The sequence below is a fragment of the Zootoca vivipara genome, chromosome 17 (genome assembly GCF_963506605.1).
Source record: "Zootoca vivipara chromosome 17, rZooViv1.1, whole genome shotgun sequence".
Classification (NCBI taxonomy): Eukaryota; Metazoa; Chordata; class Lepidosauria; order Squamata; family Lacertidae; genus Zootoca; species Zootoca vivipara.
The window spans coordinates 36576483-36720661 of NC_083292.1; the positions used below are offsets into that span (position 1 = coordinate 36576483).

The window sequence follows — 144179 nt, forward strand, 5'->3', positions numbered from 1 at the left end:
GGTCCTAGAATGTAATGATCTCAGGCATGCAAGCAAGTCCTGATAAGAGTTAACGACTCTCCATCAGTTTTATGGTGTGTTTATTTATAAATTACATCCAAAGCGTGGCTCCCAGCTTGCCACACTTTGATACGAATTGGTCGCTCTGAATCTCCGCCCCGTCACAGCAAAAAGAGCGCCAAAGTCCAGCCCTTCCTCTTCTGTTTCATTTTAACCCTTTCAGCTCTTCTGGTTCGGGGAGAAGGAGGATGGAATCCCCCCCACTTTCAAAAGAAGAACCCTCTGCATGCTGTTTCACTGCCATCTAACTATCCCTCTCCCGCTTCTTGTGAGCTGTCTGAGTCTGCTGCTCTAGCTGAGTCAGGGAACTCTTGGTGAAGGGGGGCTGAGCTCACCCATTCCTGCTCTGTCTGCATTCTTTCGTCTCCAGAGTTGGACTCTTCCCAGGCATTCGATTCAGCCACGTCCCTGGCATAGACCATATAATTAAATGGTTGGCCTGTTAGCACTTAGAAAAGGGATGTTGTGATTACTAAGACCCAGCATAGGTTTCTCAAAAACAGTTAATGCCAGACGAAACTTATTTACATTTTGGATAGAGTTAGAAACTTAGTGGATCAGTAATGCTGTTGACATAGATTCAGGTAGGTAGCCGTGTTGGTTTGATGCAGCCGAAATAATAAATAAATAAATAAATAAATATTTTTATTTTAAAATTGTCCGGTAGCACCTTAGAGACCAACTAAGTTTGTTCTGGGTATACGCTTTCGTGTGCAGGCACACTTCTTCAGATACCTGACATAGTTGTTATTGACATAGTTTATTTTCATTTCAGTAAGGCTTTTGACAATGTGCCCCATTATATTCTTGCTGAGAAGCCATTAAAATGTGGGCTGGACAAAGTTATTGTTAGGTGGATTTCCAGCTATTAAGTGACCAAACCCACTAATGGTTCCTCGCCATCCTGGGAAAAAGTGACAAGTGGGCTGTCACAGTGTTCTGTCCTGGGCCCATAGTTGTTCAGTATCTTTATAAAAAAAAACCTCAGATGAAGGAACTGAGGGATACTCATCAAATTTGCAAATGACACCAGAGGAGGGGGGTAGCAGATGCCTGAAAAGACAGAATCGGAATTCAAGTTGACCATAACAGTTTGGAGAACTGGGCCCAAACTAACATAAATGAATTTCAATAGGGGCAGGAAGTACCAGCTGCACAAATATAAAATGGGGAATAACTAGATTGTTAAGGGATCTTAGTAGGCCACAAGCTTCAGGGGAGTCAACAGTGTGAGGTAGCATCAAAAAAAGAAGCTTATGCTATTCTAGGCTGCATTAACAAAAATATTGTGTCCAGATGAAGGGAAGTCATTCTCCCACTGAATTATGCCCTATTTAGTCCACACCTGGAGGACTGTGTTCAGTTCTGGGCACCACAATTTAAGAAGGATATTGAGAAGCTGGAATGTGTGCATGGGAAGGCAACCGAGATGATCAAGGGTCTAGAAACCAAGCATTATGAGGAGCAATTGAAGGAACTGGTTTTTAGCTTGGAAAAGAGGAGTTTGAGAGGAGATTTGACAGCCATCTTCAAATATCTCAAGGGCTGTCACATGGAAGATGGAATAAGCTTGCTTTCTCCTACTGTGGAGGGTAGGAGTAGGACTCAGATCAATGGATTCAAGTTGCAAGAAAGTTGATTCTGACTAAACATCAGGAATAACTTTTGGATGGTAAGAGCTGTTGGACAGTGGAACAGACTCCATCGGAAGGTGGTGGCCTGTTCTTCACTGGTGGTTTTTAAGCAGAGATTGGATAGCCATCTGGCATGGATGCTTTAGTTGAGATTCCTGCATTGCAGGGGGTTGGATTAGATGACCCTCATTCTATGACTCATTCTATGTGCTGATCTGTGGCCACACACCCAACAGCTGCGCAGAAATCTTCTCCCCAATCTTCCATCTATCCCAGCCACCTACTTGTGAGCTTGACTAAGAATGCCTTGGTCTATATTTCCCAATCCACAGGACAAACAAACACCAGCATGGAGCAAAGACAAAATAAGGCTAATTAATGTCCTGACCTTGATCAACCTCTTTCTCTCTTCGTCTCAAACGGTACTTTACAAACACTGACGGTGATGATAATTGAACTCTCTTCCTTTAATTTGTGGAAATGAATTCTTAGTTGGTTCTTATTAGTTAATTATATCGCCTGGAAGGAATTAGGGCAGATTGATCGGGCCCTTTCCATTAATAACAGTTACTTGTCTGGCTATAAGGAAATACCAGCCATCATCTCCAAAGGTTCCGCTATGCACTTGGCTGGCCTTGGGTCAAGTAATATACAGATATAGCTCTAGAAACTTCAAGGAGTTCTTGGTTTGATCTCAGTCTCATGATCCACAGCTTAGCCCTCATTTCCATATTTGCAAACAGGTTTTTTTCCCCTGGACATGAGCACTAAACATATGCTCTATTCCAGTGTACTTCCAGAAGCAGCTTTTATGTCATATGAAAACAGAAAACAATTAGGGGAATGTTGGGAACATGGAATAAGCTTCTATGTCAGGGTTAGGCAACTTAAGGCCCATGGGCCGGATGCGGCCCAATCGCCTTCTCAATCCAGCCCGCAGACGGTCCGGAAATCAGCATGTTTTTACATGAGTAGAATGTGTCCTTTTATTTAAAATGCATCTCTGGGTTATTTGTGGGGCATAGGAATTTGTTCATCCCCCCCCCCAAAAAAAACCTATAGTCCGGCCCACCACATGATCTGAGGGACATGGCTGAGAAAGGTTACTGACCCCTGTTCTATGTGAATGAAGTTCAAGGGGGGTGGGGGGTGCACATTCTTATAGCTAGCCATAGCTCTGTTTCTCTGTCCTTTCTCTATTGCAGTGTTGGAGAATCTTGGACTCTCCAGATATTGCTGTATTCAAACTCCCATTGTCACCAAGCAGCATGGCCCATAGTCAACTATGATAAGAGCTGTAATCTGGCAACATCTGCAGGGTGAAAGATTCCCTCACCCCTGCTCTATTGTCTTCCATGCAATCATTTCTGGATTATAAGCCCGACAGATCAAGGACAAGTTCTCTGATATGTTGTAAGGTCTGGTGTGCATAGATGGCACAATATAAATTCTTGATAATATCTGCAGCCATTTTCTTACCAGAAAGTGTACATCAAGGCATCCCCCAGTTCAATTTCAACACCTTTATTGGCATATATGTAAAATATAAAAACAAAGACAAAACATACAACACATATAAGTCATTAGTATAAATAGTGACTCTACATCATACAGAAATAATGGAGAGCAGGAAGAGGGAAAGGCACGCAAGGGATCCTCAGCTATCGTTGTTGAAGGCTAGATGTATTGATTTTAATTACATAAATTCTGGACAAGTAGTGGGCCATAATTCTGGTAATTTCGGGGAAGTCATCCCTCAGCAAGAGCTGGACCACTGTTTCCTTGTTGGGCATCCCCCAGTTGTTCAACCATGTTGATTATCAGTTGAAGGTAGTGGGGGTTGGAAAGGGGAAATCCCTTAAAGTCAGATAACTTTTTTTAAAAAAATGTTCTACTTTATAATGTACATTCGTACCTTGGTTTCTAAACAGCTTAGGTCTCGAACGTTTTGGCTCCCAAATATCGCAAACCCAGAAGTGACTGTTCTGGTTTGCAAACTATTTTTTGAAGCTGAACGTCCAACGGGGCTTCAGTGGCTTCCGATTGGCTACAGGAGCTACCTGCAGCCAATCAGAAGCCACACTTTGGTTTTCAAATGTTTTGAAAGTCAAACGGACTTCCGGAATGGATTCAATTCAACTTCCAAGGCATGACTGTATATAAAGCAGGGAGAACAATTATAAGAAGAGGTGAAAAGGAATTTAAAATGGATAGAGATACAAAAGAGCTACCGGTAGATACAAATGAGTTAAGTAACAAAGTCCTGTTCAAGAAAGAAAGAAAAAAAGAAAGAGGGAATAATTGTACTCTGCTAATTTAAATGAATTTGGCACGCTAGCAGGTTTTAAGGTTAATCATAAAAAAACAAGAATGTTAATACATCATATGGCAACAGAAGATCAAAAGGCTTTAATTGAGAAAACTGGATTTCAAATTGGAAATTGGAAATCAAATTGCCATTTCAAACAATGGCAAAAAGACTTACTGAGGTTTTGAAGGCCAGAGGGGACGGACCACATTTTAAAATGTTACAAGCTGCAAAGGAAAAGGTAGGATTGGGTGTGCCAAACCTAAAACTGTATTTTGCAGCCCGTTGTTTACTGTGGATGCAGGACTGGATGAGATTGAGAAATAAGAGGCTCCTGGAAACAGGGGGACGTGACCCAAAGTTTGGATGACATGGATATTTGTGGCACCACAAAGTTAAAGTTAAAGTGGATTTTAAAAATCACTTTATTATATGTGCCATATTAATAATTTGGAATAAATACAAACCTAGATTGTGCCAAAAGACACTGTTATGGGTGTTATCACAAGAAGCTTTCTACAGAAAAGAGATAAAATGCAAAGAGAAATGTACAACATGCCAGGAATTTTTAAAATTGCATCAAGGAGACTATAAAATTAAAAGAAGAGAACAGCTAATAGAGGAAAGTTATAATTTTTGGTTATGTTCTTATATGCAATTAGTAGAGATGTTTAAGTTGGATAAAAACACATTTGGTATAGATATAGAAACTCAACTGAGAACAGATGATCAACATGTTGCTGCAAAGATGTATAAACTTTTGTTGAAATTTAAAGCCGAAGAAGAACAAGTTAAAGAATGTATGATTAAATGGGCAAAATATTTTTGTTATAATATGCAGATGGAACAGGGGGAGTATATGCGGACTAAAGGGTTAAAAATTGCATTGTGTTATAATCTTAAAGAGAACTTTTTAAAAATATTGCATTATTTGTATTTAACTCCTGAGAAATTGTTTAGAATATACTGTCCTAAGGTGTTTCAGATGTTTTCTGGAAGTACCAAGAACTTGAGGAGACATTTTATCATGCTTGGTGGACATGTGAAAAGGCTAATAATAATAATAATAATAATAATAATAATACTGCATACAAATACATACATTGAAACAGAAGATTTTAAAGGTTTATATCCAATTGAAGGCAGAACTTTTTTTTCTTTTAGGGTTAATGGATACATAATTGGAAAGTTTTATGGAAGATTATTCCAATATATGATTACATCAGCAAGATGGTTGTACTCACAAAGATGGAAAGACATAGCTCTACCTACTACAGAGGAATGACTGATAAAATTATTGGACTTAGGTGAGATGGCAAAGTTAATGTGTAATTTGAAAAAAAAAATCTTTATTGACCTTTATTAAGAATTGGAAACTTCTTATGGACTTTATGCATGAAAGAGAAAATGAACTTGTAATATTTGGATTTGAAGATTCAAAAAATATTGGCTTATAGAAAATAGAACAGTTGGGTGTCAATGAGAGAACATTAAATCTATCTGACTTTTAAAATATTTTTCTATTTCCTTTCCTTTCACTCTTTTTCCCTTTTTCTTTCTTTGCTTCACCCTCCCTTCCCCCCTTCCTTTGCTCTTGTTCCATTTTAGATTAGATTTTAAAATTATTTCTTTTATTCTGGTGTATTGGGTATAAACTTTTGGCAAGAGAATAAAAAGAAAGAGAGAGAAAAAACATACTTTGCTCAATTCTAGTAGCAATATTCTGTTGGGAGCCGCCCAAAGTGACTGGGGCAACCCAGTTAATGGGTGGCATTTAAGTAATACAATTATTATTGTTGTTGTAATTATGGAAATAAGGAGACTGGGTTTACACATCTCTGGCACACCTGCAAGGACTCTTTCACTGCTGCAAACAGGCTGCATTTAGCCAAGGAATTAGGTGGAGCTCTTGATTAATTAATGATGTTTATTTATCAACAATTATAGCAATGACAGATGTCAATCTCTTGCCTTTGTTATGCATCTAAGACTAGAAAGTCCAGTCATTAGGCAGGGAGCAAATATGCAACTCACCATGCCTAGGGGTGTATCATATCCCGTAGGAGAGGCCTTGAGATGGTATAAAAAGTTATCTGGACCCAATGATCTCTTCATTCACTCACTTTCAACTTCTCGGCTGGTTCCTGCTGCTGAAGACGGTAAGTCAAGTCTGTATGCTTGCATGCATTTGACCAATAACAGAATTAAGTCATTCAGCTGGAGTTGAATATGGAAGATGAACCAATTATAAAACAATAGCTTCTGGTTGTGCAAGAGGATGTTTTAGAGAATGGGTTTTGATGCGACCAACAACTGCTTAAGAGAAATTTATATATGATAATATATTTCTAGTGCAGAACAAAGAAGCAGTTATGGATAGGGTTAGCAAATAGACACAGATGCACCACAGAATCGATTTTGAAACCAAATTCAATGCTCCATTTAGAGGTTGCTGCCATAACTCTGTATAGACATTTCCTATTTCAATGAGTCAAAGAGTAATCAATTTGCAGTAACAGTTTGTTTTTGAAGCTGGAATTCATATTGTATTTCTTACATTGATTCCTTTTTGTTTGGATTTGCATACCACTTTGAGATTTCGGTATATAAAACAAGCCGAGTGAATACAATTGGCTTTGCCCTATTACAATGCCATTATACCCATTGTATGCTCCCTGTTGTTTTCTGGATGAAATGTCTCCTTGAGCTCTGGGAATGCTTCTCGTGAGACTAGGGAGTGGTTTGGGAGTGTGTGCAGAAACCAGCCTACGGCACAAAGGTGAAATTTGCTTCTGACTCCTCCTCCCACTGCCATGTGACCCTTGGAAGGTTGTTGGTGCATGGAAGGCTGATTTTGTTTTATTTATCTTCCAGAGCTAAACCACCAGAAGGGAAACAAAAGAGGAGAAAGAACACCCTCCACACCAACTTAGGAAGATGAGTTCTATGCAGCAGAAGCAGGGTGGCGGCTCCTGCTGTGGAGGAGGAGGTGGAGGAGGTGGAGGCGGCGGAGGCGGAGGCGGAAGCTCATGCTGTGGAAGTAGTGGAGGAGGTTCCATCACCTATCAAGGCCAAGGAGGATCATCAGGCTGCTGTTGCTGTTGTGGTGGTGGAGGCGGTGGAGGAGGAGGCGGTGGAGGAGGAGGCGGTGGTGGAGGCGGCCAGAAGATCGTCATTGTCTCAGGCAGCGGAGGTGGAGGCGGAGGTGGACAAGGCTGCTATGGAGGAGGATCAAGTGGTGGAGGAGGCAGCATTGGTGGACAGTCTTCAGGATGCTGCATCGGAGGAGGATCTGGTGGGGGACAGGGAGGTGGAATGAGCCAGCAGAAGATCCCATACACAAGTGGTGGATCTGGTGGTGGAGGAGGGATATGCTATGGAGGGGGTAGCAGTGGTGGAGGAGGAGGATCAGGAGGTATTAAAATTATTGGTGGGGGATCTGGCGGTGGTGGCGGTGGTGGTGGTGGCGGCTCTGGTGGAGTCAAGATCATAGGATCAGGTGGAAGCAGTGGAGGATCTGGTTCCTGTATTGGAGGAGGGTCCGAAGGAGGATCAGGTGGTGGAGTTAAGATTATAGGTGGGGGATCTGGTGGTGGAGGGGGAGGAGGAGGAGGCAGCTCTGGTGGAGTTAAGATTATAGGTGGGGGATCTGGTGGTGGAGGGGGAGGAGGAGGAGGAGGAGGCAGCTCTGGTGGAGTTAAGATTATAGGTGGGGGATCTGGTGGTGGAGGGGGAGGGGGAGGAGGAGGCAGCTCTGGTGGAGTTAAGATTATCAGTGGGGGATCTGGTGGTGGAGGGGGAGGAGGGGGAGGTGGCAGCTCTGGTGGAGTTAAGATTATTGGTGGGGGGTCTGGTGGTGGAGGGGGAGGTGGCAGCTCTGGTGGAATCAAGATTATAGGATCAGGGGGTGGCCAGAGCAGTAGTGGCCAGAGCATTGGAGGAGGGTCTGGTGGTGGTGGAATGGGTGGTCAATCTATTGGTTGTGGTGGCCAGAGCTCTGGCAGCAGCATTGGAGGAGGTTCTGGTGGTGGCTCAGGTGGCCAGACCATCATAGTCCCATGTGGTGGAGGTAGTGGTGGTGGTGGCCAGAGCTCTGGCGGCTACATTGGAGGAGGCTCTGGTGGTGGCGGCGGCTCAGGTGGCCAGACCATTATTGTCCCATGTGGTGGAAGTAGTGGTGGTGGTGGCCAGAGCTCTGGTGGCTACATTGGAGGAGGTTCTAGTGGTGGCCAGAGCTCTGGTGGCTGCAGTGGAGGAGGCTCTGGTGGCGGCGGCGGCTCAGGTGGCCAGACCATTATTGTCCCATGTGGTGGAAGTAGTGGTGGTGGTGGCCAGAGCTCTGGTGGCTACATTGGAGGAGGCTCTGGTGGTGGACAGAGCTCTAGTGGTGGCCAGAGTTCTGGCGGCTGCATTGGAGGAGGTTCTGGTGGTGGTGGCGGCGGCTCAGGTGGCCAGACCATTATTGTCCCATGTGGTGGAAGTAGTGGTGGTGGTGGTGGTGGCCAGAGCTCTGGTGGCTACATTGGAGGAGGTTCTAGTGGTGGCCAGAGCTCTGGTGGCTACATTGGAGGAGGTTCTAGTGGTGGCCAGAGCTCTGGTGGCTGCAGTGGAGGAGGCTCTGGTGGCGGCGGCGGCTCAGGTGGCCAGACCATTATTGTCCCATGTGGTGGAAGTAGTGGTGGTGGTGGCCAGAGCTCTGGTGGCTACATTGGAGGAGGCTCTGGTGGTGGCCAGAGTTCTGGCGGCTGCATTGGAGGAGGTTCTGGTGGTGGTGGCGGCGGCTCAGGTGGCCAGACCATCATAGTCCCATGTGGTGGAAGTAGTGGTGGTGGTGGCCAGAGCTCTGGCGGCTGCATTGGAGGAGGCTCTGGTGGTGGTGGTGGTTCAGGTGGTCAGACCATTATCGTATCAGGAGGCAGTGGTGGAGGAGGTGGCCAAGATTCTGGGTGCTGCATTGGAGGAGGGTCCAGTGGGGGCTCTATGCAGACAAAGCAACCTTTTTGCCTCCCACCTGGCCTAGCCCAAACCAAGCAATCTTCCCAATGGCCACCCAGCCAGAAGTAAAAGGCTTCCACGTCCTTTGCTTCATTCTACAACAATGTGTTCTTCCAGAAGGGAAATGAGACCGAAGTGCCAGTTTATTTCTCCTTGATGTGAAATCCCACCTTTATGTGGAACAGCTTTGCATGTTGCATGCCTTCTTCTCAGTCTCAGTCACAATCCCTTTGCTTGTATCCTCTGTATTTCATTTTGTTGGTTTGTTATTGCATGTTCAATGTTTTATTGTCCAAGAAAGAAAGAAATGTTTATTTATGCTGAAGTGGTATTGACAGTATGCCCCTACAGTTTCCTGTTTCAGTCTCTGCATGGGAGATAATAAAGCTTTCTTGAGAACTAAAATAACCACTACTGAGTTTTTCCTTCTTTCTGTGTAAGAAGACCTCTGCTGGATCAGACCAAAGGCCCAACTGTCCGGACAACCTGTTCCCTTCAGTGGCCAATCAGATGCCTCTGGGAAGCCCATGGGGAAGGCACACAGAGACCAGCCTTGTTTCTTGTTTCGTGACATTCTTTGAACCCACCTCTGAACCAGGAAGTCACATACTGTATATCCATTGTGACAAGAAAAAATATTTTATTTCATATATTTATTCATAATAAAACCTAACAGACTGAATAACAACAGATGCAAAATAAAAATAAATAAAAGTAGAAGGGATTATCTAGAACAAAATTTATAGGAACATATTTATAGGAACACATTTCCAAAGCAGAATCAAACCTAAAGATTACTATCACAAATGGGCTTACATTATCCTGTATCTTATTACTCCAGTACGTTACAAAAAGACTCAATTTCTCAATGAACGCATTATTTAGTTGATGCCTTCTCTGATTCTCACCATATGGCAATAGAACTTTGCGTGGACAGGCAGAGCCCCCCCCCCTACCCCAGGCGACCCCTGAGCAGAATAATGACTCAAGACAACATGCTATGGGATTAAAATTGGCCACAACTTTATTAAGTTTCAGATGTAGGGAGACCTTGGCTCAGGCATTGGGTGTTTATCCTTCCCAGTCCCCAGTCGGGGATCTGAGAGGCTATCTGAGGGTTATTCAGAATGTGTGGGGATTGGGCTGGCTCTGGAGAACATATGTTCAAGGAGAGAGCCCACCCGTTGGAGGGGAGAGCAATGACAACCTCTTGGCATACAGCCAATGCCTCCCCTCAAGACCCCTTTAACGGGAACTCTGGTATCACTGCCACAAGGGGTTGTGGTTCACTGCTTCACGCCCCCCACCCATTAAGGAAGATAGAAGATAAAGGATTCTGCCACATGCCCCCCCCCCCGGAACATACCCTCTATTTCAGGATTAAAATTTCTGTGCAGGCAGATTTTTAAAATTTGGCATAATGTCCGGAGTTTCTGCTTTGTTTGCTTTGTTTACAGTAACCCAAGATTTTTTAAAAAATAAAAACAATTATAAAAGCCCCATGCATCGCACTCCCACCCCTTACCATTTCTCATGAATGGGAGGGGGCCAATGAGGAGCGGCAGCTTTAGGCCAGTGTCCTGGTCATATGAACATTTGTGGTTGTGGCACCCGCGGTTCTACTCTGACAGGCTCTTTGAAGTTAATAGCATTGCTACTTGCAATATATCACAGCTTCTATCACCTACGTATAGTAGGTGTCCGGCTTGAGGGATTCTCTCCTCCCCCCGGCAGCCTCCAGGATCAAAGAAGGAACAATGAAGTTTGTATTTATGGTTTCATGTGGATCAGAACACAGAATCTAGTCTTGAACGCCATTAGGACATTGCTCACTCTGATCCCCTCCCTTTCCTTCTCAAACAACAGTCTGTGATTCTACGGGACGCCACAGGATGCAATCTCCACAGCGTTCTTTGTTCTTGAATTCTGAGTGATCGGTGTGTCCTTGGAGAAGAAGGAGTCCCCATACTCTCTAAGGATGTGTCTGCTGGCTGCTCTCCAACTTCCCCCCTTTCTCCCACTATCTTGTAGCTTGGCAGCAGGGCTGTCTTACCCATAGGCACTAGGGGTGCGGGACACCCGGGTGTTGGGCTCTCAGGGGCCCAAGAGTCTGGGGCCCAAGAGTTGAGGCAGGGGAAGAGCCTGCCCATTGGTCAGAGCACTGCAACGGGCTATTCTACTATGGGCGGCTCTGCACCATGAGTTCGGGGACAACCGAGCAGCGAGATGCTGAGGCGGCCAGCAACTGTAAATCAACCCTGTCTCCTTCTCTTGAAACTGCTGGAGAAAGGGGTGTGTGTGAATCTTCCTCCTCCTCTTCCGAAAGGAGCTGAGAGGACGGAGAGGCAATTCCCAGCCCTCCCCTTTAGTCCATTCCCTGACAGTAGGGGTATTTAGAATGAAAGTCGTCACAGCGATCCATAGTTAAAAGCAGAAGTTGGCAGGTGTGTCCTCTCTTCTTTGCTCTTCAAAATATGGCAACCCTACTCAGTAACTGCTGATTGGTTGATTGGCACCAACAGCAAGGCTTTTTGAACAAAAGAAGCTGTGTTATACTGAGTCATGCCCTTGGTCCATCTAGCTCAGTACTGTCCTCATGGCCTGGTCTTCCAGGTTTGGAGACAGGACTGTTTCCCCAGAATCGAACTCAGGATGTTCTGCATGGAAAGCAAATGATCTAACCCTGAGTGACAGCCCCTGAAGCTTCACACCCACCTGCTAAACTTGGCCTGTGTGGACAGGGGGATCAAGTCCCTGGGCTGAAGGATGGATCCAATTCCCGATTTAAGTAATCATGCTATTAGATGGGTGTGGCCAAGGAGGCAACATTTCACATGGTAATAGTACTTAAATTAAAACCTGCTGCTACCAACCCTCTTTAGGAATCCGGGACACTGAAGTTACTGTGATACTGTGACAGACTGCTGTTGAAATAAATTAATTATCAAATTCGAGTTTAAGAAAACCATACAGCTTTCCATAGATGTATGTTCCAGATGAAATCATTACAGTGGGAGGATTAACTCTTTGTGCAAATCACTGCACAATGAGCAAAATAACAGGAAATGTTAATTTCAGATATGTTCACTCATAAACCATTCCATCCAATCACTCAATCAACCCCACTTTCTGTATATATAGAAATTCATTTCCATTGTATGCACCTTACCCTAAAATACTCATTTTACATGTTCCCTGTGCCCATAATGAGCATTTTTGCCACAATTTCTGTTTAAAACATGGATTTCTGCAGGCAGTTGTTTGAAATGGATCTCCATTCCTAAAATTCAGGTGCCCATCTGCACTGCATCATAACACTTTAAACAGTCATGCCTTCCACCAAAGAATCTTGGGAGCCGCAGTTTGCCATTTGGAGATCCCTCCTCCCCTCATAGGACTAGCATTGCCAGAGTGGTTTAACTATCAATCCATCTTCCCAGGAGCTTTGGGAATGATAGTTCTGTGAGGGGAACTGGGGCCTCCTAATAACCCTCATCACTCTGAACATGCTACAGTTCTCAGGATGGGGCCTCAGGAAAGTGCTGAACCCAGTTAACATGAAGCTTCTGATCCATGTATGAACCCAGGACTGACAGACTTGACCTGGTTGCTTCAAAAAATGTCCTCCATCCCTGGTAGGACAAGCAACAAAAACTTGCTCTGTGGACCATTCCTGTCCAGGATGCCAGCAAGCCATGATCTCATGCAGGAAATTCCATTTTCTTCTCCCATCTATCCATTACAGTGGCACCTCAGGTTAAATACTTAATTGGTTCTGGAAGTCCGTACCTAACCTGAAGCATACTTAACCTGAAGCGAACTTTCCCATTGAAAGTAATGGAAAGTGGATTAATCCATTCCAGATGGGTCCGCAGAGTACTTAAACTAAAAGTACTCTACCTGAAGCATACTTAAACCGAGGTATGACTGTATTTCTTTTCTCTCTCACACTCCAGCTAATATTATCCACACCTGCACAACATTCTCGATCCTCACTGCATTTTTAAATGTATTTTTCCTGGGGGTTTTCTTTGGGTCCCCCCTTTTTCTTTTAAAGTTTCTTGGGCACTTTGGGTTTCCCTAACAATGAGGATGCTTGGGTAGTGCTGAGTTGTGTTGTTTCACATACATAAAGAGAGGCATTAATCTCTTTCCCCCCACCTGCCCCTCTCTGCGTGCCATTACCCCATGTGGCAAACCACAGAACTGCCGAAGGAGCCTTCTTAATGAAGAAAGATCTGACCCTTGTCTAACTCTTCACCAACTAGACTGATGGTTTTCCATAGTAGCTGGCAGCTGGAGGCATACTGAGGGATTGGCCAAGTTGGCCCCCACCAAGGTTACAGGTCCAGGGAGTACAAAAATCATTAAGAATGATGGAGAGAGCTGGCAACTGCCAAGGATGCAAGGGACCAGGGGAAAATGCAAGGGAGCCTAGGTACGCCTCTGGTGGTAGCACCCTCCGGGGAAGGCAGTGGGATTGGGTAGTGTGGTTTCAGATACATAAAGAGAACCATTCAAGTGTGTGTGTGTTTGTGTCTCTGTTTGTGCATAGTTGTCAAGTTTTCCCTTTTCTCGTGAGGAAGCCTATTCAGTATAAGGGAATTTCCCTTTTTTTAAAAAGGGAGAACTTGACAGCTATGTTTGTGTGTGTGTGTGACTGCCCCATTGTGGGAAACCACAGAACTGCAGATAGCAATGGCAATGAAGAACCATTGTTTCAATGAGTCATTCCAGACAGGTAGCAGAATTTATTTACATATTTGTTTGATGAAGGGTGGTTTAAAGATTTCATAAAGGTCCACAGTGCTGTTTACGGTAAAGTAACATATCACACAAAAATGACTTAGGATGCATAACATACAAACAAGACAACAAACATCAATTCATTTATTACACGTAGATATACCGAAGCTTTCTGATTGGGCATTCAAAGTAGCCAATCTGATAATCTGTGTGAAAAATTGTAGGAGTTTGATGTAGGTCAGGTGTGGGGAACTTCTTGTTCCTCTAGATGTTACCGGATTGTAACTCCCATCAGCCCCAGCAAGCATGGTGGATCAGGCCCTTGAAGTGGGAGTTAAGCAATCCTGCCCTTGCTCAACATAACAAAAATGAAAGTTATAAAGAAAGAAATGAGATCTTGCCTGAATTAAAATCATTTTCACTGTTGAGTCAATAAGAAAGATAAATGCATGGGTTTATATTATATGGGGTTATATAAACACACAGTTTATATTTTTTTTAAAAAAAAAATCAAGGCACCTTATTCCTTCAGCACATAAAACACTTAAAGGTTGGTTTAGCAATTAGAACAGTGGTGACTAATGGGGTGCCATGCAGAAGCCTTTGAATTCCAGCTCCAATCAGCCCAAGACAGCACAGTCAATGGTCAGGGATGATGGGAATTAGGGGTAACATCTGGATATCCACAGGTTGCTCTCCTGACCAACCAGAATCCAACTGGAGTTCCAATGCCCTTCAGTCCCAGCTGGCTACTAGGTCACACAGGAATCTGCCTTTCACTGGACCAGACAATTGGTTAATCTACTTGGTAGTGTCTTTGCTGACCAGCAGTAACTCTTCAGGGTTGAAGACGTACCTGAACACATTAGAGATGGAACTTGGAATCTCCTTCAAGCAAAGTAGATGCTCTACCACTAACCTATGGTCCATCACCAAGTCTCAGAGCAGAGAGAGCTCTTCCATCACACCTCTTCCCTGGGTCATTTTAAACTGGAGGTTCTCAGGGATGGAACCATGATAATCTGTTGTCAAGTGGCCCCTACCAGCTTGTTCAGGTGCATAGCATACATGATAATCATCCGGAGCACAGATAATCATTTGTCAGGAACCTGACCAAGCTTGGAGCCTCATGTTACATTAAATCAAGTGACAAGTCAACGTGTGACAAGGTCACACAGAGGCAAGTGCATCGTGGCTGTTATGCTGCCTCCTAACAAAAGGGTTCTGTTGTGATTTACACAGCAGTTGGGCCAAGCCTATACAAGTCATGGCACATTCTGGGACTCACATAGTGAGCTACAGGGTTAGAACCATCAGTACCCAGCATTCTCAGGTACCTGCTAGGGCCTACTGATGGTGAGCCCTCTGTGGAGCCCCAGTAATAGGACATCACTTTATATTTCCTACAAAGCTCAGGCTCTCTTGGAATTTGAAGTGAAAGCTCTTTGGCACCAGTCATAAGGGCCACCATCCAGTTCTGAGTGGAAGAGCACTGTGTAAGACCATCTAGAGTGGGGAGAATGCTACACACCCATGGATCAACTTAGGGGCTAGTCTCCCAACCTAAAAGAAAGTATAAACCTCTTAGCAAAAAGCTTGCCAAGGAAGGCAGAGTTTGAGATGCAATACAGTCCAAGGTCATTGTCATGGGGAGTACAGGCAAGGCATCACAGGGCAAGGAAAGGGAGGCGAATAGCACCAGGAGCCAGAGGGCCATATTGTTTCCAGAAGCGAGAAGCGTCAAGAGGGAGACTTTATTTACTCTGGCATCTTAGACCACACCATAACACCAGCTGCTGATAGAGAAGACACTTTGGGGATTCCTTACTCATGAATCATGTGACAACTCTCAGTCCGTAAACACATGCTATGTTGGCAGTCTTCATTGATAGCTTCACGTACCAAAGATTTTCTGGATCCTTTTCAAATTAGATATGTGACCCACTCCATCCTTCTGATTGTATATTCCTTTAACTGATTCTAATCTTGCGTTTTAAAAATTGTGCAATCCACCATGGGACTTTTTGCTGAAGGAGTGGTAAGGAGTCCAATGGAAGAGGCAGTGGGGGAGTTGAAATCAACATGATAACAAATAAATAAGGCAGCTCCCTGTTCTCAGAAGCTTACACTGAGATTTCAAGTGGTGCAACTGTCCGAAATACAAGAAGTGTTTCTTTGTTTGTTTGTCTTTTGTGGTTGATAGTTAAGAATACAGAGAGGAGATGCTTATCTCTAAACAGTTGGGGACTTGTAATTGGCTGTTGCTTAGCTTTCCATTCATGAATTTGACTTTGACTTTCAAATGGAGAGCTCTCCTTCTATAGTTTTTTGTCCATCACTATTTCAAAAAGACCTGGTCAATATGTAGTTTGGTGCCAGCTCTGTTGCCTCTGTCGTAATCCCATGCCCCCCGAATCAGTTCTCCCCACCTTTTTGCTGTCTTCATCCAACAATACAGTCAAACCTCGGTTTACGACTACCTCGGAGAGTGACCGCTTCGGCGAGCGACTGCCACGGACCCGGAAGCGTTTACATCCGGGTTCTGTGGCGTCGGATGTGCAGACGTGATATGCGCAATGTGCGTGTGCGCAGAAATGCTCTATCAGCGCTTTGCGCAAGCGCAGAAGCATGCCTTCGGGAAGCGCCTCCGTGGAACGGATTGCGGTCGCAAACCGAGGTACCACTGTATTATGTCGTAGGCTTATGAACAAATGTATATTTTCAAGACCCAACTTACTTTCACAATTTTAAGTGGTTTTAATATTTTGTGATATTATATATTAGTATTAATGTGGTATTTTAATTGTTGCAACTTGCCTTGGGACCTTACAGTAAAGGGCAGGTAATAAATTGTAACAGCAGCAGCAGCAGCAACAACAACAACAGCCCACTGGATCAACCTAGAGGCCCATCTAGTCCAGCATCCTATTTACACAGTGGCCATCCGGATGACCCATCAGGAAGCTCACAAGCAGGACTTGAACATAAGAACAGTCTTGTTGTTGTGTTTTTGGGTTTTATTCAATAAGGTTTGTTTAGATAGATAGTTGGGTGGACACTCGCCTGCATCTCTCCCTACCATACTAGAGCCTCTTGGTGGCAGGGAGGGGTTCTGGGGGGGAGGGGGTGGGGATAAACCCAATTATAAAATGGACCACCTCCGACTGCCCACTTTTCATGGGACTCTCTCGTGGCAGGAGGGGGCTTGTGAAGGGGGGGGCTAGAAGAAGGTGGACAATATGTTTTGTATGTTTTCTTTTTTCTATTATGTAAAATCAATAAAAATTTATTATTAAAAAAATAGAATTCTTTCATCTAGTTGCCATCTACCTATCTTTCTATCTTTGTCCTTTAATCTTACCATCACTGAGTTGGGGTCCATTATAGATTTAGTTAGGATATCACATTTTGTTATCTTTGTTATTAATTTCATGGATAGCCACCATAGCTGCCAAGTCTCCCGTATTCCCCGGGAAATACCCGTTTTTCCAGGTGTTCCCAGCCGAAGAAACAGATTTTTTTGTTTCCTCCCGGTATATTCTGGCGTGGCGGCCATTTTGAAACTGGGCAGAGCATGCTCAGAAGCGACTTTTGATGCTGCTTTGCCCAGTTCCAAAATGGCTGCAGCGCGACTTCTGGTGCGGTGGCCATTTTGGAACAGGTCAGAGCAGCATCAAAAGTAGCTTCTGAGCATGCTCCGCCCAGTTCCAAAATGGCGACAGCGCTACTTCTGGCCTGCTACTTCCCGTCCAGTCCCTTATTTCTCAGGCTGGAACTTGGCAGCTGTGATAGCCACACCATATCAATCCTTGCCGCCGTTTTTTTCCGCTCCTGAATAATAAGTATACTTTTTTCCCTTGGGATTTTTTAACCACCAACCATCCTTTAATTCAAAATTTTCTATTATATGCAAGAAATTCCTTGGTGGTTGCCCTCTATTTTTCTTTCCTTTGCTCTTTCTATCCAAATCTGGATTAATCACTCCATTAAAATCACCTAACAAGATAATTACTTCTTCATTAATCCCCCCCCCCAATTTGATCTCCCAGCTTTTTTAAAAAAATTGGTTTTACACCCGCTAGGAGCATAAATATTTATTATTATTCATTTCTTTTCCTTTTTCCTTTTTCCTTTTCTTTCTTTCTTTTTCTTTTTTGAAATTTCTATATTTTGATTTCATTTTGATTTAAATTACACACACACACACACACACACACAATGTTTGCTATACATTGTGTTGAGTAGAAGTTTAGATGAAATTCTGTTTTGTTTTGATCACTCATTTCTATTTTCTGTTTCTGGTATTTTCATAATTTCTTTACATTTTGTAAATTCCTTGTTTCTGTTATACTTTCGTAATGTTTTAAAGAATTGAAATAAAGATCTTTTTAAAAAAATTAAAAAAGGGAAAGTCCCAGGGAGACCATGGGCTAACTCCAGAGTACATCAGAGTGGAAAAGCATGGCTTACGCAAACCAACCCCATTTGGCAGGGGCAACAAACCCCATCCACCCGCAGCCAGGATGGTCATCAGTCAAGACGGTAGGAGCTGTAGTCCATGGGAGTCTGGTAGACACAACATTGGCCACCACTGTTTTATGGTATACCTGCTTGAGGTATGGGAATGCCCCACACCTGAAACCATAGGGAGATGCTGTTGATCTGTGTAAACCAGTGATGGCCAAACTTGGCCCTCCAACTATTTTTGGGACTACAAGTCCCATCATTCCTTACCACTGGTCCTGTTAGCTAGGGATGATGGGAGTTGTAGTCCCAAAACAGCTGGAGGGCCAAGTTTGGCCATCACTTGTGTAACCAATACTGAGCTAGATAGACCATTGTTCTGACTCCATAAAGCAGCTTTCTTTGATCCTTAGAGGAAAGTTCTTCCAGCCCCTGTGATTCTTTTGATTGACTTTTCCTCCTCCAGAGCATTCATACCTGCCTTAAGTTTGGGAATTTTGCTTTGAACTAGTCAAGAATGCTGCATATCAGGCTTATGAATTTGTGACCCATATTTAAATTCATGCACTGTTGTTTTGTGTCTTCATTCTCTGTACCTATGTGTGGGCAAAACACGTTTGTAGGTCATAATTCAAGTTCCAGTGTGGGTTGTCCTCCGTTTGTTGCCTTCACCAGACACATTGCTGAGAGATGGAAGTTGTTTAACACATTCAACAGTGCAATGAGCCAGGTTGGTGGTGAGACCTGGGAAGAGAGTCGAGACTGAACTTAACCAAAAGCAACAAACATCCAAGGCATTTCAAGGGAAGGAGAAACCATCAGAAAGGCTTCCCAAAATGTGTCAGGGCAAGTCTACTCTTTGTAGCTCTAGATTGCCTTAAGATTAATCACTCCCTCTTTTTTCCCAAAGTTCAGGCTACGAGTGCTGATCATTATTTAGCCATCATTCCATACCACCCTTGAATGGCTGGGGGCACATTTTCCACATGGTGCTCCCCTCTAGAAGGGGAGAGATAATCTCTCCCGAACATACGGGCATTTGACCCTATGCCCATAGCTGCCAAGTTCTCCCTTTTTTAAAGGGAAATTCCATTATGCTGAATAGGCTTCCTCGCGAGAAAAGGGACAACTTGGCAGCTATGCCTATGCCAGGTGGTGGAGATCTGGCTATTTAAGCCAGCTCCACCTTGCACCATCCCCTCTTCTCTTTGAAGCCCCCACCCTCCCAACCTTTTGCAGTGTGGACTGTTCAGTTGCCCTTTTTGAGGAACTGAGTAGGATATTTGGGGGGGTAACACCAGTTGGCCTGTGTCACTGGGGTTTTGGCCATCTTCAATCTGTTGAGTGTTTTCTGATTGACTGGGTAGTGTGGAGTGAAGTTTGGGCCCAGCAGGCACAATGGAGGGAACGTTGGCCAACAGGGTCATCATGATGCACATGTCAGGTTCATGCACCGAAGGAGTACACAGTGTGTGGGGAGTATTTTAGAGGACACCTGAAAGCAGCCCTGTTTTTTGTTGTTGTTGTTTAGTCATTTAGTCATGTCTGACTCTTCATGACCCCATGGACCAGAGCACGCCAGGCACTCCTGTCTTCCACTGCCTTCCACAGTTTGGTCAAACTCATGTTCGTAGCTTCGAGAACACTGTCCAACCATCTCGTCCTCTGTCGTCCCCTTCTCCTTGTGCCCTCCATCTTTCCCAACATTAGGGTCTCTTCCAGGGAGTCTTCTCTTCTCATGAGGTGGCCAAAGTATTGGAGCCTCAGCTTCAGGATCTGTCCTTCCAGTGAGCACTCAGGGCTGATTTCCTTCAGAATGGATTGGTTTGATCTTCTTGCAGTCCATGGGACTCTCAAGAGTCTCCTCCAGCACCATAATTCAAAAGCATCAATTCTTCGGCGATCAGCCTTCTTTATGGTCCAGCTCTCACTTCCATACATCACTACTGGGAAAACCATAGCTTTAACTATATGGACCTTTGTCGGCAAGGTGATGTCTCTGCTTTTTAAGATGCTGTCTAGGTTTGTCATTGCTTTTCTCCCAAGAAGCAGGTGTCTTTTAATTTCATGACTGCTGTCACCATCTGCAGTGATCAAGGAGCCCAAGAAAGTAAAATCTCTCACTGCCTCCATTTCTTCCCCTTCATGCACTGAAGGAGCACACAGTGTGTGGGGAGGATTTTAGAGGACATCTGAAAGCAGCCCTGTTTAGGGAAGCTTTTAATATTTAATAGATTATTGTATTTTAATACTTCTGTTGGAAGCCGCCCAGAGTGGCTGGGAAAACCCAGCCAGATGGGCAGGGTATAAATACATTATTATTATTATTATTATTATTATTATTATTATTATTATTATTATTATTATTTCCTTGGGCCTTGCTCCATGTTCACAGCATTCAGCTGGTAGCTGACTCAGGAGATGGGAGTTTATCACCCCTCCCATTAATAGACCTCAACTACCTGGACCTCATTGGTTCGGTTATTTTGTTTTTAATATTTTGATTGGCAGATCCTATAGTTATATTTTAATAAATATAATCTCTTATCCTAATTTGTCTCAAGTGGCAATCCATCTTTCTTCACAGGAAGCTTTGGGAATTGCATCTCTGGGAAGGGAATATGAGTCTCCTAGTAACTCTCAACACATTTAACAAACTACATTTCCCAGAAATCTTTAGAGGAAACAATGGCTATTTTAAATGGTAGCTAAGTGCTTTAAATGTATGTGAAGGTAGCCTTAGCAATAATTGCTATAAAGATGCCAAAAGATCCAACAATCTCAGCAAAGGGGGGAGAACTTATGGACCCTTTCACACAGCTTGCCCTCAACCTGGAGGATAGTACAGGCATCACTCAGCTTCAGCAAATGAATCCCTTCTAAGCATTGCATCCTCAAAGCTCTACTAAAGCCGTCTTGGAAACAGCATCCTTTCATTTTCTCAGAGCAGCTAATGAAGGTGGAAGATGAACAATTTTGCCATGTAAATAAATTAAAGCAGGAACAACTTTGTTCTGTTAGTCATGAGGTAAAAGGTAAAGGTGAAGGACCCCTGGACGGTTAGGTCCAGTGAAAGGTGACTATGATGTGTGCTGCTCATCTCACCAGAGAAACGGGAGCTCACCACTGCAATGCTGATTCGAACCACCAACGTTCTGATCAGCAAGCCCTAGGCTCAGTGGTTTAGATGACAGCACCACCCGGGTCCCTCTCTGTTAGTCACACACACACACACACACACACACACACACACACACACACACACACACACACTTGGAGAGAGTGTGTGTGTGATGAAAGCATCAAACAGCACTCAATTCAGCTTTGTTCTGGATCCTGGAGGATGGAGTCAATCACTAAGATGATTAATAACTGATGAAGGTGGAAGCTGAAACATTTTGCTATAAGAATTTAAAACTTCACATACAGATAGTAGATAGATGATGATAGATAGATGAGAGAGAGAGAGAGAGAGAGAGAGAGAGAGAGAGAGAGAGAGAGAGAGAGAGAGATGATAGATAGATAGATGATAGATAGATAGATAGATAGATAGATGATAGATAGATAGATGATAGAGTGGGAGGTTGGCCATTCGAATCCGTGTGGCCGAGTGAGTTCCCATTGCTCTGTCCCAGCTTCTGCCCACCTAGTAGTTCAAAAGCATACCAGTGCAAGTAGATAAATAGGTACTGGCTCCCTTGGCCAGTAAAGCAAGATGAGTGCCGCTACCCCAGAGTCGTCCATGACTGGACCTAATGGTCAGGGGTCCCCCCACTTGCCATAAACCAGGAAGGCTCCATATCCACTGGTGTGTGTGTGTGTGTGTGTGTGTGTGTGTGTGTGTGTGTGTGTGTTTTAAAGAAACACCCTACCCCTCCTTTCTGTCCTAGGGCCCATCTCTCCAAGATAACAGTGTGGAAATGACAACCTCTATACTTTTTATACAAACATTTTGGAGTAATATACTCATAATGTTTAGTTTTTGCTGCATAAAACACAATTTAAAGTAAGGAGATTTTTCAAATACTCCAGATTCCAAAGCAATTTCCCATTATTTAGGCTGTGTGGCACATTATATTTCTCTATTCCATGTCTCTCTGAGTTCCTGAACATTAATCTTTAAAATATTCATAAAGCATTTACAGTAAACTACAGATGTGGATTTAGCATTCTGCAAGGATCCAGTAATTCCCCCCAATATAGTATGAGGTGGTGAAGGTTTTAAAGCAGATAGACCATAAATAGACCCTAGTAAATGATGGCAATTCAATTCTGCACTCGCCTCTCATTTATATTTAAGCACAAAATAGGAAAAGGCAACAATTTTCCATCTAAACAGGTGATCTAATGTATGCATATCATATCCAGTCTGTTTCTTCCACACACAAAAGGCTGCCTCTTTATCTTCAAATCTGGATTACAGCATAAAATAAATTTAGCATGACTGTTTGGGACAAATTGTAGCTGCTGAGACAATACTATACTCCATATCTCTCTAGTTGCTAAAACTCAACTTGTTGGGGGTCCCTTGTTTTGTAGACCCCAATACAAGTCATCCAAAGAGGGGATTTAAATAAACCACCTTTACAATTACCCAAGTTGGGTTATTCATAGAAGAAGAAACTTGCCAATCATCTGTATGTGCTGAAATATATGCTTTGTGTTATTCATTCATTCATTTTATTGGTTATTTATCTGTTGCATTTATATCCCCCTTTTCCTCCAGTTGCTCAAGGTGGCAACAACATTGTGAAGAAGTCTAGGCTAAGAATGAATTATTGGCCCAAGATCACCCGGTGAGCTTGATGACTGAATGAGAATTGAACCCTGGTTTGCCAGGTCCTAGTCCAACACTCTAATCCAGGCATGTCAAACCTGCGGCCCTCCAGATGTTTTGGACTACAATTCCCATCTTCCCCAACCACTGGTCCTGCTAGCTAGGGATCATGGGAGTTGTAGGCCAAAACATCTGGAGGGCTGCAGTTTGGGGATGCCTGATCTATCCCATCATCCTGTTCTCCCAGTGGCCATCCAGTTGCCTCAATGAGAAACTCACAAGTAAGACCAGAGCGCAAGAGCCTTCTCTCTTCCCGCAGTTCCTGGCAAGTGAGATTCAGAAGCCTTGCTGCCTCTGACTATGGAGGCAGGGCAGAACCATCCAGGCTAGTAGCCATCGATAGCCTACAGTACTCCTCCATGAATTTGTTTGAATTTTTGCCTTGAATCAATACATCACATTGGCTAAAGTAATAAGCTATAAAACAATGTCTGGCATAACCGCCTTCTTAAATGGGCAACTGCACTCTCTTAAATAAAAAATGAAGTTGAATATTATCCCGAATTATGTTCCTAAACATTAATCTTTTGAAAATATGCTTGGGAAACATGCAATGAAATACCACAAAGTACATATATTATCTGTAGCAATGTGAATAATGTTAGCAAAAACGCAATGTCCCAGCCTCTTACCCATGTTCACTTTTTCGTGCTGTGAAAGGTAGACACGAGCTCAACAACACTCTCCTCTCCTGTGGTTTCCAACAACCACCATTCAGTAACATTAGTGTGTGGCTGTGACCCCAGATCTCGAACTAAATTGGATCAATTTGAGTCAGCATGGGATTCAGCTAGAGCAGGCTGAGGAAACCACAGATCACCCTGGTTCATATCATGTCCAACTGGAGTGATCCAGGGCTTTAAAACTGCAAGGGGGTCAGACATTGAGGAACAGGCTCTGTCTCCCTGCGCACACATTTAATTAGGGAGTTAAACCCTAATTAAAGACTGTGAAAGACTCCCAGTTTGTGTCTGGTCTGAGATCTGGATCAGGTCAGCCCCAGGTTGTCCTGGTTCAGATTGGGGACACTCTGAAGCCCTAAATCAGGCAGCAAGTCGTACTGGGATGTCTGTCTGTCTGTCTGTCTGTCTGTCTGTCTGTCTGTCTGTCTGTCTCTCTCTCTCTCTCTCTCTCTCTCTGTGTGTGTGTGTGTGCGCGTGCGTGTGTGCGTGTGCACAGTTCTTAAAAATACTCCATTTAACTGTAGCTTCAGTTTCATATTATCTCACATTCGTTTCATACTATATTATTTGTCACCGGAGCTGGAAAATGATCCCACAAAATTGGCTATGTCTATTTATTGTTACTGTTTTATTGGAAATACGTTGGAGCCACAAGGCCAGCAGAAGAGAACTCCCTGCTCAAACACTGATATGGGGTGTCCACACATTACACTCAGCAACTGTACAGTCTCTTAACCCATGTACACAAACAGTCTCTACACTGATGAAATTATTCAAATGTAATATTCCCCTATTGTACAGCCAATGTGTCAATATACACAATTGCTGAGTGGTGCAAATTAACAAGTATACACTCTTTCACACAACCTGGTGTGTGCATGTAAACGGCCTCGGTCCAGTATACTTGAAGGAGCGTCTCCACCCCCATCGTTCGGCCCAGACACTGAGGTCCAGCGCCGAGGGTCTTCTGGCGGTTCCCTCACTACGAGAAGCCAAGTTACAGGGAACCAGGCAGAGGGCCTTCTCAGTAGTGGCACCCACCCTGTGGAATGCCCTCCCACCAGAGGTCAAAGAGAACAACAATTACCAGACCTTTAGAAGGCAACTCAAGGGAAGCTTTTAATGTTTGATTTCTGTATTTTAATGTTTTGTTGGAAGCTGCCCAGAGTGGCTGGGGAAACCCGGCCAGATGGGCGGGGTATGAATAAATTATTATTATTATTATTATTATTATTATTATTATTATTATTATTGAAGCAGCTTGCACTTGTCGGGACAGAGAATGCAGTGCTTATCCTATTCATGACAGACAGATGAATTTAAGTGCTCTGTTTTCAATAGATTGACTCTAGGTAGAACTTAGCTGGATAAATACAGAAATGGCAGGGAAGAGACTTAATTGACTGACATACTGAATTCGTATCCTTCCTTTTTCTCCAGGAACTCAAGGTAGTATACATGGTTCTCCCCCTCCTCATTTCATCCCCACAACAATCCTGCGAGGTAATTTAGGCTGAGAGGCAGTGGCTGGCCCAAGCTCACAACAGTGAGCTTCATCACCAAAAGGGGATTTGAACCCCGGTCTCCAAGGTCCTAGTCTAACGTTCTAAGCACTACACGACCAATGTCTCTCAACTTATGGGTAAATAAGTGCAGTAATAATTTGGACTGGGTACAGGTAGGTAGCCGTGTAGGTCTGACGTAGTCGAAACAAAATAAAAAAATTCCTTCCAGTAGCACCTTAGAGACCAACATAGAGAGCTTAGAGTTGGTCTCTAAGGTTCTACTGGAAGGAATTTTTGTTTGTTTGTTTGTTTGGACTGGATATAAACTGATTTGCCTATCAGGAGCCACCAACTCCCCTTAAAAAACCCCATCCTTGAAAATGTCACCCATCAAGAGCCCCCACAAATATGTGAGGCACCACTACAAAGCAGGAACTTACTCATTAGGCGGAGCACCTTCATTAAGCTGTTTACATTCCATAAAGTAACTAGTGATACAAAAGAGAGATATGGATCTCATATGACTTGTCAGGCATCTTGGGTTGGAAGAGGCCACCTGTTAAGGGAGATTGTAACTGTGTCACTCACCATTCCTGGGGTGCCTCACTTCCCATAGGAGTGGCCAGGAGACGGGTATAAAGAGGATCTCTGGTCCCCAAGCTCATCATTCGAATCCATCGAGACTTCTCCATCGTTCCAGCACATCTGCTAAACAAGGTAAGCTCAATGCTCAGATAATCCTCTTCCCTTTGGATGGATGGAAACATCTTCAGCTATGTACTGATGCAGCGGTAATGCTATTTGGGTAGGAGGCTGCAAAGGGTTGATTTGGCTACTTGATACAGTGTGCAATTCCTTGCATTCAGTGGAGGGAGAGAGACATTCTTATAGATGTCAATGAGGAATGGAGAATCATTCAGGAATGGGTGATGGTACCTGAGCAGCTGAGGTCACAGCAAATGAATTGGTTTGTCCTCCCCAACAGCAATGCTTGAATGATAGCTGCAGCTAAAGCCAGAGAGTGCATCTTACCCTAAACCTGTTCCAGGAGGCACCTTAATCCTTTATGATTATCAAGGGATAAATCTGTCAGACAAAGGTTCACTGAGGAATTGTTCCCAGAAGAGGCCTTATACATCCATGCCCAGTTTGCAGGGCCCAACCTGCTTAACTGGTGCAGGGGAGCGATGTCATTCACATTATCTGGCCTCCATATCTACACCAGATATATGGTTTGGCTTGCTAGCTGGCAGCCAGCCAGGTAGCACTGAGGGAACAGATTCCAGGCAGAAAGTACAGAAAACAGAGAGATGAAGCTAGGGATTCTGGAGGTGGTCAATCAGTCACTGGGTTGCACCATTTCAAAGCACCGGGGCAGGATCACCTAATGAAAGGATCCTCTGCTATTTAAAAAACCATTTAATTTCGACATTGCCTTTCATGTAGGTTGCACAGAAAATAATACCAATGGCAAAAAAAAATGTTTTGAATCCTTAATATACATTTTTGAACAAAATATTAGAATGTTGATAAAACCCTACAAAACTGGGGGGAAATGCAGCAGTGATCTAGGGCAATAAAATCAGAGAAACATAGCAGGCTAGGGACTTAATTAGAACCTTCCACCCTGACATGATGATTTTTTTTTTTAATGTGTGAGATTGATTGATTGATTTTGCACTGCCTACATATGCTTACAAGGCAGGTGGAATCATATCAATCCACTTGGCCATCTATCCATAGCTCGCAAAATTTACATACCAGTACCATTTTATCATTTACAAAAAGAGGTTTACAAAAAGAATGAGGCAGTAAAGCTGTCAGGGGAAAAAAATCTGTTAAAAGCAGCTATTTAAAAAACATTCGAAGAATAATAAAATAATATTTGAGAAGCTAAAAGCCAGGTTAAAACACACACCAACCTTCTATGCTTCAGGATAGGCTGGCTTAAACAGTAACATTTTTAAGCAGGGGCAGACTATATACTACAGTGAGGACGCCCATCTGATATCAATCGGGGGGAAAGACCAATTTCTTACAAATGTGCAATGAGTATTATATGGTAACTGGAACAGTGCCAGTCTCACAGATCAAAGCTGTTGAGTGGATGTATACAGAGGGAATCTCACAAGGAAACTGGTCCTGAGCTATATATATTATTCAACCATGTGATCCCCCCACCTGATGCTGCAGCCTCAGTGACCACCCTGAGAACTAGGCCCTTTCAGAAATGAGCATCGCAGTCATCAGTGTGCCGTAACCATTCTTTGTCCTATTTCAGGCTTAATTCACAGAAGCAACTGCCACACAGAAGCCAAAAGATGAGCCAGCAAAGACAAAGCGGTGGCGGCTGTTGCTGCTGCGGCGGTTCAAGGGGCGGTGGCGGTGGCGGTGGCGGTGGCTGCTGCTCTGGAGGCGGTGGCGGTGGTGGAGGCCAAGGCTCATCCTGCTGTGGAAGAGGCGGAGGAGGCGGTGGAATGATGCAAATGCGTGGAGGAGGAGGCTGCTGCGGAGGATCTGGCGGTGGAAGATCTGGAGGCTGCTGTTGCTGCAGTGGTGGTGGTGGCGGCGGCGGCGGACAGTCCGGCGGAATCATCATTATACCAAGTGGAGGCAGCCAGTCTTCTGGGTGTTGTGGTGGAGGTGGATATGGAGGTGGATATGGAGGAGGCCAGCAAAGGATGCCAATGGTTATTGGCGGAGGATCTGGAGGGGTTTGCTGTGGAGCTAGTAGCGGCGGCGCAGTGTGCTGTGGATCATCCGGCGGCAGTGGCAGTGGCCAGTCTTCTGGATGTTGCGTTGGAGGTGGAATGGGTGGTGGAATGGGTGGTGGAATGGGTGGTGGATATGGAGGTGGCCAGCAAAAGATGCCCATAGTTATTGGTGGAGGATCTGGAGGGGTTTGCTGTGGAGCTAGCGGCGGCAGTGGTGGTGCAGTATGTTGCAGCTCCTCTGGGGGCGGCAGTGGCGGTGGTGGGGTTTGTTGTAGCTCATCCGGTGGTGGAAGCTCAGGTGGGGTTAAGGTAATTGGAGGAGGATCTGGTGGAGGAGGTGGAGGAGGATCAGGTGGAGGAGGTGGAGGAGGATCAGGTGGGAAAACCATCATCATAGGTGGAGGAAGTGGTGGGGGATCTGGTGGTGGAGTATGTTGCAGCTCATCTGGCGGCAGTGGCGGTGGTGGTGCGGTTTGTTGTAGCTCATCCAGTGGTGGTGGAAGCTCAGGTGGGGTTAAGGTGATTGGAGGAGGATCTGGTGGAGGAGGAGGAGGAGGAGGAGGAGGAGGATCAGGTGGCAAAACCATTGTCGTATCTGGCGGAAGCAGTGGTGGCGGTGGCGGTGGTGGTGGAGGAGCTGTCTGTTGCAGCAGCGGCAGTGGCGGAGCTGTTTGCTGCAGCAGCGGTGGATCTGGTGGTGGATCCTCGCAGACCAAATGCCCCATTGTTGTCCCACCATGCATGGGGCAAACAAAGCAGGTCTGCCCAATGCCAAGCATCAAGTAAAATGCAACATTTGCCAAGCAACCCAAGAAAAGCTAACTTTGCCAGTTCACACCAGTGTCCTGACAACATCATGTTAAGCACAAACCACTTCTGCATGTTGCTTTGCCCTTTCATTATTCAATGACATTTTATGTTTGTATGTTCAATGTGTGGCTCATTCTTCAATGTAATTTATGAATGTGTGTGTGTTTGTGGCGGATGGGAGTTTCCTCATCCACCCACTGCTGCTGATATCCTTGTTTCAATCTCCCTTAATGCAAGGGATTAAATAAAGCTTACTTAGAATCAACACATCTGCCGTGTCTTCTTCCATCACCCCATTGCCATTAACATAATCCATCTGCCACATGCCTCTTTTAAGTCTAGCTTTATTAAATTTGTATACTGCTTCCCACTAAGGAAGTCCCACAATTATCCTAACCAAAGGGTGTTTTTTTTTTAAAAAAGAACTAACCCAAAGCAGTTATAAAATCATTGTCAGCAGTTAAAGGAAAGCCCCCCCCCCAAATACTATAGAACTTGTGGACATTCAGTGAAGCTGAGCATTGGAAGATTCAGGGCAGCATAGTTAAATTCTGGAATGCATTCCCAGAAATGGCAGTGATGGCCACTAACTTGAATGGCTTTCAATGATATGGGGGGGGGGGGATTGTGGAAGAGAAGACGTGGCTCCTGGCCATGATGATTCTGCTCTCCCTTCAAGCTCAGAGGCAGTACTGCATCTGAATACGAACTTCCTTAAACCACAAATGAGGAAAGGACTCTTCTGCTTGAGTCCTTCCTGAGGGTTTCCCTTTGTGGCATCTGTGGAATGTAGATAACAGCTGACACTCTAGGACAGGTATCCCCAAACTGCGGCCCTCCAGATGTTTTGGCCTACAACTCCTATGATCCCTAGCTGACAGGACCAGTGGTCAGGGATGATGGGAATTGTAGTCCAAAACATCTGGAGGGCTGAAGTTTGGCGATGCCCGGCATAGAGACTAAGAGGAGGAAGCTTACAGGCCGAACAATCTCCTGGACATGTCAGCAGACATGTGGGGGCTGGCTAAATGGAGACTGAGGTTGGAGGGGGTCAATGTCCCATTAACCCAAATAGACCAGCCTCCACTGCCAATCAGCTTGACCAATGGGACTGATGGAAAATGGAATCCAACAACATCTGGAGGGCCAGTGATGCCTTTCACCTGTGGAAGAACATAGTGGAAGATACAACTGGCTTGCAGGGGGTGGGATAGAAAGGTGTTTTTAAGTTTTTAAGCTATCTGCTGAAACTATGTTCTTAAAGACAATGGGGTGGATCCTTTTTAGCAGATGACTACTGAACTGAGTCTTGACCAGAACCTCTACTCTATCCAGTCAGATTTTTTGTATGTTTGGCCTTGGTTGGCAACTAGGAATGATCTATAAGTAGTGGTCAAGTTGGTTCTTCAAGGTCATTGCTAACTACAAGCACAGCAGAGAGCCTAGTTAACAAAAGTTGGGATGCTGCTGTTCCAGTTTTTTGTTTTGTTTTTAAGGCGGCCCCTTGGGGTCCTAAGTTAAGAATACATTTATTTCATGGGTGGCAGTTTTATTTTTCACATGGCTCAGTTGCATGGTGGCTTGTGCCCACTGGGACAGGTGAGGCTGGATTTGCAGTAGACGCCACTGGAGCTAATGACAGGCAGAGCCAGCCAATTGTCTCTTCCTCCCTGTTGTGTTTATGGCAAGGTTCTCTCCCCACCCTCTCAAAACACTAGAACTTGTGGAAATCCAATAAAGCCTAATGTTGGAAGATTCAGGGCAGGCAAAAGGAAGTCCTTCTTCATACTGCACATAGTTAAACTGTAAAACTCACTCCCCCAGGAGCAGTGATGGCCACCAACTTGGATGGTTTTAAAAGAGAATTGGACAACCTTATGGAGGAGCAGGCTATCAATGTCTCCATCAGCCCCATTGTTGCCTGAAGTTAAGGCATGTTAATGACAGGGGTGGTGAGGCCGGAAATGAAAGTGATAAGCATCTGATGTGAGAGACATGTGTTGACGTCACATTTCTCTTCTCTTCTCCAAGCTGATCCTTGACCTGATCCAGAAGAGCCACGCTGTTCTTATGTTCTTAGAAAGATCCATCAGCAGGATTGTTGAGTGAGCTTGTAGGACAAATGAGAATCAAAGGACAAAGTAGGACAATGTAGAATCAAGACCAAAGAAGAACCAGAGATATAGGCATACGCATAGCTGCCAAGTCTCCTGTATTCCCCGGGAAATCCCCGTTTTTCCAGCTGTTCCTAGCTGAAAAAACGGATCCCCCCCCCGGTTTATTCTGGCATGGTGGCCATTTTGGAACTGGGCGGAGCATGCTCAGAAGCGACTTTTGATGCTGCTCTGCCCAGTTCCAAAATGGCTGCAGTGTGACTTCTGGCGCAGCGGCCATTTTGGAACTGGGCAAAGCAGCATAAAAAGTCACTTCTGAGCATGCTCCGCCCAGTTCGAAAATGGCGGCAGCGCTACTTCCGCCCGGTCCCTTATTTCTCAGACAGCAACTTGGCAGGTATGGCATACGCCAGACCTCAGAAGAACTATGTTTTCCAAGCAAGAGTTAAGTAGAGTAGGAAGCCCTCTTCTTCACCTTCCAGCTCAGAAGTGCTCAATAGTCAGTCTGTGTGGGCAGATTTAGCCCAGGGCCTCAAGGTACTTCCTCAAGGATGCTGTCACCTGCAGTTCAATGTCTCACCACATAGGGGCAGGCAACAGGGTTTTGCTTCATTCATATACAGTATTTATTTGTGTGTTGGGGGGGTGCACTTAGTAGGGTTGCCATACATCTGAGAAATCCTGAGCATGTCCTCTTTTGGGGGGGCTACATGCCCACCCAGGGGGATTTTTACGATTTGAAGCAAATGTCTGGGGTTTTGGTGGAGTTAAATTTTGGGAGGTCATACCCTTTTTTTCAAGACTTTTCCCTTTGGAAATATGGCAACCCTACAGTTCCTGGAAGTTGTAGTTTGTCATTAAGAGGTCCTTGCTCCCCTCGGAGAACTACCATTCCCAGTGAGTTTTACCAATTTATCTACCTTCCCAGGAACTCTGCAAATCTGTGAGCGATATAGCGGCCTCCTAACAACTTTCAGCACCTACAGATCTCGGCCTCCTAACAACTTTCAGCACCTTAGCAACCTACAGATCTCATGATGGAGTCTCAGAGAATTGTGGAACCAAGTTGTTATGGAGCTTCTGACCCATGTTTAAACCCAGGATTGACAAACTAGATCTGGTTGCTTCAAAAAAATGAAAAAAAAGTCATCGGTGCCTAGTATGCACAGCAACAAAAAGCTGCTTTGTGGATCATTCCTGTTCCAGCCATGATCTCATCCATGAGACTCCATATTTTCTCCCCCCCCCACCCCACCTGCGTTGCATCATTTTTCTCTCTCTCTTTCACGCCAACTGACAGCATTCACATCTGCAGTGCATTCTCTGTTCTCCCTGGATATTTTTTATCCACCTGGAATACTGTGTCCAGTTCTGGGCACCACAGTTCAAGAAGGATACTGACAAGCTGGAACGTGTCCAGAGGAGGGCAACCAAAATGGTCAAAGGCCTGGAAATGATGCCTTATGAGGAACAGCTTAGGGAGCTGGGTATGTTTAGCCTGCAGAAGAGAAGGTTAAGGGGTGATATGATAGCCATGTTCAAATATATAAAAGGATGTCATATAGAAGAGGGAGAAAGGTTGTTTTCTGCTGCTCCAGAGAAGCGGACACGGAGCAATGGATTCAAACTACAAGAAAGAAGATTCCACCTAAACATTAGGAAGAACTTCCTGACAGTAAGAGCTGTTTGGCAGTGGAATTTGCTGCCAAGGAGTGTGGTGAAGTCTCCTTCTTTGGAGGTCTTTAAGCAGAGGCTTGACAGGCATATGGGTGGCCCTTGTGGTCTCGTCCAACTCTATGATTCTATGATTCTAAAAAATGGTTTTCTGTGGATTTTCTTTGCATTCTCTCTCTTCTTCTTTTAAAGTTTCTTCTCCAGAGCTTCGGATTGTCCTCATAATGATGTTAGCGCCATCTTGTGCTTGGGTAGGGCTATTTCAGATACATTCAGAAAGACATTCGTGTGTGTGTCTGTGTGTCTGTGTGTCTGTGTGTCTGTGTGTCTGTCTGTCTGTCTGTCTGTCTGTCTGTCTGTCTGTCTCTCTCTCTCTCTCTCTCTCTCTCTCTCTCTCTCTCTCTCTCTCTCTCTCTGTGTGTGTGTGTGTGTGTGACTTGCCCACTTTGACAAGCAATTATCCGTAACATGCAAACAAGCAAACATTGATTCGTTTATGTCATCTACCGTATTTTTCACGCCATAAGTCGCACCTGACCATAAGACGCACCTAGTTTTTTAGAGGAGGAAAGGGGGAAAGCCCTGGGTTTTTTTGGGGATCAGCTCACAGTTGTGCAGCTTCTTTTGCAAAGGGGGAAAGCCCCCCTTTTTGAGGATCAGCTCAACGTTTTTCAGCTTACTTTGCAAAGGGAAAAAATCCTGTTTTTATGGGGTTCAACTCACAGTTCTGTAGCTTCTTTAGGAAAGGAAAGGGAGCCGTTTCTACAGTTTCCAGACAGATAATTTAACCAGCCAATCACATGTCGCTGGGGAAACAAATAGCCCCTGTCTGCAGAACATTCAACAATGGAGGCCTGGGCAAGGAGCCGGGGCTGGAAAGGGAGCCGGGGCTGGAAAGGGAGTGTGATTGACCACACATTCACTCCATAGTAACATCTCCCTTTACTTTTTAGGAGGAAAAACGTGTGTCTTATGGAGCGAAAAATACGGCATATCTTCACAAGCTTTTAATAAAGCACCCACTGTAGCCAACATGATAGCTTTGTGAAAAGCTGCAAGCATTCAATGTAAATCTGAGGTGGGGAAGCTTTGGTCCTCCAGATGATATTGGACTCCTATCAGCCTCACCAAGCATGGTCAATGGCCAAGAATGATGGGACTTATAGTCAATGCTATTTTTCTAGAAAAAGGGTGCCTGAACTTTCATTGAACACCTCCCTTGTTCTCTTACACCCACATAACAGGTGCTGAAACTGAGCTCCAGTAAATTCTGGCTGATAAAAGCCCTGCTTACAGTTCAGCAACATCTGGAGGGTCAAAGGTTCCCCACCCTTGATACAGACTCTTAACAGCAGAGTAAACTGGAAGGCAGGATAATAAGAAGATAAGGAAAGCTCCTAATGTTTGGCTCCTGGTATCTCTGCCTTAAACCCTGTAGAACCACAGTTAATCAGGATAGACAATACAGAGTTGGATGAACCAGGGGCCTGACTCAACATAAGGCATCTTCCGGTGTGCTTTATTTTCTTTTTGATACCACTGCCCAAATTGGTCTTTGGGAGTGGGGGAGAATCAGGCAACTGAAGTGGGAGCTGACCACTCCTGCCCTAGCTCCACATAAAAAAAGGTGGAAGCTACAAGGAACTAAATGACGTTCAAACCTTTCTTGAATCAAAAGCATTTCCAGTGTTGAATATAAGGTAATAGAAATATAGATGCAAGGGTGGTTCCAAACCTAGTTTATTTTATTTTAAAAAAAAATGCAAGACACCTAATTCCTCCAATGGGGTGGCGCATAAAACACCCAAAGACTATATGGAAAGTTTACAACAATGAGGAGCAGCAGTGTGGTCTAGTGATTAGAACAGGGGTGACTAATGTGATGCTTTTGGAGCCCAGCTTCAGCCTCAGATAGAACAGCCAGTGGTCAGGCATAATGGGACTTGGGCGTGGCATCTGGATGGTCACAGCTCAATCTTCTGACCAAGAAGAATGTAATTGAACTTCTAGTCAGCCACTTGGTCACACAGGAATCTGCCTTTCACTGGACCAGACAATTGGCTAATCTACTTGGTAGTGTCTTTGCTGACCAGCAGTAACTCTTCAAAGTTATAAAGAAAGAAATGAGATCTTGCCTGAATTAAAATCATTTTCACTGTTGAGTCAATAAGAAAGATAAATGCATGGGTAGAGCTACACACAGTTTATATATATATTTTTTTAAAATAAAGGCACCTTATTCCTTCAGCACATAAAACACTTAAAGGTTGGTTTAGCAATTAGAACAGTGGTGACTAATGGGGTGCCATGCAGAATCCTTTGAATTCCAGCTCCAATCAGCCCAAGACAGCACAGTCAATGGTCAGGGATGATGGGAATTAGGGGTAACATCTGGATATCCACAGGTTGCTCTCCTGACCAACCAAAATCCAACTGGAGTTCCAATGCCCTTCAGTCCCAGCTGGCTGCTAGGTCACACAGGAATATGCCTTTCACTGGACCAGACAATTGGTTAATCTACTTGGTACTGTCTTTGCTGACCAGCAGTAACTCTTCAGGGTTGAAGACCTACCTGAACACATCAAAGATGGAACTTGGAATCTCCTTCAAGCAAAGTAGATGCTCTACCACTAACCTATGGTCCATCACCAAGTCTCAGAGCAGAAAGAGCTCTTCCATCACTCCTCTTCCCTGGGTCATTTTAAACTGGAGGTTCTCAGGGATGGAACCATGTCCATCCATTGTCAAGTGGCCCCTACCAGCCTGTTCAGGTGCATAGCATATGTGATCATCATCCGGAGCACAGATCATCATCTGTCCGGAACCTGACCAAGCTTGCTCCGGTCTATGGAGCCTCATGTTACATTAAATCAAGTGACAAGTCAACGTGTGACAAGGTCACATGGAGACAAGTGCACCGTGGCTGTCATGCTGCCTCCTAACGAAAGGCTTCTGTTGTGATTAACACAGCAGTTAGGCCAAGCCTGTACAAGTCATGACACATCATCAAGGACTATGATCTACAGGGCTAGAACCACCAGAAACCATCATTCTCAGGTACCTGCTAGGGCCACTGTGCCCTGGCATGGGCCCACTGATGGTGAGAACTCTGTGGAGCCCCAGTAATAGGCCACCATTTTATATTTCCTACGAAGCTCAGACACTCTTGGAATTTGAAGTGAAAGCTTTTTTGGCACCAGTCATAAGGGCCACCAACCAGTTCTGAGTGGAAGAGCGCTGTGCTGCCTAATAGGACCATCCAGAGTGGGGAGAATGCCACACTCCTATGGATATAATAATAATAATAATAATAATAATAATAATAATAATAATAATTCTACCCCACCCTTCTGGCTGGGTTTCCCCAGCCACTATGGGTGGCTTCCAACAAAAGATTAAAAATACATTAAAACATCAGACATTAAAAGCTTCCTTCAGGTGTCTTCTAAATGTCATTTGGTTGTTTATTTCTTTGATATCTGATGGGAGGGCATTGCACAGGGCAGGTGCCACTACCAAGGAGGCCCTCTGCCTGGTTCCCTGTAACTTTGCTTCTCACACTGAGGGAATCAACAGAAGGCACTTGGTGCTGGACCTCAGTGTCTGGGCTGATGGATGGGGGTGGAGACGCTCCTTCAGTATACATAGGGGCTAGCCTCCCAGTCTTGGAAAGTATAAACCTCTTGGCAATAGGCCCACCAAAAAATGCAGAGTTTGAGTTGCAATGCAGTCCAAACAAATCAACATGAAGCACAGAGAATCAGTCCAAGTCAAAATCATTTACATCCAGAGGCAAGGTCCAGAAGCACCAGGAGCCAGAGGCCCATTTTGCTTCCAGAAGTGAGAAGGGAGATTTTATTTACTCTGGCCTCTTAGACCACACCATAATACCAGTTGCAAGGAGATGCCTTACTCACAAATCACCTGGAAACTCTGTATATACTAGGAGTCCCCAAACTAAGGCCCGGGGGCCGGATGTGGCCCAATCACCTTCTAAATCCGGCCTGCGGACAGTCCAAGAATCAGCGTGTTTTTACACGAATAGAACGTGTCCTTTTATTTAAAATGCATCTCTGGGTTATTTGTGGAGCCTACCTGGTGTTTTTACATGAGTAGAATGTGTCCTTTTATTTAAAATGCACCTCTGAGTTATTTGTGGGGGCATAGGAATTTGTTCATGCCCCCCCCCAAAAAATATAGTCCAGTCCCCCACAAGGTCTGAGGGATAGTGGACCGGCCCCCTGCTGAAAACGTTTGCTGACCCCTGGTATATACAGTGGTACCTCTGGTTACGAACTTAATTCATTCGGGAGGTCTGTTGTTAACCTGAAACTGTTCTTAACCTGAGGTACCACTTTAGCTAATGGGGGGGAGGCTCCCACTGTTGAGGTAAAGTTCTTAACCCGAGGTACTACTTCCGGGTTAGCAGAGTCTGTAACCCGAGGTGCTTGTAACCCAAGATACCACTCTACATGCTATGTTGGCAGTCTTCATTCATAGCTTTATATACCATGAATTTGCTGGTTACTTTTCAAAAGCCATCCAAGTTGCATATATGACTCCTGCTGTCCTTCTGATTGTTTATATATTCTTTTAACTGGTTCTAATCTTGTGTTTTTTAAAATCTTGGAAACCACCATGGGTAGGGTTGCCATATTCCAAGGAGTAAAATTCCTGACACCTACAAAGATGTTGCCTTTGTCCATTGAGTTTTCTTGGCAGGGATACTGGAGTGGCTTGCCAGTTCCTTCTCCAGGTGGATCACGTTTAGTCAAAACTCTCCACTATGACCTGTCCATCTTGGGTGGCCCTGCATGGCATAGCTCATAGCTTCTCTGAGTTATTCAAGCCCCTTCACCACGACAAGGCATTGATCCATGAAGGGGAAAAGACCCTAGTGTTGGGAAAGATTGAGGGCACTAGGAGAAGGGGACGACAGAGGATGAGATGGTTGGACCGTGTTCTTGAAGCTACAAACATGAGTTTGACCAAACTGTGGGAGGCAGTGGAAGACAGGAGTGCCTGGCATGCTCTGGTCCATGGGGTCACGAAGAGTCAGACACGACTAAATGACAAAACAACAACAACACAAAGATGTTGAATGTTTTTAGTTTTTTTTTTTAAGGAAACCAGCAAAATTATGGAGTTCCTTTCACTGTTTTTTTCCATTGTGTTGCCATACAGCTGGGTTTTCCATGACATTTTTCTGATTCAGCAACATTCTCCCTGATGCCATTTTTGCACCCAAAAACCAGGATATGTCAGGAATTTTCCTGACGTATGGCAAGTCTAACCATGGGGCTTTGTGAGGAAGGAGTGGTAAGAAATCCAATGGAAGAGGCGGTGGTTAAGTTGGAATAAACATGATAACAAACAGATAAGGCAGCTCCCTGTTCTCAGAAGCTTACACTGCGATTTTAAGTGGTGCAACTGTCCGAGATACAAGAAGTGTTTTGTTTTTGTTTGTTTTTGTTTTTTGTGGTTGAGGAAGTAAGTTCTTCCTGATAATTAAGAATACAGTAAGAAGATGCAAAGATGCTTATCTGTAAACAGCTGGGGAGTTGTAACTGGCTGTTGCTTAGCATTCCGTTCATGAATTTGACTTCAACTTCCAAATGGAGAGCACTCATTATATAATTTGATGTCCAACACTATCTCATAAACATCTGGTCAACGTATGGTTTGAAATCTGATTCATTCACATCTTTACACTTGAATTAGGATAAAGGGATTGCAGATGTCAGAGGTGCTGGGCCTGTGATGTCACACACGGCACAAAGTGTGACATCATACAGTAGGAGGAGGCCCAGTGAGACCCATCAAGGCCTCTAGAAGGCCTGACGAGGCCTATTGTGGCCTACAGAAGGCCCAACGAGGTCGTGGGAGGGCCCGACAGGGCCCACCACAGCCTCCGGAAGGCCCAACGAGCCTCATCAGGCCTTCCAGAGGCCCCAACAAGCACTGGGGAGCCTTCCAGAGGCTGTGGTGGGACCCCGTTTCACAGTAAAGGCACCACACAGTGGCAGTGTAGCAGCAGTGAGGGAGCAGTGGCAGCAGCGGTACACAGCCAGGGGTGGAGCAACCTGTCCCAGCACCCGGCGTGGTGTGAGGGCAGGGCTAGCCGGCCACATGGCGAGCGTCCTTAGCCGCCCGCCACCTGCGTGGCGAGTGTGGGAGGTGCCGTTAGCCTCCCGCGCGGGGAGTGTCCCTAGCAGCTTGCTGACCACGCGGCGAGCGTCCAGGGGTGCCGCCCGCATGGCAAGCGGGTTATGTGTGGTGCGGCGATGTCACCCACCCTCACGGTTGACACCCAGTGCGCACTGCACACACACACACACACACACCGCCTTCTTCCTCTGCCAGCATAAACAGCAGCAGCAGCAGTGCACAGCAGGTGGTGGCGGAGGCTGTAGGGTCTGAGCACCCACAATAAAAACATTATGGGTGCTAGGATAAGGTTATCAAACGTCCCTGTATCCTGGGGACAGTCCCCGGATTTACATATCAGTCCCCATACAAAATCCATTGAAGTTGAAAAGGGTCCCTGGATTCACTGGAAAAAAATATATGGGTGTCCCCCCCCCCCAATAATTTTTATTCATTTTCCAAATACAAAATCACAAAAAGCAAAACAAAAACTCAGAACAAGAAAAAACAAACAAAACGAAAAACATCTCTAATCTTATATTGTTTACTTAACATTGTTGACTTCCTCAATTCCCCCCTCACTGGGTCCATTTTATAATTCCAGTTAAGCAGTTTTCATCTTATATCTTAAATTAATCTAACACATTTTATCATTAACACTCGAATATTCTATTCTATAAATATCATCTATTCTCCACCACCAATAATAAATCAATTTATCCAAATAAAAAATTATTTTCCCTTCCTTGTATCTTCTGTTTCTCCCCATAGCCTAGAATTTTTTTCAAAGAACTTAAATTTAAATAATGATTCTTATATCATACTAACATTTAAACCCATTTAAACAAATTTAACCCCCCTTCCCCTGAACTTAGGGTCTCCCAGATTCTTCAGCGAGTTCCATAAGTCGTTCTAGTTTCAGACCATCTAAATCAGGCATCCCCAAACTGCAGCCCTCCAGATGTTTTGGGACTACCAACTCCCATGATCCCTAGCTAACAGGACCAGTGGTCAGGGATGATGGGAATTGTAGTCCAAAACATCTGGAGGGGCGAAGTTTGGGGATGCCTGATCTAAATCAATCAATAAAGTTACATCCATTAGTACCCCTCACCCCACTCCCACCCTGTCCCAGCCCACCATTGGGAAAAAAAAATGAAAAATTGAAAAAAAAAATTGAAGAAGAAAAACTGATAACCTTATGTTAGGACCCCCGGGGGTGGGGGCTAGATTTTGCACCGCTGGCAGATGTTATAGCATCTCAAAAGAGCTGCACTGCTTTACCTCACAGCAGTGCAGCTCTGCAGTCCATGACATGTCTCCCCACCTGCCTTCAGCCAGCCAACCAAGATGTCTTCGTTCTCCTGTCCCAAGCCTTGTGCTAAAAAGGCCCCAAACTCTTCATATGACTTCATACCCAGTTACTCTGTGAAACGTCCAAATCACCTTTCTATCTTTACACCCCAGAACAGCAGGGAGGGACAGTTCTCTTGCATCGTCAATGGCTTTCAATGGCACTTTATTTTTCCTTGATGGTCCTTAGGCACGTAGGAAGAGGGGGCGATGGGAGCGCCCTGGGCAGCGCAATCCCGGTAGGGCGCCATTGCAGCTGTCCCCGCTCCCAGAACGTGCACCACGCCCCTGCAGGCGGCGCACCACACCCCCAGAACACACATGCCATGCCCATAGGGGCGGCGTGCTCCGCTCTGGGACGTGCGCCAGCCCCGCTCCCGCCTGCTCTCTCCCCCCCCCCCCCGGTGCCGGAGCATGAAGCTCCATCACTGATGGTCCTAACCCAGCTAGGTTGTTTTACATAGGCTAGAGGGGCAAGGGCGTACCCACCACGGGGCAAGTTAGGGCAGCTGCCCTACTCTAGAAGCAGGGCTGGTGGGCAGAGGCGGAGCACAGCCCGGCGGAGCGCGAGTTCGCCATTCCCGCCCCGCCGCGCCGCACCCTCCCTCCAGCTCCCCAGCGCGCCCTCAGGCAAGGCCAAGCGTGCCGGGGAACCAGGGAGCGCAGTGCGGCGGGCGGGAACGCTGAACTCGCGCTCCGCTGGGCTGGGCTCCACCTCTGCCCACCAGCCCTGCTTCTAGGGAGGGGCACAGCCCGGCGGAGCGCGAGTTCGCCGTTCCCGCCCACTTTGTGGCCCCTCCCCTTCCGTGCCTTGGCCCCTCCCCTTGCCCCCCCCTAGTTTTGATCCTGGGTACACCCATGTAGAGGGGGGATTTCTTTGCAGGTTGGATTTCCCCGTCATATCCCAAATAATCAAAATCCAACCACTGATTAGTATTTGTGATTTAGGGGGTCTCCCTTCAAAATCTATAGCACCATAGATATGAGTAGGAAGTAAAGGGGGTGGAAAGGGGAGGGGAGGGAAGGGGGAGGAAGGGAGGAAGGAGGTAGGGGAGTGGGAGTGGTGTGGGCGGAGTTGTCTGGAGCAAGAGAAGAAGCTGCGTCTCAAAGCCCAGTGTCCTTATTTTCATCTGAGGAATGTTGGAGGGTATCTGACAAGTGTACACTCTTTCACACCAACTGATGTACAGGCGTATAAAAAGCTTCCACTTCTGCTCAACATAATTTGTGTACACATCCATTGCTACAAAGAACCCAACGTTAGTCCTATTCAGAGTAGATCCCTTCACAAGTAATTTAGGCTGCTTGTTCCCAATAGGTTTACTCCAAGTAGAACTTAGCTGAGAACAACCCTGCGTGTTTATCAACAAATCCACACAAAACAAATCAAAAATCTGATTAACCTAGAACTGACAGGGAACAGACTTAATTGATTGATATACAGGTAGTGTATTTATATTCTGCCTTTTCCTCCAGGAACTCAAAGTGGCCTACATGTTTCTCCCCTTCCTCATTTTATCCCTACAACAATCCTGTTGAGAGGCAGTGACTGGCCCAAGGTCATACTCAGTGAGCTTCATTGTCAAAAGTGGATTTGAACCCTGGTTTCCCACATCCAGTCCAACACTATAAGGACTGTACCACAACAGTCTCTTATCTTATGGATAAACAAGTGCAGTAACCATTGGGATTTGACATATTCTGATTTGCTTATCTCTAGCAAAAGCCCACCCTTGAATACGTCACCCATCAAGAGCCCCCACAAACATGTGAGGCACCGCTACAAAGCAGCGTCACAGGAACTTACTCATTAGGTGGAGCACCTTCATTAAGCTATTTACGCTCTGTAAAATAACTAGTGATACAAAAGTGAGATATGGATCTCATGATTTGTCAGACACATTGGGTTTGATGAGGCCGACAGTTAAGGGAAGTTGTAACTGTGTCGCTCACCATTCCTGGGGTGCCTCACTTCCTATAGGAGTGGCCAGAAGATGGGTATAAAGAGGATCTCTGCTCCCCAAGCTCATCATTCGAATCCTTTGAGACTTCTCCTTCACTCCAGCACATTTGCTATACAAGGTAAGTTCAAGGCTTAGATAATATTCCGCTCTTTCAATGGACTGAAACATCTTCAGCTATGCGCTGATGCAACGATAATGCTATTTGGGTAGGAGGCTAATGGCGCAAAGGGTTGGTTTGGGTTTTTGATACAGTGTGCAAATCCTTCCAATCAAAGGAGGGAGAGGGACATTTTTCTCAATGCAAATGAGGAGTGGAGAATCTGTTGGGAGTTCTTCCTTTGTTCTCTGGGTATTTGCTGCTAAGGTTTGGGGTGAAATATTGGTGCACAGTGTAGCTACTGTATCCACAAACATGCAGAAGCTTGTTGTATTTGGAGTTGGCCGATGGTACCTGTCAGGGTTGTTACGGCTACTCCTGAGTAATGACTTTCCACATGTTTGTCTTTCAAAACTCTTTATTAGTGCACATTATTTACGGTGTAATGAGCTGCTGGTTTCACGTCTTCTCATTCCGAATCAGAATCCGGCACTGCCCCTTTTCATGACTTTGACCAACATAAAAGCCTCGGGACAGTGAATCTCCTCCCCTTTCTCCTCCTCCTCAATACCGGTGTCGGGGGGGAAGGGTCTACGGGCTGCCTTCTGCCTGTCCACCCTTCCCGCCTCTCTCTCTTCCTGCCTGTGGAGCAGGGGCTCTCCAATGCTACCAGAGCCCTGGCACACCTTCTCCGTTTCCTGACTCACCCCTTCAGACCCCACGCTTTCATGACTGCTTGGAGACGGGCTGCTTCTGATGAAAGGGGGAGGGGTTCTCTATAATCCCTCCCCCTTACAGTACCTGAGCAGCAAAGGTCACAGCAGATGAATCGTTGTGTCCTCCCCAACAGCAATGCTTGAATGATAGCTGCAGCTAAGCCAAAGTTTTCTTCAAGGCATTTTAATCCTTTTAAATTAAAGGATTAATCTGTCAGACAAAAATTCACCAAGGAATTGTTTCCGGCAGAGGCCTTATACATCCATGCCCAGTTTGCAGGGCCAGACCTGCTTAACTCATGTAGAGGAGCAGTGTTATCCCATTATCTGACCTCCATATTTACACAAGATAAATGGTTTGGCTTGTTAGCTTGCAGTCATTCAGGTAAGGACTGAGGAAACCTATTCAAGGAAGATAGTACAGGAAACAGCTGAAGCTAGTGGTTCTGGAGGTGGTCAATCAGTGTCTGAGTTCCATCACTGCAAACCAGGAACAAAAAAGAAAAAAGGGGATCCAGGACAATACAATCTGAGAAACATGGCACATCAGTGAGTAGACTAGATTACAACCTTCCTCCTTGACATGCTTATGTTCTACACGTGGGGAATTATTTTGCACTGGCTAGATACGTTTACATGATAGCTAGAATCATATCCATCCATCTACCAACCTACCTACGTAGTTATAGCTCTCAAAATTTGTATCAGTAGCACCTTAGAGACCAACTAAGTTTGTTATTGGTATGAGCTTTCGTGCGCATGCACACTTCTTCAGAGTTGGTCTCTAAGGTGCTACTGGAAGGAATCCCCCCCCCCCCGACTATGGCAGACCAACACGGCTACTACCTGTAACTAAAATTTGTATGATATTCAATTCTTTGCAAAAGAGGGTTCTTGTTTGTTTGTTTTTTAAAAAATGGAACAGTAAAACTTTCCAGTTTTTTTTTAATTAAACAAAGATATTTAGCAGGGGCAGAAAATGCTGCTGCGGTGATGGCTACCTGATATCCATTGGCAGGGAGTTCCGAAGTCTGGGTGGCACAAGACTGAAATATCATTTTCTTATAAATGCACAATGATTACCATTGTGAGTGCCAGTTTCAGAGATCAAAGTGTTTAAATGAATGGACATTTATGGAGAAAGGAATCTGGTCCTGAACAGCCTTGCCCTACACGCACAGACACACACATGCATTCAGCCATGTGATCCAGCTCCCCCAACCACCACCTGTACTCTCTGGTGCTGCATCCTGGACACAAGTTGACCACCATGAGAATGACGCGTTTTGAGAAATGACCATTGCATCCAGCAGTGTGCATTAACTCTGCTTTCTCCACTTTCCAGGTCTAACGTGACACACAGAAGCCGAAAGATGAGCCAGCAAAGACAAAGCGGAGGTGGTTGTTGCTGCTGTGGCGGTTCAAGGGGTGGCTGCTGCTGCTGCTCTGGAGGTGGAGGCGGAGGTGGAGGTGGAGGCTGCTGCAGAGGAGGATCTGGCGGTGGCGGACAGTCCGGCGGAGTTATCATTATACCAAGCGGACTTGGATATGGAGGTGGCCAGCAAAGGATGCCAATGGTTGTTGGCGGAGGATCTGGAGGGGTTTGCTGCGGAGCTAGCAGCGGCGGCGCAGTGTGCTGTGGATCATCCGGCGGCAGTGGCCAATCTTCTGGATGTTGCGTTGGAGGTGGAATGGGTGGTGGAATGGGTGGTGGATATGGAGGTGGCCAGCAAAAGATCCCCATAGTAGTTGGTGGAGGATCTGGAGGGGTTTGCTGTGGAGCTAGCGGCGGCAGTGGGGGTGCAGTATGTTGCAGCTCGTCTGGCAGCAGTGGCAGTGGTGGTGCAGTTTGTTGTAGCTCATCCGGTGGTGGAAGCTCAGGTGGGGTTAAGGTGATTGGAGGAGGATCTGGTGGAGGAGGTGGAGGAGGATCAGGTGGGAAAACCATCATCATAGGTGGAGGAAGTGGTGGGGGATCTGGTGGAGGAGTATGTTGCAGCTCATCTGGCGGCAGTGGTGGTGGTGGTGCGGTTTGTTGTAGCTCATCCGGTGGTGGAAGCTCAGGTGGGGTTAAGGTGATTGGAGGAGGATCCGGTGGAGGTGGAGGATCAGGTGGGAAAACCATTGTCGTATCTGGCGGAAGCAGTGGTGGTGGTGGAGGAGGAGCTGTCTGTTGCAGCAGCAGCAGTGGCGGAGCTGTCTGTTGCAGCAGCGGTGGATCTGGTGGTGGATCCTCACAGACCAAGTGCCCCATTGTCGTTCCTCCATGCATCGGGCAAACGAAGCAGGTCTGCCCATTTCCAAGCATCAAGTAAAATGCAGCATTTGCCAAGCAACCCAAGAAAAGCTAACTTTGTTGTCTCGCATCAGCATCCTGACAACGACATGTTAAGCCAAGGACACTTCTGCATGTTGCTTTCTATGCCCATTCATTCTTCAATGGCATTTTATGTTTGCATGTTCAATGTGTGACTTATTCTTCAGTGTAACTTATGAATGTGTGTGTGTGTTTGCGGTCGATGGGAGTTTCCTCATCCACCCACCGCTGCTGATTTCCTTGCTTCAATTTCCCATAATGCATGGGAGAGAATAAAACTTATTTCAGAATCAACACATCTGCAGTGTCTTCATCCTTCACCCTATTGCCATTGTCATAATTCATCACACCTCCATGGTTTCCCCAATTTTTCAAATGTTGCTGCATATTATAGTTATTCTACACCTTATCTTCGACACAATTTTGTCAGATAAGATCTCCTGCTGTTCTTATTCAAAGCATACTTGTGTTTTAACAAGTTTACAGTAGGTTTTTTTTTTAAAAAAAATCTATGAGCATTTCCCACAACTCCTTAAAGTCTGCCGCATCCTTATCTCTAATTCTACTTGTTAAACTTGCCAATTCTGCATATTCCATCAATTTCAGCTGCCAATCCTCTAAAAAAACAATAAAAAACAACAAATATTTACTTGGTACCAAAAGGAAGGCAAGCAGCTGCCAGGTGGGAATCTAGAGTGAGAGAAATCCATAAATGGAGGACTACCACAGAGAAGATCCATTTCTTCATACCTTCTTATGGACTTCTCTCAGAGGTGGCAGGAAAAGGACATCAGCTGATGATCTCACTGTCTGGGTAGGTGCATATGGGGACAGGTGGGATGTTTTAGGTGGTTCCTAAGCTGTATAAAATTGTAAAGTTTGGAACCAACCCTGATGGATTTGAAAGAACCTTTCTACTTTGATCCAGTTCCAAACTCAGGAAGTAAGGGGACACACACAACTCAGGCAGTTTCAGTCTATTCCACACAAGAATGTCCATCACTCAACAACACAACATTGATAACAGATTACATCTGAATGTTATAGGTCAGCGGAGCAGCTTTCACCATATGTGACTCCCATCAAAACTTCTTCTTTGTGGATAGATTCTGGATCCACACTTCCTTCCACAGTGGGGACATTGGTTTCCGGGTGGGAGTTGATCATGGTGAGGGTTTGCCAAGCGTGCCTTCCTCTTAGCACGTTTCTCCCTTGCGTCCTGAGTTTGAGTGTCTTTAAAGCCCATGACACCTTTGGTAAAGGCTGTTCTCCATCTGGAGCACTCGCAGACCAGTGTTTCTCAGTTGTCAGTGTTTATACATCAACCCTAGACAGCAATGGTTATTGGTCCCTATTGGGACATGTAGGGCAGAAGGCTGGGAAGCATCCAGTAGACTGTGTCAGTCAGGAAGAGTCAATTCATCCTAGTTTGGTGTTCTCTCTCTCTCTCTCTCTCTCTCTCTCTCTCTCTCTCTCTCTCTCTCTCTCTCTCTCTCTCTCTCTCTCGTATATAATTTTTATTAAATTCTCTGTTTGACAATTTAAAATACTCATTCACCCCTAAAATATCAATGACTTCCCTTCTTCTCTTTCCATGGTTCATTTTACATATAATAAATCCCAGCATATTTTACAAAAACTATACAATTCAGTATTCGCTTATTGCATCCATCAAAACTTATTTACACTATTGAATTCATCTTAATGCTGCCAACAATTTCAGCTGTGCACAATTATTTCCCATATATTCAATAAAGGTTTTCCAATCTCCTCTTAATGTAAGTTCTTCTTGTTCTCTTATTCTATATGTTAAGTCTGCAAGCTGCGCATGTTCTGACAACAAGTTCCCATTCTTCTTTGGTTGGGACCGCACTCGTTTTCCATTTTTGGGCTAGCAAAACACTGGCCACAGTAGTGGCACAAGCGAATTTCAGTCTGAATTATCCCCGATAGAAAGTGTAAGGGGGAGAGATTATAGAGACCCTCCCCCTCTCATCAGGAGCAGTTCGTCCCCAAGCAGCCATGAAAGCGCGGGGTCCGAAGGGGCTAGTCAGGAAGCGGAAAGAGAGTGCCAGGTCAGGTCTCTGGAAGCATGGGAGAGCCCCTGCTCCACAGGCGGGAAGAGAGAGAGACGGAAAGGGGGGACTGGGGAAAAGACGGAGCGTAGACCCTTTCCCCTGGCACCGGAATTGAGGAGGAGGAGAAAGGCTGTCCCAAGGCTGTTATGTTGGGTGAAATCACGAAAAGGGGCAGTGCCGGATTCTGAAACGGAATGAGAGGACAGCTCACTACACTGTAAATAACGTGCACCAATAAAGACTTTGAAAAGACAAGTATGTGGAGAGTCGTTACTCAGGAGTAGCCGTAACAACCCCTCACAGAAAGGACTCTGGTTTTTTGGGGGTATTTTTAAACATTTTTTTTTTCAATTCAATATGGATCATATCCCAATACTCTTAAGTTCACCACATATGAAAGAACATGCTAGTTTGGTCCTCATTCTCTTCCTTGTTGTGTCCTACAAGATGGCACTGATGGCTAAGGACGAGGAAGCTGACATGCAGGGCAACCCCCTGGACTTCTAGGCAGACATGTGGGAGACTACAGAGTCTGAGGTTCGCAGGGCAGTGTCTCATTCACCCACAGGGCATTTTACAATATAAAAACACACCGTAATAACAAACTAAAACAATAACCCACCACACACAGTTTAAAAGACCATAGATCGTTTAATTAGCCAAAGGCCTGGGAGAAGAGAAATGTTCTTGCCTAGCGCCTAAAGATGTTTAGTGAGGGCACCAGGCAAGCCTCCCTAGAGATAGCAAAACCACGATTACCATGATTCAGAGTCTACATAGCTTATATTATTGCACTGCCACTTTAAGAAACCTACAACATTCCCTGTGGGAAGAGTCAGATCCTGCTTGCAGACTTCCCAGGGGAATCTGATGGGCCACTGTGAGTTTTGGTCTTTAGGATGCTGGACTAGATAGGACACTGGCCTGATCCATCTGCAGGGCTGTTCCTCTGTCCTCATCCTCTTTCTTCCAGCTGTGAAACGCTATTACCCACGTTAGTTAAATAGGTTCAGATGAGCATAGGAACAGAGAAAACTGCCTTACACTGAGTCAGGCCATTGGTCCATCTAGTTCAGATTTCTCTACAGTGGTACCTCGGTTTAAGAACAATTCGGTTTAAGAACAATTTGGTTTATAAACTCCGCGAAACCGGAAATAGTGCCTTGGTTTGGGAAGTTTACCTCAGTCTAAGAATGGAATACAGTGGTACCTCTACTTACGAATTTATTGCGTTCCGAACGCACATTCGTAAGCCGGAAAAAATTGTAAATCGAATCCCATAGGAATGCATTGGGAGAAAAAAAACGTAAGTAGAAGCAACCCTATCTAAAAATTCGTAAGTAGAAAAAATCCTATCTAAACCACATCCAAGATGGCGGGCGAAGCTCCATTCGTAAGTAGAAACATTCGTAAGTAGAGTTATTCATAAGTAGAGGTACCACTGTACAAACAGTGGAAGGGCACCGGCAACGGGAGGCCTCATTAGGGAAAGCACACCTCGTTTTAAGAATGGTTTTGGTTTAAGAACAGACTTCCGGTTCATAAACCAAGGTACCACTGTACATTCGTTTTCTGTCTGTCTCCAGGGTTTCAGGCAAGCAAAATTTCCAGTCCTACCTGGTGATTCTAGGGATTGAACCAGGGACCTTCTGCATGAAAAACACATGTGCACCAGCTAAGCTATATTCCTTCCTTATTAACTTCTCATGGAGGGTAAGACAACCAGTGGCTACTGGTCACAATGGCTCGGCTCTGCCTCCACTGTATGCCTCTGAATACTAATGACTAGGAATCACAGGTGGGAAGAATCATAAAATAGAATTTAGAGTTGGAAGGGACCCTGAAGGTCACCTAGTCGAAAACTCTGCTATTTATTTATTTATTTATTTATTTATTTATTTACCTACCTACCACCCTATACCCAGAGGTCTCAGGGTGGTTCACAGAATAAAATCAAAATATTAAACAGCAAAATACATAATCAAAATAAAAACATCAACCCAATAACCCCCCTCGCAACCCCCCCCCCATTTTAAAAGGGCACACAATGTCAATCAGATCAACCGAAAGCCTGGTTAAAAAGGAACGTTTTTGCCTGGCGCCTAAAGGTGTATAATGAAGACGCCAGGTGAACTTCCCTGGGGAGAGTATTCCACAGACAGGAAGCCACTACAGAGAAGGTCCCGTTCTTGTGTTGCCACCCTCTGGACCTCTCAAGGAGGAGGCACACGAAGGAGAGCCTCAGAAGATGATCTCAGGGTCCAGGTAGGTTCATATGGAAAGAGGCAGTCCTTGAGATATTGTGGTCCTGAGCCATTTAAGGCTTTATAAGTCAAAACTGGCACTTCGAAGTGGGCCCGGAAACTAATTCGTAGCCAGTGCAGTCGGACCAGGATCAGTGTAATATGCTCAAACAGTCTTGCTCTGGTGAGCAACCTGACCGCTGAATTCTGCACCAGCTAAAGTTCCTGAACGTCTTCAGAGGCAGACCAACGTATAATGCATTGCAGTAATCTAACCTTGACGTTACCAGAGCTTAGGCAACAGTAGTTAGGCTGTCCCTGCCCCTGGAGCAAGATGGAACCATTAATGAGCACTCATTTTTTGTTTGTTTTTTTAAATAATCACTTTTTTACATTTTTTTTTTTTACATTTTAACTTTAACCATTTCAAACATTAAAATAAAAGGTTCTTTTGAACCTTCAGACCACCTTCCCTCCCTCCATGGGTTCCATATTTCAGATTAAATTTGCTGCATCTTTTACCATTGTCCATCTGTTGTATGTCCATTGGTAAAGGTAAAGGTACCCCTGACCATCCAGTCACAAATGACTCTGGGGTTGCGCACTCATCTTGCGCTATACGCCAAGGGAGCTGGCGTTTGTCCACAGACAGCTTCCGGGTCATGTGGCCAACATGACTAAGCCGCTTCTGGTGAACCAGAGCAGCACACAGAAATGCCGTTTACCTTCCCGCTGGAGTGGTACCTATTTATCTACTTGCACTTGACGTGCTTTTGAACTGCTAGGTGGGCAGGGGCTGGGACCGAGCAACGGGAGCTCACCCCGTCACCGGGATTCGAACTGCCGACCTTCCGATTGGCAAGCCCAAGAAGCTCTGTAGTTTAGACCATTCCACATTACAAGTGATATTATATCTCTGCCAATGATTTTAACTGTCTACAGTGGTCTTTTAAATAAATTTAAAATTTGCTCCAGTCTTTTAAAAACACTTGATCTTCCTGGTTTTGGATCTTCCCCGCATTACTGATCCCTCTTTGTGTCAGTCAACCAGCTATAAATCTACCTAACAGGGAGCTCATTCAGCGTTGGTCTTGGATCCTGCTTGCGAGCTTCCAATAGGTTTGTAGCTTACCACTTAGAGGACAGGATACGAAACTTGGTGGACCTTTGGCCTCATCCAGCAGAGCTCTTCTTGTGCCATTTTACATTGTGAACTGCCCTGCAATATTCGGGTATCCAATTCAATACAAATTGAATAAATGACCCATGGGGTCCCTTCCAGTTCTACAGTTCTATGATAATTATAATTATAATTATAAATTATTATTTATACCCCACCCATCTGGCTAGGTTTCCCCAGCCACTCTGGGCAGCTTCTTGTCAGGATTCAACCTCTGTTAGCCGCCATCCATCCTCCAACTGCCTCCAGGCACTCACACAGGACCTTCACCACCTTCACTGGTTCTGATTTGAAAGAGAGGTAGAGCTGGGTATCATCCTCATACTGATGAACACCCAGCCCAAACCCCCTGATGATCTCTCCCAGCGGCTGCATGTAGATGTTAAAAAGCATGGGGGAGAGGACAGAGCCCTGAAGCACCCCACAAGTGAGAGCCCAGGGGTCCGAACACTCACCCCCCCCCACCACTTTCTGAACACGGCCCAGGAGGAAGGAGCGGAACCACTGTATGACAGTGCCCCCAGCTCCCAAACCCTCTAGACGGTCCAGAAGGATGTTATGGTCGATGCGATGGTGTCAAAAGCCGCTGAGAGATCCAGCAGGACTAGGAAACAACTCTCACCTTTGTCCCTAGCCCGCCGGAGATCATCGACCAGCGCGACCAAGGCAGTTTCAGTCCCATGGCGAGGCCTGAATTCTTTGCTCCATTGTCTCCTTTCCCCTCTAGCGACCAAAAGGAGGAACAACCCCCACCAATCAAGCAGGGAATGAAAAACGTCCATCATTTGGCAGCTGGAGGCTTGTCAGAAGTGGGAATGGAATGTCCCAGCAAGCAGACAGTGGTGCTGGCTTGCCATGTTTGGAATTCATGACTCATCCAGCTTCAGGTCAAACTGTTCTTGGATTTGGATGTTCCACTCAGGTACTCTGCGGTGAGGTGCCAGGAAACCACTGGCTTAAGTGGGGCATGTTGAACCTCACCTTTTGATGTTGAAGTTGGAACATCCCAGAATCCAGAAGCAATTGACCAATGACACTTCAGCAGCTGTGATGCTAGACAGCCAGAAAAAGACTGAGGAACTCCTTCTTTCCAGGTTTGGATGCTCAGGCAAGAGGAGACCCATGATCAGTTAGTCACAACATCAAACAAAGCTCTGCATGCCCATAAACAGAGAATTGTTACTTGGGAATGAGGATAGATCTGTCAGCAAGACTATGGACATATCATCTTAGAATCAATTATTGGGCTTCCAATAGGCATGCTCACTAACTAAGCTACATTCCTTCTTTATTAATTTCTCTTGACTGTTGGTCACAATCACTATGCTCCACCTGCACAGTTGGGGACAATATGCCTCTGAATACTAGTTGCGAGGAATCCCAAGCGTAGAGAGTTGCTATTATCAATAAAAATGATTAAATTTCTATGCCACCCTCCATCTGAAGATCACAGGGTGCTTTACAATATAAAAATATGTAAATACATACCACAATAACAAGCAAAAACAATACCCCCCAACGCAAAGTTTAAAAGATCATCTATTGTGTAGTGAGTCAGGAGTGATGTTTTTGACTGGCGCCTAAAGAAATACAACAAGGGTGGCATGTGAGATTCCCTAGGGATAGCATTCCACAAGTGGGAAGCCAAGGCAGAAAAGGATTGTTCTCAAGTTTGCTGCTCTCCGGACCTCTCACGGAAGAGGCACATGAAGAAAGGCCTCGGATGATAGTCTGCATTATTTCACATGGGGACAAGATGACCCCACTCAGCAGCTTCATGAAGATGTTAGACAGCATGGAGGATTAAACTGAACCCTAAGGAGCCCCACAATACCATAGCACCAAGTGCTGGTAAGAGATGGCCCTTTAGAGTTTGCTTACTCATGAGTTGTGTGGCAATTCTGAGTTTGTAAACACATGCTATGTTGGCAGTATTCAGTCTGGACCTGTTGGCTCCAGAATTCTCAAAGACTGGGGTATGCGGCCGGACCCAGTACCTCCTCTGACATCTCCAAGGGCCCTTCAGCAGGTTCCTTTCCCTAGAAGGCCCTGGATACTGTGCTACTCAAAGTCACTGACCTGTGAGATGCCTGGTTCATCCTCTGAGGATTCTGTGTCCAGTACCAGGTCGAGGCTAGGCATCAGGTTATTAGGCTGAGATCCAGTGGAGCGAGAGGCCCAGGATTACCTAACACTCTTTCCCAGGTGTATATTCAACATCACATTTACCACCTTGTGTCTGGGAGACAGAACAGAATGTTTGGAATGGACAGGTCTGATATAAAATGCCAGGAGCATTGATTTTTGCCTTTGCTAAACTATTGCTGACTGCTCCAACTCCAGATTCCACACCACTCAAGCACACAAAATGCATTTAAACAGATATTTTAAATGCCATATTCTCTCAAAACAAGAAATACTAGCAATTTTCAAAATTTCAGAAAGTGGAGGATTAAATTTGGATTCACCCCTTAGTCTGGGAGGTGCAGATCAAGTTGGTACAAATCAGAATCTCAAGAAGAATCTCAAGCATCCACTCAAGTTTACCTCAACAGTAGGACTGGAAGGAACAACACTGAAATGTATTGAAAGGCATTTTGCCTTCTGGCTTGTTATGAGCCCGGGAAACACACCAATTAAGTGAATCTTAAAGAAAAACATTCTGTTCTCCCCTAGGAAGAGAGTTGGCTTCCTTGCCCAAGTGCGTTGGTTTACATGAGGACAGCAGTCTTTCAAACAATTGACCAATTTAGCTTATGGGTAGCTACATTTTCAAGACCATTTATAAACGCCATCTCCAACTCCTCAAAAGATTCCATCAATGGTGTCTCCCCCAAAAATTGACACATCACTTGGGAAGACAGGTGAACTAATGCCAGTGTACTGGAAGAAGTAAAGATCACCAGTGCAGAAACAATGATTCTTCAACATCAACTTCGTTGGACTGGTCATGTTGTGCAGATGCCTGATTATCGTCTTCGAAAGCAACTACTATTTTCCAAACTTAAAAATGGAAAGCCTAATGCTGGTGGTCAACAAAAGAGGTTTAAAGACTCTCTCAAGGCAAATCTAAAAATATATAAAAAAGTAGTATAAACACCGACAACTGGGTAACACTGGCCTGTGAGCTCTCCAATTGGAGAGCAGCCTTTACCAAAGGTGTCATGGACTTTGAAGATGCTCGAAGTCAGGATGAAAGGAAGAAACGTACCAAGAGGAAGGCACACTTGGCAAACCCTCAGCATGATCAACTCCTACCCAGAAACCTATGTCCCCACTGTAGAATTGTAGAGTGGATCCAGAATTGGCCTCCACGGTCACTTACGGACTTACTGTTAAAACTGTGTTTATGGAAGACAATCTTACTTGGCTACGAGTGATTGCCAAAGAAGAAGACATTACCAAGGGTAGTGATTTTCACTTCCAAAATGACCATATTTCAGTGTGGTGTAGTGGTTTAGAGCGGTAGGATCGTAATCTGGGGAACCAGGTTCATGTCTCCGCTCCTCCACATACAGCTGCTGGGTGACCTTGGGCTAGTCGCACTTCTTTGAAGTCTCTCAGCCCCACTCACCTCACAGAGTGTTTGTTGTGGGAGAGGAAGGGAAAGGAGAATGTTAGCCACTTTGAGACTCCTTCGGGTAGTGATAAAGCGGTATATCAAATCCTAACTCTTCTTCTTCTTCTTCTTCTTCTTCTTCTTCTTCTTCTTCTTCTTCTTCTTCTTCTTCTTCTTCTTCTTCTTTGTATCCCACAAATGGAATAGATGAATAGGGAGATCCAGTGAAGATCCAGTCTGGAATGACCCCAACGGCCAGCTCCCTTCTCCTTAGCCTCAGTGTTGTCCTTGTAAGTGCTCCTTAGGCCTCCTGGCATGGCTCCCCTTTATTACACACACAGCCCAACAAGACAAGAAGAACAAGAACCCACCAACAGCATACAATTCAATACGGCTAAATTGACCCAACAACCCCTCCCCCCTCACATACACGATCACAACTCACTGCAGTCAATGAGTGGCCTTCCCCCTTATCTCTTTCACCACCAATGAAAACTAGCAAATAAATAAAAAGAGAACCTACCCACATGATGCTGACACAAAAACTGCACATACACTATGTAAAAGAAGGAAAGTTAATACCCCATTTCTCTACCTTCCTGCTCTTATATGATATACAACATCAATGTCTCACATTGAATCTGTAGAAAGAACTTTATAATCTCAAAACAGACTATATTTGTACTTCTGTAACTCAAGAAAATTTTTAATAAAAACATTTGGGGGGGGAAGCATTTTTTAATATACAGTGGTGCCTCACTAGACGAATTTAATTCGTTCCACGGGTCTTTTCTTATAACGAAAAATTCGTCTAGTGAATCCCATAGGAATGCATTGATTTTTTGTTGTTGTTTTTTTTGCCCATAGGAACACATTCATTGAATTTCAATGCATTCCTATAGGAAACCGCGATTCGCTAGATGAATTTTTCATAAAACGAATTCGTCTAGCGAGGCAACCTCCGCTCGAAAAATCCTTTCGTTAAGTGGAAATTTCGTTAAGCAGGGCATTCGTTAAGCGAGGCACCACTGTACATTAATCAATCAGTTAATTACAAGTGAAGGTAAAAAGGTAAAGGACCTCTGGGCGGTTAAGTCCAGTCAAAGGTGACTATGGGATAGCGGCACCCATCTTGCTTTCAGGCCAAGGCAAGTGATAGTCGGCAACTTGGAAGGTTTGATATTCAAATAAACATCAATATCATTTTTGGGCCCCTTCATGGATCAATGCCTTGTCGTGGCGAAGGGGCTTGAATAACTCAGAGAAGCTATGAGCTATGCCATGCAGGGCCACCCAAGATGGACAGGTCATAGTGGAGAGTTTTGACTAAACGTGATCCACCTGGAGAAGGAACTGGCAAGCCACTCCAGTATCCCTGCCAAGAAAACTCCATGGACAAAGACAACAGGCATATAAAAGTTATGACGCTGGAAGATGAGCCCCTCAGGTCGGAAGGCGTCCAACATGCTACTGAGGAAGAGCGGAGGACAAGTACAAGTAGATTCAGAGCTGATGAAGCGGCTGGGCCAAAGCCGAAAGGACGCTCAGTTGCGGATATGCCTGGAAGCGAAAGGAAAGTCCGATGCTGTAAAGAAAAATATTGCATAGGAACCTGGAATGTAAGAACCATGAGTGGAGGTAAGCTGGATGTGGTCAAAAATGAGATGACAAGAATAAATATCGACATCCTGGGCATCAGTGAACTAAAATGGAAGGGAATGGGCGAATTCAGTTCGGATGACTATCATATCTACTACTGTGGGCAAGAATCCTGTAGCAGAAATGGAGTGGCCCTCATAGTCAACAAAAGAGTGGCAAAAGCTGTAATGGGATGCAATCTCAAAAATGACAGAATGATCTCGATACGAATCCAAGGCAGACCTTTTAACATCACAGTAATCCAAGTTTATGCACCAACTACCGGTGCTGAAGAAAGTGAAATTGACCAATTCTATGAAGACCTACAACACCTTCTAGAAATGACACCAAAGAAGGATGTTCTTCTCATTACAGGGGACTGGAATGCTAAAGTAGGGAATCAAGAGATAAAAGGAACAACTGGCAAGTTTGGCCTTGGAGTTCAAAATGAAGCAGGGCAAAGGCTAATAGAGTTCTGTCAAGAGAACAAGCTGGTCATCACAAACACTCTATTCCAACAACACAAGAGACGACTCTACACATGGATATCACCAAATGGACAGCATCGAAATCAGATTGATTATATTCTCTGCAGCCAAAGATGGAGAAGCTCCATACAGTCAGCAAAAACAAGACCTGGAGCTGACTGTAACTCAGATCATCAGCTTCTTATAGCAAAATTCCAGCTTAAACTGAAGAAAGTAGGAAAAACCACTGGGCCAGTAAGATACAATCTGAATCAAATCCCTTATGAATACACAGTGGAAGTGAGGAACAGGTTTAAGGATTTAGATTTGGTGGACGGAGTGCCTGAAGAACTATGGATGGAGGCTCGTAACATTATACAGGAGGCAGCAATGAAAACCATCCCAAGGAAAAGGAAATGCAAGAAAGCAAAATGGCTGTCCAACAAGGCCTTACAAATAGCGGAGGAGAGGAGGCAAGCAAAATGCAAGGGAGATAGGGAAAGATACAGGAAACTGAATGCAGATTTCCAAAAAACAGCAAGGAGAGACAAGAGGGTCTTCTTAAATGAGCAATGCAAAGAAATAGAGGAAAACAATAGAATGGGGAAAACCAGAGATCTGTTCAAGAAAATTGGAGATATGAAAGGAACATTTCGTACAAAGATTACCATAATCAAGGACAAAAGTGGTAAGGACCTAACAGAAGCAGAAGACATCAAGAAGAGGTGGCAAGAATACACAGAGGAATTATACCAGAAAGATATGGAGGTCTCGTACACCTCAGGTAGTGTGGTTGCTGACCTTGAGCCAGACATCTTGGAGAGTGAAGTCAAATGGGCCTTAGAAAGCATTGCTAATAACAAGGCCAGTGGAAGTGATGATATTCCAGCTGAACTGTTTAAAATTTTAAAAGATGATGCTGTTAAGGTGCTACACCCAATATGCCAGCAAGTTTGGAAAACTCAGCAATGGCCAGAGGATTGGAGAAGATCAGTCTACATCCCAATTCCAAAGAAGGGCAGTGCCAAAGAATGCTGCAACTACCGCACAATTGCGCTCATTTCACACGCTAGCAAGGTTATGCTTAAAATTCTACAAGGCAGGCTTAGGCAGTATGTGGACCGAGAACTCCCAGAAGTGCAAGCTGGATTTCGAAAGGGCAGAGGAACCAGAGACCAAATAGCAAACATGCGCTGGATTATGGAGAAAGCTAGAAAGTTCCAGAAAAACGTCTACTTCTGCTTCATTGACTATGCAAAAGCCTTTGACTGTGTCGACCACAGCAAACTATGGCAAGTTCTTAAAGAAATGGGAGTGCCTGATCACCTCATCTGTCTCCTGAGAAATCTCTATGTGGGACAAGAAGCTACAGTTAGAACTGGATATGGAACAACTGATTGGTTCAAAATTGGGAAAGGAGTACGACAAGGTTGTATATTGTCTCCCTGCTTATTTAACTTATATGCAGAATTCATCATGCGAAAGGCTGGACTAGATGAATCCCAAGCCGGAATTAAGATTGCTGGAAGAAATATCAACAACCTCAGATATGCAGATGACACAACCTTGATGGCAGAAAGCAAGGAGGAATTAAAGAACCTTTTAATGAGGGTGAAAGAGGAGAGCGCAAAATATGGTCTGAAGCTCAACATCAAAAAAACCAAGATCATGGCCACTGGTCCCATCACCTCCTGGCAAATAGAAGGGGAAGAAATGGAGGCAGTGAGAGATTTTACTTTCTTGGGCTCCTTGATCACTGCAGATGGTGACAGCAGTCACGAAATTAAAAGACGCCTGCTTCTTGGGAGAAAAGCAATGACAAACCTAGACAGCATCTTAAAAAGCAGAGACATCACCTTGCCGACAAAGGTCCGTATAGTTAAAGCTATGGTTTTCCCAGTAGTGATGTATGGAAGTGAGAGTTGGACCATAAAGAAGGCTGATCGCCGAAGAATTGATGCTTTTGAATTATGGTGCTGGAGGAGACTCTTGAGAGTCCCATGGACTGCAAGAAGATCAAACCTATCCATTCTTAAGGAAATCAGCCCTGAGTGCTCCCTGGAAGGACGGATCGTGAAGCTGAGGCTCCAATACTTTGGCCACCTCATGAGAAGAGAAGAATCCTTGGAAAAGACCCTGATGTTGGGAAAGATTGAGGGCACTAGGAGAAGGGGACGACAGAGGACAAGATGGTTGGACAGTGTTCTCGAAGCTACGAACATGAGTTTGACCAAACTGCGGGAGGCAGTGCAAGACAGGAGTGCCTGGCGTGCTATGGTCCATGGGGTCACGAAGAGTCGGACACGACTAAACGACTAAACAACAACAACAACATCATTTTTGGGGAGGCCAATAAGTCAAGGGTGTGAAGGCATGTGTGCAATTTTGAAATGAAAATATCACTGCAAGATATGAATGTCATTCAAACATAGCAGCACTGTCACAACAAACACATTTTTTGATGGAGGAACCAATAAACATTTGTGGAATGCCGGCGTGTACATGACATCCACTAATGGTCCAATTGAAATATCAGCACCAGGTGAGCGTAATATCAGTAGGAAGAGGGAGTTCACTATTATTATCCCACTTGTCCTTCAAGTCAGATCTCCCCACCCTTTCACTGTCCTCATTCAACAATATTATGTTGAAATATAGCCTGAATGTATATAAACCTTTTAAACAAGGAGCATTTATAAACAGATTTCATAAGAATAAGAAATGATAAATAGTCTTCTACGTCATTTGTACATCACAAAAATAGCACAATAAATTCACAATGATATCTAAAACATATTGTTCATTATTAGTGGTCAATGTACAAGTTCTTCGTTCATGGAGTTGCTTAAATTTTTAAAAAAGGAAAACAGGGCAGAAACAGGATAGGACAGGGCTAACATTCAACATCGCATAGCTGAAATGCCTAATTAGTATCCCTTGTGCTTAGATTAAGTATGAGTAATAGTCATTTTCCCTCTTATGTTACCAATAAAGCATTGTAATGATGATGTGAGGGACAGGGGATATCGCGAAGTCCCTCCCCTCCTGAGTTCAAGCCCGTCCCCGAGCAAAGGGGAAAGCAGGGAGAGTTCCGATTCCAGTGGGGAAGCAGGAAGTCGTGTCCGAGGCTCAGGCAAGGTAGAGGAGCCAGGGTCCCAGGTGGGACAGGAAGGGGCAAGTAAGGGGGGAAGACCCATCCCCCCAACTCCAGAATTACGCAGGAAGAGGAGGGGCAAGAGGATGGGTCTGCCAAAGCTTTTGTGTTGGAGAAAGACGCGCCAAAAGCCATTAGGAGGTTCTGAAACCGACTGACAACATCGCTCCGTGTAAATAGCAATGACTTGAGCACTGTAAATACGCAGCACCAATAAAAGAATAAAATGCAGAGCTGCGTAGCGTCGTTACTCTGAAGTAGTCCACTCCGGCCACTGTGACAGCAACCTCCTAATCATTTTTGGGCTACTTTGGAGTTGCCGGGATGAGCGTGTCAGAGGCGGAGAAGTGGCGGCAGATCGCTGAGCAAGCCCAGCTAGAACTGCAACAGCTGTCGCTGCAGGCGCAGGGAGAATTGAAGGCAGCTAAAGAGGAGACTAAGAAGGTCCAGGACGACCGGCTACAACTTGCGGAACAGGTGAGAGAGCTCCAGGAAAAAGAGCAGCATTTAAGGGCGGTGGCGGTAGACCTCCAAAACAAGCTGGATGCAGAGAAAAACAAGGCGGGAGGGGCACCCCAAGTCCAAGTGCTGCCAGGAAGGAGAGCCGGGACCCTAGTAAGCAAGTTCAATGGAGACCCGAAGGAGTTTCAGGGCTTTGAGACTGAGATTGTGTATGCTCTTGAGCTGCACCACGATGAGTTCCCTGATGATGAGCACAGAGTAGCGTTTATTGTGGAGCACCTTACAGGGGCGGCCAGGGAGTGGCTAAGACCGTTAATTGCAACAAGGAATCCTTGCATGAAGAATGTCAAACTATTTCTAGAAGGTTTGAAAACGATGTATTCGTCCGATAGTCATATGGACCAGACTAAGGAGGAACTTCATAATTTACGCCAAGGAAATATGACAGTTCGCGCGTATTGGGCGAAATTCACCATGCTGGTGCACAGATTGGGGTGGGATCTGGAGTCTGCCCCAATGCAAGCGGCGTTTTACTTGGGGTTGCATGAGGAGGTGAAGGATGAGCTCTCGAGAGGTCCAAAGCCCAGTAATATGGATCAACTGAGCAAAGCGGCTCTGGCGGTGGGGGTGAGGCAGGAATCCAGATGGAGCGACAAGCAAGCAACGCGCGCAAAGCGGGCTTGGTTCCCACGGTCGCAGGAGAAGCCACTCCCTCAACAACCCTTTCAAGCCACGCCTGGGGCCAGTCAGGACCAGGAACCCATGCAGATTGATAGCGCGCGCGCGCGGGCTTTTCAAACCCCAGCGGCGCCAAGACGCAAGGAGGGAAGGGGTGGGAATTGCTTTCTCTGCAACTCCCCCCAGCATCTCGTCAGAGACTGCCCACATCGCAGGGAGTGGCAAGGAAAGGCGGGAACGGTTGTGCCCTCCCCCACTGACGCAGCACCACAGCAGGGAAACGGGAAAGCCTGGCTGCAGGAGACAAGGGGCGGCAGCCAGGCACAGTCAGCAGACAACAGCCCCAGCCCACCCACCCGCACAGAGAGGAGCAGAGCCAGCCCACCCCTCCCAGAGCAGGAGTGGTTCTAGAAGTGACGCTCACGCTCCCAAATGGCTATCCATTGACGGTCCTCGCCCTAATTGACAGTGGTGCCTCAGCCAACTTCTTCTCGAGAAACTTTGCAGAAGAGCACCAGATCCAGCTTCTGCAGCTGGATTTTCCTCTGCACGTGGCAACCATTGACGGCAGAGAGCTGCTGGGAGGGGCCATCACTCATCAAACCCCCCCCATGAGAATGACGGTTGGAAGGCACTCAGAGACACTGGCATTCAACGTCACCACCATCTCAGACCCCCCAATCGTTTTGGGCATGAGCTGGCTGGCGCGCCACGACCCCTCCATAAGTTGGCATCAGAGATGCATCACTTTTGGATCGGACTTTTGCCTGGAACATTGCATGCAGCACCAACCAGGGGAGGGGCCTCCGATAGCCACGGTGGCCACCATGCACGTCAAAGGGGGTGAGGCGATACCCAAACCATACTGGGACCTGCAGGAGGTCTTCAGTGAAGCGGAGTCCGACCACCTGCCCCCACACAGGCCTTTTGACTGCCAGATCAACCTGGTGCCTGGGGCAACTATACCCCCAGCCAAGCTGTACGCCATGTCAGACCAGGAACTGGAGGATCTGCGCGCTTTTATCGACAAGAACCTCAAGCGGGGGTTCATCAGAGAAAGCAAGGCAGCAGGGGGCAGCCCGGTCTTCTGGGTGGACAAGAAAGACACGCAACAGCGCCGTCTTGTGGTGGATTTTAGACGGCTGAATTCGGTGACAGAGCCAGTGGCTTTCCCCATGCCCAGAGTGGATGATCTCCTGACAGCGGCACGCAGAGGCAAGATTTTCACCAAGCTAGACCTGAGGGGGGCGTACAACTTGATCAGGATCCGGGAAGGCGATGAGTGGAAAACCACGATGTTCACGCCTCTGGGCTCTTTTGAATATCTGGTGATGCCCTTCGGGTTGCAAGGGGGCTCAGCATGCTTCCAGGCCTTCATGCACCACGTCCTGGGGTCCCTACTCTTCAGGAAATGCTTGGTCTTTCTGGATGACATCCTTATTTACTCCAACGACCCAGTGCAGCACGTGAAGGACGTCAGGGAGGTGTTACAGCGCCTGAAGGAGAACCACCTGTATGTGAAGCTGGAGAAGTGCAAGTTTCACACCAAGGAGGTGGACTTCCTGGGCTACAAGCTGTCAGACAAGGGGCTGGCAATGGACAAGGACAAGGTGCAGACCATCCTGGACTGGCACAGCCCCAGGACGCGCAAAGATGCCCAACGCCTACTAGGCTTTGCCAACTTCTACAGGAAGTTCATCAAGAACTTCTCTCGAGTTACGGCTCCCATCACTGACTGCCTGAGAGGCAAGCAGAAGTTCAGGTGGACACCAGAGGCGCAAGCAGCGTTCGAAAGCCTCAAGAGGGTGTTCGCCTCAGACCAGAACCTGTTCCACGTGGTTCAGGACGCGCCCCTACGCATTGAAACAGATGCTTCTGATAAGGCTGTGGGCGCCATTTTGTTGCAACTGGACGCCAACAGAGAGTGGAGACCCTGTGCCTTCTTCTCCAGGAAGTTGACCCAGCCCGAGCGAAACTACACAGTTTTTGATCGGGAACTTCTTGCGATCCACGCGGCGTTCCAGCACTGGAGACACTTCCTGGTGGGCGCCAAGCACCCCATCCAGGTGTGCACAGACCACAAGAACCTGGAGTTCTGGAGAACTGCCAGGGTGCTCAACCAGCGGCAGATACGGTGGGCGGAGTTCTTCTCGAACTTCAACTTCTCCATACACTACATCCCAGGAGAGCAGAATGTCAGGGCGGATGCCCTCTCCCGCAAGCCAGAGTACATGGAGGAGGAGGCGCCACCAGCCCCAAGGCACATTTTCCCCCCGTCGGCATGGTCCTGCGGAGCAGCAGTGGTGAGCGAGGCAGAACTCACAGCACTGACGGCAGCGGATGAATTTGCCAACCGCATCTTCAGAGAACTGAGAGGGGGGAGGGAGCAGGCAAAAGACTTTGCAGAACGCAGAGGGCTGCTTTTCTACAAGGGTGCGCTGTACCTACCCACCACCCAGCTTCGACGTACGGTCCTCAAGCAGATGCACGACAACCCTACAGCGGGGCATTTTGGAAGGGACAAGACCACTCACCTAGTCATGAGACACTTCTGGTGGCCAGGGGTGAGGGAAGATGTTCGAGACTATGTAAGGGGCTGTACCACCTGCCAGCGGGCAAAGGTGGTCAGAGCAGCGCCACCAGGGTTGCTGGAGCCCTTAGCCACACCACACAGGCCGTGGGAAGTGGTGTCCATGGACTTCATCACAGATCTGCCTTCGTCCAGGGGTAAGACTGCAGTGTTGGTGGTGGTGGACCTCATGTCCAAAATGTGTCACTTTATACCGTGTGCCAGGGCAGTCTCGGCAGAAGAGACAGCCAAACTGTTTGTTGATCACATTTTCAGACTGCATGGATTACCTTTAAGGGTTATTTCGGATCGTGGCCGCCAATTTGTTTCCAGGTTCTGGCGGCGGCTCATGAACCTCCTGCAGGTGGAGGTCAGCTTGTCGACGGCTAGACACCCGCAGACCAACGGACAAGCGGAGAGGGTCAACGCCATTCTGCAGCAGTACCTGAGATGCTACGTCAGCCAGCGGCAAACGGACTGGGTGGATCGCTTGCCACTAGCAGAATTTGCCTACAACAATGCAGTGCACGTCTCCACAGGGGTGTCGCCCTTTAAGGCCAATTACGGGCGCGACCTCAGATCTTTCCCAGAGAGGGAGAGGGAGGAGGAGGAGGAGGGCCCACAGGCTGAGGATTGGGCAGAGGAACTGGAGACGGTGCACCAGCAGCTCAGAGAACACTTGGAGAGGGCCAAGGAAGCGTACAAAAAGGGGGCAGATCGCCACAGGCGACAAGGGGAGGTCATCAGGGTGGGGGACAAGGTGTGGTTGTCCTCGGAGGGCCTTCCCACCAGAGGGAGGTGCAAAAAGCTGGCACCCAAATGGCTGGGCCCCTTCACGGTCACGCAACAGGTCAACCCGGTGGCATACAGGCTGGCACTGCCAGAGGACATGAGGGTGCATCCAGTGTTTCATAGATCGCTGCTGTCGCCGTACAGGGAAAGCAGCAGGCTCAGAGACAGCGAACAAACCCCCGAGGGAGGGGGGGAGAGGGAAAGCAGGGAGCAACTCAATGAGGCCACGGCCATCCTGGATTCAAGGTGGGGGGTGGGGGGCCTGGAGTACCTCATGGCATGGGAGGATGCTCCACCGTCCCAGAATGAATGGGTTCCCGCCACTCAGATACAGGAGGAATTCTTGGTGGAAGAATTTCACGCCCTCTTTCCCCACAGACCCAAGCCCTGGCACATGGAAAGGGAGGGGGAGGAGGAGGAGGCACGGGAGAACAGCTCACCATGGCGCTGGGAAGCGGAGTTTGAGGAACCAGAGGATGAGGTATGGGTGTCGCCAAGATCCACCCAGTCAGAGGAAGGAGCAGATTGGCAAAACATTTTTACCCCCACCAGCTCTGACGCCACGGACTTTTTGGGATTCCCGTCCTCCCAGGCGGAAGGGGGGGGCTCGCAGGACTGGGGGGAGGTGTTCACACCAACGGGCTCGGAGAGCACCGAGTTTTTAGGCTTCCAGTCGTCACCGACACATGGGGGGGGCCTGGGGAGGGGTGAAGGAGAGCTTGGGAGGGGGGTGGATGTGAGGGACAGGGGATATCGCGAAGTCCCTCCCCTCCTGAGTTCAAGCCCGTCCCCGAGCAAAGGGGAAAGCAGGGAGAGTTCCGATTCCAGTGGGGAAGCAGGAAGTCGTGTCCGAGGCTCAGGCAAGGTAGAGGAGCCAGGGTCCCAGGTGGGACAGGAAGGGGCAAGTAAGGGGGGAAGACCCATCCCCCCAACTCCAGAATTACGCAGGAAGAGGAGGGGCAAGAGGATGGGTCTGCCAAAGCTTTTGTGTTGGAGAAAGACGCGCCAAAAGCCATTAGGAGGTTCTGAAACCGACTGACAACATCGCTCCGTGTAAATAGCAATGACTTGAGCACTGTAAATACGCAGCACCAATAAAAGAATAAAATGCAGAGCTGCGTAGCGTCGTTACTCTGAAGTAGTCCACTCCGGCCACTGTGACAGATGACATATAACATGGAAGTGATATAAAGTGTTGGTAATATGATGAATGGGGAAGCTGGGTTCGAAGTGAATAATTTATGTTTGAATTTAAATTTAGATCAACGAGACACAATCATCTACCACCACAAACGTGTGGACTCCAGCGGTGATGTGTGGAGTGCTGGCAACGTCCTGACCCAGGGTGTTGGTCTTCGCCATGGGCTCAGCTGTTCCCCTCTTCACGTTACAATTTGTTTGGTTTTGACTGGAGAAAGCACATTCCCTCTGTGGGAGGTGCCCTTATTTCAGAACTAAGCAATTGGTGTGATTTACACTACAGTACACAAGCATAGCAGAATATGGCTTGAAGGATAGAAAAACAGAATTCCTTCTTTTGCAAGAGGGGTGGGGGGGTAGGGACGAGAGGGGAGGAGGGGAGGGCTTAAAGGAATGCAGAAGTGGGAGATAAGTGTTGGGATGTTGGGAAGGGGACTTGGGAGGAGAGAGCTGGGTGAATGGGAGTCAAGGAAATGGGAGAGGGGTAGAGAAAGCACTGGATCTAGACACGTCAAAAAAGCGATTCAGTTAAACACATTGTAAACTCATACAGGGAAATCCAGTAGGGAAAGATGGGACTCCCCAGCGCCATCTGGTGTCACAGTGTTATATTGCATAGCATATACAACGCATATAAAACACTTTTTCTTTACCAATCTAGCTGAGTCCCCTAAGCGTTGGGTTAAAAGCTAAGCTGTAACCAGAACCATTCCCCTTGAGGTTGGTAAGAAGTGCATCAGTAATATCTAGAGGGTCTAGGACAGGCATCCCCAAACTGCGGCCCTCCAGATGTTTTGGCATACAACTCCCATGATCCCTAGCTAAGAGGACCAGTGATCAGGGATGATGGGAATTGTAGTCCAAAACATCTGGAGGGCCAAAGTTTGGGGATGCCTGGTCTAGGACGTAGGAATCTGCTTGGTGTGTTTTAGGGCTCTCCTCTGTTGTTATGCATCAGGTGTTTGTAGGATCTTTTGCTCCTGCTTGTATCCCGCAACCTCCATCATAAAGTTAAGTGTGTCCAACTTCAATTCCTGAGGTAGGTCAATTCCAAGATTCTTGAGGAGATATGTTGCTTCCAATCTATCTGCTACTTTGATCTGTGTTCATCCTCTCATGATGATAAGATGGAAGGGAAAGTCATTAACACACACATAGGCACTATTATTATCCCACTTGTCCGCCAAGTCAGATCTCCCCACCCTTTTGCTGTCTTCATTAATTAATATTATGTTGTAGGCTGAACATTTGTATATTTTCAAGACCCACCTTATTCCCCCCCCAATTTTAAATTGTTTTGAACGGTTTTTTTTTTAAAAAAATATTATGTAATATTATATTTTAATATTAATTTTGTGTTTAAATTATTGTAACCTGCCTTGTGACCTGAAAGACAAGAATGAATTGTAACAACAACAACAGCCTAGTGGATCAGGCCAAAGGCCCATCAAGTCCAACATCTTCTCACAGTGGCCAAACGGATTCCCCATCAGGAAACTGGCAAGCAGGATCTGAACAAAAGAGCACACTGCCCTCCTGCGGTTTCCAGCAGCTGCTGTTCAGAAGCATTGTTGCCTCCAACCATGGAAGAGAACCTTGGCCATCATTGCTAGTAGCCATGAAAGAGGATGATTAGCTCAAGGTCACTCAGTGAGCATCATGACTGAATGGGGATTACAACCCAGGTCTCCCACTTCCCAATCCAACATGCTGGCTTGAACAGGTTTACTGTCAATTGAAGGAGAGTCCCAGGAAGACCATGGCCAACCCCGGAGTACATCAGAGTGGAAAAGCATGGCTTATGCAAACCAACCCCACATGGCAGGGGCAACAAACCCCATCCATCCCCACCCAGGATGGTCATCAGTCAAGATGGTAGGAGCTGTAGTCCATGGGAGTCTGGTAGACACAACATTGGCCACCACTGTTTTATGGTATACCTGCTTGAGGTATGGGAATGCCCCACACCTGAAACCATAGGGAGATATAATAATATAATAATAATAATTTATTATTTATACCCCGCCCATTCGGCTGGGTTTCCCCAGCCACTCTGGGCGGCTTCCACCGAATATTAAAAAACAATACAGCATTAAACATTAAAAACTTCCCTAAACAGGGCCGCCTTCAGTTGTCTTTTAAAAGTAAAATAGTTGCTTATTGCCTTGACATCTGATGGGAGGGCATTCCACAGGCCGGGTGCCACTACTGAGAAGGCCCTCTGCCTGGTTCCCTGTAACCTCACTTCTTGCAGCAAGGGAACCGCCAGAAGGCCCTCGGCACTGGACCTCAGTGTCTGGGCTGAATGATGGGGGTGGAGACGCTCCTTCAGGTATACAGGACCGAGGCCATTTAGGGCTTTAAAGGTCAGTACCAACACTTTGAATTGTGCTCGGAAATGTACTGGGAGCCAGTGTAGATCTCTCAGGACCGGTGTTATGTGGTCCTGGCGGCCACTCCCAGTCACCAGTCTAGCTGCCGCATTTTGGATAAATTGCAGTTTCCGGGTCACCTTCAAAGGTAGCCCCACATAGAGCACATTACAGTAGTCCAAGCAGGAGATAACCAGAGCATGCACCACTCTGGTGAGACAGTCTGCGGGCAGGTAGGGTCTCAGCCTGTGTACCAGATGAAGCTGTTAGACAGCCACCCTTGACACAAAATTAACCTGTGCCTCCATGGACAGCTGTGAGTCCAAAATGACTCCCAGGCTGCGCACCTGGTCCTTCATGGGCACAGTTACCGCATTCCGAACCAGAGAGTCTCCCACACCTGCCCACCCCATCCCCCCAAAACAGTACTTCTGTCTTGTCAGGATTCAACCTCAATCTGTTAGCTGCCATCCATCCTCCAACCGCCTCCAGGCACTCACACAGGACCTTCACCGCCTTCACTGGTTCTGATTTAAAAGAGAGGTAGAGCTGGGTATCATCTGCATACTGATGAACACCCAGTCCTGTGAAACAATACTGAGATAGATGGACCAGTGATCCAACTTTATAAAGCATCTTTCTATGATCCTTTGAGGAAAATTATTCCAGGGATTCTTTTGATTGTCTTACCCCCTGGAAGTAAGCATACCTGACCTGAGTTTAGAAATATTGTTTTGAACTAGTCAAGAATTCTGTACATCAGGCCCATAAATTTGTGGCCCATATTTCAATTCATGCACTGTTGTTTTGTGCCTTTGTTCTCTGTGCCTATATGTGGGCAAGACACGTATATAGGTCATTATTCAAGTTCCAGTGTGGGTTGTCCTCCACTTGTGGCCTTTACCAAATGCATTACTGAGGGACAGAAGTACTGTAATTGAAAGCCCTCACTGTGCAATGAGACAAGCTGAGATCTGGGATGAGAATTGATGCACATTCAGGAAAAGCAACATTTTGAGACATAAATTTCCAAGGCATTTCAAGGGAAGAGGAAGCCATTATTCAGGCTGCTGGAAAGCATCCTGGCAGGCACATTGGGGTGAATGTTGACTAACAGGGCTATGATGCACCTGTCAGGTTCATGCACTGAAGGAACACATGGGGTGGGGGAGATTTTTTTTGAGCCTCATTGCATGGTCACTGAGCTGGTAGTTGGCTCAGGAGTGGGGGCGTTGTCTTGTCTCAGGTCTTCTTTGGTATGGTGGCAATGGTCCTATCCACAGACAAGAGGTGGGCATCAGCAGCCTTAAAGGTAAAGGTAAAGGGACCCCTGACCATTAGGTCCAGTCGTGACCAACTCTGGGGTTGTGGCACTCATCTCTCTTTACTGGCCAAGGGAGCTGGCATACAGCTTCCGGGTCATGTGGCCAGCATGACAAAGCTGATTCTGGCGAACCAGAGCAGCCCACGGAAATGTCGTTTACCTTCCTGCTGGAGCGGTACCTATTTATCTACTTGCACTTGACGTGCTTTTGAACTGCTAGGTGGGCAGGAGCTGGGACCGAGCAATGGGAGCTCACCCTGTCACCAGGATTCGAACTGCCGACCTTCTGATCAGCAAGCCCTAGGCTCTGTGGTTTAACTCACAGCGCCACCCGCGTCCCTATCAGCAGCCTTAGGGTACCCCAAAGTCTGCAAAAGATTTGAGAGCCATCACCTCTGAGACTTAGACCACATTCACACCATTTCTCTAAAGCAGCATGATATCACTTTAGACAGTCATGGCTCTCCCCTCCAATAATTCTGGGAACTGTAGTTTATTAATGGTGCTAAGAATTGTTAGGCGACTCAGTTCCCCTCCCAGAGCTACAGATTCCCGAGTGATTTAACAATTCATCTTTCTTCACAGGAAACTCTGGGATTGTAGATCTGGGAAGGGAATTTATACTCAAAGTAAAAATCTATTTGTTTCTTTTCGTAGTCCTGCCATTAATCGGCAACTAGAGGAATATCATTTCCAAGAACATGAGCACCTGCAAACACTATGGATTTCACCAATACAAAATTGATTTAGGCAACAGTATTAGAACAAAGAAGAATATATCAGGGAACAAGCCCCACATTATACTCCTCAACAAGTCAATACCTCCAACATTTATCTGTATTGGACAGTGGATTTCTATACAAACATTTTTAGTCTAATATGCTCATAATGCAATCTCAAGTCTAAGGAACTATTTCATATACTTTAGATTCTAAAACCATTTTCCATTGTATAGGCTGTGTGACACATTATAATTCCCTGTTCCACACCTTTCTGAGTTCCTGAACATAAACTTTTAAAAGCATTTAAAACTGTAGATTCTGCTTTCTGTAAGGATCCAATAATTCCCTCCATAATGCAGGAGGTGGTGAAGCGCTCAAAGCAGATGGTCCATTAATAAACCCCAGCAAACATTGGTAATTGGAGATACAGTGGTACCTTGGTTTATGAACTTAATCTGTTCCAGAAGTCCGTTCTTCAACCAAGGCACTCTTCAACCAAGGCGCTCTTTCCCATAGCAGTGGGGGACTCAATTTACACTCAGCAGGAAGTGGAACATGTTCTGCTTCCAAGGCAAAGTTCACAAACCAAAACACCTCCTTCCAGGTTTGCAGTGTTCTTAATCCAAGTTGTTCATAAACTAAACTGTCATTAAACCAAGGTACCATTGTATTTCTATTTTGCACATGCCAGGCATTCCTCAAATCAGGAAATGACAAAAAAATGCATCTAAACAGTGGCCCTAAAACTTTTTGAGGCAAAGGTGATGGCTCAATTGTTCTACAGGGCTCAACTATGTGTTTCTCCACCAAATTTGACCCTACTTGAAAGGGTCCAGTCAAAGTTCATTAGAGCAGCTCTCCAAATGCCCCTGTGCTTGTCAGCTAGAAACAGGTATGATCTGTGTGGAGGCCAGAGTCTGGATACAAGCTTGTAACCTTTGGCTGAAAGTACATCTCAACCCCCAGGGCCTGGTCCCGCTGGTACTGAAAGATAAACATTGATCCTTTTGGAGTAGGGCCATTGTAAACAAGATGTCGAGTTTAGGTCTTCATCCAACCCATCTTATTTCTCGTGGTTACAATATAGCTAAGAATATAATCAAGCAGAGGATAACAGACATTGAGAGACAAAACGACTTTAATGTTCCTCTTTTTTTAACTTCGGAAGAACGGAGATACGTGTCGCTCTCAGCTAGGTATCTAACTCAGCTTGAGGTACCACCTCATAGAAGAGCGTTCACCCTGGCTCGATATCGCATTCTCTGTACTGCATGGGAAGTTCAGACAGGTCCCTTTGGGTGATAGACTATGCCTGTGTAAATCCAGAGAAATAGAGACTATTGAGCATGTGTTCCTCTGCTGCTGTTTTTATGAGGACTTATGAAATGAACTTATTTTTACGATACTGATTTTACAGGACGCTCTGAAGAATTCTATATAAAATGGCTTCTCTCGGATACCAATCCAATTGGCACACTTGCGGTGGCAAAATTTTGTGCCAATGCTATTAAGATTCGGTCCGCACAAATTGGTGGCACCCAAATCAATTCTTGATCTGAGCTAGAAAAGAACCCGATTTGCCGATGCCTTAATTTATGTAGTGCAATAATTAACCAATCATATTTTACAAAATGGAATAATTATGGCAAATCTCGTTTAGTTTAAATTTTTAGAATCTATTTTAAATTGTATTCTTGATTGATTTTATGTTTTTTAATATGCTGTGCTGGTCGTTGACCGTAATAAATTATTATTCATATATTTTCGATGGCAATGTGAATAATGTAAGCAAAAACTCAATGTCCTATCCTCTTACCGTGTTCCCTTTTTGTTTTGTGTAAGATTAACATGAAGGACTGGAAGGACATATCGTGAAGCTGAGGCTCCAATACTTTGGCCACCTCATGAGAAGAGAAGAATCCTTGGAAAAGACCCTGATGTTGGGAAAGATTGAGGGCACAAGGAGAAGGGGACGGCAGAGGACGAGATGGTTGGACAGTGTTCTCGAAGCCACCAACATGAGTCTGACCAAACTGCGGGAGGCAGTGGAAGACAGGAGTGCCTGGCGTGCTCTGGTCCATGGGGTCACAAAGAGTTGGGCATGACTAAACGACTAAACAACAACAGCATGAGTGAAACAGCACTCTCCCCTTCTGTGATTTCGAGCAGCTGTTATTCAAAAGCATTAATGTGGGGCTGTAATCCCAGATCTCAAACTGAATTGGATCAGTTTAGATCAACTTGAGATTCAGCCAGAGAAGGTTGAGGAAACCACAAATCACCCTGGGTCAGATTTTGTCAAGCTGGAGTGATTTAGGACTGTTAAACAGCAGGAGAGTCAGAGAATAAGAAACAGGCTGTGTCACCACCCTCACATGATTAATTAGGGGGTCAAACCCTAATTAAAACTGGGTAAGACAAACCCCCCCCCCCAGTTTGCTTCAGCTTTGGGATCTGTATCAGACTGGGGCCACTGGAATGCTTAGCACTCAGTCAGGCTCCAAATCATACTTGGGGCTAGCACAGTTCTAAAAATACCCAATTAAACTGTATGTCTCTGTTTCATATTATCCCACTTCAGATTCATACTTTATTAGAAGTAGCTTGACCTGCTATGTCTTTTTGAGGACATTAGGGTTGTCCACACAATCTGTGTATCCATGCACACAAACAGTTGGTCTGCACATGCATATGTAACATTTAATTAGTGCACAGGCAATGTATCAGTTGCTGAGCCGTACAAATTAACAAGTGTACACTCTTTCACACAACCGGTGTATGTGTGTAGAAGCAGCTGGCACTTGTGCTCTGTGAAATGTGTGAACATATCCTTTGCTTCAGAGAATCGAATGTTAGTCATATCCAGAGTATACCAACTGATACTAATGACTAAATTTATGCCCTCTGTTTTCAATAGGTTTAATCTAAGCAGAATTTAACAGGGTGCAACCTAAAGCAGGCATAAGCAACCTTGGCTCTCCAGATGTTTTGGAACTACAACTCCCACGATCCCTGACCACTGGCCCTGTTAGCTAGGGATCATGGGAGTTGTAGTTCCAAAACATCTGGAGAGCCAGGTTGCCTATGCCTGACCTAAAGTGTTTAACAGCAAATCTTCTTGCTCTTTTCTTTCTTTCTTTATGCAGATTAGCGTAGAAATGGCAGGGAAGGGATTTGATTGATTAGTGGGTTGCATTTATATCTCTCCTTTTTCTCCAAGGAGCTCAAGGTGGCCTACAAGGTCCTCACCCTCCTCATTCCATCCCCTCAACAGCCCTGCAAGGTAGGCAAGGCTGTGAGGCAGTGACTGGCGCAAGGTCACATTTAGTGAGCTTCGGAGTTGGGTGGAGATTTGAACCCTGGTCTCCCAGGTCCTAGTCCGACATTCTAAATATTGCATTACCGCTGTCTCTTATCTTACGGATAAATAAGTGCGGTAATAACCAGTGCCTTTTTTCTAGAAAAAGAGGTTCCAGAACTCACCACAAACACCAGCCTTGTTCTCTTAGAATAGCATTGGCACCCACCTGAGAGGTGCCGGAACTGAGGAAAATAAGCCACCTTGGTCATTTGCCTAATTTGACTGATTTGCCTAAACCTGTCGGAAACCACCCCCTTTCCTAAAGAAAACCAGTCTTTGCATCAAGAGCCCCCACAAATATGCGAGGCACCGCTACAAAGCAGGAACTTACTCATTAGGTGTAGCGCCCTTATTAAACTGTTTACGTCCCATAAAATAACGAGTGATACAAAAGAGAGATATGGATCTCCTATGACGTGTCTGACATCTTGGGATTGATGAGGCAGGTTGTTAAGGGAGATTCTAACTGTGTCACTCACCATTCCTGGGGTGCCTCACTTCCCATAGGAGCGGCTGGAAAATGGGTATAAAGAGGAGCTGTGGTTTGCAAGCTCATCATTCGAATCCATTGCGACGTTTCCTTCCTTCTGCCACATTTGTCCAACGAGGTAAGTTGAAGGCTTAGATCCTTGATAATCCTCCTTCTCTTGAATGCACGGAACCACCTGCAGCTTTAACCAATATAATATTCATTTTGTAGGGTCATGGTGCAAAGGGTTGATCTGAATTCTTGATACAGTATAGAATTCCTTACAATCAGTGGAGGGAGAGGGACATCCTTCTAGATTTAAATGAGGAACAGGAGAATTTGTGGAGAGTTCTTCTGTTCCCTGTTCAGGCAGGGAATTACCTAGAGGTTGGCTAGGTTGCACCCACCCAGGTGCAAAATTTCACCTCCGTTGGTGCTTTGGCGGAAGAATCTGGCTGGTTGTATGGGCTATCGCAGGAGCCCTGTGGAGTCCCTTCCCCAGTTGGCTGGAAAAGCGGATGGTTAGCTTGTGCAGTGGGGCTTTCCGTTACAGGGCCATATATCCTAGAATGCCTGCTTTTCCCGCACTCCACTCCCCCTGCTTACCCTGAGAGCAGCCTTTCAGTTGATGTGCTGGCTGATAAATGTCAGGAGAGCCTCTTAATTTACCATAGCTGAGTCGCTTTCCCTTGTTTCTTTCCCGCTTTGACCAATTTCCAGTACTCACACACACTGTTGCAAGTTTGCCAGGGAGATAGGGACCGCTGATTTAAGTGGGACTTTCTTCTGAGAAAAGTGTGCAACCTCTGAGTTAGTGCCTTTCTGCTGGCACCTTGTCAAAGGTAACAAAGAGCCAGTTCAAATATTGCCAGAAGTTCTGTCTCTGGCTTGACAGATTTAGGTTGCAGTCCTGTGTACCCAGTTTCCTGGGAGTAAGCCACATTGAACTCCGTGGGATTTGCCTTTGAGTAGTCATTTATAGGCTTGTTCTATTAAATGTCCTGTTTGAGAGTCCTTTATGATACGTTGGGGTTTTTTATGAGATGGGGGTGGGCAGCTCCATACCTAGGGCACAAAGGAGCCTAGATTTGTTTCTGGGTACAGTGGTACCTCGCAAGATGAATACCCTACAAGGCGAATTTTTCGCAAGACGAATTCGTTTTGCGAAAAATTCGTCTTGTGAATCGCGGTTCCCCATAGGAATGCATTGAAATTTAATTAATGCGTTCCTATGGGCAAAAAAAGAAGTTTCAATGCATTCCTATGGGAAACCGCAATTCACAAGACAATTTTTTCGCAAAACGAATTGACTCACAGAAGGAATTAAATTCGTCTTGTGAGGCACCACTGTATATGTATTTGCTGCTAAGGTTTAGAGGTGAAATGCAGGCATACAGTGTAGCTACTGTATCCACAAACATGCAGAATATTGTTGTATTTGGGGGGTGGGGGGGTGGGTACCTGAGCAGCTGAGGTCACAGCAAATGAATTGGTGTGTCCTCCCCAACAGCAATGCTTGAATGATAGCTGCAGCTAAGCCAGAGAGTGCATCTTACCCTAAACCTGTTCCAAGAGGCACCTTAATCCTTTATGATTATCAAGGGATAAATCTGTCAGACAAAGGTTCACTGAGGAATTGTTCCCAGAAGAGGCCTTATACATCCATGCCCAGTTTGCAGGGCCCAACCTGCTTAACTGGTGCAGGGGAGCGATGTCATTCACATTATCTGGCCTCCATATCTACACCAGATATATGGTTTGGCTTGCTAGCTGGCAGCCAGCCAGGTAGCACTGAGGGAAGAGATTCTAGGCAGAAAGTACAGAAAACAAGAGAGTTGAAGCTAGGGATTCTGGAGGTGGTCAAATAGTGTCTGAGTTGCACCAATTCAAATCACAGGCCCAGGATCACCTAAGGGAAGGATCCTCTGTGATAAGAATCCTTTGTTGCAACAGTGTCTTTCATGCAGGGGGAACCGCCAAGTAATCTGAGAAGAGGTGGGGAAAATAATTTGGATCCCGGGGAGAGGCATGGAATCCATGAGTGAGGGAGGGGAAGTGGTCTGATTGAAAAATGGCCCTGGCAAAGAATAGGGTTGCCAGACTCAACAGAGGACAGGACTTCTGTGCCTTTAATTGCCCTGCTCTCTTTTGAGTCTGGAAACCTTAAAGAAATTAAACAAAGGGTCTGCTGGTTTCTCTTTAAGGTTTCCAGACTCAAAAGAATGCAGGGCAATTAAAGGCACAGAAGTCCTGTCCTCTGTTGAGTCTGGCAACTCTAGCAAAGAAGGACACACTAGGAAATAAGCAGCCTTTTATGGTTAGTTGGGGAACAAGAGGGATAGTGGCAGAGCTGCGGCTGAGGTGCAGCGCGAGTGCAGGTGGTGGGTCTGCTGTTTGGCTGAATCCCAGTAGGGGGCGGTGTCTCTTCACATGTTGAGTTTCTGCTTATGGCCTCCTCCCCACCTTCCTGTTTTCACCTGGGTCAGACTCCTTGTTCCACCTGCGTCCTCTTTGTGACCATTACCCGAAGGGCCTATCCTCCAACATTCCTCAGATGAAAATATGGAGTAAAGTGGTGTGTTTGTGTGTGTATTTAGGTATACATGCATGCATTCAGCCTTGTGACCCAACACACCACCAGTGGCCACCTGTACTCTCTGGTGCTGCCGCCTGGACACAAGCTGACCACCATGAGAATGACGCGTTTTGAGAAATGACCATTGCAGCCAGCAGTGTGCATTAACTCTCCTTTCTCCACTTTCCAGGTCTAACGTGACACACAGAAGCCGAAAGATGAGCCAGCAAAGACAAAGCGGAGGTGGCTGTTGCTGCTGTGGCGGTTCAAGGGGTGGCTGCTGCTGCTGCTCTGGAGGTGGAGGTGGAGGCGGAGGTGGAGGCTGCTGTAGAGGAGGATCTGGCGGCGGCGGACAGTCTGGCGGAGTCATCATTATACCAAGCGGAGGTGGATATGGAGGAGGCCAGCAAAAGATGCCAATGGTTGTTGGCGGAGGATCTGGAGGGGTTTGCTGCGGAGCTAGCAGCGGCGGCGCAGTGTGCTGTGGATCATCCGGCGGCAGTGGCCAATCTTCTGGATGTTGCGTTGGAGGTGGAATGGGTGGTGGAATGGGTGGTGGATATGGAGGTGGCCAGCAAAAGATCCCCATAGTAGTTGGTGGAGGATCTGGAGGGGTTTGCTGTGGAGCTAGCGGCGGCAGTGGGGGTGCAGTATGTTGCAGCTCCTCTGGGGGCGGCAGTGGCGGTGGTGGTGCAGTTTGTTGTAGCTCATCCAGTGGTGGAAGCTCAGGTGGGGTTAAGGTGACTGGAGGAGGATCCGGTGGAGGAGGTGGAGGAGGATCAGGTGGGAAAACCATCATCATAGGTGGAGGAAGTGGTGGGGGATCTGGTGGTGGAGTATGTTGCAGCTCCTCTGGGGGCGGCAGTGGTGGTGGTGCGGTTTGTTGTAGCTCATCCGGTGGTGGAAGCTCAGGTGGGGTTAAGGTGATTGGAGGAGGATCTGGTGGAGGAGGTGGAGGAGGATCAGGTGGGAAAACCATTGTCGTATCTGGCGGAAGCAGTGGTGGCGGTGGTGGAGGAGGAGCTGTCTGTTGCAGCAGCGGCAGTGGTGGAGCTGTCTGTTGCAGCAGCGGTGGATCTGGTGGTGGATCCTCACAGACCAAGTGCCCCATTGTCGTCCCTCCATGCATCGGGCAAACGAAGCAGGTCTGCCCATTTCCAAGCATCAAGTAAAATGCAGCATTTGCCAAGCAACCCAAGAAAAGCTAAATTTGCTAGCTCGCATCAGCATCCTGACAACGACATGTTAAGCGAAGGACACTTCTGCATGTTGCTTTCTATGCCCTTTCATTCTTCAATGGCATTTAATGTTCAATGTGTGGCTCATTCTTCAATGTAATTTATGTGTATGTGTGTGTGTGTGGATGGGAATTTCCTCACCCGCCCGCCGCTGCTGATTTCCTTGTTTCAATCTCCCTTAATGCATGGGAGAGAATAAAGCTTATCTCAAAATCAACACATCTGTGATGTCTTTTTCCGCCACCCCAATTCCATTGTCACAATCCATTTCACATGCCTCTTTTAAGTTCAGCCTCATTAAATTTGTGCACCACTTTCTGCTGAGAAAGTCTCAACATTATCCCAACCAAAGTTTTGTGTTGTTGTTTTTTAAATAAAAAACAACAACTACATCCCACAATGCAGTAATAAAATCACTGTCAGGAGCAGCTGGTGCTGCAGTTAGAAAAAAAGTCCCCCCCCCTTTCTTTCTCATAGCACTAGAACTTATGGACATTCAATAAACTTGAATGTTGCAATATTCAGGGCAACACAGTTAAAGTCTGGAACAGAAGGCAAAGATGGCTTTAAAATTCATGGGAAAATTTGTGGAGGAGAAAGCTATCAATAGGTGCTAGCCATGATGATTGTGCTGTACCTCCACACTAAGAGGCAGTTGGCATCCATGTGTCTTGAGTGTGCACCTCCAGGGTGAAGTTAATCTGCTCTGCTAGCAGCACCAAAGCAACCTTCCTGGGGTGCAAGCCTGGGCAGTGTGTATTGAGGTCTTGGGCTGCCCAGATGACAAGACTCCCCTGTCTGTCTCACTTATGTGGTCCAAAGGAAAGCAGAGTAATTCGTTTGGCAGCAGCTTGGCTGCCAGGAGGCGGCATACTAGGCACCATCCTACCATCTAAGGGACTCCAATATGGATTTGCATAGGTTTTACTCCTTAGCCCAGGCATCCCCAAACTTCGGCCCTCCAGATGTTTTGGACTACAATTCCCATCATCCCTGACCACTGGTCCTGTTAGCTAGGGATCATGGGAGTTGTAGGCCAAAACATCTGGAGGGCCGCAGTTTGGGGGTGCCTGCCTTAGCCTTTTCTTCTCCTGAAGATATCCCAGAAGCCAGTGGAGGATTAGGATCAGAGTTTTCCTTCTCCTAGACCGGCTACCTTGCCACATTGACCAGCCCCATCTGCCCCGCATTTCCCTCTACAGCACACGCAGAAACAGCCTTCTTGACCTCTGGACCCACCATAGGTCTCCTCCAGTCCATCTGCCGCAGCCTGTCTTTGCATGCAGGAGAAGTCCCTAACTCACAGAGGGTTAGAGCACCAATAGCCACTCTCACCTGGCTTAGCCAGCAGTAATACTTCTGCATATCAGCTTCAATGACCACAGATGTGCTTGAAACAAAATAAAATAAAAAATTCTTTCCAGTAGCACCTTAGAGACCAACTAAGTTTGTCATTGGTATGAGTTTTCGTGTGCATGCACACTTCTTCAGATACACTGCTTGAATCCTTCTTGAGGGTTCCCTCTTGAGAGATCTGGGGAACCGTGAGAACAGGATGCTGAACTAGATGAGTCATTACCCTAAACCAGCAGACTACTTTAAATTTTTCTGTTCTTATGCTCATGCTGTAGAGGTGAGTTGACCAGAAGAGTCTGGGCAGGGCAGGTCCAAAGGGGGAAAAAACCACACATGCTCAACCAGCTGGAAGATAAAAGCCAGCACATTCCAATCAGAGAGGAAGAAATGCATGATACAGGAGAGGTAAAAGGAAAGGGAAAGAGTAAAGAGCTAGGCTATGGGAAATCCCAGCAACTTAGGAGGCAGTACAGGGGGAAGGAAAAGGCACCACGTCTGGTGTATCACTCAGTGTATTCATGTGGCACCAGGAAATAATAAAATAATAACTAAATAATTGAATTCAAACCCAGAAATTGTGGAAGCGAGCTGGAGAGTCCTTGTGGATCACGAGGAGACCCTCTGCAGGGTTTTCCATCTCGAAAATCAAAAAAAAAAAAAAAGGACACAAAAAAAACGATTTGGACGTTGTTGGTATTTTATGTATTGTTTGTTTGTAATTTTTGTAAACTTTCTTTTGCTTCTTTTTTACCCCCTACCTCCCTTTTTCCCCCTCCCTTTCTCCTATGCCCTTTGTTGTTGGTTTTTTTGCCTTTTCATGGCTTCTGCTGCTTGCCTCCTCTCTAGGGAAACTTGTAGTGGCTGCTGGAGAGCCGGTGAGGAAGAGGAGAGGCTGCTGCCTCTGAGGTCCAGCACCACAGGACGTGCTGGTTCTGAGGGGCAAGCAGGGGGTGGGAAGAAAGCGAGAGTGAAGTACAAAGAGTCTTGATTTCTTTATATTTTAAAAAATGCTCTGTATGTCTTCATCTAATCTGGCCTCTTTCTGATATTTAGTTATTGGTGTGTGTTCTTCCTTTTGTAGATCCACCAAAGAATAAAACAGGCATAGGCAAACTCCGGCCCTCCAGATGTTTTTGAGACTACAATTCCCATCATCCCTGACCACTGGTCCTGTTAGCTAGGGATGATGGTAATTGTAGTTCCAAAACAGCTGGAGGGCCGGAGTTTGCCTATGCCTGGAATAAAATATAATAAAATTGGGATTTAGGGCTTTTCCATCAGGATTGTGGAGGGCATGTGTCCTATGTCCAAGTGGTGTTGGCACTTCTTCTGACAAAAATGGTGAGTTAAGGAGAGTCAATGGGGATGGGGGGGTGGGGGAGAAATGTCTCCATTTTCATCTGAGGAATGTTGGAGGGTATGGAATACGGGACTAGATGGACCCTTAGCTTGACCCAGCAGAGGTCTTTTTGTGTCATTAGGCCATTATATGTTGTGAATTGCCCTGTGTTCTTCAGATGAATGGCATTATACCAATTTAATGATTGAGTGAATAAACAAATGAATAATAAATTATGTTAACTGCAATGAAGCGATTTATCTCCAAGGGATATGGAGTAATTTGCTGCGCCACTCTTTTATGCTGGAACTGTTCTCCAAGTTTCATTGTCTCCTTCACCCTCTAGTGGCCAAAAAGAAGGAACAACCTCCACTAGTCAAGGGGTGTGTGTGTATTGGGGGGGGGCAGGGACTGACATTATTTAGCAGCAGAAGGCAGGTTGAGAACAGGAATGGAATGTTCCTGCAGGATTGTCATGTTTGGAATGAATGACTCATCCAACTTTAGATCAAACTGTTCTTGGATTTGGATGTTCCACTCAGGTACTCTGTGGTAAGGTGCCAGGAAGCCACAGGATTAAGTGGGTCATGTTGAACCTCACCTGTTGATACTGATCTCGGAACATCCCAGAAGCCAGAAGCAATTGGGCAATGGCACTCCAGCAGCTGGAAGAAGACTGAGGAACTTCCTCTTTCCAGGTTTGGAGGAACATGCTAAATGGTCAGGGGAGAGGAGACCCCAGATCAGTCAGTCACAACATCTAGCAAAGGTCCACATAAACAGAGAATTGTTACTTGCTAATGAGGATCGATCTGTCCAGGTCCCTTCCAACAATACAGTTCTATGATTCGATGTATCATCATCCTACTGTATCTATCCTTTACTCTGGCAGTTCTAAGGACATCGGAAACTGCCTTATACAGAGCCAGGCCACTAGAACGTCAAGCTCCATGTTGCCTACAATGCCTGGTGGCAGCTCTCCAGAGTTTCAGATGGGGTATTCCCAGTCCTTTATATGTCCAGCTGTCCTTTGTCAACAATAAATTTGTTGCTGGTTTTTCTGTGTTGAATATATGCCATATGGTAATTTATGGACCTAATAGGAGCCTACACAACATAAAACACAGTTGCTGTGCAAATGTAGGGAGCTCGAACTAAAATGGTATAGAACTCCGGCCCAGCTAGCAAATATGATACCAGGATTGAACCCTAACTGCTGGCACTGTGAACAAGCCAAGGGATGGTTCTCCCATATGTATTGGGAATGCCCAGAGGTAAGGGGATTTTGGAATAAAATCCTTAAGGTTATTAATGAAGTTTTTAAAGTGAAGTTACCTATAGACTTCAATCTTATGACAATGGGTATATTAGGAAACACGGCCATAGAGAAAGGTGACCAGCACACCTTCAAAGCAATGATAGTAGCAGGAAAGGCAACAATAGCTTTAGGTTGGAAAGATAGAGAAAAATGGACAGTAGAGGTCTGGACTAATTATTTGTTTGAATTTATTCAGTCAGACATTGTGGCAGTAACGTCACAGGAAATAACATGGAGGGCCAAGTCTACTATTATTAGAACCAGATGGAACCCTTATCTTCAATGGACAACAACTACTGGATCAGAAGACATTCAGTGGAAATTAAAGATATTGTGCCCGTGGCTGAGGACAACTGTTTGAACCCTTCCAATGGATTATGGGTCGGGGAGGGGGTGGGAAGGGAAAGGGAAATGGTACGGGAAATTTAAAATTGGAAGGAGAGAATATAATGTATGTAAAAATTCTCGTACTTTAATAAAAAACCTTTTAAAAAACACTGTTGCTGTATGTAGGTTTTATTTTAATTGTTTTTATCTTATATTTTGTAAATGTTTTCCTTTAATTGGGGGGGGCAAGAGAGTGGGGCCCTAAGCTATAGCTTGTTTAGCTTATACGTAAATCTGGCACTGGTTCAACCACTGAGCTACAATTCATTCCCTGAAAACAGAGCACGATTCCAGTCCTCGGAAACCTTTTCATGCCGCTGGAAGTGTTCCTCAAAACAACCATCTGTTTAGATGCGTCAGGAAAGTACCGCTAGAGGGGGCCTGTTGCATCACAACATGGACTCTGTTCCAAAAAGAAAAGAAATTAAAAAGAAAAGAGGAGCAGCCTATTTAAAGCACATGGCTTTGCCTAAAGAATCAAGCTACAGTCACCATGATTCTTTGGGGGAAGTCAGGTGCTTTAAATGCACATTGAATGTACTTTAAATGCAGCTGTCTTATTACAAAAGAATTTCAGAAATAGACTGGAAAGAGAAGTTGCTGAATTGCAACTTATTACCAAACTTAAAACCATGGAGAGACCTGGTCTGAATAGAGACATTGGATTCTTATCTCATTATACATGATAAAGCGCTTGCTTTTTCCTGTAAGACCAATTGCAGTCATTAACAGTCGTCAACAGGTTTACCACACCTATCAGCCGATCACCCATTCCCACCACCCTTCTGAGTAATACCCCTCCCCAGCCTCTCACTATATATAAGAGTCTGGTGACTTCTATTTCAGTGTATCTGAAGAAATGTGCATGCACATGAAAGCTCTTACCAATGGGGACTGAGGGAAGTCTCCATACCATGAAAATAACAATGTGAACAATTATGGGAAATTTCTATGTGTTAGTTGTATGTATGTTTTGTTTGTTGTTTGTGCAAAAAAATTGAATAAAAATTATATTTAAAAAAAGAAAGAAAGCTCATACCAATGACAAACTTAGTTGGTCTCTAAGGTGCTACTGGAAGGGATTTTTTTGTTTGTTTGTTTCGACTACGGCAGACCAACACAGCAACCTACCTGTAACTTTAAATGTATGGTACTGATTTGCCTGTCCTGTGTTATCTTTGCACCATGAGCTCATTTTCACCCACAAACCCCTCTCTACCTTCCCTTCAGTCATGCACAAGGTTGTAAGGAAGACCTAGTCTGACCTAGAGATGCTCAAGAGATAGCTCTTTCACCGAGTCATATATATTCTCAAAGAAATACAATAAAACAAATATTTACTCTCTCTTTTTTAACAAAAATGCAAATGAATGAGGAAACAGAATGGACTTCTGAAGGGAGACATGTGAAACTAACCCATGCCTCAAACAGGCATGATCTCCCTGTTCAGTGTCATGGAAGCTAGGAAATTGTGGGACAGCCAGAACAACACCTGGCTGACACGTTGTCATTAGAAAGCATTCCAGACCCTCCATCTCCCAGAACCCAGCGTGCCTTAAAAGTAGGAGAGCAAAGAGCTCAAAGACAGAGGGCACTTAGCGGCACCCGTTGAAGTAACAAGAAAGTGGGAGAGACGGGGGGTGGAGATTCACTTGGGACAACACCATTATCCAAAAGGCTGGGTTCTATAGCCTCTCTCTGTAAAGTCTGAAATAAAGAAGGATGGTAAGAAACTTTTCATTGTCTTAATAGTTTCCTGGGCAACCAGCCGGGAGCCGCTGAGAACATCCTGACATTCAGTAGCAGGAAAATTATCTGGTTAACACCATTGCCTAAAGGCTTGTGCCATGCAGTCATAGCCTTTGGTCCCTTAATTTATGGAATCCTCTTTGAAAGCTGTCCAAGTGGGTAACTGTCACTACTATACTCTGTATGCAGAAGAGCTTTCTTTTGTCTGTCCTGAATATTCCAGATTCGTTCAGATTCGATCGATAGCCCCAATGGGTTCTGTGATTATGAGAGTGGATCCACGGTCTCCACACCATCAGTTTGTCCCGAATCTACCAAAATTCAACCTCATTGGATATTCTTGAGTTCCAGAATTATGAGAGAGAGAGAAACCTATTCGCTGTCTCCACACAGCTCATAATTTCATACACCCTTTTTCTAAGACAGGGGTTCCCAAATGTTTTGTAGCCAGCATTCCTTTGGTTCCACAAACTAATCCCTCGTGCCCCCTTCCCTACTCTGTGAAAAGCATTATTCAAAACAGCAGGTTGTGTGACCAGAAGGAAGAAAATAACAAAATAAAATTCAGAACAGAAGCAATTAATTGCACATTTAAAACTATTTAGTTTAATTGAGTCAGAAGAAAATGATTAACTTGACAGAGTGATACCAGTCTTTCAGCCATTAAGACCTCCAGTTTCCCTCCCCCCTCTGCTGCCCCCTTGCCTCTTAGTGTAATCCCACTGTCCCACCCCCACCCCCAAAAGCAGTGCCACCCACTTTGGGAACTACTGCGCTAAGACTTTAGTAAGTAGGATTAAGACTATAGCCTTAATGACTAGTTTTTGCATAACATAAAAATTAAAACTGATGCTGTGGCTAAACATCTCGACTGATAGCATTGATAGCTAAGGTGAGACATCTAATGATTGGGGAGACATCAAGAATTGCTGCTCGAAGGCCTTGAATCCGAACTATATATAATTTTGTCTGCTCTGGATCTCCTGACACCCAGCTGCCTGGATTTCTAATATTGAGCGAGAGGGAGGGGTTCGCAGTTTCTTCTTGCTTCCCTCCCTACCCCACCCTGGCTCCAAGCCTCAGCACAGTGACATGCTTTTTCCATGGCCCACACACTTTTGGGTGTGCCAAAAAGGACTACCTGGCAACCTGTGTTGATACAGCCTTTGGCGCGCCTGCTAGGAATCTCATGTGATGAAGTGACACACACATGCCAGATCTTTGGAAACAGTTGTTTCCAAAGTGGGTGGCAGCACCTACGGGGGGGGGGATTACCCCAGATTCAACCCTCACAACCACAGTTTTAAAAAGAAACACCAATGTGCTAGGGAAATGCATGTGAAATGTAAGTATGTAACATAACTGCAGCAAACAGTTACTATTTTATACGTGACATGTCAAGAGGTCAGAAAAAGGTAACAGTATCTCAGTACCAATCAGAGAATATTGTTTTTGTTTACGGAAGAAGACATTCATCGAGGTTTCTTTTACTTCCTTCCTTCAATCTTGCCCTTTGATCACCAAACACCTAATGTCTTTATGGACTGGAAACCTGATTCTCTCTTTAAAACAAAGAAGAGTTCAAGGTTCTCAATAGCCCAGCCCTTTAGGCTACAGGTATACAAAGAAAACAGTGCACCATGTCTTATTTTTGTATGTATAGGATTTTAATTATTACTGTTGCCCAAACAGAGGCCAAAGCAGAAAACAGAGAAAATATTTGATACAATTTTATGTAGAGAGAATGGCATTCAATAAGTTATCCTCCCCCCCCCCCGGCCACTTCTTTTAGCCAACGATGACTCAGAACAGAAGATGGTGACCCTTCAGCCAACAAACACATCTTCCTGGGGTGTCTCATGTTCTCTACTTCTGCTGCTGTGGCCACTGGGGGGTTTGCTTCGTCTGCTGCTGGCAAGGAGGGATGCATGGAGGTGGGATGACCATGGGAGGTTGTTTTGGGCACTGAGCTGGGATGACCACGGGAGGAATGCATGGAGCCGGGATGACCACGGGAGGTTGTTGTTGGCAGCCTCTGTCCTCATGGCAGGAACTTCCACCTCTGTGGCAGGAGTCCTGTGGTTTGTTGTGGCAGGAGTCCTGTGGTTTGTTGTGGCAGGAGTCCTGTGGTTTGTTGTGGCATCCTCTATCGTTGCGGGAGCACATCTTGATATCAGTCAAATCTGGAGTCCTGTGAGAAATGAAGAAACAGCCTTTCAGAGAAGGTCCAGCAGAAACATACCTTTCTTATTCCTTCACTCAAAGCTGTGTACAGTCCTATATAGAAGCCTTTCCTCCCTGTGAGTGGCACCTATCACATTCTGTGTTACAAAATGAAATCCATTCCTAAATGGATATTGATATCGGTCAGATCTGGAGTCCTGTGGAGAACAGGTCCAATGCAAATGTCTATTTCTTAAGTCTTCACATTTTAACTAGATTAGGGTGGCTTCTCAAACCTTCTAGGCATTTTGGGCAATAATCACCTAAGGAGATGATTGTAATTAAGAAGCATATAAATTGTCAAAATAAGTAAAGCGAAAGAAACAAAAAACCAGTGCCTTACGGTATCCAACAGAATTCCTAGAAAAAAGCATGGAGACCTTGCGGGGAAAGAAAGAACGTTGTTCAAGTGAACTAGAAAAAATATCTCACAAGAAGGTTCAACAAAAACACAGTTTGAAAAATATCCTCTAACTGTTATAGACTCTCATCTTCCTGGACCAGTGGCTATGATATCTGGGGCTGGTGGAATCTGTAGTCTGAAACATCTAGAAGATACCACCTAGGCTACCCTTAGCTTAGGTTCACAATGTTCCCCTTTAAAGGGACTCAGAGTTGCACAGCTCCAAGGATGGACGAAGTGGTGCTTTCCGGAACGTTGGACTACAACTCCCATCAGCCCCAGCTGGCTCATCTAATGAACAGGAACGATGGGAGTTGTTGTCCATTGTCATCTGGGGGACACCAAGATGGCTTCCCTTGACATAAATCACCCCATCCATCAATTTAAGAAGATCAGTTCCAACCCCTGCCCTCCAATTCTATCCACAGAACAGGTAGAATCCCCAAACTTACTGAAAATGTAAACTGGAATCCTTATGATAGGAATGGTCACTGGAGTCTTGTCTGGATCCTTGAGGTGAGATACTTTTTATGCATCACCTGCCTTCCGGAAATGAAATTCCTCTCTTGGGCAAGAGTGAGCAAAACTGGACTTTCATGAGATGAGTTGGATGTGTTACTGGATGGGCCCCACCCCATGGAAAAGGTATCACCAGAACATAATGAGATTACTTTTGCAATGCAGCGTGCAACTCATGACAAGTCAGGGTCTGATTCTGCACTGCATAATGTAATTGCCCTTAGAATTCCTATGTATCAACAATCACACACATTGACCAATCATGGTCCAACAGAACAATCTTTTTCAGGGTCTTCTTACTGGATTCTTAAAAGACATCTTTGGGAGAAGAATGGAGAATAGTCCCAAAGTAGAATTTGCAAATGTCATCCACTTCTTCCAAAAGCTTGTTCTCTCCCTCCCTCCCTCTCTCTTCCCCAATAGTCAATTGTAGGGAAATAAGGGAATGATCACCATACATTGAAAGCTCATCCAACCAGGGGCGGAGCTAGTGGGCATAGGGGGCGGGCCGCCCCGGGTTCCACAATGGGGGGGTGACAGTCAGTGCCCCACCCAGCGACTCCCAAGGTGAGCCCCTCCAGCCTCCCGGTAAAAAGCCTGCTCGGCACGGCGCGGCACGCTGCGCCAGTGGGCTATCTACCTGGAGCCTGGACTCTCCGTTTAAGCTTCGCTTAGAAGTCACTGGGGCGTGATCCCCTCTTTGTAGCACGCATGTGCAGTGGGATGCTGCACATGCGTACAACGTAGAGGGGATCACACACCCCCCCCCGCAACTTCAAAACAGAGCCTAAACGGAGCGTCCAGGCTCCAGGCAGATAGCCCACTGGTGTAGCGGGCGTGCTGAGTCAGTGGGCTATCTACCTGGAGCCTGGACGCTCCATTTAGGCTCTGTTTCAAAGTCGTGTGGCGCGATCCCCCTCTACGTAGCACACATGCGTCATTACGTAGTGATGCATGTGTCATTATGTAGCGGGCGACCCCCCCCCCCCTGGGTGCATGGCAATTTGCCACCCCGAGCGTCACGGCAGCTCGCTACGCCGCTGCATCCAACACATGTTTAAAGCTAGGGTTGCCATATTTCAAGAAGTGAAAATCTGGACACAAACAAATTGTGGACCTTTTTTTAGGGGAGGGGGAAGCCAAATTCTGCTAATGGCAACCCTATTAAAGCACATGTCCTCCCCCAAAGAATCATAGGAACTGAATTTCCCCCCTCACTGAGCTACAATTCCCAACATCCTTAGCAAATGTGAATGTAGCTTTAGTGGGATAAAGGTAAAGGTAAAGGGACTCCTGACCATTAGGTCCAGTCGTGACCGACTCTGGGGTTGCGCGCTCATCTCGCATTATTGGCCGAGGGAGCCGGCGTATAGCTTCCAGGTCATGTGGCCAGCATGACAAAGCCGCTTCTGGCAAACCAGAGCAGCACACGGAAACACCGTTTACCTTCCCGCTGTAGCGGTCCCTATTTATCTACTTGCATTTTGATGTGCTTTTGAACTGCTAGGTTGGCAGGAGCTGGGACCAAGCAACGGGAGCTCACCCCATCACAGGGATTCGAACCGCCGACCTTCTGATCAGCAAGCCCTAGGCTCAGTGGTTTAACCACAGCGCCACCTGGGTCCCATAGCTTTAGTGGGATGAAACCCTGTAAATTAAAGAACTCGGGCTTGAACATACAATTGTAGAGTTGGAAGGGACCTGGGCGTCAGGTCATCTAGGCCAACCCCCTGCAACACAGGAATCTCACAACCATCCCTGGATGGACTCAAACCACCAACCTTCTCATTAATAGCCAGACACACTGACCCATCAGTCTGAGAGCCTTTCAGTATAAAGGTCCAGGTTCCCCGTGAAGAGGGATTGATTATTAAACCACTCTGTTAATAGTAGCTGTGTAAGGGGAATAGGAGTCTACTAAGAACTCTCAGCACCTTGAACAAACCACAGTTCCCAGAATTCTTTGGGGGAAAGCCATGGTTATTTAAAATGGCAATATATTGCTCTAAATGTACAAGGGGCTTCCCCCCGCCCCCGGCTCGTATTGCTCATTAATTACCCTCCATTATTTACTACATTTCTTAACTGCCCATCATCCCAATGGCATCATAGTGTGTTGCTACACAACATACTGTGTAAGTTAAAATACAACATTTCAACATATACACCAGGGGTAGTCAACCTTTTTATACCTACTGCCCACTAATGCATCTTTCTTGATGGTAAAATTTCCTCACCCCCACCAGTGCTTGATGGAAGGAGGATTCAGCTTGTGCTGTTGAACCCCCTACTGTCCACCTAGAATCCTGAAACGCCCACTAGTGGGAGGTAGGAACCAGGTTGACAACCCCCGATACAGTGGTACCTCGGTTTCAGTACACAATTCGTTCTGGAAGTCTGTACTTAACCTGAAGCGAACTTTTCCATTGAAAGTAATGGAAAGTGGATTAATCTGTTCCAGACAGGTCCACGGAGTACTCAACCTGAAGCATACTTAACCCGAAGTATGAGTGTAATTGGTTCTGGAAGTCCGTACTTAACCTGAAGCGTACTTAACCTGAAGCAAACTTTCCCACTGAAAGTAATGGAAAGTGGATTAATCTGTTCCAGATGGTCCTCAGAGTACTTAAACTGAAGCGTACTTAACCTGAAGCGAACTTTCCCATTGAAATTAATGGAAAGTGGATTAATCTGTTCCAGACAGGTCCATGGAGTACTCAACCTGAAGCATACTTAACCCGAAGTATGAGTGTAATTGGTTCTGGAAGTCCGTACTTAACCTGAAGCGTACTTAACCTGAAGCAAACTTTCCCATTGAAAGTAATGGAAAGTGGATTAATCCGTTCCAGACGGGTCCGCGGAGTACTTAAACTGAAAGTACTCAAACTGAGGCATACTTAAACCGAGGTATGACTGTATACACAATAAAGCAGAGATAAAAATGGTAAGTTAAATCCCTTTGTTGACTCTTACACACAGTCCCTCCGCACTGCTGTACCTTCACAGCTGCCTAACTCCATATTCCATGGTTTTACAATCTCCTGGACCATCAGAGACTCTAGCACACACACTCTAGATTTAGGCCTGTGGGTCTGCTAGGTGTTGTAGCCAAATGGTTTACTCACATATAGTTCTAAAATGGAAGGTGTGTGGAAAGATTTGGATGGAATCACCTTCCCCATGATGTATCTTAAAGGCATCCAGAATGACATTGTTCAAAAGGAGACTGCCTTTCTTTATCCCAAAAGTTGCCCAATGTTTGTTGATCTGTAGGTTTCCGACAAAGACAATTAATTAAGTTACACAGCACAGAATCAGAACATGGTCAGGTGCCTGTAGTATTACAAAAGTGATCCCATTATTTCCTGGTGAAACTTTTCCATGGGGTGGGGCCCATCCATCAAAGATTTGCTCATGGCTTGAAGGACAATATTGCTCACACTTGCTCAAGAGAGGAATTTCATTTCCAGAAGTAAGGCAAGGGGACCGTATAAAAGGTCTCGCCCTCCAAGGTTCCAGACATACACGTCTGATCTTTGCTACTGCAGCTTTTCCAGTTGGCATTTGGGGTAAGTCTGGAGATACCACCTGCTCTATTGATTGTATCTGTGGGAAGTTTGAACTTTGATTATTCTAGATGCATGGGGATAACCTAATTTCCAGATTAGGTGTATTTGGGTTGCAGCTAACTACATTTGACTTAGAGTAGACACATTGAAATGAATGAACCTTTGTTAGCCATGTCTATTGACTTCACTGGCTCTACTCTGAGAAGGATTGGCATTGGGTACAAATATTTGAAAACCAACAAACTGTAGGCATTGGTGAACTAAGGAATCAAAAGAATCTTTGACTAAATAAGAGTTGAGTTTTCAATTAAAGAGAATGCATCTAGCCAACAGTTTGAGTGGCACACACAGGGACATATGAAGAGTCACAGCTCAGTGGTAGAACATCTGCTTTGCCTGCAGAAGGTCCCACACTCAACTCCCAGCATCTCTTTTTTAAAATAATATTTTTATTAATTTTAATACAAATCCAATAAAAGCCACATTATCACAATACCAAATTACAATCCAATTAGAAACAGAGCCAATGATTCAAAAACCGAATTAAACAATTTGAGCATCTCAAGGTAAACTCCCAGCAACTCAAGGTAGAGCTGAAATGGCCTCCTGCCTGAAACTAGCCCTGAAAGAACTAGGGTTCAAGGTATATGTTCTTCCTTAAAGATATTAGGAAGCATTGTCAACTAAGACAGACGCTTCTTTAGTCCGGATTACTTGCTTTGCAGGATGAGTAGATTGTTACAAACCCGGGGTACATTGAGTGAGCCCCACAACAGTTAAAAATGTTGATTTATTTACTTAACATTTGTATCCCACCACTTTTCCTCCAAGGAGCTCAAGGTGGTGTACATATTTCTGCTCCGCCTGTCTTATTCTCACAACTACTCTATAAGCCAAGAGTGTGGGACTGGCCGGAGGTCACTCTGTGAGCTCCATAGATGAGTAGGGATTCAAATCTGAGTCTCCCAGGTCCTAGTCCAACACTCTAACGACTATACCACACTGGCTCCATTTAGGAATGGATTTCATTATCTAACACAGACAGAACATTATAGATGCCTCCTACAGGAAAGGAAGGCCATTATATTGTGAGCTGCTTTGAGTGGAAGACTAAGAAAGGTATGCTTCTGCCGGACCTTCTCTGAAAGGCTATTTCTTCCTTTCTCACAGACCTCCAGATTTGACCGATATCAAGATGTGCTCCCGCAACGATAGAGGATGCCACAACAAACCACAGGACTCCTGCCACACCAAACCACAGGACTCCTGCCACACCAAACCACAGGACTCCTGCCACAACAAACCACAGGACTCCTGCCACAGAGGTGGAAGTTCCTGCCATGAGGACAGAGGCTGCCAACAACAACCTCCCGTGGTCATCCCACCTCCATGCATTCCTCCTGTGGTCATCCCACCTCCATGCATCCCTCCTTGCCAGCAGCAGACGAAGCAAACCCCCCAGTGGCCACATCAGCAGAAGTAGAGAACATGAGACTCCTCAGGAAGATATGTTTGTTCGCTGAAGGGTCACCATCTTCCGTTCTGAGTCATTGTTAGCTAAAAGAAATGGCTGGGGGATAGCTTGTTGAATGCCTTTCTCTCTACATAAAATCGTTTCAAATATTTTCTCTGTTGGGCACTCACTTCCTAGTGTCATTTATCCATCCTGAAATATAATTTGGTGAGAAAAGTTAACTGTTTTCTGTTTTGGCCTCTATTTGGGCAACAGTAATAATTAAAATCATATACAAAAATAAGACATGGTGCACTGTTTCTTTTGTATATTTGTGGCTTAATGAGCTGGCCTATTGAGAACCTTGAACTCTTCTTTGTTTTAAAGAGAAAGTATGGCTTCTAGTCCATAAGGACTTTAAACAATGTGTTTAGTGGGTGAAGGGCAACATTGACTTCTTAGCTGTGTTTGGCTAAAAGAAAGAAAAATATTGATACACATCTTCCTCAAACAAAAATCTTCTTTTCTCAATGGCACAGAAATACTCTGGCCTTTTATTCCCCTTAGTATGGAAAATATGTGTAAAATATTAACTGTTTGCTGCAGTTTTACATAGGGTTACCTTCCAAGTGTCCCTATTCTCCAGCAACATCTCTGTTTTAGAGAAGCCGTCCCAGTTTCTGATTTGATTCTGGAATGTCCACGTTTCCTTAGGATATCCCTGTTTTCATTGGAGAAATGTTGGAGGGTATGAAAATCCAGACACAAACAAATTGTAGAACTTTTTAATATATAAAAATGCCAAAGTTGTTGAGCATTTCTTTCTTCTTTAGAAAAAACACCAAAATTGTCGAGATTTTTAAAGAAGTTTCCCAAATGCACAAACCGCTCAAGTTTTTGGTTATGTTGCCAAAAATCCAGGACAAACTGCTGCTTTTGGGGAAATTCCACCCGGACATCACTTCCACCACTGCAATCCCACTAATGTCCGGGGGAATCCAGGCATATGGCAACCTTATCCAAAGGCATTTTCTGGGCATACTGGTGTCCCTTTATACATTTGTGCTCAAGCCTGCATCTCTAACTCCTCAACATTTCATTTGTGCATTTGTGGCTTAAAGGGTTTGCCCAGGTGTGGGTATATATATATATAAAAGGAGAATTCTCTGGATGTCAAGATCCAGCTGTAGGCTTGCCATGCATCCTCTTTTTCAAGGACGCTTCCTCTTTTTCAGGGGTAAAATTTGAGCCAAATTGCATTTATTGGCTTTGAATGGCTGTCATAGCATCCTCTTTTTTTGCACTTCAAAATATAGCAAACCTAGGTTTGGGGCAAGTCCTCTTGGGTGAGAGAAACTCAAGGGAGATTTAAAATCACAAAAAAAGGCGGCAAAGTAAAATGTGGGAATATAGGCTGTTGCCATGAGAGCGGCAAATGTCTCAAACTTTAGTCCAAGTGACCCCCCCCCCAAATTGCAAACTTTCAGTTCATCAACAAGTGTAAAATCTGCTAGTTCCCGATTCTCAAAAATAGCTAAAAACTGTGTCACACGACTGTTGCAGTCTTTCTTGGGTTCAAGCATTACTTTGACTAGTCACTGAAAACACTTACTTGTAAATCCAAAGGCTTCCAGTAAACTGTCAATCATCTGAGCAGCTGTCTCACAATTGTTGGTTTGAAGTAGCTGAGAGTCTGAAAGTCTATCCGTAATAACAGCTGAGTCATCCTGCTGTTCCCATTTGCATATTAATGCTTCATCATCACTAGGCTGTTCCTGTCTGATGCAAGAAATGACTCCATTGGCTAAAGTTACTGTCTGTCAGTCTGTGCAGTCAGGGGCTATGAGCAGCGATGGGATTTTGAAAATCCATTGTAAAAATAATTTTAAAATGCCAAAAAGAATCAAAATTACAGCAGGGAAAATACCTCAGAAATATATGTTGCCTGGTTGCATGGGAAAGAGGAGCGATAAACCTTCCAATAACTCAGAATTTAAAAAGTGCAAGAGAACAAAAGGGCTTTGTTTGGGAGAGACTAAAATTCAGGCTTAAAAAAAAACATTTTGAAAGTCTTTGGGATGTGAAGAGAATTTTTCTATATGCAACAGCCACTGCTAGGTTATTGGTTGTTAAAAATTGCAGATCAGAAGAAGTACCATCCGCGGCAGATTGGCAACATAATTCTTTTTGAAATGATTGAAATAGCAAAAATGACGGCAACCATTAGAATGCAATCTAACCAAAATCTCAAACAGGAATGGAAGTGTGTAGACAAATACATGATTGACTTCCGGCGAGGCACTCTCACGAGGCAGATCAGGGAAACTTTCTCCGCTCCTGGCTGGGGACTGGGGGGGCAGTTTCGGCGAATTTCTGCCCCCCAAAAAAGGTCTGAGAGGATAGTTCAGACCAGTGGTGACCAGAGCAGCGCAAAACGAGGGGTTCTTGAATTCCCGGCACTGAAAAGTGGAAGGGAGAAGAAGACCCCCCCAGCGCATGTAAGAAGGGCCGCCTCAGCCAAGTGACGCCGCGACGATCTGGTGAGTGGTGCCGAACTCTCCGTTTCTAAAGCCGCGCTTAGCTGGCCCCCAAATAAGGCTACAACTACCAATAAACACGAACAAGGGACTCATTTAAGAAGCGGAAATACATTATAAGAGAACAAACGGGGCCAGAGATAAGTTTGAAGTAAGAGAAGTAAGAGAAAACGGCGGCTGAAAAAAGATTTAAAACATACCGGAGCTCCGTGTTTACTCGATGGGCTGGAATGCAGGAAAGATCTTCATATCGGTAAATACACACTCTTTATAACGCTGTGAGCAGAAGTCCAAAACCGGGAGGATAAAGTAAGCGACTGCCTGGGGAGAGTATTAAGCGAAGGAGGGGATTTAAACCCCCAGCGCTTAAAGAGAACTGTGTTGTAAGAACTGCTTTTTAAAACCCAGGCAGAGAAACTAATAGTTAAATATATACAAAGCAAAGGAACTGTGAGATCGCAAGGGAGGCTGAAATATATGTTGAAATACACGCGCACCATAGCAAAAAGCAGTAAACAAGAGCGGGGAAGGCGGGGGGAGAGAGAAAGAGAGAGGAGGCTCTCGAAATAAAATCAAAACAAGAGCTAAATAGAAAAGCGAGAGGAGGAGAAAGAGGACGGGATCGATGAGGGGAGAAATCAGGAATACGAGGGAGAGCGCAGGAGATCGCCGAGAAAATAAATAAATAAAGGATTAATGGCGACGAAAGAGAGTTAAAAAACGCTGAGTTCACTTCCGCCTTCTTCTTGCACAGAGGAACGATAGAGTCTATACATATTGCAGACCTGGAAAGAAACCATAGGAATCTCACAGAAACTTGGAGAAACGCTCTCATAGCGACACCCAGTGGAGGGACAAGGGAATTGAATGAGTTATTAAATGAACTGAAAGTAGTGAATCTAATGTATTGAATGTATCTCTCTTTTTTCTTTTACATATAGTGGAATGGAAAGGATGAACTAAGAGTGTAATTACCCCTAAACTCCCAGGAATCAAGGTGTATAAGTAAAGGTGTATAATTAATTTTAATTCGATAAAAGGGAAAATTATTATATATTTTTTTAGAAATTAAAAGTTTGGAAGGTTAAATTGAATTGATTGGATCAATTGGATTGGATCAATTAGATTAATCAGATTGGATCATTTAGATTAATTAGCTTGGATCAATTATGAAATTTGTGGTTTGATTTAAGGGGGATATTGTTGGTTTGAGCGGTGGGGGGGATTTTGATACTTTCAAAAAGGGGGGAAGGATAAGGTGCATTTAATTGATCAATATAGGGTGGGGACTGCAATTGATTAACTTTGTACATTGTGTATATAGAGGAAGAACCATGACATCAACTAAAAAAGGACAATCTCAAATGACGATCCCAGCGGCTCTGCCGAGAAGACAATCTGCTCCGGAAATGGACCATAATGCAGATATTAGAGAATTGATAATAAATATGAACAAAACATTGAATGATAAGCTGGACAATATGGGACTCAAAATAGAACAGAATTCCAAATTGATAGAACAAAATTCGAAAATAATTACGGACTTATCAGGACAGATAAAGGATTTAACAATCAAAAACATGGAGACTGAAAAATCAGTGGCGGAAGTAAATACAAAAGTGATGAAACAAGAGGAGATGATGAAAGATATTACAAAGAAAATCCAGCAAGAGAACAGAGATTTAAAGAAATACCAAGATACCACTAATGTGGGAATGAGTCAACTGAAGCAGGCCCAGGAAGATATCCTGGACCAAATTGCGATTTTGGAAATGTATCAGAGGGAGTTAATTTTGAGATTTAGGGGCGTTCCGGAGGTGCAGGGAGAGGATATTATGAGTAAATTGATAAAAGAATTAGCGGAATGGCTGGGAGTAAGAGAAGAAGAGTTGATAATGGATGTGGATAAAATATTTAGAGTGAGACCGGAGGGGAAAAAACAATACAGAGGTCCAGGAGATTGTCTGGTGTATCTGAATTCCAGATTGTTAAAGGATAAGATATTGCAAAAACGGAGATTGAGAATAGATGGCAATAATGTAATCATATATAAAGAAATTCCAAAGCGCATTTTGAAAAAGAGGGAAAAATATAAGGTTTTAACAGACGCGCTGAAACTGAAAGGGATTAGATTCAAATGGCTAGTCCCGGAAGGTCTGTCCTTCACCATTAAAGACACAAGGAAGGTTATCAGATCAGTAGATGTGATGGAGAAGGTTAGAAGAACATATAGAAAGGAACTGGGGGAAGAGGGGGATTCGGAAAGAGAGGAAGAGGAAGGAGTAGGAGAGGAGGAGGCAGAGAGATTGGGGGTGACAACGTAAAACGAACACAATAACGAAGAACCATTTTATAAGTGACTTTGCTTTCTTTTGGTTTAGAATTTCTGTTGGTGATTCTGTAAGGTATTCAAATAAAGTGATTAAATTTCTTCGACTGTAGTGAATATAACAAATGGAGCTTAGGATAACATCCTGGAACGTAAATGGCCTAAATGATAAGAAAAAGAGAAACAAAATAGAACATATATTAAAAAAGGGGAAATGGGACGTGATCTGTCTGCAAGAGACACATATCGCACAAAAACATAAAAGGATCTTGATTAACAAAAGATTGGGAGAAGAATATATAAATTCAGATAAGGTAAAAAAAAGGGGAGTTGTCATGTATATAAATCCCAAATTAAAAGCTGAATATAAATTTAAAGATCAAGAGGGAAGGATACTGGGGGTACAAGTAATTAAAGAAAATAAGAAATTACTTTTAGTAGGAATATATGCCCCAAATGGGAATCAAGGACCCTTCTTTGAGAAATTGCATAAGATGTTAAATGATTATAATGATGATGATATGATATTAATGGGGGATTGGAATGGGGTGACATCAGTAGAATGGGATAGATCCCAAAACAATGCTAAATCAAGATTAAAATCAGGAAGATTACCAGGGACCTTCTTCCAACTGGTGGACGACCACGGTTTGGAGGATGCATGGAGGGCGAAAAATGATAAAGTGCGACAGTATACATTTTATTCGGAGGCTAACAAATCTTGCAGCAGAATTGATGCCATATGGGCTTCAAAAGTTTTAATGACAAAAATTTCTAAAGTTGAAATAATGCCAAAATCCATCACAGACCATAATCCGATGAAGCTGGAGTTAAAAGGGAGTAGTAGAAGGAATAAAAGTTGGAGGATGAATGAGTGGTTATTAAATGATGAAAAAATAGTAAAAGAGGCACAAAAAAGAATGAAGGAATATTTTGATATAAATATGACACAAGATATAGATATAAGAACGGTCTGGGATGCGGGGAAAGCATACATAAGGGGCTTCTATATTCAACAGAGTATAATACAAAAAAGAACGAAGGAGCTTAAGTTAAAACAGATACAGAAAGAGATAGAATTGAATGAGGGGCTATTAAATAAGAACCCAAGAGATAAGGAATTAAAAAACAAAGCCAAATTATTGCAGTCTCAATTATCCACACTTTTGTCGGAGGAGCTGGAGAATAAATTAAAGTGGATGAAGCAAAAAACATTTGAAAGCGGGAACAGGCCTGGAAAATTGCTCGCCTGGCAAATAAAGAAAAAACAGAAAGAAAGATATGTGAATAAAATCGTATATGGAGGGCAGGTACTAGATACAGAGGAGAAAATTAAAGAGGGTTTTTTAAAATTCTTTAAAGGATTATATAGCAAAGGCCAAGAGACAGAACAAGAGGTAACGAAATATTTACAAGGGAAGGAAATCCCCATGGTTAATCAGGAAAATATGAAGTATTTAAATGAACCAATATCGCTGATGGAGGTACACCAGGCAATTGCAAAGATGAAAATAGGAAAGGCACCTGGCCCAGATGGGCTAGCTGCGATACATTATAAAAAAGTTGAGGATTCGCTAGTATTGCCATTGAAAATCCTGCTGAATAAAATCATGAAAGAAGGCTCAATTCCAGAATCCTGGCAAGAAGCTACTATTACACTAATACACAAACCAGGAACGGATGGAGAATTGGTAAATAACTACAGACCGATCTCTCTGTTAAACAATGACTACAAGATCTTTGCGGGAATCCTGGCTGATAGATTAAAAAGGGTTATGAAAGATGTAATAAATACAGATCAGTCAGGGTTCCTACCGGGAAGATATATAAAAACTAACATGAGAGTAGTTATTGATTTAATAGAATATTTGGAACTTAGACCCAGTAAAAGAGCCGGCTTTGTACTAGTGGACGCGGAAAAAGCGTTTGACAGCCTATCAAGATCCTTTCTCTATAAGGTTTTGGAAATGGCAAGGCTAGGCGAAGATTATTGTAGGGGAGTTAAAGCAATATATCAAAAGCAAATTGCAAATATAATTATAAATGGAGATAAAACAGATTGGTTTGTAGTGGAAAAAGGAACTAGACAGGGGTGTCCCCTTTCACCGATATTGTTTATTTTATCACTGGAAGTACTGCTGAATCAGATAAGGGCTGAGGAGGAAATTACTGGAATCACACTAGGAAAGGAAATTTTCAAGGTGAGAGCCTTCGCGGATGATATCCTAATAACAACAGAGGATCCAGAGAAGAGCATTAGCAAAGCATTGGAAATAATTAGAAAGTTTGGGGAAGTATCCGGATTCAAATTAAATAAAGAAAAAACCAAATTATTAATAAAAAATGTACAGGAAAAAGACCAAAAGAAATTAGAAGAGGAGGTGGGGTTAAAAGTTGTGAATAAAGCCAAATATTTGGGAATAGATATCACTATGAAGAACATAAATTTATTCAAAAATAATTATGAGAGAGTTTGGAAAGAAGTTAAAAGAGATTTGGATAGGTGGAACAAATTGCATTTATCATTGTGGGGAAGGGTCTCAGTTATCAAAATGAATATATTACCAAAAATGCTTTATCTATTCCAAACTATACCGGTGATAATAAAAGAGGATTGCTTTGATACCTGGAGGAAAGACATAACTAAATTTATATGGCAGGGCAAAAAACCTCGTATAAAATTTGGATTATTGACACAAAAGAAGGAAAAGGGGGGGCTCTCACTACCAAATTTACGATTATATTATGAGGCAGAATGCTTAATATGGATGCGGGATTGGATGAAATTAGAAAATACAAAAATTTTGGATCTTGAGAGCTTTAACTCTAGCTATGGTTGGCATGCATACCTGAATTATGGAAAAGCTAAAATAAATAAAGAATTTACCAACCATATATTAAGAGGGGCATTATATAAGGTTTGGGTCAAATATAAGAGGTATATTGATTTGAAAACGCCGCTATGGATTTCTCCCATAGAGGCTTATGCACGCAAAAAATTAACCACTGATACAAAATGGCCTATATACAAACAATTAATAGAAGAGCACCATGAGGGGTATAAATTAAAGTCATATGAAGAATTAAAATGTTATGGTATCAGTAATTGGCAATATATACAGTTGGTCAATATATTTAGAGCAGACAAAAAGATAGGTTTTGCAAAAGAAGATTCATTATTTGAAAGAGAATTCATTGAAAATAAAATCAATTTGCTATCCAGAACATATAATCTATTACTGGGGTGGGACTTATTTCAAGAAGAGACGACAGAATCTATGATCAAATGGTCCCAGGATCTCGGTCGGACAATACAAATCGATCAATGGGAGAAATTATGGAAGCAGGACATAAGGTTTACGGCTTCTTATAATATAAAAGAAAATTTTATCAAAATGTATTTTAGGTGGTACTTAACACCTGTAAAGATGGCCAAAATATATAAATTGAAAAATAATTTATGTTGGAGATGTAATCAGGAACCTGGCACATTTATACATATGTGGTGGACGTGTCAAGTAATAAAAAAGTTTTGGTTAATGATTCATGAAGAATTAAAGAAAATGATGAAAAAATCGATAAAGAAAAAACCAGAGATTTACCTATTAGGTTTATTAAGCGAAGAGATCCCCCCAAAGAATAAGACAGTGTTCTTGTATGCGTGCACAGCAGCCAGGGTTCTAATAGCTACATATTGGAAGACATCCAAAATACCAACGAAAGAAGAGTGGATAAACAAGCTTAGTGAGTACTTATTAATGGCCAAGCTAACAGTAGCCTTGAGAAATCAACCGAAACAAAAGTTAAGAAGCGAATGGGAAAGTTATGATGAATATATAAAAAAATATTTTTTAAAAGAGGGTATGTTCACATGTTTAGAATAAAAAGATATGAAGGGTTATAAAAATAAAGAGTGGAGATATAAGATAAGAGTGATAGAGGAATACAGGAAAGGAAGAATGCATGCAGAGAAAATATATAAGTGATGGACTATAATTAGAAATTGAAACCAAAGTGAAAAAAGAAGTCGGGTAAATAAAGGAGGGAAGCTTATGGGGGTGGGTAGGAGCTGGGGGGTGATTGGTAACTGGTGATTGGTAAATGGTGAAACTCTGTATATTTTGTTTTTTTTTTGTTTTTGTTTGTATGTTTGTTTGTTTTTTTTGTTTTTTTTATCGTTATGATTATTATTTGTGGATATTACGGATTATTTTTTATGTTCATTGATTTACAGAATATTTGTTTATTGTTTATGTTGAGTTGTACAAAGATTGATGCTTAATAAATAAATGAAATTCAAAAAAAAAAAAAAAAAAAAAAAGACAAATACATGATTAAAAGATGCTCCAACAAAAATTTATTGATATGTATAGACTGATCTCACAAAGTGAATTTAAATAGATATACAAGAATGTATGTTTAATTACCGGTATTAAGATACAAGAATACAATCACAATAATAAAGTTATAAAATAAAAATTAGGAATTCACAGGTGGAAGGAAGACATAGGGTAAGACCAAGAAGTAAGTAAGAAATGAGTAAATGTTGATAGATAATGGAATGAAAAATGTGAATTTACAAGTAAAGTGTATATGTCATATTATTTAAACATTTTGTATATGTATTGAGATATCAATAAATAAATAAATGGGGGAGGGAAATCATTTTAAAGGCTAAAATTCATCTGAGGATGTGTGACCCAGGAAATAATAATAATATATTAATATTTTAATACTTATACCCTGACCATCTGGCTGGACCTCCCCAACCACTCTGGGCGGCTCCCAACATAATATTAAAAACACGATAAAATATCAAACATTAAAAACTTCCCTAAACAGGGCTGCCTTCAGATGTCTTCTAAAGGTCAGATAGTTGTTTATCTCTTTGACATCTGATGGGAGTGTGTTCCACTGGGCGGGCGCCACTACCGAGAAGGCCCTCTGCCTGGTTCCCTGTAGCTTCACTTCTCTTCATCCAATAATATCTCGTAAGGAGGATGTCATGCCTCTACCTGTATTTCCTGTTATACCTGTTAAGGAAAGGAATGATGATTCTCTTTGTTGTATTCCAATATCCTCCTTGGTGCTGCCAGGGATTTGGGGAGACATAAACAAAAAAGAATTTGCATTGGCAGGAAATATGATTTTATCGTTAGAGATTGCATGGGGCTGCTGCTGCTGCTGTGTACATGTGGATTCCAGTGCTATTGGAGTTCAATGTACACATACTGCAGGATGGAGAAGATGAGGCTCAGCGATAAAGAGATGGCTTTAAAATGGCTTGATCAAACATCACTGAAGCAGTGTTTAAAGGAGGGTGGGTGGCGTTTCAGAGGTTTAGATGTTTACAGATGCCCTGCATGTTTTAGATGATTTCCTGCCCTAGAATCTCCAGGTCTCAGTAATTTATAAATTATTGTGAAAAGAATTAAGAATAGATGTATTGGAAATTTGAGTTTATAGCAATAATTATAGTAACAAAATGCATAATTAGAAAGACTTTATTTTTTATTTTAAAAAATGAGTCTTTGTTAATTTTCGAGATATACATTACATAAATAAAAATGAAACAATATTTAAACATCAATGAATAAATAAAACTTCAATACATATTGTGTATTCATTGTTTGAGTCTTTATTTACATCCCCCCTCCCCCCATACTGTCTCCCCTTCTACTTCTCAGCCTTCACTACGCTATGCATTAAGTTTTCTATTTTCATCTACACACTATAATTTTTGAATATTGGTAGTTTTGATCCTCCTTGATTCTTTCTTAATCCTCAATTTCAATTTCTTCTTCTTTTTCTTTTTCCTTTTCCCCCTTTCTATCTCTCATTTATTTGGGCCTTTAATACTCTGAGAAGAGATTGGGTTTTTCCACCTGGCATTTAATATATTATATATAAAGGAATAAAGAAAGAAGAAAGCGGGGGGAAATTGGAAATTGTTTATAGAATATAATTAGAAAGACTTTAGAAAACCATCAGTCGAGGTTGAAGGAAGTCTTAGGCTGTGCTAGCTAAAAAATTCAAAACGATGTTTAAAAGGATGTTATGCTGGAAAATATGTGCAAAAACTAATTATTATTATTATTATTATTATTATTATTATTATTATTATTAAAAAATATCAAGGTCTCCATAAATTTCCATCTGAAATCTTGGGTAAGGGCTGTTGGTCAGTCTGTGCAGTCCTGAACTAGATGGATCAATTGGTTTGAGTGTGGGGAGATCTGTATAGTATCTTTAAAGAATATGACTTTCCCTAAAGAATAATGGAGACTTGTTAAGGGTCCCCCGGAATTGTATCTCTGTGAGGCATAAAACTAGGTACAAGGCAGTTTCCTATTTTCCTTCGTTACTTTCCCCATGCAAACTACTCGCACACAGTTCATGCACTGACTTGTGAACTGGAATGGAATGCGAGGCATTTTCCCAGGGCAAAATTAATCCAAAGTGTCTCACATCCTGAATGCCCTCAGTTGGGATTCAGGTTCTCTGTGAGATGATCCTCAATGAAGAAGCTTCTCTTAAGGCAAAAGCAGTTCCACTGCATTCAAAAAAGTATCTTGACCACCTATACACCAACATGAAGACCATAGCTGCCAAGTTATCCCCTTTTTAAAGGGAAATTCCCTTATGCTGAATAGGCTTCCTCCTGAGAAAAGGGAAAACTTGGCAGCTATGATGAAGACATTTAAGGAGATCTTAATGGGGCTGTGTTCTTTTTGTAGTTTCAGGACCAGCAGCTGCATTGGCTTCCAGCTTGTTTCCAGGTCCAACTCAAAAGTGTTCACATTCATGTTTAAAGCCACAAATGACTTAGACCCCAGAAAGACCACCCCCTTCCCTAGAAACTCTCTCAGGTGTTCAGATCAGCAGAGGAGGGCCTGTTGTGGTAGCTCTACCACCCTCAGAAGTTGGGGATGTGTGACCCAGGGAAGGGCATTCTCTGTGGCAGCTTTTAAGTTGTGGGATTCCTTTCCCACAGAGGTGCCTTCATTGTATAGTTTTCATCATATGCTGAAGAAACACTTCTTGACTATGGCCATTCTCACTTGATATGTGGTGTTACAAACCATCCCAAATTGCAAGTGGTGAGAGAATCCCGTGGTTCTAGGTGCTTACCCAGGTTCAGTTTCCTTGGAATGAACGTCAGTGGCGACTGGGCTGCTTACACATGTACATAACTGGAGCATAGGATGGAGGGGCTCACAGCATTAACACCCCACAAAAGCTTGCTTCTCATAACCTTTAGCTTTGGATCAAGTGTGTCTCTGTGCCTCCAGCTTCCAACCTGCTTTCAGTTCAGCTAAACACATTATCTCTGACTATTGTTCTCCTACCTAGCAGCTAGATGTAGGGGGCACCCATTAGCCGGGGTGGGGGTGGGGTCATCATTTAGTTGTAACTATTTCAATTTAGTTCATTCTTTTGGGATGCTCATGAAGGCACATGTGCCGAGTTGTGGTCATTGTCTAACAAGAAACTTGTCTGATATAATATATAAACCTGTATTAGATTATAACCCACATTGGGTGCATGACCCCCAATAACTGGAAGGGATTCAGATTGACCCCACAAGAATATATATAGAGGGGAGGCAACCTCATTGAGCTAGTAATTTGTTTTAAATTGCTTCTAACGATGTATTTTTTATATTGTGGGAACCCACCCTGGGACCTTCTGGTGAAGGGCAGGCCATAAATCTTATCATGAAAATCACCATCTCAATAGTTCTCAGGGGGACTCCTTACAGGGACCCTCCCCCAGTCATCCTGACCAGCACGTTGCCCAGTGACAGTGCTAGCAGCGGGTCAGGAGGAGGGAATGAGGAATGGAGCGGAGTGGAGAGGGGGCTCTCAGACGTGTCAGAGCCTAGGCACCGACCCAGCTGGCCAGAGGGGGGAAGGACAACGCAGCGAGGTGCCGGAGCCTCTGCAATGCTCCAGCCAAAGGACGGGAGAAGGAATGCAGCCCCTTCCGGTGCCCAAATTGAGGCATGCGCCCACACGCAGGGCTAGGGGGAGGCGCTTTGGGGTGCACAGGCTTTTATGCTGACCAAAGAGCCAGAAGCAGCCATTGCCGGGTTCTGAATCGGACTAGGCAATCATGTTGTCTGATATCTCTGCACTGTAAATAATATGCACAATCAAACTCTGAAAGACAGAGCGGACTGGAGCGTCTTTACTCGAGAGTAGACACAACAATCCCCTGACAATAGTGTTACTTTTCTTGGGTTGAAGCAAAATAAAAAAATTCCTTCAGTAGCACCTTAAAGACCAACTAAGTTTTTATTTTGGTATGAGCTTTCGTGTGCATGCACACTTCTTCAGATTGGTACCTCGACACGCAAAAGCGCAATGAAGCAGAACTAAAAACAATGGCTACAAACCCTTATGCCCAGAACCCACTGCTGTATTCTCACAGCAACCAAACTCTCCTGTAATAATGTTAGTGTGCTTTGGCATCAGATATGCCCATAGCTGCCAAGTTATCCCTTTTTTTTAAGGGAAATTCCCTTATACTGAATAGGCTTCCTTGCGAGAAAAGGGAAAACTTGGCAGCTATGGATATGCCCCTATTCTGGGTATTGAGGGACTCCTCCACTGTCATGGACTCTAGCACCATCCCCTCCAACATTTCTCTGATGAAAATAGGGGTGTTGTCCCAAGGAAAAGTGGGACATCCCAGGATCAAATCAGAAACCAGGATAGTTTCTGCAAATCTGGGACTATCCCTGGAAAATAGGGACACTCAGAGGGTCTGTAGCAGGTTGCAGGTGCACACTAGACTTAGGCCTGTGGGTTTACTAGCTGTTTTAGCAAACTGCATTAGTCAGACATCGTTCTAAGGCAAAAAGTGTGTGGAAACATTGAAAGAAACAATCACCTCCATGATGTGTCTAAAAATATACAGTAAAACGTCACCCAAAGTGGTTGTCCTACCGGATATTGCCTTTCTTCATCACTGATGGTTATCTTCCCCATGATCTGTCTTCAAAAAAATCTAGTAAGACGTCCTTTGAAAGGTTTGTCCTGCCAGGCATTGTATTTCTTTATCCCAAAAGTTGCCCAATGTTTGTTGATATGCTGGCTTCCGACAAAGGCAATTAATTACGTTACATGGCACAGAATCACCCCCTGGAACGTGATCTGGCGCCTGCTGTATTACATACATGATCCTATTATTTCCTGGTGACACTTTTCCATGGGGTGGGGCCCATCCATCAAAGATTTGCTCATGGCTTGAAGGACAATATTGCTCACACTTGCTCAAGAGAGGAATTTCATTTCCAGAAGTAAGGCAAGGGGGACCGTATAAAAGGTCTCACCCTCCAAGGATCCAGACATACACTTCTGATCTTTGGTACTGCAGTTTTTCCAGCTGGTATTTGGGGTAAGTCTGGAGATATATTTGTGGGAGGTCTGAACTTTGAATCTTCAAGATGTATGAGGATAACCTTGTTTCCAGATTAGGTGTCCTTGGGTTGCATCTATCTACATTCTACTTAGAGTAGACACAATGAGATGAATGAACCTATGTTAGCCACACTGATTGTCTCCAATTAGCATTGGCTTTGAAAACCATCTCTGGGCAGAGATTTTAAGTGAAATCTGCTAGCAAGTAATTGATGGACTGTAGGAATTGGTGAACGAAGGAGTCAAGAGAATCTCTGACTATGTTCTTAACTCAGTAGTAGAGCACCTGCTTTGCATACCAAAGGCCCTAGGTTCAGCTCCCGGCATCTCCAGGTAGGGCTGAAATCACCCCCTGCCTGAATCCCTGGAAATCCACTGCCAATCACTGTAGACAATGTAGAAATGGCTCAATGATCAATGATCTGATTCAGCATGTGGCCACTTCCTATTTTCACGGATAGGTTAGCCCTGAAGGCACTAGAGTCCAAGGCAGATTTTCTCCCTTAAAGAGATTAGGGAGCATTGTCACCTAAGGCAGGAGTTCATTTAGTCTAGATCAGGGATGTCCAACAAGTCGACAACGATCTACTGGTAGATCCCCAGGGGGTTTTAGTAGATCACGGTTGATTGCTGGGTCCCTTTTCTTAGCATTGGTAAAACAGAATCCTGCCCCGCCCCCTTGGCCCGCCCTCCATTGTTGCACAATCTGCAGAATGGAAGATGGAGTCTACTCAGTGAGACTGTTTGTTTCCCCAGCGATCTGTTGGTGAGTGGCTGTTCCCCTTTCTCCATGGAGCTTAGGCTTGAATCCCCAAAAGTCAGGGCCTTCCTCCTCCCTAAAATAAGCTCAACAACTTTGACCTGAACCCCACTGCCAGTTTTTAATTCAGTGTGTATATTGCAGTCTCTTGGGAGTCGGCCACCCCTGGTCTAGATCACTTGCTTTGCCAGATGAGCATACTGTATCTTCAGTCAAGGAGCAACAAAGGGGGTGATGGTTTCCCCCATTATGAACCTCAATATAGGTACACGTTGGCCTCAGCTACCAGAAGCACAGAAAGATGCCTAAATTGACTAGTCTAGATTAGAATTGTTAGCATTGATTGGCAGTGGTTTTCCAGGGATCAGAAAAGGGATAATCCCAAATCTACCAGGAGATGCTAGATTGACAAATGGTTTGATTCAGAAAAAGGAAGCTTTATACATTCCTGTTTTACAAAATTAGATATCCAGTGTACGTTGGGTGTACACTGGGTGAGACCCACAACACATAAACCATTTATTTATTTACTTACATTTGAATCGCATCATCATTCCACCTCCAAGGAGCTCAAGATACATAATTTTCCTCCTATACATTTTATCTTCACAACTCTGTGGAGTAGCTTGGCCTAAGAGGACTTGACTGGCTCAAGGTCACCCAGTAAGATTGGTGACTGGGTAGGGATTTAAACTCAAGTCTCCTAGATCTTAGTCTGGTGTTCTAACCACTAAGCCACACTGGCTCCATTTAGAAATCGATTTGAGCTTCTAACACAAACAGAACATTATAGATGCCTCCTACAGGGAAGGAAGGCCACTATATTGTGAGCTGTTTTGAGTGGAAGACTAAGAAAAGCATGCTTGTGCTAGACCTTCTCTAAAAGGCTGTTTCATTTCTCACAGGACTCCAGATTTGACCAATATCAAGATGGGTTCCCGCAATGATAAAGGATGCCACAACAAACCACAGGACTCCTGCCAACAGCAACCTCCTGTGGTCATCCCACCTCCATGCAACCCTCCTGAGGTTGTCCCATCACCGTGCCCAAAACAACCTCCCGTGGTCATCCCACCTCCGCGCAACCCTCCTGAGGTTGTCCCATCACCGTGCCCAAAACCTCCCGTGGTCATCCCACCTCCGCGCAACCCTCCTGAGGTTGTCCCATCACCGTGCCCAAAACAACCTCCCGTGGTCATCCCACCTCCATGCAACCCTCCTGAGGTTGTCCCATCACCGTGCCCAAAACAACCTCCCGTGGTCATCCCACCCCCTTGCCAGCAGCAGACGAAGCAAACTCCCCAGTGGCCATGCCAGCAGAAGTAAAGGAGACATATCTCCCAAGGAAGACCTGTTTGGTGTCTGAAGGGCCAACATGTTCTCTTGTGAGTTGCCTCTGGCTGAAAGAAGCGGAACACCCCCCAGAACCTATTGCATGTCTCACTCCCTGCATAAAAATGTATCAGATGTTTTCTCTGTCTGGAACGGAAATCCCAGCGTCTTTCATTCATCCTGAAATGTGATCTGAAAAAGAAAAATATATATCCCTTTTCTGCTTTGGTTCCTGTTTGGACAACAGTAACCAATAAAATCATATGCTAAGTTAAGACTGTATGCTGCAGTTCTTTACACTGGTGTTCTTTACACTGGTGTTCCTTTTTTACATCTGATGCAACTCAACATTTTCTTTGTGTGCACATTTGTGAGTTAAAGGGGAACTGTTGGCAGTCCAGATGTTCTGCAGCATCTCAAGGGCCAACTTTCCCCAGACCTATGTTAGCATTTTGAGGAAACCCTAAAACATAGCTGTCAAGTTCTCCCTTTTTTAAAAAAAGGGAAATTCTCTTATGTTGAATAGGCTTCCTCATGAGAAAAGGGAAAACTTGACAGCTATGCCCTAAAAATGAGATAAAATCAAGTGTCTAGTGACCCCCATGTGGCTATGATTTGTATTTAAAAAACAGCAGTGTCTGAAGAAATCTCTGAGTGCCAGAGGAATGAGCAGAACCTCCTGGTGTGTAGAGAATTGTGGAAATACAACTCTGTACAGGGGGGACAAGGGATTTCCTAACAACTCCTTAACAAACTCCTTAACAAACTTAAGTCCCCAGGATTCTTTGACAGGAAACACAAGTGGTTAAAGTTGGATCACATTTGCTTTAAATGTAAGGTGCAGATGGGGTGAAAGCTAATCCACCATGGAAAGAGCATAAGAGGTCCCCTGCTGGATCAGGCCAATGACCCATCTAGTCCATCATCCTGATGTTTGGGGTGAGCCTACAAGCAAGACATGGGTACCAGAGCATAGCTGCCAAGTTATGCCTTTTTTAAAGGGATTTTCCCTTATGCTGAATAGGCTTCCTCGCGAGAAAAGGGAAAACTTGGCAGCTATGTACCAGAGCACTCTGCCCACCTGCAATTCCCAGCAAATGGTATTCAAAGGGCTACTGCCTTTGACAGTGGAGGCAGAGGCCATCCATAGTGGCTAGCTTCATAGGGTCACCATATTTCAAACAGGGAAAATCTGGACATGAAATTTGTTGAGTTTTTTTGGGGGGGGGAAAGTTGCTGAGATTTTTTTAAAAGCTATTTTTGAGCTATTTTAAGGGGAAATTGACACTTCCAACATGAGCTGCCATATGTCCAGATTTTTCTGGACATTTGGCCGATTTCCACCTGGACACTGTTAACGTATGGCTCCAGACGTATGACAACCCTAGAACTGATAGTATTGCTCTCCAAATTCAAGAGACAACCAAAACCAAACTATTTTTACTCTTTTTACAAATAAAGGAGATTGAGCAAGCCAACGTCCCCACAGAATATCATGGTATCTGCACATTGAACTGAGGTGTCTCCTCATCCAATAATCTCTCATGAGGATGACGACATGCCTCTACCTGCCTTTCCTGTGAAGAAAAGGAATTGTGGCTCTCTTCGTGGTATGCCAATATCCTCCTTGGCGCTGCAAAGGATTTGGGGAGACGTGAACAGAAATATTTACATTTGCATGCGCATGATTTTGTCATTAGAGACTGCACTGCAGGGGTGAGAAAGCCCTGTGTGGATTCCAATGCTAATGGAGCTCATTATCCACATATTGCAGGGTGGAGGAGATGAGGCTGAGAGATGGAGAGATGGCTTTACACTGGCTTATGACAATCCTGTGATGTATTCTTCTCTAAACAGGCCTGCCTTCAGATATCTTCTAAAAGTCAGATAGTTGTTTGTCTCCTTGACATCTGCTGGGAGGACATTCCACAGGGTGGGCGTGACCACCAAGAAGGCCCTCTGCCTGGTTCCCTGCAACTTCACTTCTCGCAGTGAGGGAACCACTAGAAGGCCCTCCTTAGAGCTGGACCTCAGTGTCTGGGCTGAACGATGGGGGTGGAGACGCTCCTTCAGGTATACTGGGCTGAGGCAATTTAGGACTTTAAAGGTCACCACCAACACTTTGAATTGTGCTCGGGAACGTACTGGGAGCCAGTAGTGTGACTGGTTAGGTAGGCCAAAGAAGTTCCATAACAAGCATGCCTCAAGTTGCAGCTGCAAATCTCACCAAATTTAAATTGCCCTCCTAAGTTATATTTTCAGTCCCAATAAAGTACACAGTTGCAAGCAGAAGCCTCAAATTAATTTAGAGCACTATTAAAAGTGTCAAAGGCGGGGACCGCCCTTTAATTAGTTTTGGACTAACATGCAGAGGACAAATGACATACAAGATGAGATAAACATCAGAAGAGATGACTCAGAAGAGAATTGTGGTGTCTGAAGAAAACATTGAATGGAAGGATTTCTTTGTTTAGATGCTGGTCGTGACTAGATATCAGAAGTGGAACAAGGCTTGGCAGGTGGTATAAACCTATCCCACCACTGTGTTCCCCATTCAGTTGATTTCAGCCACAGAGGTGCCTTCACAGTGTTTACAGTAAGTCTCCCCCCCCATTTCATTTTTCTTTTCTTTACCTAGCCATTCAGCCAGACACCTTTCTTGCAAATGGATTTGACTCCAGTTCATTGTTCTCCCCCCAATGGTGAATTCAGCTGGATATCGTGCCATAGAAAAGGGATGCAGGTGGCGCTGTGGTTTAAACCACTGAGCCTAGGGCTTGCCGATCAGAAGGTCGGCGGTTCGAATCTCCGCGGCAGGGTGAGCTCCCGTTGCTCGGTCCCAGCTCCTGCCCACCTAGCAGTTCGAAAGCATGTCAAAGTGCAAGTAGATAAATAGGTACTGCTACAGCTGGTTCGCCAGAAGCGGCTTAGTCATGCTGGCCACATGACCTGGAAGCTGTACACTGGCTCCCTCGGCCAGTAAAGCGAGATGAGCACCGCAACCCCAGAGTTGTCCATGACTGGACCCAACAGTCAGGGGTCCCTTTACATTTACCTTTATCATGCCATAGATTTCAGTGGGCCACTTGGTCTTTAATGGTTTTTCTATTTTGCTAGCCTAATAGGAGATTATAAGTGTGTGTGTGTGTGTGTGTGTGTGTGTGTGTGTGTGTGCGCGCGCTTAAAAATGTAATATGCTTATTTGATTGCAAACAGCTTTTAGAGACTACCTCGTCTGGAAATTTCTAACACAAGGAAACAAATGAATAGATTTACCTTGCCTCTTTAAACCCAAACACAGATGCAGTGAACACAAATTGTTGCACCACAGGCGAAACAGACCAGCTCAACCTTCAGAGATGGGGAGAACATTCCAATGAAGTGTGGAGAAACAGCCCCCCACCCCAAGCCTAATTTGTTAGTTTGTGTTAGAAGCTGCTAGACCAGGCATCCCCAAACTGCGGCCCTCCAGATGTTTTGGCCTACAACTCCCATGATCCCTAGCTAACAGGACCAGTGGTCAGGGATGATGGGAATTGTAGTCCAAAACATCTGGAGGGCCGAAGTTTGGGGATGTCTGTGCTAGACATTCTAGAGTATTGAATCTAAGTGCAGATGTTCCCTATGAGGTGCTCAAGGGCAACACTAAGAAAATTAGTTAATTAAGAACTTGTGGTGCAAGTTCTTTACAATAGAAGGGCTGAATGCCCATTTTCTTGAAGGCTTTGCCATATTAACTGCCTCAGGTTATGAGACTTGGGCCAGTATTCCCTTACATTTTGGGGTTTGGGCTATTGTATGGTAGTTCTCATCATGAAGGTGTTGTTGCTTGCCGTGATGCCAGACTGAAGTTCGCCTTCCTGCTCAATTTCCAGTATTTTGTGTAAGTGTTGTTAGTCTTTATCCTGATAAGATAGTTTTGTTGTTTTCTTTGCTTCTGAGTTGGTTTAACTTGTGTTGTCCTTTGAAATTCTCTTTCTCCAATGAACCTTGCTTTTTAAAATAAAGGGGATAGATAGATAGATAGATAGATAGGACAGCTTTTCGTTTGAGCTCCTGGACCTGTTAACCTTGGCTGTACCCTGAAGATGGGTACATCACATGAAGACTCTAGGAAATTTCAAAGTATTTAAGTGGTTGGATTTCAAGGAGGATAACCCTGCAATTTAGCCTTTCACAGAACATTTTTTGTTGTTGCTCTGTTTAATGCCAATAATATTAGAAAATGTATAAACCAATCCATTACATTCAGAATAATTAAAAATCCATCCATATGCATGGGTGCCATGTAAAGTGAGGAGGCAGCACTATGAAGTATGGAGGAGAGGGAGCCATAGACCATGCAAGAAGTATGTGCTGTCTAGCCACACATCCCATTATGAATCTCCAAAGTGTGTCCACCACAGCCCTGAGGCTTTAGAATATTGCATATTGCCACTTGCCTATGGTGAGAAGGAATATACTGTAAAATAATGTAGCGAGGATGACTGTTTGCCTCCTCCAGTGTACTCAAGAAGAATAGATGGACTCAGCCCCTACAATATATTGCATTTGCGGATGCCAACAATGCTGAATTTTCCAGCTTGCAACTCCTGTGCCCCTGACGTTTGCTTATGCTGTTTCCTGTAAGTTTGCCAGCGATCTTCTTTAATTGATATTTCATTCTCAGATGCTAGAAAAATAATACTGGTGAGATGATTATGATATATTACCTGTAGTAAAAACTGTTATGAAATTTAAACTGAGTAACTGCGCTGCAGAAAATGGGCTGAGGAGACTACACGTTCTGTGCATAATTAAGAGAATGCAAAAATAAATCTTCCGCTTGGTTTTAATTGTAGAGAATAACAGACGTTACATTAGCTCTACAAAACAAAACATGACCCATCCATTGACCCACCCACCAGAGGCCCTGAGAGAGGTACACAACACTCCTTATATACTACTAGCTGGCCCTGCCACGCGTTGTTGTGGGTTATTTGTGTGATTTCCCCTACCCTGTGTCGATCCATGACATATCCCTGTGATTCCCCCCCTCATCCCCCTCCCTCATCCCTGTGAATTCACCAACTCTGTCCTGATCCATGACCTATTATGCCCCCTCTTCCCCCCATCCTGGTTTATGCCTGTGATTTCCTTCCTCTCCTCCCCTAATCCCCCCACTTACCCCTGTGATTTCCCTCCTCTCCTCCGTCCAACCCCCCCCCGGTTATCCCTGTGACAATCATTCTCCCAATGCACGTGTTCTGTAAAATTTTGCCCTGTCCCAACCCTGACTCCCCTACCCACGTGTGTTATGTGAACATTTATTCTACCCAAAGGCATGGCCCTGTAAAAGGCCCATATTCAGTTGATTCTATGCTGCGGCCTATTCGTCCCCCCACCCAGGCAGGCCCCTAAATCCACTCAGCCTAGTCTGCAAAAACGAGGCGAGATACTGTGGAGAGGGCAGGTTTAATCCCTGTGTCTCCCCCCACCCTGTTCTGACCCATTACCTATCCCTGCCCCCTATTTGCCCCCCCCATCCCCCAGGCAGGCCCCTACCTCCACTTGGCAATGTTGGGCCGTGTTGCTGCAAAAGGTCTGTTTTCAGTTGGTTGGGCCTTGTTGCTGCAAAAGGTCTGTTTTCAGTTGGTTGCTGTGGAATTTTGTGATTTCATCTGGTGGTGCGGCTTTCGAGGCAGCAGTGTGCGATCTGCCTTTCTATTGGATGCTGCTGGAGTCTTCAGAGCTTCTGCTGGTGATGTCTAATTTGGACACCACTTTTTGTGTTTAATCATTATTTTAGGTATGAAAGCTTTGCTTTTTTGGGGGGAAAATTATGCCAGATCCCTCACTGATGGGCATGAAACGTTGTGGCCAAATTTGTTACATTACGGTTCAGCGGTTACGGAGAAAGGTTGTTACATCCGCGTGCGCAATGCCTACATTTATATATAGATAGATAGATATCCAATTGCTGACACAGCTTAATTAACACAACCTTAACAGCACCTGCTGAACTGTCTCACAGCTGCGCAACTAGGTCATGATATTTATTTTTGGCTTTTAAAGGGATACACATCTTGTGAAACATTAATGAACCTTAGCACATACTTCATTCAACAAAAACTAGAAGGTCCTGGGGTGGGTTACAGCAATATAAAATACAGCATTAAAACAGCTTAAAACAAATCACAAATACAATTGCAGTGGGCCTCTCTCTATATTTATTACTTTGACTGTAATTATTATTAATAGTATATCATCTATATCCCACCTTTTATCCAAGGAGCTCAAGGTGACATACATAGTCTTCCCCATCCACATTTAAGTGGGCCTCATGTTTATTCAATACAATCTCTTGGGGTGTAAAACCATACCTTTCACAGAGAGTCCTATTTCCCTATTTCCCTTTGGGGGCAAGCATGGTAAAATCAGCACCACTGAAAACTGGGCCAGAGATCTGGCCTGGCCTGCTGATATCCAAGTGTTGCAGGCTCCAGCCTGTAAAGTAAGTTGCCTATAACCTTTGGTTGCTTGTAATAACCCTGAGCTGCTTGCAATCACCCTGAGGCATCAATGGTATTTGAATGTCACTCGCAGCACTGTTTTCATTGCCTATATTTAGTCTGCCATTTACTGATCAGGAAAGAACAATGCTTTGTTTCTGTTCCTGAATGGTATATGGACAGGAGGAAACACAATAAGAATACAAGTGGCTTTCCCCTTTGGCATCCCCCATGCTTCAGTGGCGGTGAAACTTTTTTAAACGACGGAAATACATGGTGAATACAGGGCAAATATATATTCTCTAGTGCCCCAGAGGGCGGAGACTAGGTCTGATTGGCACAATGGACAGGAGGGTAGATTCCATTTCATTAAGGAAAAACTATTGGCAGACACAGCAGTTTGGCAATGCAACCAATGGCCTATAGAGGACTCTCCCTTGCTGAATACCTTTAAACAGAGGCTGGATTAGTCATCCATTAAGAATGGATTATTGCTGCTGCTAAAATTTCTATACTGCCCTTTCTCCAAGGATCACAGGGTGGCTTACAATATAAACACAAAAAAATTAACAAACAATAACAAACTGTGCAGTGCACAGTTAAACTATGGAATTTACTCCCACAAAAGATAGTAATGGCCACCAACTTGGCTTTAAAGAGAATTGGATAAATGCATGACATATAAGGCTATAAGTGCCTACATTCTATTTCCGCTGTCAGATGCATGAAGCCTCTGAATGTGATACCAGTTATTGGGAATCACATGTGGGGAGAGGACTGTTGCGTTCAGATTGTGCTTGCAGAGTTCCCATAGTTCTCGCACAGTTCCTCTGTGAGAACACGATGCTGGATGAGATGTGCCACTTTGCATTTCTTAGTGCAGAAAGTATTGATCTGATGTGTAGAGATCTTTCCTATTCTAATTAATTCAAAAGGGTTCTGGAAGCTTCTCTGTGTGAAAGAAACAAGCAGAAGGTTCATGATGTTTGGGTTATTCCTTCAGAGAAGCCTAGTACAGCTGGCTTAAACTGGTTCTGTTTCTGTTATCTCTTCTTCAAGGTCATGCTGACTATAAACGTAGGGCCTGAAGGAGCCTGAGGTTCTCTTTCTCTTTCTATCTCTTTTCCTTCTGGTGTGCTGTTCTGTACATAGTGTGCTTAGTGTTAAGGTTTAGACTTCTTATAAGTTTTTGTAAGTTTAAGTCTGTTGCAACTGGATTTCTTATAGACAGTACCAATCCTGAATGTATTGGATTTGTGACCATTATGCTCATTTGCCTTCAGTTGCAGTAAAGCTCTGCTGGATGGAATATTAATTGCCTCTGGTCTATTTTTGGGGGGAATCTTGCAATATGTTTAACTCTGCTAACTCCACATCGGAATCTACCCTGGATCAATACTGAGTAGAATTCCATGACATGTTGGACTATGATGAGCCTTTGGCCTGATCCAGAAGGGCTTTTATTATGCCTTGCTGTTGCATTCTTCTTCGCGGACTGGTCCTGCAGTGCTGCAACAGCCTCCATGGCAGCTCTCGGCACAAGCAAATCCCCCGCCATTTTGGCATTCTCCAGCAGGGCGGCCCCAATAATCCCGACAGCCTCCCGAAGGCCTTCCGACACAGCATGACCCTCTTGGGCAGCAGTACTCTGTGGCTGTACCAGTGCAGAGAGGTTGACTGCCATAGCAGCGGTAATTGTGGCCTCCTCTGATGGGCAGATCTTTTTTACAGCAAGTCATACAGGCTGTGTTTTTGCCATAGCAAAATGGTGTGCGGCGGGTATCCAGCCAAGAACCTGCAGGGTCGTACCATACTGAGTTCAAGTTGAAGTATGACTCTCTTCCAGAAGAGCAGGTCATTGTGTATCCAGATGAGTGGGTGGGGTGGGGCTGGAAGAATAGAAAACAAATTAGCAAGTGGTCCCTGGTGGATCAGGCCAGAGTCCTAACTAGTCCAGTATCTTGTTCTCGGAGTGGCCAACATATTCATTGCATGGTCAATGCCTCTCTCTGCTTCACATTTTACAATGTCTCTGCCCCACAGGGCACTGGTGAACATTTGGCTGATGTAGGGGTGGGAAAGAAATGGATTTCAGTTTGTCTTTAAAGGCAAATCTGTCAAATCTGCATTTTCTAAAACAATATGCAAACCAAATGACAATGATCCTTTGAAATTTTCACGTCTCTGAACTTTGCAATGCAGTTCGTAAAAATGCATAGACTGCAGTGTACATAAAAATGCATGTATTGGTGAAAATAACACACCAAAACACTTTTTATTAGGGTAAATTGCTAACTTCCATTTTCCTTAAAAAAAAAAAGAATCCTTCTGAAAATTCATCAGCATTCTAGTGCGAATTTCTGCTAAAACACACATTTTAATGCATTTTCCCCTAATACGTACATTTTTCCAAAGCAATTTTTCCTATTTGAGTTTATTTTTACTAATATATAAATGTGTAGAACATAGGATCCGACTCCTGGGGGCTGAGGGGGTCTTTGCCCCCCCCCATGAAATATTTGAGGGGGCCAGGGGGGGCAAAGTTGATTGGCATTGCCATTCAAATGGTGTGCTTGCACTGCATCATGTGATTGATTATGCTAGGTGGGGCTTTCCTGCCCCCCAAAAATATTTGATTCAAGTTGGCACCTCTGGTATAGAAACACTTTCCCCCAGCATATGCCCCCTTTCTTGGTGCACATTACTAGAATGGCATTACAAAATTCAGAAAAGTGTGAATTTCAAAGTACTGTATGGCAGTGCTTCAGTTCATGTACTGTATCAATTCTGAAAGTGCAAATTTAGTAAGTTGACTTTTCAATGCAAGCTGAAGCAAATTTCTCCACCATCGCTTGTCCCAACCAACATCCACTAGCCAACATGGCATCTAATCTCCTTTCAAACAAATCTGGTTGGGTGCTCAATAGACACAATGAACCTTGAAGATATGTTGAACTAGAAAGTGCAAAAAAATAAACAAACTGAATACCATATATTTCTACACCATATATCTATATATACACATACTAGGAGCTTCTGCCCTTGCTCTCTTCACTTGCCAACCCTCCCTACCTGCCAACATTTTTGCCAATGTCCCTTCCCCGTCTTCCTCCCATTACACCTCACCCACTTTTCACCTATTGCATCCCAGCTTGTCCCATCCCTTCTGCCCACTGCTCCCCCAAGCCTCTGCCCCTCCTCTCCCAGCTCACCTTACCTCCCAGCCCCTTTTCAAAGAGGGAGGAGGCGCTTCCCACAGTGGCTTCCTAAACCGCTGTGTGAAGTGTCTCTCTCCTTCCATTTAACGTCACCACAGCAACACTTGATTGAGGATTGCTTCAAAGAATGGCATGCTAAGCTATTCAGTGATGTGCTCTCCCCTCTCCATTAAGAAAGACACACATAAACTCTTGCTATTTGTCATGCTGGACTTGGCAAGGCTACCTATTGGTGGTGACACAACCTGCCAAGTCTGATATGAGAGAGAGAGAGAGAGAGAGAGAGAGAGAGAGAGAGAGAGAGAGAGAGAGAGAGAGAGAGATGATTTATTTTAAAAAAACTTCTAGCCCATGGCCAGAGAGATCAACAAATGCCAACAATAATATCAACAAACTATAATATATAGTGTTAATTTTTAAAATAAAAAAAATACAATGAATGTATATTCCTCAATAAACAGGTAATCTGAAAGCACTTCTAGCTTAATGAGAAAGGGAGAAAAAGCTTCCTTATGCCTGAATCATGAAGTCAAAGCTATCCTCATCTCCCATAGATTGTTATAACTGCATATGACTCACGTCTGCTACAATAATTACCAGCAACACTTTGATGTGTGGAAAGTTAATTGTGATGCTACTTTCAAGAAGTGTCTTAAAATGATTTCCATTCGCCAGCACTCTGAGCATAGCTGAAAGTTAACCCTACCTTCTCCCTTCTGGAAGAGCTTTTTCTGACACTCAGAAGCCATTGTCTTATTTCTCTGGCAAAACAATCCACTTGGATTTCTGTGCACCCATTGGATTATAATCACTCTCTGTTGTGAACCTCTCGAAGCAGTTTAAACCTCACTGGAAGACATGTTTGCATGTTATGAGATGAAGTTTAGAGTCAGGACTTGGAGAATTTGGGGGAGAAGATCCTACATAGATGCTTGATCTTGTTATGGAGCTCCTGTATAAGGACCCTCCAGACAATATCTTGAAGAGCCACAAGCTTTCCTTCTCTGTCTTCCATCCTGCCACATGTCCAAGAACCCAGAATCTGCCAACTACAGAGATTCTCAACATCTCTCCTCATTTCTCCAGACAGCCACCGCTATCCCTGACCATTGGTCATGCCAATAAAGTTTACTTCAGTTGTTCCCATACGAAACTCAGCTTTGTTAGTGTGCCAGACACTTTCTGGAGAGCCATGGGTTCCCCAACTCTGCAAGTGCATTAGACATGTTCCCTGATTGATTGGGTCATGCTTCTAGGACAGGGGTGAGCAATTTATGGAACATCCAAATGCTATCATCCCTGACCACTGGCGATGCTGACTGGGGCTGATGGAAGTTGGAGTCCAAAAAGACTCCCTGCCCTTGGACTAAACTTGGTGTGGTCTGACTTACCCTGTGGATAGTCAAGGTTCTGTGAGGCGATGAAGGGCGATCGTATGAGGGACCCATGGTCTTTTTATAGGGTTCAGGAGATCCTCAATAATGAGAGACTCTGCTGTATGTGAGCCTTTCATTCCTCATGTCATCCCTGGTAATTTGGTGTTCCCTTGATACAACATTCAACACATTGACTCACACATTTTCAATCTGCTTCCATTCCTACATAATGACAACCTGAGCACCATAAAAAAAAACCAGAGCTAACCTACATTGTCTTTTTATGTGTGTTTTATTCCATGGTGATACTGGGAGCAACCATGTTTGTTTAGCACTGGAGATGATCAAATTTGAGGCACGTTGGTTTCAGAACCACCTCTCGTGACGTGGTCATGATGTGGTGACCATGTTTGGAATCCAACCATTCCTGGCTTGTGCCCTTGTGGTAAACCAGCTGTTCTGCCATGTTCCTTTTCTCACACCATTTATCTCATTATGTAAGATTAGAAAATAGAACAGGTGTGTTTGTGTTTATCATGTGTGTATAATTACTTAAGTTCAGATGCTTTTCTATAAATTTTTAGAAGACATGTGGACTCATCCCAACATGATCAAGAAATGAGTTGGTAGTCGAATGATGTGATAAATCCCTGAATTCCAATATAATACTTGCTGGGCTTGTTAACAGGGCAATTACTTCGTTCTTATTAATAACAAACACAGGAAGTTGCCTTATTCCAAGTCAGACCACTGGTCCTTCTGGTTCAGCCTTGTCAACACTAAATTGAAATGACTCTCCAGGATTTTAGACAGAGGTCTTTCCTGCCTGACCTGGAGATGCAAGGAATTGAAGCAGAGACCTTTTGTGATTTGTACCTATGAATGATTTTCATGTTGTAGAGAGCCAGTGTGGTGTAGTGGTTAAGAGTGGTGAACCAGGTTCGCGTCCCCACTCCTCCACATGCAGCTGCCGGGTGACCTTAGGCTAGTCACACTTCTCTGAAGTCTCTCAGCCCCACTCACCTCAGAGTGTTTGTTGTGGGGGAGGAAGGGAAAGGAGAATGTTAGCTGCTTTGAGACTCCTTCGGGTAGTGATAAAGCAGGATATCAAATCCAGATACCTCTTCTTCTTCTTCTTCTTCTTCTTCTTCTTCTTCTTCTTCTTCTTCTTCTTCTTCTTCTTCTTCTTCTTCTTCTTCTAGTTTTTATTAAAGGTTTTCTTGGTTTACAAACATACACACAGTCTATATTTTCAGATCGTACAGTTTTTTTCTACAGATCACTTCCATTCTATGTGAGACACTGATGTTGTATAAGGTGGGGGGGAGGGGGGCAGAGGGAGGTAGTATTGAAACTTACCTATAGCTGGTACCTAGCACCATGAAAATTGGTGCTGATATGCGCAGGAAGCTCACCAAAATGCTGGAGAGGCTGGACCTCTACAGGCACATACCTCCACATGTGATGAGATTGCCCCCAAATCCAACCTTTCTGGGCAGCAGTCCCACAAATGATGCATTATCTGAGACAAATAGGGCCTTCAACATAGGAACACAAGGGTGACCTATCTAGTCCAGTATTCTGTTCTTACAGTGGCCAAGTGGGAAGACTGCAAGCAGGATGTGAGTGCAACAGCAACTCTTCCCACTTGTGAATCCCAAGAAATGATGTTCACATCAGAATCTACAGAACACATTCTACTGAGTTGTCCCTTTTATAATGATTTAAGGCAATGTCTTATAGCCCCGTATTTATCTCAGTTTAGTTCCCGACTAAGAGAACGGCAGGCAGCATATTTGCTAAACAAGCCCACTGGGAAAATAACCTTCTCTGTGGCTAAATTCCTCTTCCTGGCGCTCAAGTGTCGGAAACGTATAATCGAATGTCTTGATGTGGGTTACCTGTAGGAGGTTTAGTAGTGCGGTCATACCCCATTTATGTATCCCGCTGATGCCCTCAGTTTTATATTTTTATATTTTTATGTATCCCACTGATGTCTTCAGTTTTATATTTTTATATTTTTATGTATCCCCCCTGATGCCTTCAGTTTTATATGTTTTATATGTTTATCTTTGTATTGAGAAATGTTTTTGTTCTGACTATCGGTCGAATAAAGTATATTGATTGATTGATTGATGTTCACATCCCTGTTGAATTAGGCTATAGGACTGTCCAGTTCACTAACTTGTTCTCACAGCAGCAAGCCAGGTGCTCAAATGGGAAGTCCACAAGCAGGAGCAGGTCAATAGCAACTCTCACAAATTGTGATTCCCAGCAGCGCTGCAGGATGGAGTGTTAAGTACCCCAGCCATGCCTTCTTCCAGGATATGCGATTCCATACCTTCTCGCAAGTTTCACAGACACCCAAACAAACAAACAAAACCATTAGCATTCTGTAGCACGAAGTATGAATATTCTCAGTGCTAGGTAGCACAAACAATCTCTTTGTTCATAATAAGGTCTGAATTGTCATTCCATTTAAAATAATGAGCCCAAGATCAGATGTTGGATGAAGACACAAAAAGACTGCTGTGGTTCGGGTTAAGGCTTTCCCAATTTGGGGCTATGCCTCACGTCCTGGGGGAGGGACATGGCGCCATATAAAATGATGGTTGTCCTATGGTCCAAATAATTCACTCAGATCACTTTGGCCTTCTGCTGCACAGCTGCCATAAAGGGTGAGCATGAATGGATTTTGTTATATTTGAAGATACGGGGTGGGGGAGGCTGAAAGCTGCTGTTGGGGGATGAGAGGCTTGGAGAAGCTTTGAGGAAATAGGGTTTGAGTGAGGTGTAAAGGGAGGGGTAGATGGTGCTGGCAAGCAAGGGTGGAAGCCCCTACCATGTGTGTGTGCGCACACACACTTGCTTGCACTTGCTTGTGCTTGCTTGCTTACATGTGTTTGCATCCAACCCAATGTACATTGGATTGGATCCAAAGGTTCTCTGTTTCTGGTAAAAAGGTAAAGGTACCCATGACCGTTAGGTCCAGTCGCGGATGACTCTGGGGTTGCGGCGTTCACCTCTCTCTATAGGCCGAGGGAGTCGGCCTTTGTCCGCAGACAGCTTCCGGGTCATGTGGCCAGCATGACTAAGCCGCTTCTGGCAAAACCGGAGCAGCACACGGAAATGCAGTTTACCTTCCCGCCGGAGCGGTACCTATTTATCTACTTGCACTTTGATGTGCTTTTGAACTGCTAGGTGGGCAGGAGCTGGGACTGAACAACGGGAGCTCACCCCGTTGCGGGGATTCGAACCACTGACCTTCGGATCAGCAAGCCCAAGAGGCTCCGTGGTTTAGACCACCCGCATCCCTGTTTCTGGTAGGAGTCTTCTTTTGAAGCAGAGGCAGGGAACCTGGTGTACCTTGCAGATGCAGCTGGGCTCCAACTCTCATCAGACACTTCTGACCATTCACTAGGGCAAGGAACCTTTTTCATTCAAGATGTAGTTGGACTCTAGCTCTCATCAGGCCTAGCCAGCATGGCCAATGATGAAGGATGACAGGAACTGTCATCCAATAATGTCTGGAGGGTCACTGGTTCCCCATCCCTGCCTTATAAGTGATTATGAGAGTTGGGAAATGGAAGTTCAGCAACACCTGGAAGGACATAGATGCCCCCTATGTGTGTTCCAGGGCTTTTTAAAAGTCAAAACACGCCAGAACTCAGTTCTAGCACCTCTTAGGCGGTCACCATTGCCAATATAAGAGAACAAGGGAGACTTTCATGGTGAGTTCTGGTACCTCTCTTTCTAGAAAAATAGCATTGACTGTGTTCTAAGGGAATAGCACTTTCTGTTCGGGGAAAACGAGAAGCGATGGATTCCATCTGTCAGCCATGAATGCAAATTTGTGTTTGGGCTTATATGCAGAGAGAAAGCCCTATGAAAAGTCAAGGGGCTTGGTTTGGTTTTGAGAGACCACCATGCTAAATGCTCAAAGTAATAGGTGTAAGACTTCAACTGGGAACACTAGGTTCCTTTCTGAACTTGTTTTGGTGTGTTACTGTATCAGGAAACAATGGCTGTTGTTGTTTCAAAATGGCATTGTGTGGCGATACCCTGATCCCTCCCAGAATAAATAAAGACACAGGACACATTGCATAAGATTAATGGGTGCAAAAGGCCACAACTTTATTGATTACGGGTGTAGAGAGGTATTAGCTTAGGCATTGGATCTAACCGTCTATATCTGACTCCAGCCCGCTCTGCTGGCAGTCTGTGAAAGGTTAACCACCGTTGGGTGAGCCCTGCGATGCAGATCAACTAGGAACTCACCCTGGGGCCACCGCCAGGGGGTGTGCCTTAGGCCCTCACCTACCACGGCTTCGGACATGGCCATACCCCTGGACTCCTTAAGGGAGTACCCTTCAGCATTTTGGGGGAGGTGATGGCAGCAACCTCCCCCCCCCACCTGTACCCTTTCAGAGATAACCCAATGCCTACCGCCAACAACCAAAGTTGTGACGAGTTGCTACGAGGTAGGCGAAAACCACCAGGCCACAGCCAATTTGCCCCTCAACGGTGACCAACCGAGGTCCATAGCAATGTCAAGAGGAGAGCCCTGCATAAAGGGAGGGTGGGTGGGGAAAAACGAAGCGGCTGGGGGTCAGGAAAGAAAGGCTGAACCCCCGGCCACACACTTGCTTAAATCGACGAGCCACGACCCCCTGGAGCGTCCGGATTGGACATGCCAAAGGAGTGCTGCGTCCGGGAGCCAGCCAATGGGCTGGGAGGATGGCAACCATTCCCCCAGCACGTGCTTGGGCTCGTGGTGCCCACAATCTCTCCTCCTTCTATGGTGGAAGGGACTTTTCTGTAAAAAGAATGAGTGGCTTTTAAGCTCCTGAGCAGCTCTGTAAGATGGCTAGAGTGGCTGGAAGACTCTGGCCTGCCTATTCATACTACCTTCATCTAGTTCAGGAGTACCTACTGTGGTGCACTCCAGATATCATTGGACTACAGCTCACATCATTCTTGACCATTGGCCATGCTGGCTGGGGCTGATGGGAGCTGATAGTCTGTAACAACTTCTGAAGGGCACTATGTTGGCTATGCCGGATATGGTCATTAGTAGGAGGTGGCTGAGGAGGTGAGGCACCTCCCTCCCTCACCTCTGAAGTAGCAAGATAGAGCAGAGGAGGAGGAGGAAGCTGGAATTAGTCTTCCACATCTCAAGCCTTTAGGTGGACAAGACTGACCTCCAGTGGAGATATGTGAGGCTATGGGTGGCAAACCTATTTGAAACAGCTCAAGCACCACATTCAGATAGACATCTACATGACTCATGAGATCTAATTGAGTTGGAAGGTCCCTCAAAGGTGGCCAGCCAGCCTCTGTTTAATAGAAATTTTGCCAGTGGTGAAATTCATGACAACTTCTGCAGAGACAGGGAAGAGTCATGTGGGAGATTTTGAGTGTCATAACTGCTCCTTTGTCAAATGCTTTTAATCCCTTTTCAGCACCACCGCAGCTACAGGAAAGATGGGCTGTTGTGGAAGTGGTATGAGGAGGGATGATGAAAGAAAATGGCATGAAACTCGCAGAAATGCAGCCTGTGTGCCAAAGCAGCCCAGAGACCATCATAGCGGCGGCGGCTGCTGCTGTTGCAGCAGACCACAACCTGCTCACCATGAGTTGGGGCATTCTGGACCTTCTCCAGCAAGGCAGAATTACCCTGTTCAACCTTATCCTTCGGCACCCATGCATTATAAACATGATGACATGTATTCCCCAGGATCTGGTCATACCAAAGGCTGAAGAAACTACCATTTCAAGCACTGCAGCATCCCAACATCATAAATTCAAAGACTTCAATTCAAAACTCCAGGATTTAACATCTTCTGTTAAAATGAAAAAATAACAAAAACCATGTACTTCACAAATTTTAATTTTCTCATTTGTCACCGAGTCTGAAGTTGACTGTCAAGGTCAGGATTTTTCAGCTTTTGAAAAAACACGAGCGGCTCATTTGGGAGGAATAGCAGAACACAAATCTAATAAATTGCAACAATTAGATCGACAGAAATGCCAGAAATAATACCAATAATTATAGTAATAATATGGATGTGAATATTAATAATGCTATCATTGAAATGACAGCTGAATGGATAATGAGCTGATTTAGCTGCTGTGGTTTGGTTTGTGGTGAAATGCTGTGTGTGTGTGTGTGTGTGTGTGTGTGTGTGTGTGTGTGTGTGTGTGAACTGGTATGGCCAATGCACTGTGCAAATCATGCAAATTAGGCATCACTGAAGGAAGTTACCTTCTACTGCAGGCTTCTTCAACATTGGTCCCCAGATGTTTTTGGCCTACAACTCCCATGATCCCTAGCAAGCAGGACCAGTGGTCAGGGATGATGGGAATTGTAGTTTCAAAACAGATGGAGGGCCAAGGTTGAGGAAGCCTGTTCTAATGAGTCAGCTCATTGGACTGCCTGGCTCAGCATTGTCTGACACTGACTCCAGCTCTGATTACCCTCTCAGATTGGTTGAACAATCAATCCCTCTTCCCAGGGAACTCTGGGAACCCTACCTCTGTGAAAGATGGGAGGCCCATCCCTGGTGTATGTCTAAGACAGGGATGGGAAGCCTGTTGTCCTCTAAGGGTTGTTGGACTGCAACTCCTGGTAGCCCTAGCAGCAACATGGGGGGGGAGGGTAACTCTGCAGCTCATGGGTCTTATCTGGACATTTTATGGTTCACAATGCCCCTGCCCCCTCTGTCGCCAATGCCGCCCAATAGACTTTTATGAAGTTTATTAACTCCCATGGATCCATCAATCTGAATCCCTTTCAGAGATCTCTGTGAAAAGGGTTCTATGGTTAAACAACTCTAGGAATTCAGCTCTGTTGAGAAGGATGGGGAGGTCTCCTGACAACTCTCAGGACCCTTAACAAACTACAGTTCCCATGATTCTTTGGGGGTGTCTGTGTCTGTTTGAAGTGCTATGCTCCTGTTTTAAATGTATGGCACAGATCTGGCCAGAATTTCTAAACACTTTTCATTTGTTGTCCTGTGAGCCAACTAATTGTATAAATCTAATTGCATAGGGATAGGATTTTCAGCCTCCTTCATGGATCACTGCCTCGTTGTGGTGAAAGGGCTTAAATAACTCAGAGAAGCTATGAGCTATGCTGTGCAGGGCCACCCAAGACAGAAAGGTCATAGTGGAGAGTTTTGACTAAACATGATCCATCTGGAGCAGGAATCGGCAAGCCACTCCAGTATCCCTGCCAAGAAAACTCCATGGACAAAGACAACAGGCATATAAAAGTTATGATGCTGGAAAATGAGCCCGTCAGGTTGGAAGGCGTCCAACATGCTACTGAGGAAGAGCGGAGGACAAGTACAAGCAGATTCAGAGCTGATGAAGCGGCTGGGCCAAAGCCGAAAAGTCGCTCAGTTGTGGATATGCCTGGAAGCGAAAGAAATTTCCAACGCTGTAAAGAAAAATATTGCATAGGAACCTGCAATGTAAGAACCATGAACCTTGGTAAGCTGGATGTGGTCAAAAATGAGAGGGCAAGAATAAATATTGACATCCTGGGCATCAGTGAACTAAAATGGACAGGAAATGGTGAATTCAGTTCAGATGACCATCATATCTACTACTGTGGGAAAGAATCTCGTAGAAGAAATGGAGTGGCACTCATAGTCAACAAAAGAGTGGTGAAAGCTGTACTGGGATGCAATATCAAACATGATAGAATGATCTTGATATGAATTCAAGGCAGACCTTTTAACATCACAGCAATCCAAGTTTATGCACCAACTACCGGTGCTGAAGAAACTGAAATTGACCAATTTTATGCAGACTTACAACACCTTCTAGAAATGACACCAAAGAAGAATGTTCTTCTCATTATAGGGGATTGGAATGCTAAAGTAGGGAGTCAAGAGATAAAGGGGACAACTGGTAAGTTTGGCCTTGGAGTTGAAAATGAAGCAGGGCAAAGGCTAATAGAGTTCTGTCAGGAGAACAAGTTGGTCATCACAAACACTCTTTTCCAACAACACAAGAGACGACTCTACACATGGACATCACCAAATGGGCAGCATCGAAATCAGATTGATTATATTCTCTGCAGCCAAAGATGGAGAAGCTCTATACAGTCAGCAAAAGCAAGACCTGGAGCTGACTGTGGCTCAGATCATCAGCTTCTTCTAGCAAAATTCAAGCTTAATTAAACTGAAGAAAGTAGGAAAAACCACTGGGCCAGTAAGATACAATCTAAATCAAATCCCTTATGAATATACAGTGGAACAGGTTTAAGGATTTAGATTTGGTGGACAGAGTGTCTGAAGAACTATGGATAGAGGTTTCTAACCTTATACAGGAGGTAGCAACAAAAACCATCCCAATGAAAAGGAAATGCAAGAAAGCAAAGTGGCAGTTCAACAAGGCTTTACAAATAGCGGGAGAGGGAAGGCAAGCCAAAATGCAAGGGAGATAGGGAAAGATACAGGAAATTGAATGCAGATTTCCAAAGAATAGCAAGGAGAGACAAGGGGGCCTTGTTAAATGAGCAATGCAAAGAAATAGAGGAAACCAAGCCCGGTGGCCCATGCCTGCTCTTGATTTGTTGATTAGGTGAGCAGGCAGGACCAATTTACCCAGATAGCAACCTTAGCACAGAGGCTTCATTTGATGTCTGGGAAACAGTCCCTGCGACTTCCCACATCAGATCCTGACATGCGGGGGGATGCAGGGCCGGCACACATAGCTGCCAAGTTTTCCCTTTTCTCGCGAGGAAGCCTATTCAGCATAAGGGAAAATCCCTTAAAAAAAGGGATAACTTGGCAGCTATGCCGGCACATCCATTAAGGCGAACTAGGCAGCTGCCTAGGGCGCCGAAATGGAGGGGGCGCTGGCCAGCCTGCCGCCCCCCCCCAGTGCTGCCTGGGGCCGCCTCCACTGCGCCTCTCAGCTGTAGAGCAGCTTCAGGCCGCTCTCCAGAGGCACGCAGGGAGTGTGGGCCTGGGGCCACCTCCGCTGAAGAGCTGAAATGCAGGCGAGGCGGCCCCAGGCTCGCGCTCCCCGCATGCCTCTGGAGAGCGGCCTGCAGCCGCTCAACAGCTGAGAGGCGCAGTGGAGGCGGCCTGAGGCTCGCGCTCCTCACGCAAAGCTCTGGAGGCGCGCAGGGAGCGCAAGCCTGGGGCCCGGCTGCCTCCTCCGCGCCTCTCAGCTGTTGAGTGGCTTCAGGCTGCTCTCCAGAGGTGCGCAGGGAGCACGAGCCTGGGGCCGCTGCGCCGCGCCTCTCAGCCTGAAGCCGCTGAGTTCGGCGCCCCTTCCGTGCCCCTGATGTCCAGGCGCCCTGGTGACTTGCGCCACCCAGCTCGAGCCTAAGGACGACCCTGGAGGTGCCCTCTCCGCTCGCTCACTCAAGCCGACTCCTCCAGCAGCTAGCGCACTGAGATCGGGCTCCAGAGGAATCAGGGGAAGGTCGCGCCAGAAACAGGGAAGGCCGCTAGCTGACAAGGTAAAGAGACTGCTCTTTACCCCTCCCCCTCACCAACAACCAATGAACTCTTGTTTTATTTTTATTTTTTTCTATTTTTTATTTTTCTACTTTTTATTTTTCTATTTTTTATTTTTCTATTTCTATTTTTATTTATTTATTTATTTATTTTTATTCCACTTTTAGGGTGGCCAAACATGTGCTGAGAGGAGGCAGTCTCCAGGCCCTGTCACGCCTTTCTTTCTCCCCTCTTGGCTCTCCCAACCTAGCCAATGATCAGGAATGACTGGGGTTTCAGTCTAGCAACATAGGGACGGCTACAGCACCCCCACCCTTCCTTTAGGCTTCCCCTGATTCTTGGTGGAGAATTCTTTTTAATTTTATTTGTGACCAATGGGTTTAAGGAACATCCTCAGCCAATTAGATCACCCCTTTGATTGTTGTAATTGCTTAAGGAAATTAAGAGCCCATTACCCAGCTGGCCTGAGGGACAGGAACATCATTTGGACAACTAGAAATTCTAGCTCTTCTCCCGCAGAAATTGCAAGCCATTCACTGAAGCACTATTCAGACTGAGATAGAATCCTTATTCTTTCCTAGACACAAATGTCAAGCTGAATCCATTTATTTTACATATTTATTGCATTTACATTCTATGTTTTTTTCTCTCCAAATTGCTCAGGGTAATGTACATAGTTCTTCCATTCCTTGCATAATCCCCACCATAATCACGTGAGGTGGATTAGGTTGAGAAGTAGTGACTGGCCCAATATCATACCCAGTGAGCTTCACAGACAAGTGTGGATTTGAACCCTGGTCTTCCTCAGGTCTGACACTCTAACCACTATACCACACTGTCTGTTGAGAGTTCTTATGCCACAAATACTCTGGTTTATTTCTGACCTGCTTTTGCTACACTGTAGACCTTCCAGGCAGCAATAATGCGGTACAGCATTGGGGAAGCATCACAGAAGAAACTAAATCTGAATAAATCCATGATTAATGCTCTGCTGCGAGTTCAGTTCAAGGCCTTCCAGGTGTTGGTGGGTCTCTCAGTATCCATTGTTATTTTTTAAAAAATGAATGTCGTTGGTAAATCACAATGCATTTAGAATACAGTGGTACCTTTACTTACGGACGCGATCCGTTCCGGGATGCCGTTCACACCTCGAAAAGTCCATAAGTAGAGTGCCACTTCTGTGCGTATGCATGACGCAATAGAGCGCTCCTGCGCATGCGCGAAGCCCGCAGAACGCTTCTGTGCATGCGCGTGGTGAAACCCGAAAATCTTGCCACGTTTGCAACCCGAAAATCCACAACATGAACCTATCGCAGGCATCCCCAAACTGCGGCCCTCCATATGTTTTGGCCTACAACTCCCATGATCCCTAGCTAACAGGACCAGTGGTCAGGGGTTATGGGAATTGTAGTCCAAAACATCTGGAGGGCCAAAGTTTGGGGATGCCTGACCTATTGCAACTAGAGGTGTGACTGTATCCACAAGATTGGAGATTGTGTGTATGCTGTTATGTCAATAGCATTTTGTAGAATACACTGTAATAAAACACTAGTTTGTAGGGGCCTTTTATCTCCAGAATTAACTCTACCCTGACCCATTCCCCTCGAGGAGCAGAAATTCATCTGGAAGGAAAGTGAGACCATTTCAAGCAAAGTGATTTGCAGCAAAACAAACAGGAAACTGTGCAAATTACATGTAAGCTTTATTGCACTCTAGGTACCTCATACAAGAAGGAAGCTATAGAGGAGAGGAATATGAAAGCAATTTAGCTCACCTATCAAGGGAAAATATCAAGAAGACTATTCAGCAGCGAAGCTTCTGTTTCTTAATAACAGCTATGATAAATATTGTACTGATTCCAGCAAAGAGAAGAAGAGATGTTTAGCAGAGAAGGGTGAGAGAGCTGATAGTCGTTGCCAGATGCGGGCAGGAGATATACCAGGAAGTCTTCAGTTGGTGATACTCCAAATCCATCTGATGAACGAGCAACTTGGAGGCTGGGTTTTATATCCACAGGTGTTCCATTAACAAATCTTGGCCGAACCCGAGCTCTGCTGAAGGGGAATGGCACCACCCATGGATTTCACAGGGGCGCAGGCGGATTGCAGAGACTGGCAGCAAGATTGCATGGAAGGATAGTAGCTTCGGACAGGGATGTACTGGGGTGTATAGCAAGGCTGGGGTGCCATGGGCATTGGGCAATAAATGATGGTTGCCCCACTTCCGTTGCCACCACAGCAGCCACCACCACCACAGCCACAACAGCTCATCTTTGTTGAGCGAATGAAAAGCTGGAAGATAAATCAATACACCTCAGTTAGGTATGGTTACCATAAGAAACAAAAAAGAGATACTTGCTGGTTGAAAATGGGTATCCTTCCGGTTCAAGGATGGGGAACTATTTCTTTTTCATTTCAAGGGCCGCATACCCTTCTGAGAAACTTTATGGGGGCCACATGACAGTGGGTGAATGAGAGAAGTGGATGGAGCAACACAGCTTTGTACAGCAGGTTTATTTCTGCTCACACACTCTTTGTCCTCCATCCAGGAAAGCAAGGGGCATGATCAGAGTTCAAGGACACATTCCAGCCAGGTAAAAACACTCAAGGGGGATTCAAAATAGGACAGGTGTGGAGTGTGGTGGGGAAGATGGGGTGTGGCTGGGAAAAGTCTCAAGGACCAAATAGTGAGATTGCGATCAAGTGGGTTTGGAGGAGAAGGAAAAGGGTGGAATTCACACACACACACCCCACTTTGGTCTCCTAGGAACATATGAAGTTCTCTCATTTTGAGTCAGACCATTGATCCATCTAGCGAGTACTGTCTGAAAATACTGACTATGCTAATGAAACAACCTCTGTGTTGCAGACTTGAGTCAAACTACCACAAAAAGAGGCAACACGTTGACTGATTCCAATGGGCGAAATATATATATATATATATATATATATATATATATATATATATATATATATATATATATATATCTTTATACACTATAATGATATGCGAGACAGTGATCCAAGGTAACCGTACTGTTTCGGTTTGGTCTTCTTCAACCTGTTCAAAATGCTTCATCCAGAAGGATTGAACTCTGAGTTAGATTTGAATTGTTTCATCTAATTATATTACTTTCAGGATCTTGAGGTTGCATGTAACTTTAAAATTTCAATAGCCTTGATTAACTAGGGTGTTACCTATGGTGGAACTGTATATTAAGCTTTCCATTTCCTGTATCAGGCAGCAGGGGTTACATATGTGTATGACCCCTGTTCCGCAGATTGTATACAAACACTAAGGTATGTTGAATTTTTCTGTATTTTTTCTGTGTTAAGATATTATGGACTGTATAGACTCACGTTCATGCTGGCCATTGGCCTTAATATAATGTATGACATAATTAATGGTATATAATTATTTGATTTATTTTTTTGCAGTTAAAAAACTGAAGAAGACCAAACCGAAACAGTACGATTACCTTGGATCACTGTCTCGCATATCATTATAGTGTATAAAGATGAAAATAGATATATATATTTCACCCGCTGGAATTGGTTGACGTGTTGCCTCTTTTTGTGGTATTTTGAAAATACTGACTGGCAGTGGCTCTCTGGGGTTTCTGGCAGGAATCCTTAATACTTGCTGGAGATGTTGGGAATTGAACCTGGGTCCTTCTGCATGCAAAGCTGGTCCTTTTCCAATGATCTATGGCTCTTCAACCAGAGAGAGGGAGGTTTGCATAGCAATGACCTATGGCTCTTCAACCAGAGAGAGGGAGGTTTGCATAGCAATGACCTATGGCTCTTCAACCAGAGAGAGGGAGGTTTGCATCTCACCTCCCTAACCTCATCCTCCTTCATTAGAACACAGGAAGAGTCCTGCTGGATCAGACCAAAGATCCATCTAGTCTTATCATAAAGGTTTCCCATGGCAGTCAGAGCCTGCAAGCCAGGCATGAGGGTAATAGCTTTCCATGCAATCAGTAAATAACCAATGAGAAAACCACCCAAAGTTGAATATCAATGGAATATTTCCTACCTTGGTTAGCAGAAGCAGCCGGTAACGATGAACCCAAGTGGATTGAATGAAGTTCTGCGGGATTGCGGACCTTATTTATACATCTCAAGTTGCCCTTCCTCTAGGAAGTGACACATCTTCAAAAAGTTGAAAATTCTTCCATAACCTTCAAGGCATCATTATTTCTTCCTGATTATATTTCCTGGCTCAATTCAACTCCCATTAAAAATTATGCTCCTTTAATGGTGCTGTTAATGAGACCAGTCATCAGCTAACATTATAATTTTCAAACTAGCCCAGCTGGGATTCTACTAGCCCCAAAATGGAAATATGACAAGATGCCAAAGAAAGAAGAATGGCAAGTTAAAGTTATGGAATACGCAGAAATGGCAAAACTTACAGGAAGACTCAGAGACAATGACAACAGAGAATTTTAAAAAAGATTGGGAACCGTTCATGCTATATTTACAGAAATATTGTAAAGAAATGGACTCACTAGCACGGTTTGAGTAAACACTTACAACTAAGAAAACAAATGTAAAGGTTAAGAAACAATAATATGGAAATTAGTCAAGTGCAAGATGTAATTTGAAATAAAACATGGTATAAATTGGTAAGAATATAAGAGCATTTATTTAAAAGATCACAAAATTAAGGAAAAACAAATTAAGCAGAAGTAGCAAATATTTAAAGAACCAGAAGGGGAAGTAGAGGGAAGTCACAGGGTGGGGATTTGGATGTGGATTTTTATTATTTTTCTTTTATATGATGTGTTGAATATTAAATTGTAAAAACTAATAAAAAATCTTTTAAAAATAATAATTTCCAAACTAGCCCAAAATTCAACTACAGAATATTGGAGTGAATGTCTGCTGCTGGCTCTGCTCATTGGGATCTCCACAGCTGAATTCTCTGAAGCTTATGGGTGCCAGCGACATATCTGACAAAACATAACCTCAAAATCTAGGACAGAATCCATCAGAAGACTCTCTCTTAAATCTGCCATTTGAGTGGATAGCGGACTCCCCCCCCCTATAGCCAGTTGTTTCCCCTTTTTAAGTGACAGCTTTCTAAGGCTTGCAAAAGGTTCACCACCCTAGAAGTATAGGGTTGTATAAGAATGCAGATGGGGAAATCTGCTTGTATTCTTCTGACTGTGTTGCCTCCTCCCCATATGCTCCTTCAGGAAGAACAACAAAGCAACCTTATTTTCTGATCAATGAATGGCAGACGTTGTTGTTGTTGTTGTTGTTGTTGTTGTTGTTGTTGTCGTTGTCGTTGTCGTCTGTCTTGAAAGATAATAGCAGGCATCCCCAAACTTCGGCCCTCCAGATGTTTTGGACTACAATTCCCATCATCCCCGACCACTGGTCCTGTTAGCTAGGAATCATGGGAGTTGTAGGCCAAAACATCTGGAGGGCCACAGTTTGGGGATGCCTGGATAATAGAGTGCACCTCTGGGGGTGAAGTTAATCTGCTGTACTAGCAGCACCAAAGTGACCTCCCTGGGGTGCAATAATAATCTGAACAAATAAAAACAGGGTCTGAATTTAAGAGGTCAGGGAAAGCCTATTGGAAACACTAAGCCTTCACACAAGATACCTGAGGCACCTGGTGATGACTGCTTCATATAAGGCAAAGGGATGGGCATTCCACAGAAGAGGGGCAATACAAGACATAGCTGCCAAGTTATCCCTTTTTTAAGGGATTTTCCCTTATGCTAAATAGGCTTCCTCATGAGAAAAGGGAAAACTTGGCAGCTATGATACAAGAGCATGTCTCTAGGTCATCACATGATGACAGTCTATAGGATACGGTGCTATGAGTAGGATTCTCCCAGAAAATTTAAGTGAACTTACAGGTCAATACAGACACAAGTGGTGTTTCAGGTAACCTGGCCTGAGTTGTTCTGAACTTTATATATTAAGGAGAAGACATTGAGCTGATTGGCAGCCAAGTGGTTTTATTTTTGTCAAGATCATGGCCAGCAAGGGAAGACTGAAGTCTCCCCTCCCTGTGCATTGTGGTCTTGAGGGAAATGGTTAAAACTATATCCGAACTTCCCACTGAATGCTGCAAATGCTGCAATTAGCATAACACATGGTTTGCCCCGCCATCAAATGTGCTTCGCCTTGGCTTACAATAGTGGAGGTTGGTTCATTAGGGTGAATGGGGTACCATCCCACCAACCTCAGCCAGCTGTCAGCCAGTCCCTACCCACCTGACTTCATGCTTACAACCAACCCAGCTCAGTATGGATATTATACTGTATTGGCTGCTATTTCTGTTCAGCTTCTCAGGTATAGGTCTGAGCTTTGAAAGGCACATAGAGCTGAAACAGGAAGTGTTTCCCAACTTCCTCCTTTAGCAGTAAGTAGTTTTCAATGGGTAGGAGGGAGGAGGTAACTACCCTCACCATCTCAAGAGGAAAGGAGAGGTGAGTTAATTCATAGACACTTGAAGTGCTAGAGCAACTTTTCAATGGTAGCATTGTCCTGCAAGGCACCTTCTTGATTACCCCAGGTCTAGATGTAGGTCTCAAAATATTGCAGGCTGATCCTATGCAAGTTGTAGATACACTGTATGTTCAAAGAACAACTAAAATGCATGACTGAGCCAAATAATCTTGGGAACTGTTTAGGATGCTAGGAATTGTCATAGCTGCCAAGTACCCCGTTTTCCCCGGGAAAACCCCTTTTTTTACTTACCTTTTCCCGGTGGTCCCCCGTATCACTTCGTCTCCCATTTTTCTCCGTTATTTTCTCCTGCTGGCGGCCATTTTTTCCCCCGATTTGCCCTTCTATGGGCACAAAAATGGCCGCTGTCAGCTTCAAAAGTCGCATCTACGCATGTCCGGAAGTGCATAGGCACGACTTATGGTGTTGGCGGCGGCCATTTTTTGTGCCCATAGATGGGCGGAGCGACACCGGAAGTTGCGTCGGCGCACTTCCTGACATGCGTACAAGCGACTTTCGAAGCCGGCGGCGGCCATTTTTGGTGCCCATAGAAGGGCAAAGCGACACCGGAAGTTACGTTGACGCAACTTCCGGTGTCAAATGGCTGCCGGTCCCGGATTCTGCAGTCCGGAACTTGGAAGGTAAGGGAATTGTAGCTCAATGAGCGGTGAGCTACACTTCCCAGGAGTCTTTGGGACAAGTCCATGTACTTTAAATATGTGTTGCGATGAGCTACATGTGTACAATATTGTGGAATGAAATGTTTCAGGGTAATATTGGACGACTATGTTGTTAGAACAAAGCTAATCAAGAAATAAAACAACCAAAGAGATATAAACAACAGGTGGAAAATCCCGTGCCCTATATTCATGATAATTCAGCCCCATGCTCAAACAGCTCACCAGGGAAATATTTATTTACTTTTTGTTTTGGTAGGGTAGGCAATTAAGCTATCTTTGGATAATAACAGGATTATTCCTAGGCTAGCCCCAAAGGCAGTCACAGGTCTGTGTTTAAAAGATTAATATTGGGGTGCTTTGACTCTGAGTATCTTGGTGACTGTGCTTCAGGTTGCTTGTGATTCTGACTTACGAGTGGCTTAAGTTGGGCCTTCATTGCAGTATTTCCAGCCTTCTTGTTAAGTAACCACCCGGGGACGCGGGTGGCGCTGTGGGTTAAATCACAGAGCCTAGGGCTTGCTGATCAGAAGGTCAGTGGTTCGAATCCCCGCGACGGGGTGAGCTCCCGTTGCTCGGTCCCAGCTCCTGCCAACCTAGCTGTTTGAAAGCACATCAAAGTGCAAGTAGATGAATAGGTACCACTACAGCGGGAAGGTAAAACGCATTTCTGTGTGCTGCTCTGGTTCACCAGAAGTGGCTTTGTCATGCTGGCCACATGACCCAGAAGCTGTACGCCGGCTCCCTCGGCCAATAACGCTAGATGAGCGCCGCAACCCCAGAGTCGGTCACGACTGGACCTAATGGTTAGGGGTCCCTTTACCTTTACTGTTAAGTATAAAGTCTTCTCTTATTTGAATTTCACGGACCAGAGTTAGAGAGGCTTCAGCAAAGGTGTGACCCCAGATTGTCAGCTAATAAACAGGGAGGGTGACCCTCCAGATGTTATTTGACTCCAGCTACCATCTTTCCTGTCTATTGGCTGGAGCTGGTCGGAATTGAAGACCAACAACAGCTGTTGACAAATTCTGTTCATAAGAAGAACCTGCTGGATCATGCCAATGGCCCATCTAGTTTAGCATCCTGTTCTCCTAGTGGTTGACTGGATACCTGTGGGAAACTCACAAACAGGGCCTGAGAACAAGATCACTCCCTCCTGTGGTTACCAGCAACTGAAATTCGGAAGCACTGATGGCTTGGTTCGTGGAGACAGAGTATAACCATAATGACTAGTGATGGTTCGTAGCTTTCTCCTGCATTAATTTGTCCAATTAAAGCCATCAAAGTTGTAGGCCATTACTGCCTCCTGTGAGACCGAGTTCCATAGTTTAACCTTGTGGTGTGAAGAAATACTTTCTTGAATCTTCCCACATACAGTTTCATTGGATGGTTACAGGTTCTAGTGTTTTGAGAAAAGAAGAAAAGCCACTGTCTGTTTTATGCATAGTTTAATGAACTTCCATCATGTCACCTCTTAAGTGCCCTTTCTCTAAACTAAAAAAAACTCTAAATGCTGCAACTCTTTCCTCAAAGAGGAGTTGCCCACCAGAACAGCCCTGCTGAATCAGGCCAATGGCCCATCTAGTTCAACTTCCTGTTCTCACAGTGGCCAGCCTCATGCCTGTGGGAAACCAGAAATTAGGACCTGACTGCAACAGCACTCTCTCACTTGTGATTCCCAGCTACTGGTATTCAGAAGCATATTGCCTCTTACAGTGGAGGCTGGACATTGGCTACCTGTAGCCTAAGATAAGGTAAAGGGACCCCTGACCATTAGGTCCAGTCGTTACCGACTCTGGGGTTGCGGCACTCATCTCGCATTATTGGCCAAGGGAGCCGGCGTACAGCTTCCAGGTCATGTGGCCAGCATGACAAAGCCACTTCTGGCGAACCAGAGCAGCACACGGAAACACCGTTTACCTTCCCGCTGTAGCAGGACCTATTTATCTACTTGCACTTTGACATGCTTTCAAACTGCTAGGTTGGCAGGAGCTGGAACCAAGCAACGGGAGCTCATCCCGTCACAGGGATTCAAACCGCCGACCTTCTGATCAGCAAGCCCTAGGCTCTGTGGTTGTTGCCGTATTTCAAAAAGTGAAAATCTGAATGCAAAAGTTGTTGAGAGTTTGGCTGTTGTTGTTGTTTGAATTTTTCAGCTATTTTTAAAGAAAACCGCCAAAATCTACACTTCCAAAATGGAATGCCATATGTCCGAATTTTACTGAACATTTTAGCAATTTCCGCCTGGACTCAGTAGAAAATGTACATGTCAGAAAGAGGACTTTCCAACCCTCCAAATGTCCGTATTTCCCAGGGACAGTCCCGGATTTACAGAACCCATCCCTGTTTCTGATTTGATCCCGGAATGTGCCCCTTTTCCTTAGGGTGTCCCTATTTCCATCAGAGAAATGATGGTGGGTGTGGAGTTACGCGACCCCCGAGCCAAGGAGATAAGTAACTCTACAACCTTTAGAAGACACCCGAAGGCAACCCTGTATAGGGAAGGGTTTTTAAAAAATGTTTAATGTTTTATTATGTTTTTATATATGTTGGAAGTCACCCAGAGTGGCTGGGGCAACCTAGTCAAATGAGCAGGGTATAAATAATAAAGCAACTATTATGGAATAGGATGCCCCTGTTTTATCAGAGAAATGTTGGAGGATATGGACTTTAGGTCCCATAATATGGTTATATTTCATGTAGTGGGTTTTATTATGAATGGAGAAGCTTTCCATCTAAGCACAAAACTGGGATAGCACAACTGGCAGGCTAAAAATAAAATGGCCTTTATTATAAGCCAAACACATTTCCACGGCAGAGGAGAGACCTTTTACAAAGGCACACATATCCTTTCCCATTTGCTTCTTGCATTATCCTACAACTGACAGGTTTGGGGCTCCCAAAACGCAGTATTGTCCCAACAAGCTGCTGAAACATCCTTTCAAATATCTAAGCACAGGAGTTTCTGGGCCTTAGGCTCAGATAAATGCTATTTTGCATACTTCAGATGTCCTCCTTCCTCGTTTCCTTTTTCCTCCTTCCAACACCCACAAATATAAGTACCTCATAAAGCTAAGGTAGTTTATCCCTCACCAAGAACAAGGTTGCATCCTGAAGGCTGAATCTGTAGCGTAGTCATTCCACAGGTCAGTGTTCTTCAACTTTGGGTCCACAGAGGTTGTTGGACTACAACTCCTATTACACTTGAACACTAGCTAAACACTGGGGGGAGGGTAAGGTGATGGGAGCTGTAAAGCTTCTGAATTCCAGTTTCAGGGAATCACAGGTAGGCACAGTGTTGTTCAGCTCATGTCCTACTTGAAGGTTTACCCCAGGCACCCCCAAACTGCGGCCCTCCAGATGTTTTGGCTTACAACTCCCATGATCCCTAGCTAACAGGACCAGTGGTCAGGGATGATGGGAATTGCAGTCCAAAACATCTGGAGGGCCGAAGTTTGGGGATGCCTGGTTTACCCACATGCATCTGTGAGAACAAGATACTGGACCAGATGGGCTATTGACCTGACCCAGGAGGTTTTTCTTACATTCTTAAGTTCTTATGTAGTCCAACAAGATATGAGGACCAAGGTTGATGAACACAGCCGTAGATAAAGCCCCTTTGCAAGTGGATTTGGATACCCATGGACAAAAAAATGCAGCAACAGGAGGAAACTGATATCCTCCCCTTTGCCTTTCATTCCTCCAGACCACACCAGCATCCCATCCTTTTATTCACACTCCTCCATACTACACTTGCTAGGCTTCTCCCCATTTCCAGACTCTGGCTTTTCACCTTCTGTGGATTCTCCAACCCATAATTCTGTACGCCCATAGGTGAAGAATCTCAGGCTTTGAGACCTGAATCTAGGAATTCTCCTCAGCCATCCCCTCTCTCCTCAAGCCACATACATCACTGACCCTGATTCACACTTCCAAGTGTGTATGTGTGCGTTGTGGGGGGGTGCCTGACTAGAATGTACAGTATACTTAAATTCTTGCTTGCCTTTATGGAGGTTAGAGAGGGGTGTCTGTGTTTGTAGAAAGTAGCCTATTGTACAAAGGGAAATTTTCCAGTCATTATTCCACCCTGCCTACCACTGGCATGTGAACTTCAGAAGGTTGGTCAGAAGGGAATGTAGCCCTTGATCTGAAAAAAAAAAAAGTTCTCCAACCCTGCTGTAAGCCGTTCTGTTTGCCCCTTATCTCCACCCTAGGGGATCAAAAGAGCTTATCCAACAGCAGCCAGCAGCTCCTTAGAATCCCAGCCAATGTTGCTTTGGTGGGATTCGGCTGCCAACAACCCTCACCACCACATGACCCCTTAATTCTATGACAAGACACAAGTTCAATCATTCCAATATTTTATTGTATCGAGCCTCTCAAATTACAGCTAAAAGACCATGGGATGTATCGTTCCCAGATGTCCCTGTGGCCAAAGAGGGATATGTCATTTAAGAAAGAGCTTCAGGCGGGCGAATTAGCAAGTTGGAGGCCATGGAAGTGAATCAACTAGTCTTCAAATCACCATGGAACGTTGTGTTGCTGAAGTTCATTCCCCGCTGTTATTCTGGCAGATGGCAGACTTGAGCTTCCATGCCAGATTCTCCTTTTGTTGAAGTTGGCATGCAACTTGAAGAGGATTTCAGCATTTGGATCTGCAGCCATTGGAGAAGTATCTGGAGCGGCAGGAACAGGCGGTCTGACAAGACTAGGGATAGCGGGGAGCAGCCATATTCAAAGTGGGGATGGCTGGTTACAGGAACAGGGGAGAGGGAAGATTGGCCATGGAAGCAAAGGGCTGACTGCACAGCAGCAAGGGGAGTGTAAACACCTGGAATGGAAATGGAAGGGGGCATCTGGGACAGCAATGTGGGGGGAGAATGTCTGCATTCAGTATGGCAGAATGGGGAGTGGTCACCCTAAGCATAGCAACGGGGGGGGGAGTTGTTGCAGCCAGGGTGTGGGAACAAGGAGGAATTGTTACACTTTAGATGGCAATGGGGAAGTGGCTGCACCTGGAAGGACTACAGGGTAGAGAGAGGCTCCACATGGTGTCAAAACAGGGAGGAAGTGGCTGCACTTGGGATTGAAACAGAGGGGAGTGGACACACCTCGGACAGCAATGGGGGAGTGGAGGAACCTGAGATGGAAACAGGGAAGTGGATGCAGCAAGGGTGGAGGCCGGGGGTGGGTGGGTGGCTACCCGTAGAGTAGTAATGGGGGAAGGGGATGGCTACCCACGAGAAGGCACCTCACAGTGTAGCACTGGGCTGGGCTCAGCATTTCCTATAGCACAACTGAGCACAGCAGGGCGAGCAGCAAGCTGGGCGGCAGCAGCAGGGAGAGCAGCAAGGTGAGCAGCACATTGGGGCGCAGCAACAGGGAGCACAGCAAGGCTGGCAACCCGAGGAGGGTGTGCAGACAATCATGGTATCACTGCCGGAGCCACCACCGCAATCGCAGCAGGAAGAACCACCGTTTCCCATTTCTGTAAAGCAAAGGGGGGATGGGTTATTGATAGAAAATGGTGTGTGTGTGTGTGTGTGTGTGTGTGTGTGTGTGTGTGTGTGTTATAAAAAACTTAGCAAATTCTGAGCTTTTGAGAATAGCACTCTTTAAAATCCAGCCCATGGTTAGTAGGGTAGCCAGTTTTTTTTTAGATGAACGATGTGGTTTTCAAAAATTGGATACATAGATCAGGCAACTCGGAGCTTTGGGGACAACTGCTCTTTGAAATTCAGCCGTGTTTATAACAGTAACTTTTGAGACAGCACTTTTTGCAGAACCCTGGCTGAAGTCGGAAGCACATTAACCATGAACCACTGAAGATATGTTGGAAGCACCAAGGTTCAATTGGTCTCCTAAGCAAACTTGTAAGAGTGGGTGGGTGTCATAGTACTTCATTACAAAAGCAGGCTCCAATTTCCTACAATAAAGAATCCCAGACTTCTGGGGCTTCAACAGAAGAGGTCATTTAATGTTACTGAAGTCCATAAGGTGGAACCTTCTGGGAGGCCATTTTTTTGGGGGGCGGGGGGTAGCGGAACAGTCATGTTAGAGGTGCTTCTCTGAGACAATAAAATAAATATACTTTTAAGGGTTTTAAAATTTAAATGACTTGGGGGGGGGGGTTGAAATCTATGGCTCTGTTTTAATATAGGTGGCTCAAGAGAGCCACAGCTGCCTGCACTAAATGAACTTTCTAAATAGCCTTCAAGGGCAGCCCTACATAAGGCACACAGCAGTAGTCTAATCTGGACGTCAACAAGCATGAATGACACTGTCCTGGCTTCTGTCATTCAGTGTTGGGCATAGCCAACAAATAAGCCAGTGCTGATAAAAGTATCCTGGACTTTAGCCACCAACTTCTTGTAAACCACTTTGAGGTTTGTTGTTGTTGTTTTTACAATCAAGCATTATATAAATTTTATGAACTATATGAAAAGGCAAGCAAGCAAGCAAACAAACAAACAAAGATTCCTGGAGCAAGGATGTTTCCAATAACAAGGAATCCTGGAGCAAGGATGCTTCCAATAGTACCCTGTTAGCAATTAATTTGGTTCCTATAGAAGCATGTGATCCTATTGAGGCATTGCTCAATTTTACTTAGACCTCTACCATAATCAGTTTTCTTATCAGGATTGAGTTTAAGTTTATTTACCCTCATCCAGTATGTAGTAATTTTTAAAAGCATCATATTTTGCAAACAACACATTCACTACTGTTTATAGTCTACTTTGGGCATTAGAAGCCACAATAGAAGCCCGCGGCCCTCCAGATGTTGAAGAACCACAGCTCCCACCATCCCTGAACATTTTCCACACTGGATGGGAGCTGGAATTCTACAAAATGCAGACAGCCACAGGTTACCGTCCCCTGATCTAAAAGTAAACCATTTCCCATTTCCTTAATGACCTGTCAAATTCAACTTACCTTTCGGAGAGGTTGAAGCTGGTCTAACGACAATGAACCCAAGTGAGATAATGGAGATCTTTGGGGATGGGGGCACCTTTTATATATTTTCCCCAAACCTTCCTGTAGGAAGTGAGGCACCGCCGTGGAACGGCAGAGCCTTCACTCATCATCAAAACACATTTCCTTTCCTTATGCCATCATCCAATTCATGCTCCTCGAAGGAATGCCCATTTCTCATTAAAAGAGCACTTCCCCGTGGTGTGTGATTAAAGGGATCTTGAGTTAGCAACGTGGCAATTCCAAGACCAGGAGGCACATGAATGATTTTAAAATATGAAACCTAAGGAGGAACATTAGTGCTACAATGCTCTCCTCGTGGGGACCATATGACTAAATATCCATTATCCCCCAAATTCTTTTGACTCTGCGTCCTTTTGATGCATCATCAGATTATCACAGGTATGGGGAACCTCGGCCCTCCAGATGTTGCTGAACTACAACTGCCATCAACCCCAACAAGCATGGCCAGTGGCCAACATCTGGGGGTGGTAAAGGTTCTTGCTTCCATAATGAATGCAACCAGCAAGGTCTAAAGCAGGTGGAAAAACATGGTGCCCTTCATATGTTATTGGACTCCAAATGGATAATCACGGCAGGACATTGCTTTGGGGTTGTAGCTGCAGTCAAAATTAAGGACTGCAGCCAACTAACACCCACTTACAGTAAGCCCATTTAAAATAATGGACCTGAGTTTGTCATTCTCATCTATTCCATTAGGTCTACTCTGAGTAGGCTTTACATTGGATGCATCCCTAAATTTTAGGAATGCTTTGTAATAATCTGGATTATGTTCCTCTTTTAAAGTTTTCATTAGCTTTTTGTTTGTTGGTTGTATCCAGTATTAGCCCTACTCAGAGTAGACCCAATGAATATTTTTTTGGGGGGGGTCATTCCCCCCCACAAGTTTTACAAATTTACCTAAATTTCAGTGAATGTTTTTCTTAAAAATTTTGACTTCCCACCCTTACCTCTATGATGTTCTTATTTCCACCTTATACCTTCTGCTTTATATAACATACTTTTATCTAATACAATTAGCATCTATTTCACTTATTATTGTTTTCATTCCACTGCTCATAATTCCAACCTGCCTATGTTTTCTTTTGACTGTAACAATTCTTCAAATAGTCCAAAAGTGTCTCCACTCCTCCATGAACAGTTCATGGTTGGATATAACCCTATCTGACTATGTGAATATTGTTATTGATTATATTACTATTCAAGTCTTAAAACAAACAAAACTCAAGTTTCTTCCCCTTACAGCCGTGGTGGGGAACCTCTGGCCCAGGGGTGAGATGTGACCTCACTAAACCTTGGATAATAATCAATAGCCAAGAGTCACATGTTCCCAATAAGCAGACCCTTCAACATCCATAGACTCCACAGTGTGCCCTTTAAAAAAGAAAATACTCCTCTCTGTGCCTCCCGGTAAGCACCGAGAATCACTGTGTTATTATCTAAACAAAGCTTTAATCATACATAGTACAAACACACTTCTAAAGAAGAATGGGAAATGGGGGTTGAGTCAAGCGCCATGAACCATTAGACGTCACGGCAGGTGACCATGTGTGT

The 144179-nt window shown here is 44.7% G+C and overlaps 3 protein-coding genes and 1 long non-coding RNA gene across 4 annotated transcripts; 3 read left to right on the top strand and 1 right to left on the bottom strand.

Moving 5' to 3' along the window:
• Positions 1-25794: 25794 nt before the first annotated feature.
• Positions 25795-29021, top strand: LOC118076441 (uncharacterized). The gene is made up of 2 exons (XM_035099201.2): positions 25795-25949; positions 27514-29021. Exon 2 carries the CDS (start codon positions 27554-27556, stop codon positions 28730-28732), a length of 1179 nt encoding a protein of 392 aa, XP_034955092.2. The 5' UTR covers positions 25795-25949; positions 27514-27553; the 3' UTR covers positions 28733-29021.
• A 12881-nt stretch (positions 29022-41902) lies between these two features.
• On the top strand, positions 41903-45436 carry LOC132591346 (loricrin-like). Its single transcript, XM_060269647.1, has 2 exons — positions 41903-42126; positions 44167-45436. Exon 2 carries the CDS (start codon positions 44195-44197, stop codon positions 45134-45136), a length of 942 nt encoding a protein of 313 aa, XP_060125630.1. The 5' UTR covers positions 41903-42126; positions 44167-44194; the 3' UTR covers positions 45137-45436.
• Positions 45437-73195: 27759 nt separating this feature from the next.
• LOC118076288 (loricrin-like) lies at positions 73196-77436 on the top strand. Its single transcript, XM_035098936.2, has 2 exons — positions 73196-73545; positions 76172-77436. Exon 2 carries the CDS (start codon positions 76200-76202, stop codon positions 77151-77153), a length of 954 nt encoding a protein of 317 aa, XP_034954827.2. The 5' UTR covers positions 73196-73545; positions 76172-76199; the 3' UTR covers positions 77154-77436.
• Positions 77437-85404: 7968 nt separating this feature from the next.
• LOC118076290 (uncharacterized) lies at positions 85405-86702 on the bottom strand. The gene is made up of 2 exons (XR_004691478.2): positions 86447-86702; positions 85405-85559 (listed from the first exon to the last, which is right to left on the bottom strand). It is a non-coding gene; the product is annotated as an uncharacterized LOC118076290 (long non-coding RNA).
• Positions 86703-144179: the final 57477 nt, after the last annotated feature.

Coding starts and splice junctions, on each gene's coding strand:
- LOC118076441 (XM_035099201.2), top strand. CDS start 27,554: ATGAGCCAGCAAAGACAAAGCGGTGGCGGCTGTTGCTGCTGCGGCGGT.
- LOC132591346 (XM_060269647.1), top strand. CDS start 44,195: ATGAGCCAGCAAAGACAAAGCGGAGGTGGTTGTTGCTGCTGTGGCGGT.
- LOC118076288 (XM_035098936.2), top strand. CDS start 76,200: ATGAGCCAGCAAAGACAAAGCGGAGGTGGCTGTTGCTGCTGTGGCGGT.